Consider the following 136,809-nt stretch of genomic DNA (forward strand, 5'->3'; position numbering starts at 1 on the left):
CAGCCCCAGGGGCAGAAGTGTCATTGCCCTGCTGTGGAGGAGATGTCCTTGCCTGCTCTGAGGTTGAGCTAGGCTGAGCCCACGCTTGCAGGGATAGGAAAGGCACAGGATGGTGCCACTGTCCTGTGTGCGGGTTATGAGATGGCTGATCCCCAAGGTCCCCCAGCTCCTGTGTCTGGGAGGAGCAGGGCTGCTGCAGGGGGTGCAGGAGATGCACAGCTTCACCTGGAGCCGCTTTTGGCCGTGGCTGCGCCCTGGGTCCGGCTGCGGGGGAGTTGAGCAAGAGCAGAGCATCCCAGCGGAGCAGCCATGAGCTCAGCCCTCCGCTCCCGGCCAAGCGCTGCCTGTCCCGGCCAAGCGCTGCCTGTCCCAGCCCTGTCCTGGCCCCGGCTCTGGCTGTGTTCTGCGTGGCTCTTTGCGCCCTGTTCGTGGGGTGGCTGCGTGGCTGAGCCCCCCACAGAGCCCCCTGGCCTCCAAGCCCCGTTGCAGACCCCCATTCCAGGGCCCTTTGCCCAGCAAGGGGGGTTTGAGTCCTTGGGCTCCTTTCACAGCTGTGTCTCCCCCGCTGGGCTTTGGCAGGGTTTCCTCACAGGTGCTCGGCTGTGACCCCCGTGTCCTCCCCTAACCCCCCAGCAGAGCAGGGTCTCTCTGAGCCAGGGGGTCGGCGCTGGGGAGGGGTCCCGGGCAGCGTTTCTGACAATCTCGTGGGCTGCAGGATCCGCTTCCCAATCCCTGTATCTCCATCCCGATTTCCTCCAACTCCCACCCACCTCCCTGCCGCGTCGCTGGCTCCAAAAGTCCGCTTTTTCCTCCCGCCCTCCCTGCTCCCTCCCAGAAGTTGAGCGCTGGAGGAGCAGGTCCGCAGCTGCGGAGGGCTGGCTGGGCGTTCCCTGCCCGGGGTCCCTTCTGTGTCCCCGCCGCGTGTGGCCCCTCGCACCCCGTGTCCCTCCCTGCTGCGGGGACGTTCCCAGCGCCTCTGCGGGAAGGACAAGGACGCGAGGGGTGCTGCTGACACCTGAGCGTGTCCCCCACGATGCCGCCCCACGGAGGGGTGTTTGTGGGTCTCTGGGTGCTGCTGGCCCTCAGTGTGGCCGAGACCCCACCAGGGTGGGCCACTCTGGCCTTTGTCTTCGATGTCACCGGCTCCATGTACGACGACCTGGTGCAGGTGATGGACGGGGCCTCGCGCATCCTGGAGAGGACGCGCAGCAGGAGCACGAAGCCCATCAGCAACTACGCCCTGGTGCCCTTCCATGACCCAGGTAGGTCCGGGACAGGGGGAGGGTGTGTCCTGCCAGGGATGGGGCCGTGGGGAGCTGGGCTGTGGCTCTGGCTGGATCTGTGTTTGAAGCGTGCACTTCACAAGGGCTGGCGCTGCCCCTTCTCCCTGCTTTTAATGCCCTGGTGACTGCTGTGGTGGGGATGGCACCTCTACAGCTACAGCTGGGATGGGGCTCCTGTCCCCAAGCCGCCCTGTGGGCACAGGGTGGGCTGTTTCCACTGTATTAATCCCAGGGGTGCTGACACTTCGTGGTGGGTGGCTTTTCCCTTTCCATCCTGCTCTAATCTCCCTGGAGTAATCATGGGGGTATTTCTGTCCAAGTCCACAACGTGCTTCCAGGTCACCTCAATAAAATACCGCTTGCTAAGAGGCTTTGGTAACTTGCTGTGATACCAGAATAATTTCTTTCTGCCCCTACCTTTTGTCTTCTTTTTGTGCACACCCACAAAAGGGCAGCTGCTCCCCAAAAGAGCCCTGGCCTCCCACAAGGAGAGAGGGACCCAAGTTTTATTTTCAGCAGAAACACTGAGCTTAGTGAAAACCATTGGAGCCAGACAGGGAAGGAGGCAGAGGCAGTGAATTGATTCCTGCATTGCTTTGCTGGGAGCCTCCCCCAGTAGAAAAGGGCACTGGGTTTGCAGCTCACCCTGGCTGGGACCACCCAGCGTGTCGGGAGGAATTCCTGGGCATAGGAATTGTTTGCCAAAGTGGTCACAGTATGGGCACAGAGCCTGGTCTGCCCAAACCCACTTCTCTGCTGGTGCCAAGCCAGGGCAGATGCTGTACCCAGAGTCTCACAGGTGCCAGGAGCACTGGCAGGGTGGGTGGTGTTGGAAGGAGCTGGCGCTGGGCTCAGGGGACTGAGGGGGTGGCGTCCATGTGCTCGCAGAGGTGGGACCTGTCACCCTCACCACGGATCCCCAGCTCTTCCAGCAGCGCCTGCGGGAGCTCCATGTCCAGGTAGGCACACTGAGCCCCACGCTGTCTGCCAGGCCTTGGCACTGCATGCTGGTGGGGTCTGGGGGCAATCCCTGCATCCCCCACAAGTGTGATGGGGGCTCGGGCTGAGCCAGACTGGCTGGAGGCTGCACACAGGGCTGGGAGTGGAGAGGATGGGTGATGCTGCTGCTGTGCCCCAGAGTCCTGCAACAGGGCAGAGAATTCCCAGTCCACAGCTCTTGTCCCCAGTGGAGATGCTGATCCCATGAGAGTTTGCACAGACTCTCCATGGAACCAAAAATCTCCTCTTCTACAACCACCGCCTGATAATTGAGTTTTTAATATCTGGCTTTTTAACTATATTTTTTAATTACTTTGTCTGTTTTCTGCCAGCTGAAATGTTCCCTGGGAGCTTAATCCTGCTTTATCCATCCCCACTCTTGCCCTGCCTCCCATGAATTGCTAAATCCCTATGGTGTTTCCCTTCGGATGCAGCTGTTTTGGCAGGAGGTGTAAGGCTGAGGCTGCAAATGCTTTCCCAGCCCTTGGGGGTGCCAAGCCCTGGGAAAGTGGGAGCTGGTCCTCTCTGTGCCAGGAGGCTTCCCTGGGGTGGCTGGCAAAAATGTGCCCACTAAAGGTACCTGTGGGAAGCCAGGGGTTTCTGTGAGCACGGATTCCGCAAATGGGTGCTTTAATTATCCTGTTAGCGAGACAGGGCCGGGTCCGTGTGATCCTGAGTGTCCCTGTGGTTCCATCCTGAAACACGGGGTCGTTCCTCCCCGTGAGCATCCCCCGGGTGGGATCCTGCCGGGAGCTGAGCCCTGCGTGGCTCGGTGCCCGCTCCACGTCCCCTCCTGTGTCCCCCAGGGCGGGGGGGACTGCCCGGAGATGAGCGTGGGGGCCATCAGGGTGGCCGTGGAGATCTCGCATCCCGGCTCCTTCATTTACGTCTTCTCGGATGCTCGGGCCAAGGACTACGAGCAGCAGGAGGAGCTGCTGCGGCTGCTGCAGCACAAGCAGAGCCAGGTGAGCGGCCCTGGCCCTGCGGCAGCAGCATCGCATCAGTGACACACAGCCATAAAACCCCTGACTGGGGGAATTTTGCACCCCCCGGCCGATTCCGTGTCCTGGGATGCTGGTGGATGCCAGCTGTGTCCCCTGCCGTGGGTGGCTGGGATGTCACGGGGCCGTTGCTGTGGCAGGTGGTGTTTGTGCTGACGGGGGACTGCGGGGACAGGAGCCACCCCGGGTACCGCGTGTACGAGCGCATCGCTGCCACCAGCTCCGGGCAGATCTTCCACCTGGACAAGCAGCAGGTGACAGAGGTGAGTGGGGACACCTGGCCCCTTGTGCTGAAGTGAGGCTGTGCCTACTGGGGAGGGGAGATCCAGGTTTAATCCTCCCCTGACTGTCTCCAGGTGCTGAAGTGGGTGGAAGAGGCCATCCAGGCTTCCAAGGTCCACCTGCTGTCCACGGACCACGAGGATGGTGGGGAGAACACGTGGCAGGTCCCATTTGACCCCAGCCTGAAGGAGGTCACCATCTCCCTGAGCGGCCCTGCCCCAGGGATCAGGGTCCAGGATCCTGCAGGTAGGAGCCCAGGGGACAGGGACAGCAAGGGGAGGGTGGGGCTTTGGCCCCCAGAAAGACCTCAGGTGAGGACAAGCTGGAAGGGGTTCACCAAACCCTGCCCTAAAACTCAAATGAAAAGGTGATGAGCTACAAAGCCCTCAGCAAACACCAGCACATCTCCCTGCACCCCTCCCAGGCTGGCTTTGCCTCTGCCTTTGAGGGTTTGCCCTGGCTGTGAGCTCTGATGGGCTCTGCACTACCCTGAGCCCTGAGGGAGGCAATTCCTGCCTGCTGTAGGAGCCAGGGGATGGACCTGGGTTGCCCACCTGAGACATTCACTCCCCATTACAGGAAAGGTCCTGGAGAAGGGCCGAGGTCTGAAGGAGCTGCTCAGCATCCCCAACTCAGCCCTGGTGGTGGCTGTGGAGCCCTACGAGCCAGGGATGTGGCTGGTGACGGTAGGTGCTGGCAGACCTGCACATCCTCTGCCTTTCCCTGATGGATATTTTGCTTGCCAGGCTTTTCCAGGTGTGGGCTTTCCCCATCCATCTCCCGCCAGGCAGAGGATGTGTGAGCAGGCTGAAAGGGGCCGGCTGCAGCCTTTCCTTCCCATCTCCTCTCCCTTCCCATCTCCTCTCCCTTCGCTGCCCTCAGCACTTAACTCTCAATCTGCTTCCAGACCCGGAGCAGTGGCCGCCACTCGCTGAGGATCACGGGCATCAGCAATGTTAATTTTCAAGCCAGCTTCTCCACCCAGCCGGAATTTGACACCAGCCAGCCCGGAGAGCGGCCGGTGCAGGGTGAGGGTGATGCTGCCCTGGGGGCTGGATGCCGCAGCTGGGCGTTTGCAGCCGGGAATGTGGTTGGTGGTTTTTTTTCCCTCCCCACTTTCCAGGTCTGCCCATCTCCGTGCTGGTGAACTGCACCGGTCTGAGGCCGCCTGGGCGCCTGCAGGAGATCGAGCTCTTCAACACCTCGGGCCACGTCCTCGTCTCGCTGCCAGCGCGGCCCCTCCTCAACTCCTCCGGCCCCTCCGCTCAGCTCTGGGTGGGCTCGCCGCTCCGGGTCCCCCCGGGTGACTTTCTGCTGAAGGTGAAGGGTGAGGATGGCCAGGGCCACCCCCTGCACCGCCTCTCAGGGGTCACCTACACCAGCGTGGTCCCCGGTGAGTGGAACCCGCGGGTGCTGAGCAGGGACCAGAGGTTCCAGCGCTGCCTCTGCTTTGGTTTCTCTCTCCCTGGTCATCCTGCTTCCCAGTGCAGCTCCCAGCCAGCTTCCAAGGGTGTTGTACATCTGCACATCCCCAACCCCTTCCAGGTCTGCCTAAAGTGAACATCTCCAGCAATATCCAGGCCTACAACCGTGAGCCACAGCTCATCTCCTGCTCTGCACGGAGTGAGATCCCTTTCCACCTGCAGCTCAGCCGTGGCAGGATGAAGCTTGGGGAAGAGCAGCTCTTCAGGTGAGCCTCTGGTATGGCCCAGTGAGCCCCAGGAGGGTCCCATGTGGGTCCCTGAGCTGTGCCAGCTGAGGGGGTGCTTTGTGCTGGGTGAGGTTCTGAGCATGCCAAGAGGAAAATTCCAAGGGACAGGTCCGCAGCAACTGGGGATGCACCTCTGCCTGACTCAGATGAAAAAACGTCCCAGGGAGCAGGACTAGGATGGTGGCATGGCAGTCCCAAGGTGGGAGTGATCCATATTTTCATCTCTCCCTTTTTGCAGGATTTCAGGGAACATCAGCTGGCTGATCCCTGCAGTGTCTGAGAGTGACGAAGGCTTTTACGAGTGCACGGCCACGAGCAAGGTCGGAGTGACCCGGGCCCGTGCCTACGTCTCTGTCTCAGGTAGGGGCTGCTTGTGCCAAGCCTTAGAGCCCTTCCCATGTCTGTGGCTGGCCAGGGGCTCCTTTCACCCAGGCATCCCGTGTTTGTAGAGCCACCACTGCGTCTCATCGCCCCGGGCAACATCACGGCTTCACCGGGCCAGGACGTGGTCATGTCCTGCGTGGTCCTGGGGGATGTGCCCTACAACCTGACCTGGAGCTGGGATGGCAAGGTGGCACAGCCAGGGCGTGGCAGGACCCGGCTGCTGCAGAACAGCTCTCTGGAGATCAGCCAGGTGCAGCCGGGGGACGGGGGCCTGTACGAGTGTGTGGCACAGAGCGCCCGTGGCACCGCCACTGCCTCCCTGTGGCTCTTCATCCAGGGTAGGCTTTGCCCCTGCGTGGCACCCTGGCCTGGGGGGGTATTTTGCTGCCCTGTGGGAGGGCGGTGAAAGGCACCTGGAGGCTGAGCCTTGCTCCAACCCCGTGCAGAGGCGCCGTGGGTGAGGGTGGACCGCAGTCCCCGGCGTTTCAGCAGGGGCCAGGAGCTGCGGCTGAACTGCACGGCCGGGGGCCACCCCCAGCCCCACAGCAGCTGGAGGCGCTGGGGCTGGCCCCTGCAGCAGGATGAGAGGTAACCCCCGGGGAGCCAGGAGCCTCCATCCTGCCTGTGCCACAGGGGTGGTGCTCCCCTTGCAGGGATGTACGAGGGGAGGGAGGGAGGCTTGGGGCTGCCGTGGCTCTGGAAAGAGGGAGGCATTGCAGTGTCCCAGCCCATGCTCCTGAGAGGCTTGGCATGCTGCTGGCCTTAATTTCCTATATTTATTTTTAATCTGTCCTGCCTTATCCAGGTCACCATCCCCACTTTGCACACCTGGTGTGAGCTCAAGTCTCAAAATACTCCTTGTACTTCCCCTTAATTTCTTCTGCTTTTTGCCTTTCAACTCTTGCCTGTGTCAGGCTGTGAGTGCAGGAGTTGACTTTGGATAAGGCTTTTGGACTTTTGAGATGAAAAAGCCCAATTCTCAGTGCTTTTCCCTGGTTCAAAGCAAAGTCCTTCCCTGCAGCAGCTGGCTCTAAGTGCTGACCCACATCCACCACATGCCCAGCATGGCCTGAAACCTGCTCATTTGTATGATCACATTTTCCGTCATCCCTGTTCCACAGGGCTCGTTTCTCCCTTTCTCTCCCATTTGCTGCAGGGTTTTCAGGGATGGTGAAGGTACCCTGCACATCAGGTCTGCTGTCCCAGAGGATGCAGGGAATTACAGCTGCTATGCCAGCAGCACACTGGGCTGGGATGAGCAAGTGATCACCCTGGAGTTCACTGGTACCTGCTCGCTGGCAGCACACTGGGACTGGGACTGTGTGTGATGGAGGGTGCTGGGATCAGCACACTGGGGATGGGGCTGTGTGAGATGGAGGACACTGGGATCAGCACACACTGGGATTGGGGCTGTGTGTGATGGAGAGTGTTTGGATCAGCACAGTGGGAATGGGGCTGTGTGTGATGGAGGGTGTTGGGATCAGCACACTGGGAATGGGGTTGTGTGTGATGGAGGACACTGGGATCAGCACACTGGGATTGGGGCTGTGATGTGTGATGGAGGGCAGTGGGATCAGCACACTGGGATTGGGGCTGTGTGTGATGGAGGGTGTTGAGATCAGTACACTCGGAATGGGGGTGTGTGTGATGGAGGACACTGGGATCAGCACAGACTGGGAATGGGGCTGTGTGAGATGGAGGGCACTGGGATCAGCACACTGGGAATGGGGCTGTGTGTGATGGAGGACACTGGGATCAGCACAGACTGGGAATGGGGCTGTGTGAGATGGAGGGCACTGGGATCAGCACACACTGGGACTGGGGCTGTGTGAGATGGAGGGTGTGGGGGAACAGCTCCCAGGGCTCTGGGGTCCCCTCGGGCTGGATGGCATCACACCCAGCGCAGCAGAGTGACCAAAGACACCTCTCCCCACGGCACAGAACCTCCTGCCATCCTGGCAGTGACGCCCAGCCTGAAGGTGCTGGTGGGAGAGGACGTGACCCTGGAGTGCTGGGTGTCGGGGGCACCCCCACCCCACATCGTGTGGTACAAAGGTGAGACCGGCAGCCGCCCTGCGGGTGTGACATCCCCGCAGAGCCCCGTGGGCGCTGACCCGGGGCTCTGGCAGGGGAGCAGGCCGTGGCGGCATTCCCGGCGGGCAGCCAGCGCGCGGTGCTGCGGCTGCAGGCGGTGCGCCAGGAGGACGCGGGGCTCTACGGCTGCCAGGCCCTGGGCGAGGCGGGCATCGCCTTGGACAGCACCGTGCTGCACGTGGGGTGTAAGTCCTGCTGCGTCCTACCCAGGGGTCAAGCCTCTTCCACAGCTCTCCCTCCTGGCTCAGCGCCCCTTTGCTGCTTTCTGAGGTTTCCCAGCAGGGAGGTGTTGGTGCTTGGTGCAAACAGGGGGAAGCCTGGCAGGAGTTCCGAGCTTTGGGAAGATGCGGGAGGCTCAGCAAGTTGGGGAAAGACAAGGCAGTTGTTTTTGCACGGAGACATGGGGGCTTGGGAATCAACCAGGATTCAAAGTGCATTCAGTGGGATTAGGCGGAGGTGGGGGCTGATTTTGTGTGTCTGAAAATCCAGGTGCAAATCTTTTGCTGGAGGCAGAAGGGATGAAAGAGCATGAGGAGGAGGAGGGAAGGCTGTGTGTTGAGGGCAGCAAGGTTTAAAGCAGTTAAAGATGGAAAAGTGCAAGTTATTTTGCTGAGCCAGGGGTTGATGAGTGTAACTGGAAGAGGTGGAAACGGCAATGGCTCTGACAGCTTTGGAAAAGCACCAAATGCTTTAAGTCAGTCTCATAACCTATCAGGGCACCTGGCTCATTGGTTTTGCAGCCCCATCCCTTCTCCAGGCTCAGCTGTGGGGAAGCTGGGATGCTGGACCTGCCTGAGCCCTTTCTCTGCTGCTCTCTCCTCCAGCTGCCCCTCACTTTCCTGAGCCCCTGGGTGACATGGAGGTCAAGGCTGGGGAGAGAGTGAGCCTGCTGTGTCCTGTCGAGGGATCTCCCCTGCCACAGGTCACCTGGTCCCGGCAGGACGGGAAGCCCGTGGTGAGCTGGCAGGGACCACGGGATGTTTCCAGCCAGCTGGAGGCTGCCCAGCTCCTCATTGACAGTAAGAGCTGAGTGTGCATGCATTTATTTGTATTTTTAACTTGTGCAAGCTGAGGTGTGCAGTAACAGCCCGCAAGCCTCCAGCTCTGAGGGGTGTGTCCCCGCTGGAGATGGTGGCGGGGCAGGGGAGGGTGGTCCCCATCCTGGAGCTTGCTCGGGGCTCACCAGCCCCACCAGGCTGAGGCTTCTCCCCACTGTGCTCCAGGTGCCTCACTGGATGACCAAGCCATCTACATCTGTGAAGCCCAGAATGAGTTTGGGAAAATCCACGCAGAGGTCAAGCTCACAGTCACTGGACAGGGTTTGTTTTTCCGTGCTTTGGTCGGTGAACCCATCCCAGTGTGCTGGCAGGGGGTGAGTGCCAGAGACCAGAGCAGCTGTCTCTGGTGCTGAGCTGGTCACAGTGAATGCTCAGCCACCCCAGGGCAGGGTTTGGGCAATGCCCTTCCAAACCATGTGCTGACATGGACCCACACTGCAGCGAATATCCCCAAATTCCTGGGGAGTGGAATCAGAGCTGGCTTATGCTGAGCCAGGATCCAGACCTTGGAAGAAAGGTGATCTACATCCATTGCCCTGAGCGTTCCTGGCCAGTTTATCACTGATTAATCCTGGTTCCCTTTCCCCTCTTTCAAGCAGCCCCCGAGATAGCCCTTGCCTCCCCTGTGGTGCGTGTGCTCCCAGGCCAGCCCGTGTCCCTGCCCTGTGTGATCCTGGCTGGGAGCCCATTCCCGGCCCGCCGCTGGCTGAAGGATGGGCAGATGGTGAGACTCCCACGCCTGCTGGGATGGTGGGTGGGTGGATGGACACCTACCCCCTGGGGGGCTTCGCTGCAGGATGAGTCCCCGAACATTTGGGGCGAAAGCTGCTGGTGAAAGAATTTGTGTTGGGAAGGAAATGTGGGTTTATCTCCACATCAGGGTGTTGCTCAAGGATTCATTTCTGGATGTGCCCCAAAGATGCAGGGATGTGTTGGTGTTTGACCCTGCCATGTGTCCTGCTTTCTGCTCTCTGCCCATGTCCAGGTAGCCGCAGGTGACCGCTATTCCATCCGGGCTGATGGGAGCCTGCACGTGGAGCAGGCATCCCGGGGGGATGCAGGAACGTTCACCTGTGAGGTGACCAACGCCCTGGGCTCACACAGGCAGGACGTGTCCCTGGTCATCCACGGTGAGTGGCAGCGAGCCGGGTGTCCCCGCTCGGCAGTGACACGGGGCAGGTGCTCTCTGTGCTCTGCTCCCTGTGCTGCACGTGGCCCTGCCATGCAGGATGAGGGGCTTCTCTTCCTTCCCAGTTCCTCCCAGCATCGAGCCTGGCCCTGTTCTCGTCACTGCCACCGAGGGAGCGGCTGTCACCCTGCGGTGCAACGCCACCGGCGTGCCACCCCCTGCTGTCACCTGGGCAAAGGTAGGGGACAGGGACAGGCGGGCTCTGTGCCTCTGCCAGCCCAGCTGAGGCCATCCTCGGGTTCAGGGAAATGTGTTTGGAGGGGTGTAGCTGTCCAGCATGGCTGTGGCTGCCTAGAGAGGTGGCACCAATCACCCTGGGGAGCTGGGACCAGGACATGGCCTGCTCTGGTGTGTCCAGAGCTCTCTTCTTGCCCTTGGGATGCTGAGCTCCTTGGAGAATCTCTGCCTTCCTCCCTTCCCTTTCCTCTGCAGGGCACAGAGTCCATTTCACTGAGCCCACACTACCAGCTTGACCCCGATGGGACCCTCCTGATCCCTTCATCGTCCCCTGGGGATGCTGGCACCTACTTCTGCACAGCCACCAATGCAGCAGGATTCTCCAGCCGGGAGATGCAGCTCTCCATCAGCAGTGAGTGCCCAGGACAGCTCCAGAGGGAACAGGCAGGGAGGGAATGACCTGGGAACGCTCCTGGCTTCCTTGGAGGACCAATCCAGCTGCCAGATGGGTTTGGAGGATGGGAAGAAAAGTGATGAGGGCTGTGGGGCACTGAAGTGTCCCTGCACCAGCTGTGCTCCCTCTCCATGCAGCAAAGCCCAGGATCAGCGTGAATGGATCGCAGACATCAGACCCTGTCCCCATCCTGGCTGTGCTGGGGCAGGAGACCACCCTGCCCTGCGAGGCCCAAGGACATCCCCCTCCCCTGGTGGTGTGGAGCCGGGAGCCCCAGCCCCTGCCCCTCGCCACCTCGAGGTAAGGAGGGTTGTGCCTGCTGGGAGACACCGTCTGGGATTTTGTGTCTCTTCAGAGGGATGTCAGGTCCGTGAAGGGTCCCAGCTGCTTGGCAGGGGGATGTGAAGGGCACCCCTGGCACCCTGTGGGCAATGCAGGAGCTGAGGCAGCTGAGCAGCACTGCATTAGCTCTGCTCTCCTTGGAGAGCACCAGGTTTTCTTCCATCTTCCAAACATCTGGGACTGAGCAGCTGCTTCCAATCACTCATGTGCCTACCCTGGACACGGGACTGGGGTTGGGAAGGAAAGGAAACTCCAGTGCAGCTCCTCACCCTGCTGTCTGTCTGCCTTCGAGCACATTCCTGCCTTGTGCTGTCACAGGGTCAGGGATGTGCCTGGGGATGGTGGATCCCTGTGGGAAGTGTTGGACCAGAGCCTGATACTTCTTGGGACAAGGTTTGGCACAAACACAGTTTTTAGCCCAGCAGTGGCTTTGTCTGCCCTGGGATGTGGAGTTTTAGGCCAGTTTTGTTCCAGTGAGTGACTTCTGGAGGGACAGATCAATTTGTTGATGGTATTGAAGATGATGACAGCCATGAGACAGTCAGTTAATGTGATTTGATGGGCGAGGATAAACTCATATCCCACCATTCTCCAGGTTATCTGGTGTCTTGGTCTTCCAATGTTTTCCCCATATGTTAGCACCATGTTGGAAGGGACCCCCTAAAGCCACGGGCCCTGGTCTTGGTGTTAAACACTTCTTACCTGTACCTGAGGATTGCTGTGGCCTGGGGAAGCTGGAAGGCATCTTGGTTTTGCTCTTCTTGGGTGTTGCCTTGTTGTTCATGTCTGATTTGCCATGGCTGTTCCTGGCTGACCTGTGCTGCTCCCCACATCTCAGCTGGCTTGTCCATGCTGGGTGATTTATGGGAGCACATGAGGAGGCATCTGCAGCCGTGGGCCGAGATGATGTTATGTCTGTGGAGCACAGATGGGGCTGGAATGAGAGCTTGGCCAGCTCCAGCTGCAGGGACTGTGCTCTGGGGGGACCCTTGTCCTTCATCTCCCTCAGCTCATGTGCTGCCTCGTGCTGAGCTCGTGCAGGGGCTGAGCAAAGGGGATTTGCCCCCATGGGCAGCTGTGCCACCCTCTTTGAATGGGAGGTGGCCATGGTGACCTTCTCTTGGCTGTGCCGAGGTGACGGTGAGCTCTGAGCCCTCAGCTCCTGCTCAGGGTTGGCTGATGGATGACACGGCTGTTTCTCCCACCCAGCTTTTCTGTTCCTTCTCCCCCCAGGTTCCGTGTCCTCCCTTCAGGATCTCTCCACCTGGCTGAGCCCCAGGTGACAGACAATGGCCTCTACACCTGCACGGCCACCAACGCCGCGGGGAACGCCTCGCTCAGCTACAGCCTGCACGTGCAAGGTTCAGAGCCCTGCCCACGTGCCACTGGCCTCCAAACCCTCCAACCCTTGGCTGTCTCACGTCCCTGTGCCAGGGTCTGAGGGTGGTCACAGCCTGAGGTCTCCTCTCCCCCAGCTCCCCCCCAGCTGTGGATTGGTGATGGGGAAAGCCACTTGGCAGCCGTGGCCAACACCTCCCTGAGGATTCACTGTCACAGCGTGGGGAGCCCCCCAGCCCAGATCCAGTGAGTGCTGCAGTGGTGGGTGCTCCCTGTGCTCCCAGGATGGCTGGGAGGGGCCTCTGGCTTGGGGTGTCCCTAAGGGTGGAGGCATCCATTCCTTCTTGTCCCTGGTGTCCTCTGCTCAGCAATCCTCTGCTGGCATGCCTGCCCCATTCCAGGGGACAAGGGGACAGTCCTTGCTGCCAGCACCCCACTGCTCACTCTGTTGGAGTGCAGAGACAGGGCATGGGTGGTGGCAGGGCAGAGCCAGGACGTGCTGCCTGTCCCCTTGCTCACAGGTGGCTGAAGGATGGGCACCCTCTGGACGGGCAGGATGGTGTGGTGGTGTCCGAGGACGGTGGCACTCTGCTGGTCACCCGAGTGGGGCTTGGTCACCAAGGGCTCTACATCTGCCAGGGCAGCAACCAGGCAGGACTGGCCCAGGCAGAGGTGCAGGTTTCAGTGCATGGTGAGCACAGTGTCTGGGGTGAGGTGTTCTATCCATCCCGTGTGTTGGGAGGAAGGCAGCTGCCCAAAGGGGTGGGAGTTCTTGGCCCACTTTTTGGTAGGTGCAGGGTCACTGGCTTGAGTCCTTGGGACCTTGTCCTTTGTCAATGAAGCAGAGAGGTGATGGCACTGGCACCACAGTAAATCCTTGACTGGTTTTTCCTGCTGGAGGGTCCTCCCCCAGCCCCATTTCCCCTCCACCTGCAGGATGTGACTCTGAAGGTGCCAGGTGAGAAACAAGGCCGGGAACAGAGATCCCTCCCTGGGAAGAACAAATGTCTCACTGGGGCAGGGACCAAACCTCTGGCTGGTCTGGGGAGCAGTGGTGTCACCATGGGGTGGTGTGGGCCCCTCCCAGAGCAGGGACGGAGCTGTGGCCTCGGCTGCTGCTCTGCCAGGACTTGGTGTGTGCCAAGAGCCATCGGTGAGCCTGGCTGTGCCCAGGGCCCTGCCCTGTGGTGGCTGCAGACAGCCCGGCTCACACAGAGCCGCTGACAGCAGTGCTGGGTTGCAGTGCCTCCAACCATCGAGCCCAGCGCGGTGGATCTGGCCATCCCGGAGAACAGCTCAGCATCCCTGGAATGCCTGGCCTCGGGGCTGCCCGCTCCCGGTGAGGCAATCCCGTCCCTCAGCTGCCCCCAGGCTTTTCCCTGGCTGAGGGGGGCAGCAGCTTCGTTCCTCACTGCTCAGCTCTCTGCATCCCTGCAGACATCACCTGGTACAAGGGGCTCGAGCAGCTCCCGGCCGGAGGAGGACTGACCCCGTCCGGGGATGGGAAGCGCCTGGAGATCCCCCGTGCCCGACCCTCCGATGCCGGCAGCTATCGCTGCGTGGCCTCCAACGCGGCCGGTGTGGCTGAGCTCTGGTACAGCCTGCAGGTCACCGGTGAGTGCAGCTGTGGCTTCCTGAGAGGTGGGGCTTCCCCCCTGGAATACCTTGGGTGAGTGTGGGATCGGTGGGGTTGTCCCAGCTCTCAGGATAGATCCCTAGGAGATGGCTCATTTCCATTTCCAGTCATGCAATCCCCTGTGTCCATCCCAGATAATATCCTGGAAAGCCATGGCCCCATGGGTGGGTGTTGCCAGGTCCCCATTACGGGGTCACCTACCCACCCTGTCCCTTTCGCACCCTGTGTGCCTGGTGACATTTCTGTCCCCCCAGACTCAGTGGTGGCTCCTGGGCTGCTGCCAAGACAGGCACTGCTCACTTTTTCTCACTTGATCCAAGCATCCCTGCAGCTTCCCAGACCACTCAGCATGTCCACAGCTCCGGGGGCTGAGCCAGGCCCTGGCTTTTCTCAGGGATGCTCCAGTTGGTGGAAGTCCTGCAGGCAGGTGGCCAGGGCGTGGAGAAGATCCAGTTCTGCTCTGGGCTCGTCCTGCAATCTCTTCCCAGGGAAATGTTTGCACGTCTGCCGTCCTGGCTCGGGTGCCTTGTTTGGGTTCTGCTGTTTTTGTTTTTCAAGGGTTTCTGGGTGTTGAGGCTTTTCTTCTCCAAACTGATATCCCCCATGGGAAGGAGTTACCATTTCCCAGCCAGCTGTATTTATGAGCAGCTGAGAACATCATCCGATAATGGAAAGAGTTGGGTAACCTTCTCAGTGAGCAGGGCTGCCTAATAAGGCTGTGTCTGGCCAACCTGACCTTGGCCTGCTTGTGGGATGCTTGGTCATCCTCTGCTGTTGGCCACGTGCAATTAAAAGCATCCCTTGCTTGGCTGGAGAGACAAGATTATTGTTTCCACATGAAGCCAGGGCAAGGGAATGTCACTGGGGTTTTTGTGGCACCCAGCAGGGCTGCAGGGGGTGTGTGTCCAGCAGGATGGAGCTCCAGTGAGGTGCTGCCCTGCTCCTCTTGTCCAGTGCCATCAATGAGCTGCTCCTCTCATCCCTGCAGTGCCTCCATCCTTCTCCTCGCCAGAGCCCGAGGCCGTGTCCGTGCTAGAGGGACAATCTGTCCAGCTGCCCTGCGAGTGCCACGGGATCCCCCTGCCCACCCTGAGCTGGTGGAAGGAAGGTAGGGATCTGTTCCTCAGCCTCATCTCTCCTCACATGGGCTGTCCCAGCTGCTTGTCTCTTTGGAGCTCTTTGTTGAGCAGAATCCAGCTTTTGGGTGGGAATTTCTCCTGCTGGGAGCCTGAGGGGAAGCTGCTGTCCCCTTCCCTGGGCAGGTGAGCCCCTCTCCACCCAGCCAGGGAGCCCAAAGCTGGTGTCCCCAGGAGGGAACGTGGTGTACATGGAGAAGGTACAGCTGCTGGACCAGGGGACGTACACCTGCGAGTGCAGGAATGCTGCCGGCAGCAGCAGCAAGGAGCATCACCTGGAGGTGCACGGTGAGCATGGGGCACCAGAGACCTGTGTGGGCAGGTGGAGGTGCTGGGGCTTCCCTCAATGCAAGGTCCAGCTGGAGCCTAAAGCCATTGCCCGGTGCCTTGGATATTTTGGAAGGGATGCTGCTACCTGGGTCAGCTTTGCCCCTCCACTTGTGCACGGCTGAGGGACCTGCACATCCCCTCCACCCCGTGTTCCTCTGCCCACAGCACTGCCAAGGAGCAGCAGCAACACCCTCAGGAAGGTTTCTGTCATCGAGGGTGGCGAGACAGTTCTGGAGTGCGAGGCCACCGGGACAGCACCACCGTGGGTGACGTGGGTGAAGGACGGGCAGCCCGTGGCTGCTGGGGACGGGCTCCTGCTTACGGAGCAAGGGAGGCGGCTGCACATCCCCAGGGCAGAGGTGGCCCATGCAGGACGCTACACTTGCCTGGCTGCCAGCACAGAGGGGCAGCAGCAGAGGGAGTTTGATGTTGTGGTGCATGGTAAGGACGTGGGATGGGGTGGGGTGGATGCAGGCAGGACGAGGAGTGTGGTGATGTGGAGTAACTTGATGTGCAGCAGGTGTTGGGCAATCCAGCATGTAGCAGGTCCCAGGGTCAGCAGGGTTATGCTTCAGGAATAGCTGTAGAACTGTGTCCATCAGGCAGGAGTTCCATTCCAGAGCCATCACAGCAATCATCTCATATAAAGTCCTCTGCTACCTCATGGGTCAAGGTCACTAGAGTTATAAAAGGTCTGAGGTGGCTCAGGCTGTGTGGCCATCCCAGTGTGAACCTATAAGCCTGGGCTCAGCTGTGCAGGTAAGTGGCACATCTGTGCTGTGGGTCACCTATCTCAAAACACCTTTAAAGTCACCATCTCCAGGTGATGCTAATGGTCCTTCTGGGTTCATGTCCTAAAGCTGTACAAAGCAAGAAGGTGGGAAAAACCAAGTTCACCCAGTTCTCCCCTTCTTGCTTTGCTCCTTCGATGTGCTGGCTGCTTTGCAAATGGATGTCCATCTTCTTCTGCATCCCCAGTTCCTCCTGAGTTCATTGCAGGATCAGGACTGACAACCAACGTCAGCGTTCCCCTGCAAGGATCCCTGACACTGACCTGTGAGGCCACTGGCATTCCCCAGCCCAGCGTCACCTGGTTCTGGGATGGCTCTCCTGTCACCCCCAGCCAGCACACCCAAGTGCTTTCAGGTCAGAGGTCTGGGAGCTGTGAGAGATGAGTGCTTTGGGAATGTGTTTTGCCCCAACACTGATGAGTTCAAACTCATGGTGGAGCTGCAGCCCCACAGGAGCACAGTTCAAACACCCCTCCCATCCAGTTGGGATGTGCTTTACCTGGATCAGACCCCTGAGACCCCTCTGCTCTGTGCTTCCAGGGGGCTGGCTGCTCAGGCTCACCCATGCACGAGCCCAGGATGGTGGTCACTATTCCTGCCTGGCCAGCAACGTAGCTGGGGAGGCCAGGAGGCATTTCTATGTGGAGGTCCTAGGTAAGGAGGGGTCTTCTGTCTGCTACAGGATTCCTGCTGGGGTTTCAGAGCTCCACCCTTGCAGGAAGAGACATGAGTTAAGACTAGACACGCTGGGTGTGCTGTGAGGTCAGAGGCCGAGCTGGCCAGCTGCTGAAGTCCCTGGGGGCTTGTGTTCCTAGTTCCTCCCCACATTGAGAACGTGGATGAAGAGGACACCTTCAAGGTGCCCGAGGGCCACCCTGTCACCTGGTCCTGCCTGGCTTCAGGTGAGCATCAAGTGCGGAAGGGAGGTGGCATGAGCAAGGGGGAGATGGGGCTCAGGGGCAGAGCTGAGTCTCACTTTGGGGTGTGGAACAGACGGATGGCTCCAGTCAGAGACATGAAAACAGCTGAAATCGGCTGCAGAGCTCTTTTGGGATGGCTCCTGGCTCTGAAGCTGTGCTGTCCGGGAAGCGCTGGGGAGGGGACGCCCACATGGGGAGCCTGTTCCACAGTGTGAGATCCAATCTTTCCCAAATGGAGCTAAAACTCCTCTAATCTCATTTCTCCTTTAGTGATGGGAATAATTAATCACCTCCCACTCAGGACAGTTCTCTTTCTTCTTGCTGGCTCATCCACCAGCTTCTAAAATCCTGATCCAGATCATGATAATTCTGATTTGGGATGATGTCTCTGCTTTCCAGAAAAGCTCTGACAGTGACCCCAGCCAGGCTGTGCTCACACATGGAAAAACTTCACGCAAAGGCCAAAATCTCACTTTCCATCCCTCACAGGCAGCCCACAACCCAAGATCACCTGGATGAAAGACAACCACCCTCTCCCTGGCACCTTCTCCATCTCCCCTGATGGCTCCTTGTTCCACATCCCCCAAGCCTCCCTGGCCCATGCTGGTCGCTATTCCTGTGTGGCCTCCAACTCTGTGGCAAATCAGACCAAGCACTACCTGCTGGATGTTTTGGGTATGAGATGCCTTTGGATGGAGGCAGGGTCTCAGGTGTGAGCAGACTTAGTGGGTTTTAATGGCCTGCCCCAGGTAGGTGGGGAAGATCTCTTAGTCCTGCAGCCAAAGCGTGGCATGGACCTGTCCCAAAGCCCTTGTGAGACCTCTTGGAGGAGCAGAAAGCACCTGCTTAGTGCAGGATCCAGCTGTGATGGAAGGGGGGATGTGTCTTCTGTATCTCTGTGGTTTTGGAGGGCAGCAGGACAGGGCAGAGTCTGAAGTTGGCACAGGCTGTGTCAATTCCAACTCCCTGAACTTGGATCATGCTCTCTGGTGTGGGGATGAAGCACTGGGAAGCCAAAGCTAGTGCTGATCTAACACACAGCCACGTCTCTGCAGCCAGTCCCACCTTTGCTGGAGATGATGCTGCTGCAGAAGAAGTGACAGTGATCATCAACAACCCCATCTCCCTGCTCTGCGAGGCCCCGCCGTACCCATCTCCCAACATCACCTGGCTCAAGGACCAGGTTCCTCTCAAAGCATCTAGAAATGTCCTCCTGCTCCCTGGTACCGTGCTGCTGTCCCCTGGCTCTGCATGACTGTGGTGGCCCCTTGCTGTGCATGCCTTGGGGAGTGGGAGCAGGGCCTTTTCTTGGTCTGGCAGGGGTCCAGCACAGTGGGATGGTGAGAGGTCATCATCCTGCAGGACCTGAGGGCTCAGGGATCAGCTGGATGCTGCTCTTCCAAGTGCTGCATCCTCTGATCATAACTAGAGCCTCCTCAGTGCTGGTTTTTATAAGCCTGGGACTGGGCTCTAGAAGAGCATTAGGCCCCCTCCAGCCAGGCCTGCAGGTGCTCAGCAGGTCCCTTGAGATGCCTTCATGGGGAGAGAGAGCTGTGGCTGTGAGCAGCAACCCTCTCAGGAGACCCCCTTTGCCCAGGTGGCCACGGGCTGCAGATCCTGAACGCCCAGGAGGAGGACACGGGCACCTACAGCTGCATCGTGGCCAGCGAAGACGGGGAGGCTGTGAAGAACTACGCTGTGAAAGTCCTGGGTAAGGGAGCTCCCCATGTCCTTCCTAATTCCTGCAGTGGCCCCACCACTGTAATGGGGCCAGTGCTGCTTCCCTTTGCTTCCCTTTGCTTCCCTTTGCTTCCCTTTGCTTCCCTTTGCTTCCCTCTGCTTCCCTCTGCTTCCCTCTGTCTTTCCCCACTAGTTCCTCCTTGGATTGCCAGAGAGGATCCTTTGGGGGAATTTGCCGTGAAAGAGGTGAAAACCAGGGTGAACAGCACAGTGGTGCTGGAGTGTGAGACCTGGGCTGTGCCTGAGCCCACCATCCGCTGGTACAAGGACAAGCAGGTGAGGTCCCAGCTGTGACCAGGGAGGAGCTGCTGGGCTTGGGGACTGTCCCAGCTGGATGGAGTGGGAAGATACCCTTTACCCACCTGGCTGGGCTCTGCTCCACTCCTGGGTGTGTAATCCTGCTCCTGCCCTTCTCTTTCTTCCCTTCAGCTTCTGGAAAGCTCTGAACACATCCAGATCCTCAGTGAAGGGCAGGTCCTGCAGATCCAAGCAGCTGGTGTCTCAGATTCGGGGCACTACACCTGCGTGGCCACCAATGCTGTGGGAGAGGATGACAGGGACTTCATCGTGCACGTCCAAGGTGAGCCCTGGGCAGAGAGCCAGCACCCAGAGCAGGGGGTGTCTCAGCAAGAGCAGGGGGCCTCAGGGTCACTTGTGGGAGCAGAGAAGGGTGGGCAGGAAAAAAAGTTTAATCCTGCTGGAAAACAGCAAACATCTCCTCAGCTCCAGTGAGGGCAGATGCTGTGGGTGCACCTGGGGACCAATGTCCCTGTTCCCCACAGCTGACCACAGCCTGTCCCCGCAGTGCCCCCCATCTTCCAGCAGCAAACAGGCCCCAAAGAAGCCCTTGAGATCTTCTATCGGGAGGAAGACCAGGATGGGGAGGTGACAGAGCACCGACAGGCTGTCCTTGGCCAGCCCACCGCCCTCTACTGTGACACCAGTGCCATCCCACCCCCCCAGCTCACCTGGTACAAGGATGGGGAGCCCCTCTCCCCTGGCCTGGGGGTGCTGATGCTGCAAGGTAATGGGTAGTGGGTGTGAACCCCCCCTGTGGGGCCTGGGGGTGGTCCTGCAGCAGCCTTGTGGGTTGAGAGCATCCCTAGCACGGAGGAGGATGGATCCTGTCCCCTTCCTCCTGCCACCACACGCAGCCCCCGCGGGACCTCTGAGTCACTGGGGCTGTGCAGGGCTCTGTGCAGGGCAGGGCTGGGGGATTTCCCACTGACCCTTCCCTGTGGCCTGCCCCAAGCCTGTCCCATGTCACAGGGGGCCGGGTGCTGCAGCTGCAGGCGGTGCAGGAGGAGGACAGGGGCAGGTACACCTGTGAGGCGGCCAACGCTGCGGGGCGCGACCGCCTGCACTACGAGCTGGAGGTGCTGAGTGAGTACAGGGACAGGGGACATTGGGCTGGGGCACATGGCAGCCCCATAACCACCTGCTTCCAGCTGCTCCTGCCATCCGTGGTGGCACAGAGGACCTGGTGGAGGAGGTGACGGCCACCATCAATGGCACTGTCCGCTTTGAGTGTGAAGCTACTGGGCACCCAGAGCCCACGGTGTCCTGGCTCTGGAATGATCTCCCCATAGAGGCTGGCCCACGCCACCAGCTCCTGGAGGGTGGCACAGTCCTGCAGGTTGGTGTGCCCCTAAGCAGGCGGCCGTGTTGGGGACAGACACAGGAGACAGCAGATGGAGGGGATGGGGCATTCTTTCCTCCCAAAGGTGGCTGCCCTGGTCCTACCAAGGTCCCCATGGGAGTCCCAGCATTTCCCCAGCTCGGGGCAGCCCTCAGTGGTGCTCTGCTCCCCCTCTGCAGGTGGCAATGGTGGAGGCAGGTGACACCGGGAGTTACACGTGCATGGCTGAGAACCTGGCCGGGTCAGCTGAGAAGCACTTTGCCCTCACTGTGCAGGGTAAGGCATCTCCCCTTCCCTGGGTCACTGATTTACTGCCCTCCTCCTCTTTCTCCACCAACTGGAGTTCCCTTTGGCTCTGGAGCTGCATGGCTGCCTCTGTCCCTTGTGCTGGTCATGCCCGCCCTGCGTGAGGAGGTTGAGCAGGCGAGGGGCTCGGTGTGTGTTTCCTCCTGGGAGGCATCGACCCCCACAGTGATGGCTCCCCTTTGGCACTGTCTTTTGGGTGCACTGGAGCAGAAGCTCCCTGGAGTGTGGGAACAGACCCCGAGAAGGTCGATGGCGTTGTCAATGGCAGCGTCTCCCTCGTGTGTGACGTCCAGACCCACCCGGCTGCAGAGATCTCCTGGTACAAGGATGGCCACGTCCTGCGGCTTGCAGAGGAGGTGACTGTCACCCGAGGTATGTTGGGATGAGCCAGAATCATTGCCTGTGCCCCAGCTCTTGACAGCGAGCTCTAGGTCCCCTAATCCCCTTTTTTTGGATGCCACGTGTGGGTCCCCAGCTCAGCCTTTGGGTTTATGACACACTAATGACACACTGCTGAGTGATCCCCTCTGCAGAGGACCAAGGGCTGCATCCTGCAGAACTCCATCCTGCTGCTTCCTGGGAGCTCAGTGCCCTTTCCTGTGGGACACAGCAAGGCTTTGGACCTCAAAGATGGGAATTCCATGGCCAGACTCCTTTGACATGGGACCACTCAGCTTGCTGGCATAATGGCCCAGACCTGGTTCTGCTCCAGGCTGTCCTGATTCTCTGCTCTCCACTTCTTCCAGGCTCTCGGGTGCTGCATCTCTCTCACCTGCAGCTCTCCAGCTCAGGCACATACACGTGCATGGCCCTGAACATGGCCAGCCAGGATCAGAAGAGCTTCATCCTCACCATCCATGGTAAGTGGTGCGGGCTCAGCCAGGAGCTGTCCCCTGAGCACGCACTGAGGAGCCGACAGTGAGCCCTGGTCTGTCTCACACCCCCTGTCCCTGCTCATCCTCCTCAGAACCCCCAGGCATCCAGGACCCACAGCAGGAGACGCTGGAAGCTGACATGGGGACACCCCTCGTCCTGAGCTGCCACGTCCCCGGTGTGGCCAGTGCTGTCACCTGGCTGAAGGACGGGCACCTGCTGGGTGCGTGTGCAGGGAGCGCTGTGCCAGGCTGCCACCCCCAGCCTCGCTGCTGCTCCCTTCCACGCAGTCCTGCCTCAGTTTCCCAACTGCTAACCCCACTGCAAGAGACCCTCAGGGCTGCACAGGGAAGGGACAGAGCATGAAGGGCCTGGCCTTTTCCCTGCACGCTCTCGAGAGAGCTCAGGTTCATTCCTGAGGCTCGAAGCCATGGCATGTGGGCACAAGATGTGATGGAGGGATATGCAGGGGGTGAGCTCTCTGGGTACCAGCCCTTGGGGTGCTTGGGGGGACAGGGGTTTGTCCCCAAGCCAGTGGCTCTTTTCTCCTGTAAAGCTCCAGCAGTGAACTCTGCAAAAACCCTGCTTTGCTTTAACAGTGTCCCTAAACCTGGGTCTGGGGGGGAAGCACAACAGTGACCCTGGGGAGGGCTGAGTGGAGGAGCACTGCTCAGCCCCCTCACCCTGCCTCCTTGCAGAGATGAGCCCAGAGCAGGGTTTGGTGTCTGGGGGGGCCCAGCTCCTGCTCAGCCCCCTCCAGCCCTTCCACCAGGGCCGATACACCTGCCTGGCACAGGGCCCGGGGGCCGAGACACGCAAGGACTTCACGGTGCTGGTGCGAGGTACGGCTTCCCCAGGCAGCCCGCTCCCTGCGGGCTCTGCTTCAGAGGTGAGCCTTCCTCCCCCTCCTCTTTCTCAGCCTCCCTCTCCCTTGGTGCAGTGCCCCCCCGGATCAGCAGTGCAGGAGACCCCAGTGAGTACAACGTGCTGGAGGGCAGCAGGGTGAGGCTGGAGTGCTGGGCAGAGGGGCAGCCCACCCCCCACATCTCCTGGCTGAAGGACGGGCAGCCGCTGGGGCTGCAGCCCCCCTCACACGCCCGGTGAGTCTGGGGGGACACCCCAGGGGCTCAGTGTCCCCACGTGCAAAATTGCTTGGCAAGGCAGGTTGAGCTGTGCTGTTTCTTCCTGTTGCTTGGTCTGGGATGCACTCATCCCAGCTCTTTGCTGAGAGAATGTCATCCTGGGGTAAATCTGGGAGTCTGGGATGGTCACTGTCACCCTGCAGGGTCCCAGGTGATGCCCTGACCTTGCAGTGTGCCCAGAATCCTCATCCTGGGCTGCAAACTGAGCACAGAGCACTTCCGCGCCATGGGCACGTTGGGGATGAGCACACAGGTCACCGTCCCACCCTCCCCACGCAGGGTGTCCCCGGATGGCAGCGCCCTGCTCCTCGAGGGACTGCGAGCTGCCGACTCCGGAGCTTACACGTGCCTGGCCCGGAACAGCCTGGGCGAGGACACGCGGCTGCACACGCTGAACGTGCTGGGTGAGCAGGGCTGGGAGCTGCGGGGCAGCACCGGGGCCACCCCCACCCGACAGCCCCAGCAGCCCCCGTGTCCCCTCGCCCAGTCCCTCCCACCATCGAGAGGGGTGCCGGTGACTCGGAGGTGGTCCGCGGAGTCCTGTCCGCCGCGGTGACACTGCAGTGCTGGCCACGGGGGTCCCCTCCGCTGCACGTCAGCTGGATGAAGGACGGGCTGCCCCTGCGCCTGTCCCCCCGTGTCACCCTGCTCTCGGCTGGGCACATCCTCCGGTGAGAAGTGACCCTGCAGCAATGGCCAGCCACGGGCTTTGGGGCTGGTAGCCGGGTTTGCATGAGGGCACTGCTGCACCCTGAAGTGTCACCTTGGGGAGCAGGGGGTCACACGGAGCTGATGTCTCCTCCCCATCCCCGTATCCCATCCCACGGGTTAGGATCTCCCAGGCTCAGCTCTCCGATGCTGGACTCTACACCTGCATTGTCTCCAGCCGGGCAGGAGTGGCCGATCGCAGCTTCATCCTGCAGATCCAGGGTACAGGGCAGGGGGCTGGGGAGGGCACGGCAGGGGCACCTGGACACTGCTTTTGTCGGCAGAGCACACACCGTGCACTGCACCCATTCCCAAGCAGTCCTGAGCCATTCCTCAACTGCTGGGGTGGGCTCAGACAATCCTTTGTTCCATCCTGGAACAAAGCAAGACCAGCTTTAGAGCAGTCCCAGAGCCTCCCGCAGGAGGGCTGAGCCACCTCTGGCTGCTCGCAGGACACCAGGGAGTGGCCAAAGCCAGTCCCGCTGTCTGGGGACCTGACTTTTCTCCCCAGTGCCCCCGGTCCTGGAGAGCCCCGAGAGCAGTGAGGAGCAGGTGGTGGCCGAGGGCTCCGATGTCACTTTCACCTGCAAAGCCACCGGGTCCCCAGCACCATCAGTGACCTGGCTGAAGGACGGAGAGCCCCTGGGGCAGCAGGGTGCCCGGGTGCCTGGCAGCCCACAGCTGAGCCTGGTGGCTGTGGCACCAGCTGATGCAGGCATCTATTCGTGCCTGGTGGTGAATGAAGTGGGAGAGGTCAGCAAAGCCTTCCACCTCGTGGTGATGGGTGCGTGTCATCCCTCTGGAATTTGGGACGGGCAGCTGAGCCAATTTTTTGGGAGCAATGAGGGATGAGCCCTCCTCCCTTGCTGTGTGCTTTGCAGAGCCACCCCGTGTCGAGGCTGGGCCCCATCCCACTGAGATATCCATCGCTGTGGGCACCCCTCTAGGGCTGAGGTGTGTGGTGACAGGTGTCCCCATGCCCAGTGTCACCTGGGAGAAGGATGGACAGCTGCTGGCAGGGCCCTCACTCGTGTCAGGGAATGAGAGCACCCTCCACATTGACAGCGCTGAGGTAGGAGTTCCACTTTTTTATCCCTGCCTGGGTTTTGGTTTTGTGCCTCAATTTTTCCCTCTCCTGGCTGTGCAGGTGGCTGATGCTGGCTTGTACACCTGCCTGGCCACTAGCCCTGCAGGGGAGGACAGCAGGAGCTTCCATGTCAGCATCCAAGGTAGTGTGATCCCAGCAGTGCAGCGAGGAGAGGGCTAGCAGGGGGGGCTACAGGATGGTCCAAGCCTTGGGGGACCAAAGAGACAGAACCTTCTTTTTTGGGATTGGTGTGGGCTCCAAAAGAGGGATCTGGAGCACAGTGCTGGTTCTGCAGAGTGGGGGCCTATGCATGACTTATGGGGACAGGGATGGGGGTGTCCAGCACACCCTGACCCCCCTGGCCCATGTCTCACAGCACCCCCCAGCACTGCCAGCGCCCGGGAGATCCCCATCATCACGGCTGTGCCAGGGGGGCAGCTCCTCCTGGAGTGCCCAGAGGGTGCTGAGCCGCACCCCAGCATCGAGTGGCACCGGGAGGGCTCCCAGCTGCAGGTACCTGTGACGGGACCAGGGACGCTCACGGTCAGGGCCTGGGGGTGATGCTGGGTGGCTGCTGACGGGGCTCCCGGGGTTTTAGGAGGATGCCCGCAGGCAGGTGCTGGCCCAGGGCCGTTTCCTGCAGGTCCTGGCGGTGGCTGCGGAGGACGGTGGCGAGTACAGCTGCAGGGCCACCAGCGCCCCCGGGGACACCGGGGACACCGGCCCGCGCGTCCGGGTGCGGGTTCACGGTGAGTGCTGCCCTGCCCTGCCCTGCTCGAGTGCCGGCTCCTTCCCGCTCAAATCCAGAATGTGGGGTGTTTTGGGTGTCTTATGGTCGGGTGATGGGATGGCAGGGCTGGAGTACCCCCAGCCCTCAGTGCTGCTCTGGGCTGGCGCCCTCCCTCCCCGAGCCTCATCCCACACCCTCGGTGCTGTCTCTGGGTGCTGCTGCAGTGGCCCCGGAGATCCAGGCGGGCCCCCAGGAGGTGAAGGTGCTGCTGAACACCTCGGCCGTGCTGCCGTGCCGGGCACAGGGGTGGCCCGTGCCCCGGGTGACGTGGCGCAAGGACGGCCAGCTCCTGCCCCTGCCCGGGAGTGACAGGTAGGAGGCTCTGCGGGTTGGTGGCACCAAGAGCTGCACTCGGATCGTGCCACCCTGCACAGCAATATGTGATTAGTGTGCCAGTCACCCTGTGAATTGCTGTGCTCTGTCCCCACAGCAGCTTAGGGAAGGAGCTGCATGTGGCTGCCATGGCGCTGTCACCTTCCCAACCCCTGCTTCCTGTGTGATGCAGCCTGGCCACGCAGAGCCCCCACAGGGTTTACCTGCTCTCCCTCCTCAGGCTGCAGCTCCTGCCAGGTGGCTCCCTGCAAATTGACCCTGTCCAGGCCCAGGATTTGGGCCATTACCTCTGCATGGCATCCAGCCCTGCTGGCTCTGACTGGCGAGGCCTGGACCTCCACGTCCTGGGTAAGCAGGAGAGTCAGATGAATCCCTCCTGGGCTCACCCTCCTGCAACCCAGCGCTGCTGGGCTGCCCTCACCAGTGCAATGCTGTGCTGCTGTCCTCTGCTCATGGCTGCCATGCCCTTCCACAGTCCCTCCTGCCATCACACCTGGGCCCTCCAACCTCACCCTGCTGGCTCAGCAGCCAGCCACGCTGGGCTGTGACGCCTGGGGGTCCCCCGAGCCCCACATCAGGTGGGAGAAGGATGGCCGTCCCCTGAACCTGCACCTCCCACCTGGCACCTACAGGTACCTGTACACCAAGGGGTTCCCCTGAAGGGTGGGGTTTGCCCCTCCTGCTGCTCCCTGGGGCACAGGGGTGATCCTGATGTGTGCTCTGCCCACACAGTTTGCAGTCCTTGGGGTCACTGCTCATCTCCAGCCCTGCTCCCCGGGACGAGGGGAGGTTTGAGTGCATTGCCACCAACGCTGCTGGAGAGGCACGAAAGACCTTCCTGGTGTCTGTCCATGGTGAGCTTCTGGGGCTGGGGGTCTTGCTGAGAGTGACTTTCCCAGGGTCTGTCACCACCTCGGCTGTGACGTGGGTGTGCTCCAGCCCCACACAGGGTTGGGTGCCCACTCAAGAGCTGGACTTGGGGGTGGACAAGAGGGGAAGAGAAATACTCATGCCCATATGAGCAGGGACAGAATCCTCTTCAACATTTACCATACAGCCCTGCTCACCTCCCTCCCTCCTTTCTCCAGTGCCCCCCACCATCGCTGATGGTCTCACGGATGTAGTTGTCACCCGGCTGTCCCCTGCAGTCCTCACCTGCTACGCCTCGGGCGTGCCCCCCCCCACGGTGTCCTGGAGCAAGGGGGGGGCTCAGCTGGGCAGCAGAGGAGGGGGCTACCGCGTCCTGCCCAGAGGTACAGCACAGCCCCGCGGGGACAGGGGTCCCTGCCAGCCCTGCCGCCGCCTCCCCTCTGCCTGCTGTTTTGCAGGAGCCCTGGAGATCCGGCAGGCGCTGCCTGCACACTCCGGCCGCTACACCTGCACGGCTCGGAGCGCCGCGGGCACAGCCCGCAAACACCTCTGGCTCACAGTGCAGGGTAAAAACAGCTCCGGGGTCCTGCTGCTGCGGCTCCTGCGCCCTCTTCCCAGGGAAACACTTCCCTGCCTTCACAGAGCCTCCTGCCTTGAAGCCCCTGCCTGGCATGGTGATGGTGATGGTGAACAGCAGCGTGGTGCTGTCCTGTGAGGCCACAGGCGTCCCCCGGCCGGAGGTCACCTGGCAAAAGGATGGTGTTGGCATTGCTGGAGGTGAGCAGGAGTGAGCTGGGGGCTGGCAGAGCCCACATCACCTGCCAGCCTTTGCCTAGGGGGAGATTTAGGTGCCAGGGGTTTGTAGGCACCCCAGCAAGGTGTGGGGTGTCACTGTGCATGGATCCTGCTGGCTGCTGGCTGCTGTCCTGGGTGGGTGTGGTGGCCGCTGGAGCCGTTCCATGGGAAGAGGCACCTCTGTGGGGGAAGCAGTCCCTGCACATCATCCATCTGTGCCTTGGCTCAGCTGTGCTGCCCCATCCTGTCCTTCGTTTCTGCCAGGCTCTGGGCTAAAGGTGCTCCCCAGTGGGCAGCTCCGCCTCCTCCGAGCAGCCCCGGAGGACGCAGGCACCTACCTGTGCATGGCCCGCAACCCCTCGGGCACCGCTGCGGGGAGGACCAGGCTCGTTGTGCAAGGTACAGCAGCGATCAGAGCCCCGGTGCTCCCCCCTCTGCTCAGCCCCTCCCCAGCGCCTCTCAGCAAAACGTGGCTGCCGAGCTGTGAGCAAGTCCCTGCTTTTCTGCCCCACCCAGTGCCCCCCATCATTGCTGCTGGCCCGCTGGAGCTGGTGGTCCCGGAGGGGCTGGAGGTGCTGCTGCCCTGTGCCGCCCGCGGTGTGCCCGAGCCCCGCGTGTCCTGGAGCCGGGAGGGAGCGCTGCTGCCGGGCGGGAAGGCCACGGTCCTGCCCTCCGGGGAGCTGCTGCTCCGGGATGTCCAGGTGAGCACCGTCCCCTAGGGCCGCTGAGAGGTTGGAGTGATGAGGAACAAGCGTCTGCTGCTGCTGAAGGGCTTTTGGCTGATTGTGGGTCCATCTGGCAGAGGGAGAGCCCGGTGCAGTCCGGTGCCTCAGGCTAGAGGGTTGGGGCAGTGTGAGGATGCTAATGTGGGCTGGGAAAAGCGGCTCTGTCCAAACCGTGACTTTTTAGGTGCACAGGAACCAGCAGAGCTGTAGCTCAGCGAGCCAGGGCTGCAGCTGGAGCCCGGACTCAAGATGACTCCCTCTCATCCTCATACAGGAAGGGGATGCTGGGAGCTACTCCTGCACCGCGGTGAACTCCGCAGGGAGGGCCGTTCGCCGGCTCTCCCTCTCCATCCACACCCTGCCCACCTTCACCCAGCTGCCCACAGACATCACCCTGAGCCGGGGCGAGAGGCTGGAGCTGCTGTGTGCCGCAGCGGGCAGCCCCCAGCCCCGCGTCTCCTGGATGGCCAACGGGCAGCTCATCACCGGTACCTGGGCAGGGCCAGAGGATGCTGAACTGGGGGACAATGCCATCCTGCTGCCACCCTTGTCCCACCTTTCAGGGTCCCCGGGGTGTCAGCAGGTCTGGCCGTGCCGGGTTGTAGCCAGCTGATGCCAACCACCCTTTTTTGGGGGTTTGCACCCCGCAGATGGCGCGGTGGGGCACGGCGGGCGGAGCATCCTGCGGCGGGAGGCAGCCACCGCCACGGACAGCGGCACCTACGTGTGCCACGCCGAGAACAGCGCCGGGGCCATCAGGGCCACTGTCTTCGTCTCTGTCAGAGGTAGGTGCTGCCAGGGAAACCGGGGTGCCCGGCCGGCCCCCCTTCTCTGCCACCCTTTTCCCTTTCGCAGAGGCACCCGTCATACAGGGGGACGCCAGCACCTACCAGGTGGAGCACTCCGGAGGGGATGCCCTCCTCGACTGCCATGCCCAGGGTCACCCTGAGCCCCTCATCCGCTGGAGCAAGGACGGGGAGCCGGTGGTGGCCCAGGGGCGCCTGCAGCAGCTGCAGAATGGCTCCCTGGCCATCCGTGCTGTGGGGGTGAGCAGGGCCTGGGGGGGTGCTGGCTCATTTCAGGGTGCTTTCCTGGCAAAGCAAAACGCTGTGCTGATGCTGTTGTCCTGCTAGAGCACCGATGCGGGGCAGTACCGGTGCGTGGCGGAGAATGACGCGGGCACAGCAGCAAAAGTTGTCACCCTCGTTCTGCAGAGTGAGTGCTGGCCCCTCTGCACCCTTCTTTTAAGGGACTGCAAACCATGTCACCTCCCAGCCCCTCCAACTCCCCCTGATCCATGCTGCATCACTACCTGCATCCCTTTCCCTGCCCAGGTGCCCCTGTGGTGACAGTGACACCAGCAGAGCTGAGGGTCCATGCTGGACAGCAGGTGCTGCTGCACTGTGTGGTGTCAGGGGAGCCCACCCCCTCCGTGGAGTGGCAGCGGGACAGGGAGCCACTGCCCGAGGGTCCCCACGCTCGTGTCCTGCCCAATGCCACCCTGTTCCTGCCATCTGTCACCCACCATGACGCCGGCAGCTACTCCTGCCTCGCCCGCAATGCCCTGGGCTCTGCTGCTGCCCACAGCTCCCTGCGTGTCCAAGGTGGGTGTCTGCCCTGGCACACAGCTCCCTGCGTGTCCAAGGTGGGTGTCTGCCCTGGCACACAGCTCCCTGCGTGTCCAAGGTGGGTGTCTGCCCTGGCCCCGGGGGCTGGGGCTGCCTGCAGGGCTGTTCCACCCATGGTGAGACCTCCAGCGTGGTGGTGTGGAGTGACATTGCCTTGCTTGTTCTACCCCCTGTGGTTCATACTCTGCTTTGTCCTCTCCTCTCCTGCCCTGCTCAGCTGGAGGCCTGAGCCCAAGCAGGCCTTGTCCCAGCCCTCACTTGCCTCTCCTCAGCCTTCCTGCCTTAGTTGCCTGTGATTAAATTCCCCTCTCCCAGGGGCTCTGCTGAATGCACAGACACATCCTTTCCTGCTGCCCCTCGGGAGCAGAGAGCCAGGCAGGAGGAAGTGCCAGGTGCCCTTTGTGCCCTTGTGTGGCTGGTGGCATTTTGCTGCCAGGCACGCTGGAGAAGCAAATAAAAGCTTGGGGCTATGCCAGGACCTTGAGGTTGATACAGAGCAGGGTTTGAGGGTGTCAGTGCCTGTTGGTGTGATGAGGCACAGGGCCACACTCACAACATCCCTCATCAACATGGCCTGGAGCCATGGGGTCCCTGGGGACTGCTGCAGCCAGGCAGGGACACTGCCCGCCTTGCTCTGGCTGCTTTCACCTCCAGAAAACAAGATTTTTTTTGACATGCAAATCAGCGAGAGGGGAGTCAGGCAAGGGAGTGCAGTCCCAGTGTTGCTGCCTGACCCCATCCCGTTTGCCCCAGGGGAGCTGCACCAGGTGCGGGGCAGCCTGGTCGGTGTCATCAATGGCCACGAGCTCGGTGTCTCCAGCCTCGATGCCAGCGTGCTGGGTGACTCCCAGTCCAGCACTGCCGCCCTCCGGAGCAGCATTGGGAGCATTCCACCTGCCATAGGTGTGTGGACATTTCTACCCTCACCCCTGTGAGAGTTTTGACCTTTGTCAGATGTAAATCTTGAGGGAAAGGTTTTTATTTTTTTTTCCCAGAAAGCAAACCTTTTTTCCCCCAAACCTTCCACTGTGGGCGAGGAGGGATGGGACAGCCTGGGTGCCCCACAGGAGGGTGCTGGCTTCATGGTGACACCCTTTCTCCCCCATTCCAGGGCCGCTGATGCGGGTGCTGGTGACCATCATCGCCCCCATTTACTGGTCCTTGGCGCACGCCAGCGGGGCAGCCCAGAACGGCTTCCTGCTCACGCAGGGCACCTTCCAGCACGAGTCACTGCTGCGCTTTGCCACGGGTGAGGGGTCCTCCCCCCTGCACCACCCCTCACCCAGGAGTGCAGCTGTGTGTGGGGGTGCCGTGGGGTGCTGATCACCGTTCCCTCTGGCAGGGGAGCTCCTGCGGGTCACGCACCTCGCCCGGGGCGCGGGTGGCGCTGGCGCTCTGCGGCTGGACAGCGTCATCAGCGGCTCCGTGCCGGAGGGCTTTGGCGATGCCGTGCTGCAGGTGCTGGCACTGCCCGCTATCCCCGTGGGAACCACGGCTCCCATGCTGGTCCATGGCCTGACCCCGCTCCCTGCCTCTCCCCAGGACTTCAGCGAGCGCTACGTGCGCACGGGCGCGGGGCGGCTTTCCGGGGGATCGGTGCAGAGCTTCCTGCGGGACGGGCACCTCATCCGTGCCCACTGCAATCACACCATCGTGTTCGACCCTCCCGTGGGGCCACAGCCCCCCCGGGTGCAGCAGCTCAGGGCCAGAGCCATCACAGCCTCCTATGACCCAGCCAAACAGGAGCTCCGCTTCCAGCTCCGTGCCTCGCTTGATGCAGGTAACCAGGGGAGTCCCCAGCATGGAGATGGAGGTCTGTTGTCGGTTCTGGGTGTCTGTGAGGGTGCAAAGGCCATGTCCCTGCAGTGACATGTCACATTCTCTCTGCTCAATTCACAGGGGCTGACAGAGACCAGTGCCCACTGGGATTCATCCCAGACCCTGGGCAGCTGTACTGCATGGGTACGGACCCTTCCTGAGGGGACATGAGGATGGCAAGGGGCAGCTGGTGCCACTTCCTTGTCCCCCCAACGCTGTGCTCTCTCCCCAGATGTTGATGAATGCACCGAGGGCTCCCATGCCTGCCGCTACAACCAGATCTGCCAGAACTCCGCCGGCTCCTACAGCTGCTCCTGCCCCCCCGGCTACCGCACGCTGGGCACGGGCTGGCCATGCCTGGGTACGAGCTGGGCTCTCAGGGCCCATGGTGACACCCATGGTCACCCCCCTGCCCTGTGCCAGCCTCAGTTCCCCCATCCAGCTGCAGCTCTCCACTCTTTCCTCCCCCAGATGTCAACGAGTGCCTTAATTTTCCCCCACCGTGTGTCTTCGAGTGCCGCAACCTGCGGGGCTCCTACGAGTGCCTGTGCCCTGCTGGCAAGACCGTTCTGCCGGGCGGACGGTGTGGCACAGCGGGGATGGAGGGAGGGGACACAGCGAGCAGCGTGCCCCGGGACACTCCCCTGCGCCGGCAGGGGCCGAGCAGCCGCCCACGGGGACGATCCTTCTACACGCAGCTCGCCCTGCGCCGAGTGGCCAAGGATGCAGGGAGGGGTGCCCGGGCCCCCCCCTGCCCCACGGGCTACATCAGGAGGAATGGCACCTGCACTGGTGAGCGTGCTTGGGGAAGGGTGTTGAAGGGAATTCAGAAACTACTTTGTCCCCAAAAGGTACCTCGTGTCCTTCTTGCTGTCCTGTCCACCACTTTGTCTGAGCCCTGTGGTCTTTGCTGTGCTGAGAAGGGGAGGTGAGAGCCAGGCTGGCCCAAGGCAGTGGCACCAGAGGGGACTGATCCTCCCCTCTTGCCTTCACCCCTCTCATCCCACAGATCTTGATGAGTGTCAGACCCTGAACCAGTGCCAGCACGAGTGCAGGAACAGCCCAGGCAGCTATCACTGCCTCTGCCCCACTGGCTACCGGCTGCTGTCCAACGGGAAAACCTGCCACGGTCAGTGCAGGGTGCCAGGGGGGTACCCCGTCCCCATGGTGCCCTGGGTGTCATCTTTTTGGGGCTGCAAGTCTTTCTCCTTTCTCAGGATGGTTGTTCCCAGCCTCAGCTCTCCACAGTCTGAGTGCTCATGTCTCACTGCCTCAGTGTCCAGGCAGATGTGGGAGGGTGGGGGAGCCAGGGATTGATCCCCCATCTCAGCCACTCCAGCACCTCAGACCTGTCCCCTCCGTCCCTGCAGATGTGGACGAGTGCACGGAGGGCACAATCCAGTGTGGCTCCAGCCAGATGTGCTTCAACACACGTGGAGGTGCCCAGTGCCTGGACGTGCCATGCCCAGCTGGGTACCGCAGGGGCTCCAGCCCGGGGTGAGTCGTGCTGTGGCAGTGCCCATCCCGCTGTCCCCATCTCACCACGACCCCGCATGTCCTGTCCACTCTCCAGCACCTGCCACACCCCACACTGCCCATCTCTCACGCAGGCTGTGCGTGGGTCGCTGCCCCCCGTTCTGCAGCCCGGCCGGCCCCCCCACGCTGCAGTACCAGCTGCTCCCCCTGCCCCTCGGCATCGCTGCCCGCCGGGACGTGGTGCACCTCACCCCGGCCACCTCCCTGCGCCACCGGCCCGTCTTCAGGCTGCTGGAGCAGGACCCCGACGGCCCCTTCGCCCTCCACAGCGAGCAGGGCCAGGGCATCATCTCCACCCTGCGGCCGCTGCGGGAGCCCGGCACCCACCGGCTCAAGGTGCAGGCGCTGGTCCCAGACGGGCAGCGAGCACCCAGCATCTTCCTCCTCCTCATCTCTGTCTCGCCCTACCCTTACTGACACAGCCCAGGGACAGGAGGGGACGCAGGGTCATTTCTCCTCCTGTCCCTCCCCACCCCATCGGTGGGGCACGTGGCTCAGGGAACGCTGAGCTTGTACCTCTTGTGTCCCTCTCAGACACCCCTTCTCCTCTCAGCTGTGTTCCTTTCACCCAGGGCCGGGCCCTGACTCAGCAGGAGAGTCAGGATCCTGGGGGGGATAAGATGTCCCAGCAATCTCCTGCAATCAGGTCCCAAATCCCAGAACAAACACAGCTTTGGATGGCCTTGGCCGCTATCAGTCCCCAGATGTGGGGGTGGGAAGATGAACTGGGTGACAGTGGCCAGCAAGGGTCCCACCAGGATGCAGGGAGGGATTTCCTGGGCTGGGGAAGGTGTGGGGCACCCCAGCATTAACCATTATTAAATTGAAATAGTCTTTTTGTTTGTTTGTTTGTTTTTTAATCCACTTGGTCTCTGTGCACTCTTACTGATTTATGAAGGTGTTTTGTGGCTAAATATTAGCTGTGCCTGAAGAAGGCAGCTTCCTTCAGTGTGTGGGAGAATGCCCAGGGCTTGGACACCTCCCTGCCTGGCCTTGGACCATTGAAGGGAGGATGTCTGGATGTAGCAATGCCAGAAGGGCAATGTCCAGCCTCTGAAGGTCCAATCCTGCCCCAGGGCTGAGCCCTCAAGCAGCAAGAGCAGGACGTGGCCTCCCTGCACATGGTGAAGATGGAGGCCGTTCCCAAAACACTGTGTCAGTCCTAGCTGATGGTGTGGGATGTGGGCTGCTGGCCCCAGGAGACACGAGCCCACAGCCACCAGGGCTGGCCCACAGAGGCTGATAGTGGCCGTGCACCTTCCATGGTCAGATCCTGTCGCTGGAGCTGGCCCTTGCTGCACCTGTCTGAGATTCCCCTAAAAATCTCTGTCCTTTGGGCTGGAGCTTTCCTGTGCTCCAGAGCCAGGGGTGCTCTGGGTTTGTGCAAGGGGGAAAGGTGAGTTTGGCCCCTGCCCTGTCCCCCCCTGCCCACCCTGGCTCCTGCATTGCCTCCTGATGGAAGTTCAAATAAATCCAACCTTCCCCCTCCTTGCTGGTCCGGGGAGGAAAGCCAGGTGCTGCAGAGCACCATCTCTCCTCTGCCCCCATTTTCCCACTCCTCGGGGGCAGGTGGCTCCGTGGAGTCCCCCAGGGGGGATGACACCTCTGTGGGGGTTGCTGAGGAGGTCAGGAGCAGGGGGAGAGCTGTGGCAGCACCCAGAGCAGCCATGCAGGGCTTGGGGCTGGGCACTGGCTCCCTCCCGGCCCGGGGGCAGCTTCTCCCGGTGTTCTGCGGGGCAGGAGGAGCGCAGGGCTCTCCCGGGGACGGTGCCCGAGGGGGGACTGTCCTGCGGCGGCTCCGCCTGCCTGCGCCCGGTATAAAGGAGCAGCAGGAGTGGGAGGATGCTCCAGGCACCGGACCAGAGCACCGAGGGCAGCCGGACACCGGGAGTGCGTGAGTGTGGGCACAGCGTAGAGGGAGAGGGGAAAGGGGGGTCTTTGCTTTGGGGGATGTCCCCTCATCCTGTCTGTCCCATTTCCACCCACCCAAGGATGTCTCCCACCCCTGGGTGCTGGGGCAGGGCAGGAGGTGCCAGCTCCTTCCCAGCACGGTGCAGACTGCAGTCAAGCCCTTCCCAGCTCAGTTTGGGATGGGCGGGGAGTTTCCAAGTGAGTCCCATTTCCCTGAGGGTCCCCTTGGCCACCTCGGGAGGGGAACTGAGATCTCAGCCGGTACCTCCTTGTGCCCTCTCTGCTCTGGGGGTTTTGGGGGGCAAGATGGGGCCTCCACGGGGTGGAGGAGTGATGCTGAAGAAAACCCCAGCAGCACTGAGCACATGCCTCTGCTGCTGGAAAGGCTGTTCCTGTCCCTCCTGCCTGTCTTTGCCCCTGTCCTTGCCCCTCTTGCCTGTCCCTGCCTCTCCTGCCTGCTCCATCCCAGCCCTCAAGCAGCAGTCCGGCTGGTGAAAACAGTTCCTCTCTTCACCAAAGTTTCAGGCTTTTTATTCTCCTCCCTCTCTCTATTTATTTCTTGGTTTTCAAACCAAAAGCGCTGTGTTCCTTTGGCGCAGGGCAGCCCCAGCCTCTCCAGCAAAATCCCTGCCCCAACTCACACGGAAATTGCTACGGAATAATAATAATAAGGGTTGAGAAAGCCCCGCCGCGTTCCCCTTCACCGAGCTTTGTTTGCTCTGATTTATTGCCACGGAGTGCTAAAACTTCGGGGCTCTCCCTTCCTGGGCAGGCAGATTTGGCAGGAGCCGTGTTCCCAGAGCTGCTCCCACCCCCTTTCTGGGATGCAGGATGCGTCTCCAAGAAAAAGTGCCCCCGGGCCCCTCGGGCATTGCGACATTGGGACGCGTCTGAACAGGCAGAAGTTGGAGAGGTTTCCTTATCGCCCTGCTGGGCCACTTGTAGAGCCAGTGTGCCTGCTCTCGGAGGTGCTTACTCAGGCTGGCAACCACAACAGCGATGCTGGTGGCCACAGGGGGGATGAGCTGGGTTGGGCTGGGCCGTTTTGGAAACTGCGAGCGCCTTCCTGTAAATGCCCCGGTGAGGAAGAGACGGCTGGACCTCCCTGGGCCGGGACCCAGCTTGGCACAGCCACGGGCAACGAGCAGGGAAATGCTGCTTGCACAAGCCTGGGCACCGGCTGCTGCCTGCGTGGCAGCCCGACGGGCACGGGCAGGCTCGGGGAGCCGGAGGGAAGGGAATGGGGCTGCCAGACCCCTTTGTTCCTCAGCACGAACCCGGCAGAGGCAGGGCAGAGCTGCCTGTGGCTGGCTCCAAGCCTCACCCCGTGGGATGCTGGCTCTGCAGCACCGGGGAGCGCACCCCGGCGTTACCGCGTCCCGCCGGGAGAGCGGCTGGGTGGGCCAGCCCGGAGCGGCGGGCACGGCGCCCTCCCGGCCTGCAGGAGCAGGATTGTGCTGACTTGGCAGCAGCAGTGTGGAAGCTGCTCAGGACAGGGCTTGGCCGGATCCCCGTCCGCCTCCCCCGGCCAAGGGTCAGCTGGCATCGCCTCTTCGTGGGGCCCTGGGATTCACAGCCTGGCCTGGGGACTGCAGGGACAGACTGGAGGAGCCCCTTCCTGCCCGGGACTCCCAACCCTCCCCTGAGATCCGGGCTGCTGCGCCCTTCACTCTTTCCTGTTGTTGGCTGAAGTCCTCGATCTCCTTTGGCTGGAGGGTGAGGGGTGCTGAATCCCCATGTAGGTGTTTGGTGCTGGCAGAAAACACTGCAGCACAATTAGAACAAATGCCCTGTGAGCATTAATTAGACTTGGGGCTGGGCTGGATTCTGGGGGATGCTGCCAAGCCCCCCCAGCCCTGCAGCCATTGCTGTCCTGATGGGCACAGGGGGCTGAGCCTGTGGCAGCTCTGCAGAGGGCAGGACGTGCTGGGCTGTGCCAGAGCAAGGCATTGAGCTGTGCCTCTGCCACAGCACCTGAGCCCTGGCTCCTCAGCACTGCAGGATACGTGCAGAGCGTGGGGTAAGCTGTTCTGGGGCTGCCAGCATGGAGAAAAGGTAAGAGCAAAACCATCCTTGTGGCTGCCCTGGCCTCCTCTGTTGTCCAGCCACCTCAGGGTGCACAGGCAGGGTGTCCTCACTGGCTGACGGCCGCAACCTGGCCATGCCCACAGTGCTGTGGCTTTTCTTCTTGCCCCCAGCCCTGCCCTGGCTCCCTGCAGCCTGGGGGGGCTCTTGCTTCAGCTGATCCTTCCTGATGCCGTGGCTGATGGCTGCAGTAAGGGCAGGGGCTTCATGACTCCCTTTTCCTTTGCTTTGGCAGCACCATGGCTCAGTCCAAGGGCACAGTGGTCCTGGCCTACAGCGGGGGGCTCGACACCTCCTGCATCCTGGTGTGGCTGAAGGAGCAGGGCTACGACGTTGTTGCCTACCTGGTGAGCTCAGGGCTGTCCCCAGGGGCTGGGGGTGCAGGGGGTGCTGGGCCATTGGTCTGGGGGGGCTGGGGTGAGCAATGGGGGTCCTGCTGGGTGTGTGTGTGCTGTGGTGGTGACCCTGCTCGCACTGGTTAACCATGGCCCAGCTCTCTGCTGAGCTGCCAGCCCTGAGTGGCACAGCCTGTCCCTGCCAGCTAATGACCCTCTGCTAATGAAGGCAGGGAATCAGGGCAGAGCCAAGGGGCTTGGCAGAGGGGGGCATGGCACTGAGATATCCACCTCAGGGGGTGGAACTCCCCTCCTGCCCATCCTGGCTGTCCTCAAGCCCAGCCACCACGGACTCTGTCACGCCATGCATGATGCCCTGTGTCAAACTGGGCTTGCTCTGAGTGTTGTGGTCTTGTTTCACACTGAGTCTCTTTTATGACTGCTTTCCAGGCTAACATTGGGCAGAAGGAAGATTTTGAGGCAGCACGAAAGAAAGCACTGGCACTGGGGGCCAAGAAGGTAACGCTGTCCCTCCCCTTGCTCCCCACCTTGGGGGTGAACCCTGGGCTCTCACTCACCCCAGAGAGGGGATTGTGCCAATGAGAAATCCCTTCTCCAGAGGATTTGCCCCAAAGCCTTTTAGCAGGTTTAGAAAAAGTGTTGGGTTTGCCCAACTCCCTTCTCCAGAGGATTTGCCCCAAAGCCTTTTAGCAGGTTTAGAAAAAGTGAGGCAAAGATATTTTCGCTGCGCTGTTCCTAAAACTGCGGGGTGGGTTTCCACTGCAGCAGCCCTTCCATCAGGGTCCCTCTGCTGGCAGGTTTACATCGAGGACGTCAGCAGGGAGTTCGTGGAGAGGTTCATCTGGCCGGCAGTGCAGGCCAACGCGCTCTACGAGGATCGGTACCTGCTGGGCACGGCCCTGGCACGGCCCTGCATCGCCCGCGGGCTCGTGGGCATCGCCCAGCAAGAGCGAGCCCAGTACATCGCCCACGGGGCCACGGGCAAGGTGAGGGGGGACACTGGCACCGGGCAGGGATGGCTCGATGGGGGGGCAGGTCAGCCTGCAGGGCGAGCTGTGGGTGCCAGGAGGGGTGCACAGGGTGTTTTGTGGGGTCTGTGCAAAACTCAGCCGTGTTTCAACACTTCCTCCTCGCTTCTGGGATTTCTGTGCCCAATTTCGGTTCCGTCTCGCTGTTGGGAAGGTTGGAGTCACACTGAAATCTCTGTGTCTGGCAAGAATTTCAAAATGCTGAGGCTTCCCGGGCCAGGAGCTGGCTGGGACTGAGCCAGCACAACCCGGCATGGTCAGGGGCGTCCTGCAAGAGCTGCGGCTGTCCCAGACTCTGTCCCTATTCCTGTCCCCGGTTCTGGCTCTCCCGGTCCCTGTCCCCATTCCTGTCCCTGTCCCGGCTCTCCCGGTCCCTCTCCCGGCTGTGCCGGTCCCTGTCCCCGTCCCCCCTGTCCCCACTGGCCGCAGGGAGGACACTTTGCCGCTAGAGGCAGCCAGAGACCGTGGAAAAGGGATGCTCGGGGCCAGCCCGTTCCTGGAGAGGGGAAATCCCCCTCGGGGAGCATGGTGGGGGCGTGGGACCTGCGAGAGGTGACCGTGGGTCATCCCCGGCACCTCCAGCCCCTGCCCCGTCCGGGCGGGCACACCTGGGCCAGGTGAGGGTTCAGCGGGCGACCCAGGACTTGCCAGGTGCCTCCTCCTCCTCCTCCTCCTCTCCCCACAGCCCGTGCCTTGGGCTAAGGCCAGGTGTCTTCCCGGGGAGATCGCAATGGGTTTGGGGGTCCCCACGGTGGGGACTCTGCTAGAAAGGGGATGTTAAATGCAGCCGGGAGCTGCCGAGGGACTTGCCAGCAGCCAGGAGATGGGGCAGAGGGGCAGCTGGGGGGACACAGGACCACAATTACTCTCTCTCCTGCTGCAGTCGGGTCCCTGCACACCTTTCTGTCCATCCTATCCATCCCCAGCAAGCTTTTCTTGAGAAAAGTGCCCTGGAGCAGCACACCCCCAACGCCACGGTGTCCCCTCTGCTCCCGGGTGCCACCAGCCATCCCTGCTGGCAGGGGCACCCTCGGTGGCTGCACTCCCCAAGCCATTAAGCCGCGGGCACGGGCAGGGACTGGCTGCCGGTAACTCGACCCGGCTGCGGAGCTTTAAATGGGACCATCTGGGGTGTCCCCGCTGCCGAGCAGATGGACGAGCCCCGGGCCCGTGGGGGAAATGAGTGCTCGGCTGGATGTACTTGCTGTGTGTAATAGTCCTCTGGGAATGCCCAGCCCGGTGTAAATGTATCCTCCAGGCCCACGGCAGGGAAGTGGGGGTCCCTATGCCCCTTGGTGAGGGTGGAAAATAGGTTTTAGCAAGTGCTATTCCCTTGGAAGTGCTCGTAATTCCCAGCCTTCCTACTGCTCCTTGCCTCTTCCCAGATACCTGGGCTCATTAGTGGGATCTAATCAGCAAGGGACAATTAAGGTAAAGGGAAGTTTGGAGCTGTTTAATTACGAGTTTCTGCATCCCTCTGCTCACTGTGGTCTTACCCCCACCTTGCCCTCTTCCTTCTTTGTCCTTTGATGTCCTTGGGGGAAAAAATACCCAGATCTGGTTTGAGCACACAGCAATCAGAAGCTGCAGGAAAGGTGGCTTGGGGTTCCAACCAGCCATGGAGATGGAGCAGGAATGATCCCATGGGACAGAGAATCCTTGCCCTCTGTGCCCAGGGTTTCCAACACCACCAGGGGAGCTGTGGCTAGAGCCAAGCAGCTCCTCAGAGGCTGAGAGTGTGTGTGTGTGTTATCACACCCTGGGCTGGGGTGACCCCTCAGCACCTCCCTTTCCTGTTTCAGGGCAATGACCAGGTTCGGTTTGAGCTCAGCTGCTATGCCCTGTGTCCCGAGATCAAGGTAAGGCACCCAAAAGCATCCCCTGCCTCCCCGCTGCCGAGCTCCTGGCCCCTCTGCAGCTGCTGGGAATTCTGTTTTAACACCGATGCAAACGGCCCTGCCTCACTTTAACAAGCCACCAGCTGCACGCAGCGACGTTTTGGCATTTCAGGGGGCTGTAATGATCCTTAATTGACCTATTTTTACCCCAAACACCACGAGGCCACAGAGGAGACAGTACCAAGGCAGCTGCTGGATAATCGATGCTGCCTGTTTCCCTTTGCATCCAGTGCCTGGTTAGGTCCGGGGTTTGGTTTACTCCCACCTTGTGCTGGGAGATTAAATTTCAGCTGGGGGAGCAACACCCTGTGGGTCTTGGCTCCCAGGGGCAGAGGGGGCTTCTCATCTCATGCTCCTGCCAGGTTGTTGCACCGTGGAGGCTGCCCGAGTTTTACCAGCGCTTTCCTGGACGCCGTGAGCTGATGGATTATGCCAAGGTAGGAGCTGGTGTGGGGCAACCACAAGATGCCCAGGGCAGCAAAAGGTGCTCAGAGTGGCTATGGAAGCTCAGGGTACCCGTGGGGTTCTTGGAGTGACCATGGGATGCTCAGGGTCACCACAGGATGGTTGCCATGGCCTGGCAGGTGACAGCAGTACACCCTGCACAACATCCCTGCAGAACCACTTAGGAGCCTCCTGGTCAGAGTTTCCCCCACCCCCCTTTCATCTATTTCTTTTTCTCCTTCCTTTCTAAAAGCCCCATAATTACCTGGCTATTAATTGTAACCCTCTTTCCAAGGAAACGGGTCTCAGCTCCCTGACTTGTGTAACAGACAAAGCAAATACATTCACCTTTGTTGTCCCTTCCTTTTTGAAGTACAAGTTACAATAAAACATATTAGAAGTTTTGCATCAGGTTTTTATGTGCCCACCAGGGTACCTTTCTTTTTTAGCGACTTCATGGAAATGCTTGACAACTCAGCTCAATCAATCAAGAGGGAAAAGTCAGCTCTGTGCATAAACCAGAAAATTGCTTCAGTTTTTAAATAGCTGCCACCAAAGCTGCCTGGGTAATCTGAGGGAAGGCGAGGTGTGGAGCTGGAGGGATGTGGCGTGGGGTGAGGAGCCCTCGGAGCCCATTAGGGCTGCCGGGAGAGCGCGGCGTGTTGAGGATTGTGTTTGCCATCTGCCGCTGTATTATGAAGGGGAGAGTTTACGAGAGCTTTCCATATGTTGCCAAACAAATTGTCAAATAGGGGAGTTATTAAGAGCGCCACGGTTTTATTATATGGAAAATGGAACATGTGTTTTTGGGTTGGGGGTTTTGTTTGGTTGTGGGGATTGTTTTGTTTGTTTGGGAAGCGGGGGAAAGGGAAATGAAATGGATTGGGGCCCCATTCCAACAGCAAAAGGTTGTGGGGTGAAGGTTTAAGTACTTTCCAGTCTTTGGTTATCTGTTACAAAAAAAAAGGTGGTTTCCCTTCTTTTTCTTTCTGAGGAGAGGGAGATGCATGGCCAGGTCCTTGGAGCACATGAATGTGCTCACCTTAGTGCTGGGGGAATTGGAAAAGGATGCTGTTTGGGGCTCCATTGATGCCAGGAAAAGTGAGGCTCTGTTTCACTGTGGCACAGCTCTTTCCATGGATTTGTTGCCCAGGGGCTGAAGCCAGCCTTGCTCTGGCAGCAAATCTGTGCCAGTGGCTGCTTCATTCTCACACACCTTAATGAGAACAGCCAAACTCTCCTGGGTGCTGCTCCAGGATTAGCCTGGCCACAGGCAGAGCCAGGTGAAGCTGAGAACAAAATCCCTCTTTGGTCCTGGCACCTCTGGCTCCAGCAAAGGCTGCCTAGGCTCCATAGATATTGGGTCTGGACTTGAAATGGGATGAGGATGGGTTGGGGAGCACTGACTTCCCCAGCTGCCACGAGGAGGCAGAGGCAGGAGAGGGCTGGCTGAGGGCACAAGCCAGCTCAGGTCTGGAAGATGGATTTGTACACCCCAAGTGAGATGGGTGTGCCAGTGGTGGGTCTCTTCTCACAAACACAAGATAGGGCAAGAGGAAATGGCCTTAAGTTGTGCCAGAGAAGATCTAGATTGGATAATGGGGGGTCTCAGCTGGCACTATGCTGGAATTATGGTGGGGAGCCAGCAAATCCGAACCCATGAGCCTGAGGCCATGTCCCTCCAGAAGAAGGGCTGAGTCAGTCCCTCTACAGCATTAGGAGATCTCAGAACCTTGTTCCCACCTCAGCTAATGGTTTGAGGGCTGTGGTGCAAGGACCATGAGCATTTCCTTCCCTTGTTCCTGGCAAACAAGAAATGTCCGCTCAGCCCTTGCTCCTCTGTCCCCAGCTGAGCCCTTCACTGAGTCCCTGCTGTGGTGACACTGAAATGCCAGAGCTGCCCAGCAGTGCTCGGGCTGTACAGACACACCAAGGCTCAGTGGGAGCCGCTGTCCCCATCCCTGTCTTGCCATGGCCATCCCACAGCCAGCACACTGTGACTCAGTGTCCTGGCAGGGTGGGTGACGTCCCCACTGCTCCAGTTTCAGCCTGCTGCCGTCACCTCTCCGGCTAATTCCCCCACGTATTCACCTCGTTTTCACAGGCAATTTCCCCCATTGAAATGTCAGTAGATAAATGGCACGCTGGTGACCTCGTTAGGGAGCCAGGCTCGGTGCTGCAGTCGTGCTGGCCAGGCAGCTGCTGTGGGGCCACACGTCCCTGAGCACGGCGTGCTCGAGGTGCCCGGGCTCAGAGGGACACTGAGCCTGCCTGGGGTGTGTCTGCTCCCCCATGTGTTTGCACGAGGCTGTGGGGATGTGCTGCTGTCCCCTCACGACAGGGCATTTGTCCTCTTTAGGCTCTAGAGCATCCTGTGGGTTTGGGGACTCGGATCCCGGTGTCACCTCCCCTTGCTGAGAAGCCTGGCTGAGGGAATCATGGAACACCTTGAGTTGCAAGGGACCCACAGGGTGATCGAGTTCAGCTCCTGGCCCTGCAAAGAGCACCCCAACAATCCCACCACATACCTGAGAGCATTGCACTGTCCTCCCCTGGAGCTAGGAAAAGCAGACATCATCTGTGCTGGTGTCCCATCTCTGGGGTTCACGGGGTGCTCTGGGGCCCCTTCTGAGCCTGTGGCAGGGCTGGGATGGCTGTTCTCCCCCCACCCAGCACACTGTGTCCCTGATGTCCCTGTTGAGGTGGCCCTTGTGGTGGCAGCTGATGTTGCTCAGGGTCAGGGACATGGGAGTGCACCTTGCTCTGTGCTGCCCTGCTTGTGCCATGGGTTGTGCTTTTGGGGCTGATCCTGCTGGGAACCAGCATCAATGAGGGCTGGCTTTCCCTGCAGGCTGGCTTACCCCCACTCTCTCTTTCCCCACAGAAACATGGGATCCCAGTTCCTGTGACACCTCAGACACCCTGGAGCATGGATGAGAACCTAATGCACATCAGGTGAGCAGCTGGGCAGGTGGGGAGCTCCTGTGAGGTGAAGACCTGGGATCTTGAGTCCCAGTCCCCTCCAGCCTACGTGTCCAGCACAGCCCCTTGCACATCCCAGGCTGCCCCACCAAATCCTTCATCCTCCCTTTCTATCCAGTTGTCCACATTCCAAGTGGCAGCATTCACCTCCTGGACTCTCCTAAGCCTGGCTCTCCTTTCAGGGTTGCTGCTAAAACGCTCTGGCAATCCATAACGTGCACTTATGTCCATCCTCATGGGGTGGGTGGGAGCGGGGGTCTCATCCTGGTGAGTTTTGGGGTTGCAAGTTGCAGGTGCTGCAGTGACTTCTCTCTCCTTCCCTGCCTGCTGCAGCTACGAAGCCGGGATCCTGGAGAACCCCAAGGTAATCGATCACGGCAGCAACGGCGCCGGGGGCGTCTCGTGTATTTGCAGCCTAATTGGAAATTTCACGGCGGGGCCGTCCGTGTGTGCGGGGAGGCTCCGCCGCCGCCCCCGGCACGTTAATTGTCGTGTTAATTGAATAGCGGAAGGGACCGTCTCGGGGTGACACCGGAGGGGACAGTGTCGCGGGCAGCGTTAAAGGAGCAATGAGGCAGACGCGGTGCTGGTGACAGAGCTGGTGGCGGGTGGCAGAGGTTCAGGGGTCCCCTGCAGCTCGCCCAGCCCTCCTTGCTTTGCCAACCCGCTCTCCATGGGGGTGTGGGGTAAAACCTCCCGTTGGATGGGTGGAGACCCTGTGGGCACCCATGGGGCCACCAGCTCTGGCTGCCAACAGGGACGTGGGGCAGGGCGCTGCCGGTGACAGTGCCACATCTCCGGCCACTGCGAGCCGTGCCCGTGGTCCTCTGGCGCTGCCTGCGCCGTTCACGCTCCAGCGGGTCACCGGCCCGGCCGCTATTTAAACTATCTATTTAAACTATCTATTTAAACTATCCATCAGGCCTAATTAGACAGCCCGGCGAGAGGGGGGGAAGGCAGGCAGAGCGAGCGGAGCCGCTGGCGCTCCGTGCCCGCAGCCGGCTCCCGCAGCGGGGCTGACGCGTGCCTGCGGCGGGGAAGGGAGGAAGAGGAAGGTGAAGGCGGAGAGGGGGTCCCGCTCCTCCCGCTCCTCCTCTGCTGCCCTCCAGAGGGGTGTCTGTGGGTCAGGCTGTGCAGAGCCGGGTTCCTGTGGGGTCTCCCCCTCGCGGGGAGTGGTTGGCACAGGGATGGGGCTCACGGCTGTGGCTGAAGGTGGCACGGGCCTGACCCGCGCCCATCCCGAGCCAGCCGCCGCAGCCAGCGCCTCTCCGCTCCTCCCGCACTCCCCAGGCTCTGCCAAGCCCGTTCCCTTCCCAAACCCCGCTTGGAAAACGGGGCTGAGCAGTGCCCTGACCCCATTCCCGAGCATCCCCTGCTCGGGCACCTCACCCCATGACAGTGCTGGACGTGGCTTCCTGGAGCGCGGTGTCACTGCTGTCACTGTCACTGCTGTCACTGTCACCGCTGTCCCCTTCCCGGCCCGGGAAACGCTGCTGGGCACAAGGTGGCCCTGGCAAGATCCGGGGTGCCGGGCACGGCGGGCTCCCCTCCCCAAACCCCCGGGACCTGCCAAACGCAGGGATTTGAAAGCAGATGGTTGAGCTATTTTCTGCCTCTGTGAGGCCCGATTGAAGGGCAATGAGGCAGCTAATGTGGAGAAAGATAGAAATTTACTTGCTTTAACTTCATATGGCACTCTGAAAGAGTTCATTCAGTCCCGGGCACAACAATATCAGCCGGATGAATAAACCATTTGCGGCATCGATAGCTCTGCATCATGGTTTACTTCATGGACCATTTGCTTCCAATTTCTTCTCTTCTTGCCCCGTTTTTCTTGCTTCTTTCTTCCCCCCTCCCTCTCTCACTTTCCACACACTCTTCCTTTTTTTTTCCCCCTTTTTTCCCCCCCCCTTTTTTTTCCTCTCTTCCCTTTAAAGATGACATTGCAGGACTAGCCCCCCTGCGGGGAGGGATAAATAGAAGGCATTGATACACTGCAACAAACTATTTGTCATTTGAACTGTGCTTTTAGGAGAGAGAATAAAAAGAGGACAGACTCACACCGTAATGATGGAATGCAAGCCAAATGTCACTTTTATTTCTATTTAGTTATTTTATTTAATAGGGGTTTTCATAGTTGGCTCGGAAAATTGGAAACTACCTGACTTTGACTTCCAATGTTTAGTAAAGAGTTTTTAATACTTTCCGGTATTTTTTCTCCCACCCCCCTCCACCTTTTCCTTTTGAACTCAAAGTTTTTCATCATCTCTCACAGGTTCATCTAGTTAATAAGTGTGATCAGGGCTAGGAAAGGGCAGACGATGTAAAATTGAAATCCACAGCCCGTGTAATCTGTGCGTGGGGGCACGGGGGAGATGCGCCTGCCTGCCAGCGCCTGCCCCTTAGAACGAGGGAAAGGGACAAAAATGACATTAAATGGGAACTGAGGAGGGGTTTGCTGCAGTGAGTGCTTGGGTAGCTCTGTCTGTATTCCCAGGATTTGGCTGGGGCTGCTGTTGGGATGTGCACCCCGAGGTTTGGGGTGAGGCGAGGGGTCCCCCCCACTCTGGAGGGTGGGATGGGGTTCCCTTGCAGCTGTGTGGGGTTCCCTCAGGTGCTGGCAGTGGTTCAGCAAATATAATTACATTTGGACCAAAATAAATGGAAGTTTTCACTAAAATTCTTGTTGCTTGTCTGGAAAAAAATTAGATGAAAACTTCTGCTGTAGAGAAATTACTTTTCAGTTTTAAAAGCTTAATTTTTTTTTTTCAAAGCAATCACTTGGTTGTATTACTATGGGGCTTTTTCCCCTAACTTGCTTTATACCTTATCATTTTTTTCCTTACTGGAATGCAAGAGAAGGGAGGAAAAGGAACGTTTAAAGGTCCTTTCCATCCCAAACTATTCTATAATTTGATTAAGTGAGCAGAAGATCTGTGCTTGAAAAAGGAAAAGAGGAACAGGGTGAGCATGGGCCAGGCATTGGGTGGGTGGGTGCAGGCAGGGCCCCCTTGGCCAGAGACACACAGAGCTCCAGCTCTGTCCAGCTGGGTTTAGTGGGGACACCAGTTTGCCACCTTAAAAAAAAAAAAAAATAAAGTGCTTGACTCTCCATGGTGCTGCAGTGCCCTGGGTGCTCTGTGCCTCCATTCCCCCTCCACCTCCTGGAGCTGTGGCTTGGTGGGGAGTCCCTCTGGAGGCAGGAGCTTACAAACACAGATCTGAAAGTATTTTGGGGTCAGCCTGTGCAGTCGCATCATGGGTGAGTGCTGAGGGGCCATGTGAAATTGCAAAGCATTTGTTCTCCGGGACGGAAAGCTTTTTTATATTACATTTCCCGCCCCCCCCCCCCACCCCCCGCGCCCCCCCGCGCTTCTTCTGGCACGCACTTCAATTGCAGCAATTCACCATCGGCACCCGGGCCTCTGCTGGCCTGGCTCTGATGGAGATAAGATGCCTCTTCCCTATAAATCTCAGGAAAAAAAAATATACATAAAGGTTGATGTGCTCTGAAATGGGTTTTTGCTTTGCTGCTCTATTTTCCCCCGTGTGTATTAACCCCGGGGACACCATGAAAGAGCCGGTGTGCCGGGAGCACCTGCTGGGGTCAGGCCTCCTCATCAGTTTTTTCGGTCAGTGCCGAATAAGCCCGGCCGCGGTGCGGGGACGTGCGGGCGCCGCTCGCCGCCAGCATCCTGCTTTTCCCTGCCTGACTTGCTTCTCCTCAGCCATCCCGCCTCCAGCTGTGGGGGCGTTGGAGGAAAAGATGAGATCAAGTTGAGGGGAAAAATTGGCTGATTCTGCCAACCCCTTTGTTCCCGGGGCCCCCGGTAAGCGCCGGTGCTGTGCCGTGCTGGTCCTGAGCTTTGGGATGGGGGATGCACCCCTGGAATGGGGGATGTGCTTTGGGATGGGGAATGTGTTTTGGGATGGGGGATGCACCCCTGGGAGGGGAATGTGCTTTGGGATGGGGGATGCCCTCCTGAGAGTGGAATGTGCTTTGGGATGGGGGATGCCCCCCTGAGAGTGGAATGTGCTTTGGGATGGGGTATGCACTCTGGGTTGGGGCTGCCAGCAGCGTTGGCCATGGCAATGCCACTGACTGTCCCTCTTCTCTCCCTCTCCCTGCAGAACCAGGCTCCTCCAGGGCTCTACACCAAGACCTGTGATCCGGTCAATGCTCCCGACACCCCAGATGTGCTGGAGATCAAGTTTGAGAGGGGTAAGAGCCTCTGTGCTCCCAGGCCCTCGTCCCTGGGTCCCCAAGCCCCACTTCCCACCTGGGACTGGGCTTCTCTGGCAGCTGGGAGCACCCCCAGGGTGGGGGCAGATGGGTGGCCCTGACTCATGACACTGGGGCTGAGGATGGTGCCTGCAGCACACCAGGGCTCCTTCAGGTGTGCAGAGGGTCTGCTCAGATCTCAGGGGCTTTCTGGGACCCCCCCTGAGAGTGGGAAGGGGTCTGAGCCCCCTCACCTGCCACCAGGGCACAGTGGGCACAAAGTCCCCTCCCTTGCAGGTGGCTCTGAGGGCATGCAGGTGATGCTGGCCAGGTAACAACTGGGGAGCTGCTCAGCAGGGTTTGGCTGGTGATGCTGTCATGAAGGACGCAGGGATGCTCCATTGCATCCCTGGGGACACAGGGCAGGGCCCAGCCCCGAGCCAGCATGAACAGGGGACACTGAGCAGCATCTCCACCTCTGCCAGCCACGGCCATCCTCGTGCCACCATCCATTCTGGCAGCAGTGGTGAGCCCAGCACAGGCTGTGGGGAGACCCTGCTGGGAGGGGACACCCCCTCCCCACCGCCAGCCTCCCTGCTCCTTTATAACGATCCCCCTGCAAGGAGCAGCCCCCCTCCCGGCAGCCCATTCAGCCCCTAGTTAATTTATTTGAAGTTTTAATCTAATTATTAACTATTTCAAAGGCTAAGCAGCTTTCAGCAACAACAGCCCCGACAACGTCGGCTCTTCGCCGAGCGAACCCCGGCCAATATCCCGGTGGACGATGAGGAGAGAAAGAGCCGGGGCGAGGGGAGGGCGCGGGGTGGGGGGGCCCACGCCGAGAAGCAGCTTAAGGTTCATTATTGCCGCGAGTTTACATTTAATAGCAATTTACAACTGAGTTTATAAACCCCTGGAAAATAGGGGGTTTAAGGGGGGGGCAGTGGGGGGGAGCTGACAGCCCCCATCACTAGGCAGGGCTCTTGCGGGCGCCTATATAATAAAGACTAGAAAGGGAGGCATTGAGGCTGATTGGCAACTGATAGTGCGTTAAATGGTAATGAGGAGGGCAGATGGAGGGGGGATTAGCCTCCAACTCCGCACCGCTTTTCTTTGTGGGCTCCGCAGCCCCCTTGTCAGCTTCCTAATACATTTATTGCTCATTTCACACCGCTAAAGAAAAATGCCTCTTTCTATTCAGCATCCCCCCCCCAACCACCACCACCACCCCGCTCTGCTTTGCTCCTGCCCGGTGCCCTTAAAAAAAGGGAAAAAAACCCAAAAAAATTAAGGGGGGGAAAGAAAGAAAAGGTGCAATAATTAATTCATGGCGGGGAGCACCCCGCCGAGGGGTGCGTGTGCATGCGTGTGCGAGCAGCCGTGCCCCAGTGTGGGGGTCCCCCCCAGACACCCCCCGTGCTGGTGAGAGGAGGAGGGGGGGCACACATTTGTCACTCTGTCCCCCCTCCCCAGCAAGGGCTGGTGGGACAGAAGGTGCTGTGCTGTAAGACAATTGCGGAGCGTGAAATTCAATTAGTTAAGGGCCTGGTTGCAATTTCACAGACCCTAAAAAAAAAGAGAGGGAGGAGAGAGAGGAAAAGAGGGGGGTGACGTTTTTATGGCCTTTTTTATTTATTTATTTCGCTCCTCTCCAGAGGTGGGTCCCCCTCCCCTCGCCTCCCCCTCGCACCAGCTTGGATATGCCTTTTTAAGAAGTTATTTAGAGTTCATATCTGTCACATCTATTTAACGCCCACGGGATGATGTTCCGGGGGGATCCTGACACTGCCTGATCCTGCCCATCCTCTCTCCCCGCCTCTGCAGGTGTCCCAGTGAAGGTCACCAACACTGGGGACGGAGCCACTCGTTCCTCGGCCCTGGAGCTCTTTGTGTACCTGAACGACATCGCGTGAGTGCCACCCTGTCCGGCCAGCAGAGGGGACAAGGGCCGCGTCCCCAGGGCACCCAGCTAGGGGTGGGGGCAGGATGCTCAGAGCAGACACGTCCTGATGAGCCCAGGGATGGTGGCCAGTGGGTCCCAGTTGTGCCATAAATGCCAGCAAGCAGAGCTGGGCACCAAGGCCAGCAGCACGAGGGTATAAATACCTCAGAGCTTTGCTCACTGGGCACGATGAGGATTAAAAAGTCCTCTGAGCATTCTCTGGGCTGCCCGTGTGCCCCAGCTGCCCTGCCCACTGCAGAGCACCCTGTACTTCTTGTCCCAGCTCAGTCCTGGACCCCCTCTTCTCACATCTTGCATTGCCCCTTCTCCCGGAGAGGGCTCAGTGTTCTTTTTGTGTGGAGACTTGACTTTTCTGGGGAATGGAGTCCTGCTGGCCAGGTTCATTGCCCTTTTCTATTCCTGTCTCCACAGCAGCAGCTCCTTTGTGGTTTTCTTTCCATGTGCCATCCCATGCCCAATTTCTGCTGCTGCTGGCACAGAACCATCCTCAGGAGTTTGCCCAAAAATACAGCAGCACCCATGAGGGCACCCATCCCTCCTAAGTGCCACCTAGTCCCTGGCCATCTTCCTCTGTGCCTTTATCCTCCTGGTGGTGAATGGCAATGAACTTCTCCACTTTGTTCACTTTTTAAATGGTTAATAAGTGGTTTTACAACTGCTTTGGGAATGCAGCTGTGCCACGTCCTGTCTCCTTGTCCAGTTTATTTCCCAGTGGCCAAAGTGCCACGGCTGCCTGCAGCACTGGTGGCCCCACTGACAAGTGAGAGACGGGTGGAGAGAAAAATCCATTTCCCTGTCACCTGCTTTGTCCTTGTCCCTGCTGCTGGTCAGCAGTGCTGCCCAGAGGCTGGCCTGCTGTCTTTTGGGGTTTTCCCCCATTGTCCACCCCTCTGATCCACCTGTGTCCCACGGTGGGGCTGGGACTGCTGCAACCTCCCTTCTGCTCACAGGGGCAAGCACGGGGTTGGGCGCATCGACATCGTGGAGAACCGCTTCGTTGGGATGAAGTCCAGAGGTGAGCCTGCCCTGCCCTGGAAAGACAAAAAAATGGGAAAACCATGGTGGGTGCTCAGTAATCCTGGGTGCTCTGGTTCAGATCACACCAGCAGCGCTCAGCCTTTCCCTCCCCATCAGATTTTGGCAGAGATTTCCCCGTGACAGGGGCTCCTTGTTGCTCTCTAATGGCAGCAGCTGCCACTGCTGGCACTGTCCCAGTGCCCCCAGGTGAGACCTGTCCCCACAGCAAACACACCAGGCTCTGGGCTTGTGTGGGGATATGCCCATGGAAGGTCCTGGATGGTGCCAGACTCTCCAATGCCTGTACAAACCACAGGAAGCTGATGCAAATTACTTTTGATTTTTTTTTAAAAAAGCAAATATTTGATTTATCCACACATTTTTGAGTCCACGTCTCCTAATATTGATCTTCCATTGGGATCAATTTCATTGGAAACCTCTGGAGGCAGCAAGCTGCCCAGTGCAAAACTAAATAAGGAGGTGGCTCAGCATCATTTCCCAACTCCTTACTCCAACTCCTTTGTGTTACATCTCATTAATACTTTATTAGATGTGTCCTTTCTTTAAACTTGCCCTCTGTGCAGGACAACAGCAAATATTTTGGTAAGACTAAGCCTGCAGTGTTCCTCCCCACCACAGAGCAAGAAACAAAACCCCAAATCATTTGATCTGAATTTGAATAATCAAATTAAAACCAAAAGAAGGAAGAAAAAACCACAACCCGCACACACCAGCCTGTGCATTTGCATTCAGGATGCTGAGTAATTTGTCAAAATCTACTTTATTTTTATAAGAGCCACTGACACGCTCTAGTGACCCTTCCAGCATTTAATAATTTCTCTAAACCCCATTTAACTGTCATGTCTGTCTCCCGTGTGACATTGCTGAGCGATCGCTGCCGCGTTCCTGCGCTGGGGGACCGGGGGGTCTGCGGCAGCTCTGCAGGGATGAGACCCTGGGGTGGCTCCCCGTGGGGGTGAGGACTTGGGGTAGCCTCCCCCCTTGCTTTGAGCAGGATCCTGCCCCTGGCTGGCTTTTTGGGATTAAGAGAAACCTCCCAAAATCTGCTCTGCGGAGAGGGAGAGTGGGATGGGAGCAGGCCAGAACAGGAGGGGCTGAGGACACCTGTTCTCTTCCAGGGTTTTGGAACTCAGGGTGACCCCAAATGGATTTAATATCAATGGTGCAGGAGATGGGAGCTGGGCTTGGAGGAGACAATCCTTAAAACCCCAGCAGTGTGGAGCTGCCCCGCAGATTTGGGGTTCTGCAGGGGAAACTGAGGCACAGGCAGCAGCACGGCCAGAGCCTTCTCTGTGGTGGAGGTGGCAGCGAAGGTGCCTCCTTTTCCTCATCTCCCAGTCCCAGCAAGCCAGAGAAGAGGAAAAATTAATTTGCATTGATTTTTACTAAGCTCCTAATTGGACTTCGTTAAGGCCTAGTGGGCGAGGGGCGCAGGGAACTCGGCCCGGCCTTTCCAGCCCTGTGAACTCGGAACTCACCCCGGCCTTTCCAGCCCTGTTAACTCGGAACTCACCCCAGCCTTTCCAGCCCTGTGAACTCGGGTGTGCCCTGTTTGTTTTAGTGGCACGAGGGTGGCTAATTACGGGGTGCCAGGGTCGGGGGGCACGGCTCGGCCGGGGGCTGCGGCTGCACGGCCCTGCCTCTGCCTCCCGCTCGCGTCCTCATTATCAAATTATCTTTTTAACTCCGAAGGGGGGCTAATTAAGTGAAGTAAATGAAATCAGTGGGGAGGAAGAGAGAAGGAGGGGGACGGCCGCTGCCAAAAGCCGAGCGCTGCTGGCCCCTGGGGCTTTTCCTCCCCTTGGCTCCCTCCTTTTTCCTCCTCTGGATGTGCTGAGCTGATGGAGGAGGAGAATGGAAAACCCCTTCCCTGCAACAAGCACATACCAGGCCAAACTCGGCCTCATGGCTCAGCCTCGGCTCTGGACCGGGGGTAGAAATTTGGGCAGCATTTTCCCATGGGCACAGCATCACCCTGCCCTTCCCCTCGGGAAGGCACCACATCCCTTCCTGTCCCAGGGATGACGTCGGGAGTGACAGCCTGCACTCAGCACAGCAGAATTGCTCGGATGGAGGTGAAGTGACAGCCGAGGTTACAAATTAGAAAATTTTAAGTAGCGGCAGCTGTCTCCTTCGCTGCCTCCCTCCCTGTCCCCCCTGCTCCATGTCCCCCCTTCCTTAGCAGTAATTATGGGGTGATTGAAGCATCGTTGGGCTGCAGTGCTGACACCTCTGTCTTTTTCCTGTAAACATGGGGAGAGGAAAATAGACACTTGGAGATGGTGCGAGTGTCACTTTGAAGGTGTCTCTTGTCTCCTCGGCAGTGGCAAGGCTGGAGAGTGGCTGTCAGCTGCCCTCCCCTCTGCCCCAGCTGATGCTCTGGTCCTGTCTCCCAGCACCCCCAGATGGGTAGGATGTGGGGGTCAAGGCATGTACCCAAACCCCAGCCCAAACCGGCTTTAACAGCCTCTAAGGGAAAGAAGAGGGAATATTAATTGTAATTGTATTAAGTGTGTTTTAGTGGTGGGCTCAGCTCCACAGTCAGGGCTGGAGGGGACAACGAGCAGCTCCCTGTGCCCCTGTTACTGCTGTGCCCGTGGAGACAGCTGGGGTTTGGTGTAAATTTGGCTGTCTGCTCCCACATCCTGAGGGAATGGATGTTTGGTGAACACCTGAGCTGCCCCAGGGGCTGCACTGCACCATCACTGAGGTGACTGCTCTCCTTTGAGACATCAGACTGTGGTCTGTGCCTGTAGGATGCTGAAATCATGGGCACTGCTTGGGACAAGGTCTGATGGAAGAGCCTTGGGCTGCTGCCCTTGTGGCTCCTGTTGTGTCTGTGGGACTGTGGCCACGCTGGCACAGGACGTGCTGAGCCTGTGCCACTCTCCAGGGCACTGAGAGAGCAGAGCCTGGCGAAGTTCTGAGCCCTGTGGGCTCCCCTCAGCCTCTCTTGGGGCTGGTTTGGGATCACATCCCCTTCAGTGGGGACTTTGTGCCCTTTACCATTCCCATGACTGCACCACAGCAGATGCCCAGCGTTGGGACCATCCCTGTAGGCAGGGGACAGCCCTTTCAGTGGGGACTTTGTGCCCTTTGCCATTCCCATGACTGCACCACAGCAGATGCCCAGTGTTGGGAAGGGACCATCCCTGTAGGCAGGGGACAAGGACATGCTGGTGGAGCAGCCCTGGCTGTGGACAGCTCACAGCCTTTCCCATCACATATCCACTGCCAAACCAGCTCAGCATTTCCCCACGATATTTCCTCACAATATTTCCCCCTGCATCCACCACGGACAGGAGAACCGCATGACCATACTCTTATTTAAACACCAAATAACCACACCATGCACAAAACAAACCTTGAACGGCTAGAACAAAGGAGCAGCTCACCAAAATAATTCAACATCCTCCATCCCCAGGCCTTGTGCAATGGGGGGGCAGCAGGAAGGGACTGGGGGGGCCCTGCCAGCCCCAGAGGAGGTTGCCCTGGCAGCCCCCAGGTAGCCTCGCTGCCTGGCAGGGAGAGGAGGGCTCTGCGGGCCCTGCGCTCCCCATGCCTGTGCCCCGCTCGTTCTGCTAATTACAGGTTTTCAGCTGCAGACCGTTGGGCACGGATGGGTGGGGGGATCAGTTCCCAAACCCTGTCATTTAGCCTCGTCAGAGTGCCTCTTCAAAGAGGGGAATCTAGAAATTTTCTCCGCAAGGTGCGGAGTGGACTGTCTCGGCCCCAGCATGAATATAATGACAGATGCATTTTACAGCGAGCTGAGACTGAATGCGCTCGACCACGGCTCCTTCTGTCAGCCAAGTCATTATTTTTTGTCATTTGCTGACAGTTTTGGTCTCATTCGTTTCTCTCTCTTTTTCTGCTTTTCCCCCTGCCTGGAAAAATGGCTAGGTATCTATGAGACCCCAGCAGGAACTATCCTATACCGTGCGCATTTAGATATCGAGGCCTTCACCATGGACCGGGAAGTGAGGAAAATCAAGCAGGGGCTCTCCTTGAAATTCTCAGAGCTGGTGTACAACGGTAGGTGCAGTCCAGTCCTGCCACAGCAGCATCTTCCCAGCCTTCCTCCCCATCCTCCCTCCTTGCTGCTGAAGCTTACAGGTCCCATTGGTTGTGAAATTGAGGTGTGGGTTTTGAGGCTGCTCCTGGGGAGAAATGTGGGTTTGGGCTGAGCAAAACCCCACACTGTGCCTGCTTTCCTGCCCAGGGAGCTCCGTGCCTGCCTTTGGGAGGCCATGCCATATTCCTCGAGGGCTTGCTCATGGCATCTCTCCCAGCCCAGTGCCACCACTTCATCCCAACCAGCATATTTGGATGTAATTCACCATCCTTTTGTCCCCCCTCGTGTCACCTTTCCCCAGCTCTCACCTCCAACCCCTTCCACCTCTGCCTTAGTCTCATGCACACTGTGATAGCGGGCACCCAAACTTTTAAACTTCAAACCCTGCCACGGCATTTGGAGCTGGAGAGCTGTCCCTGTGCCCTGGCAGTGTGGCACAGGGGACTCTGGGGGGATGGAGGGTCCTGGCTGTGCTATGTGGTGCACAGCCCACACAGGGGCACTGCGGGTTGGGGCTCTGCTCTGGGACAGGACAGCTCTGCCTGGAGAGGGCTGGGAGCCATGAGGAATGAGGGATAGTGACTCACCCTGGCAGTGAAGGACAGCAGTGAAGCCCTGTGTCCTTCCTCCTGTGCAGCAGCCACAGCCCCAGACCGTGGGTTGAGTTTGAGGGGTCTCAGCTCAGCGTTTCCCCTGTGCCACAGGAGCAGCTCCCTGGCCTGGCACCCTGGGGGGAGAACCAGCACTGCCCTGGGGGCTGCTCCACGGATCCACCCCGACCCAGGCTCTGAAGGAAGTAGGATTAGCTCAAAATGCCCTAAGCAGGCTCAAAGCCTCACTGGCCACACCTGGGTGCTTGGCTCAGAGGCCCCACACCAGGAGATTCCTGCCCCATGGCCAAACATTTGTCATTCACAGGCCTTGATTTCTCAGCCTCCCAGCTCCTCCTCTATCACTTTTCAGGTGCCTCTAACCACAAAGGCTGGGATGATTCCTTTGGGGTCTTCCATGGGGAGATACCATGAAATAACCTGGTTCTGGGAGCTCAGGCTTTGGGCAGCAGCAGATCAGTAGGACTGGGTCAGGCTTTTCTCCCCTGCAGTTTCTGGTGCCAGTGCTTGTCACCTTCCCCTCCAAGGACATTCCCTCTTGAATCTTCCTCAGCAACTGGCATTTAATGCCTGAGCCCCTTTGCTGCTTAAATCACATTTTAGGGCCCTGTCAGGGGCTAGGGGAGCCTTTGTCACCTTCCTCTTGGATCACAGCCCGTGCCCTCATTCATTCTGTAGTGCCACTCTTGCCTCTGGCCATTTTTATTAGATTTTGACCTGGCCTGCCTTTCCTTTGGCTATTTTTTTTTTTTTTTTTTTGGTAGTTCAGGCATAAACCCGTTTGTCGGTTTATTCCTAACCACTGGCTTGTTGTGCAGCCGCCAGGTTAAAAAGCCACTCAGGGAATCATGGTTTCAATTCTCCCTCCCCACATCTGCCAGGCAGAGGCTGCTGTTTCCTTGACTCCACGTGTTGAATCCCCAGGGATTCCCAGCTTGGTCCTAGACTTCCCAGCCAGCCAATCCTGAATCCCAGGAACAACCCCAGCAGGGTGCAATGAGCACCCGTGGGTCCCCGTGCCGGAGGCCAGGCTTTCAAGCTCACCTTCCTTTAACACCTCGTTATCGCAGCTAGTCCCGTTTTTTAGGAGAATTAGTGTTTATCTTCCCCCTGTTCCTATTGATCCCATTGTGGAGGGGTGGCTTTGAAGCCAGTTCCCGTCCTTTCCAGGTGCGGAAATGCCATTGTCCCCCTGCCTGCGCCGTGATTAGGGCAGAATGGTGGGAAGGTCATTAAGGGAGATCGCTTCCAGTGTCTGCAGTGGGGGGTCGGGAGGGGGGGAGGCTTCTTCCCACCTGGAGCTGTCAGAGTCAGGATTTAAGCAGCTGGTTATTATTTTAGTGTGTCTGGGGTTTATTTTTACAGGGATTTTTACATCAGTGCTGCTATTTGAAGAGTTGTACTTGGAGGGTGGGTACCAAAAAAAGGAGTGTATTTGCCTGGAGCCGGGGTTCCTACTGGCATGGCAGTGCTGATTTTAGGGAAGGGGTCCCCAAGCCCCCCGGCCATGCCTGGGTGGAGCAGCTGAGGGGGGTCAGTTCAGGGTTTGGTGGTGAGGGGCTGCAAGACCATGGTGCTGTGCCTTGAGCAGGGCCACACAGACCCCGGGGACAAGGCTGCAGGATAGGGCCCTGCTCAGGGGCTGCTGAGGCCAAACAACAAAAGAAATTATTTGTTTCTTTAATGGCTTCGGCCCCGGAGCCCAGCTGGGAAGAGAAAGGTGAGAGGGCACCGGTGAGAGATGGGAGAGATAAAGCCGGGGCATGACTGGAGGGCGGTGAATGGGCTCTTTCTTTCTCCACCTCTATCTCCTTCTACATCTCCCTGGCTTTATTCCAGGTCTCCCAGGACTCCCTGGCTAATAACCCTGCTTAGGGACAGGAGGGGCGTGGGGGTGGCAGGCAGGGCCATGGCCCCTCCATACACCTGCAGTGCCACCAGCCACTCCCCCAGGATGTTTTGGGGGCTGGGGTGTGACTGCACATCACACCAACACCCAGCCCGGGCTTCAGCTCAGGGCATTTGGGTTGCCAGGGGCTGCTGTCCCCACTGGAGCCAGGGCAGGAGGAGGCTGGTTGGGGTTGGATGGCGTTTTCTGGGGTGCCAGCACTGTGTCCCTCCTGTGTCCCTCCTGGAGCTGTGACAAGAGTGGGGACAAGTCAGACCTCCCCACAAGAGGCAGCAGGGACAAGCCTCGCTGACCTTGGGGGGCTGGGAAAGTGGAGAGCCCACCCGGGGCTGCTGAGAGTCCTGTGCCCCAAAGCACACCCCAGTGCAGCCCCAGGGCCAGCCCAGGCTGTGTGAGCTGGGGGGAGCACTCTGCTCTGCATCCCTCTGGGATGGGGAATGGGAACTGCTGGGATGACTGACCCACTGGAACCCAGATTGCTGAGGGGCTTTCCCTTCCCAGAGCTGCTGGGGGTGAAGTATTCCTGAGGGGCTGCATCCCCCTGAGCACAGTCCACAGGCTGGGGTTGGCTCTTTGGCCAGACCCCTGCTCTGTTCCTCCCAGGGGAGAATGGCTCATCCCCTTCTTGGGGTCTGGGAGCTGATCCCCCCATCGTTTCTGTGTGCATCTGTCTGTCTCCACCTGGCCTTCCCAAGTAGGTGGTGTTTGAGTGGCAATTTCATACCTACTTAACAAATCTTTTCATTTGCATGATCACCCCTGCCCAGCAGAGCTGGAACAAGGATGGCTCCATGGCCTATTTCTAGTTTGTTCCATCCTCTTCTCCCATCCTGAGGGCCGCCAAGGAGAAGGGTAACACCTGAGCTTTCCAACCCTCATGGCTCAGCCTGTGTGTCCCAGCATCTCATTTCCTCACCCAGTCCTGCAGTTGCATCCCTTCCCTTGGAAATTACCCAGGCTCTGCCTTGTAAGGCTTAGCCTGGGGACCACCCTAGGCTGCTCTGGGGTACCACCAGGGGTCCCAGGTCCCTCTAGCCATCCCCAAGCCCCTTGCTGATCCCATCTCCTGTCCTCAGGCTTCTGGCACAGCCCTGAGTGTGAGTTCCTGCGGGAGTGCATCGGGCGCTCTCAGGAGCCCGTGCTGGGCACCGTGCGCCTCTCCGTCTTCAAGGGCCAGGTCTACATCCTGGGCAGGGAGTCCCCACGGTCCCTCTACAACGAGGAGCTGGTCAGGTGAGTGGGGCTGGGGAGGGCAGGGTGGTGACAGTGAGCATCCCATCCTCATCTGCATCTCTATCCCTATCCCATCCTCATCTGCGTCTCTATCCCCATCCCACCCCACCTCATCCTCATCTGCATCTCTATCCCCATCCCATCCCACCCTCATCTGCATCTCTATCCCCATCCCATCCCATCCCACTCCCAGTGGCACAGGTGACACCATGGGCCCAGCCCAGCATCCGGCTGAAGCATGAGCCATGTTTCAAGTCAATATTGGTTTTTTCCCCCCTCTGGCTTTTCCCTTTTTCTTCGTGTTGTTTTCTCGCTTGCTCTCTCCCCCCTTCAGCCCTCCCTCAACTCCTTTCAATCTCTCTAAACATTTTATAAGCCATAAATACACCCGAATGAGTTTAGATCAGTCGGAGTCAAATTATCTTCTCTCTTTCTCTTCTCTGGCTTTTTTTCCCCCCTTTCCTCCCCCTCAAAATCAACAGCTCCTAATAATCCGTCCCAACCCTTCATTATGCTTTGCACTCTCACTTGGAGAGATTAAATGAATAAAGTATTAAAAAAAAAAAAAAAAAGAAAAAAAAAAAAAAAAAAAGAGGGAAGAAAAAAAAGGAGGATGGAGGGGGGTGGGACGGAGGAAAAAGAGAGAGGGAGAGAAAAGCAGGGGCACTTATTCTCCCTGCGTCTCCAACCATTTTCCTTTTCTTTTTGATTTCTACATCGCTGGTTTGAAAGCCTTTGAGTGACGGCGTCACAGGAACCCGAGAGAAAGCTGTGAGAGGCAGAGCTGTGTGGAAATGCCTCTGCACAGTAGGTAGAAAGTAACGTAATTATAGAGCAGGTCAGAACCACTCGAATGAGCAAAAATAAAAGCACAGAGGTTTTTCTGTAGCCCGTCAGGGGAGGTAAAATCGTTGTAAACTCTTTTTTTTTATTATTTTTTCTTCTTTATTTCCCTCCACTTCCTCCTTTAAGGTTTGTGGTTTCTGGGAAATGAGCCGTGTGTTTTGGGGATGTAGGAAACTGTTGGAGCTGGGATTCAGTGGGTGGCTGCTGCCTTGGGAAAGGGGATGTGCTCAGTGTTGCACAGAGGAATTGGCTGCCAGGTCCAAAAACCCCCACACCAGACTGGGGCTGTCCCTGCCTGGAGTCTGTCCGTGCCTGGGGCAGTGTCTCCTGCCAGGATCCTGTCCCTTTTCTAGAGCCACACCTGTAGGATTACTCTGGGAGAAGGTGAACATCCCTGGGCACTGCCAGGTGATGATGCAGGTGAGGGACCAAGGAGAGAATTTTGGGGCTGTGTCTCTGGCAGGGCCTGTGGAGCCTGGGCATGTCCCCCTTCCCCAGGGGCTGGCAGGGACCCTGACCTGAGCCCCCTGCAGCCCCCAGAGGATGAAGAGGCAGCAGTAGTGGAGAGCAGCCAGGTCTGGGGTCCCCCACATCTTCTCCCTTCCCAAAGGGCAGCCCTGATTCCCCTGGGAATCCCGTGGCAGTGACAGTGCCTTTCTCCCTGCAGCATGAACGTGCAAGGGGACTACGAGCCCGCCGACGCCACCGGCTTCATCAACATCAACTCCCTCAGGTCTGTGGGGTCCAGTGGGACCCTCCCCCATCACCCCGGGGCTCCCCCCTGTCCTCACTCAGGCTCTGGGGGTGAACCAAGCAAGCTCTCCCTGAACAGTGGGGTGCCACCAGCCCCGCCAGTACCAGCCCCGCCAGTACCAGCCCTGCTTAATTGCAGCCTTCCCCAGCACAGCCAGCCTCGTTATTTTACTTATTTCTCTGACCCCTCCCAACTCTAGGGCTGTAAAACACGCCACATTTACATAATGGGTTCTTAATTTTTCCTTTGCCTGTTAACTGCTTTGTTCTCCCCGATCCTCCGTGTCCCCCCGACTCCTCGAAGATTAATTACATTATCTCGTGGGGGAAAAAAAAAAAAATAATTAAACTGTACAGGCCTTAACAAACGCCTGCTCTTCACGCCCCCTCATTCTGCTTAAATTAATTGAAAGGAAATGTGTGTTCTTACTGTTAATTTACAATTAATTTTTTTTTTTTTTTTTCAAATCCCGGGTTCCAGGCTGAAGGAATATCATCGTCTCCAGAGCAAGGTCACTGTAAAGCAGGATGAATAGCAATCAATCGCACGCGAGCCTCCCGCTCCCCGTTCTAATTTCTCCAAGAAGTAGCGCTAATTGTGGTGGCAATTTGTAATTGTAACTCGTCTCCCTGGAGCGGAGCGGCTGTGGAGGTGACGGCTTTGTTACGGGGCTGCAAGTGAAATGCAATCGGGGGGGTTAAAAAAGAGGTTTGTCCATCGGAGGAGAAGTGGGGAAAGAAATAAACCCCAGCCAGGCGCGGGGTCCGGCATTAAGAGCCGGGTTTTATTCCTGCCTCGTTTGTGTGCTCCTGTGGCCCAGCGCTTCCCCCAGCCCAGCTTTGTGGAGTTGGGCATGGATTAAGTGGCTGAGAAGGATGAAGGATGTGGGGGGATTGGTGGTACCTTGTGGGGAAGGTGGGGAGCAGGAAATACCTCTCAGGGAGGTATTTTAGGGGCTGCAGGGGTGAGCTGGGTGCTTGAGGATCAACAGGGCTTGATCCTTTCTGCTGCGTTTTGGTGAGTTTTAAAGAGCAGACTCGGGAAAGACAAAAATGCAGGGAATATCCTCTGGTGGTGCTGCAGGAGGTGAGGAGGAAAGGAGTGCTTGCTCCATGCTGGGCAGTGTGTCCCTCTCCCAGAGTGTCTGGAGGGCTGCATGTCCCTGTGATCCCGATGCTCACACCTGGCTGGGAGGCAGGGATGGCTCAGCGAGGGAAACCTGGAGCTGTGATGGAAGCAGAGGGAAAGGAAAGAGGAAAGGACTGGATTTCCTAGCCATGCAAACACTCAGTGCTGGCACTCAGCACTGCTGGGACTGGGGAAGGACATGGGTTGGGATGTCCCCACATTGGGTGTCCCCAGGACAGGAGCAGAAGTGCTCCCTGGAACTGGGGTGCTCCAAGCACAGCCAGCAGGGAGCTGGGCAGCCCCAGCCCAGCAGCAGGAATGTGCTGCTTCCCAACGTGTTCGGGGAGCAAAAGCACAGCTGCCACCAAAAAGGGGCACATTTTAGTAGCCCCTACAGAACAGTCAGGCCAAGTGGCCATTTGGGGATGTCCAGGCGTGCTCTGCCCACTCTGCTGCCAAGCCAGCAAGTGTGACAAGCTCTGACATCACAGCTGGGAAAATAACATGTTATTTTCCCAGCTTGGATGTGAATTTCCCTGCTATTACTGGCAGCGACCTTCTTGGGAGGAGAAAGCAGCAGAGGGCTGTCAGGAGAGGGGAGAGAAATGGTTTTCTGGGCTGGTGGAGCCTGTCCAACCCTGTGGGCTATGGGGAGGCGGGGATGCTCTGCAGGGCCACCCCATTCCCTTAATCCCACTGCTTTCAGCAGCAAGGCCGTGCTGCAAGAGCAGCTGCACATGGGGTCCTGCATGAGCCCCAGTGGGGCTGGTGGCCAGCAGGTTGTGCTGACCAGCCACCCTGGCTGGGTGCCCAGTGTGCAGCCCTTTTCACCCCACAGCAGCCCATTCTCAGGTGTGGGAAGGGTTTGGAACCTCAGCAGGAGCCTTCTCCTGAGGAATCATCCACAAAACCACGGGAACAGAGCTGCTTCCCTTCCACACACCAGGGATGGATGTGGTGGCCCATGGGACAGCGAGTAGCCCTGGAAGCTGTGAGAGTTCTCTCCCATGCCTGTCCTTGACTGTGGTAGAGCACCCCATTGGAAAAGTGGAGTTTGAAACAACTTGGTGCAATGAGGAGCTGATATCTATTTTTTGGAGGGAAAACCCAGCAAAACAAAGTGTCTCAGCAGAAGCTTCTTGTGCCCCAAAGCTTGAGAAATGCTGGAAAAGCTCTGTGAGAGCTCATTGGGCCTGCTGGGTGCTTAAATCATCACCTGGAAAAAGCCATTTAACTCCCAGTCCTGGAATATCCTCCAGCACTCACACCAGAGCCCAGATCTGAGGGGATCCTGTCTCTCTGCACCACTGGAGTGTCCAGTGAGGTTTTTGGCTCAGGGCAGAGGATGCTCTACCATGGCAGCTCCAGCTCCTCAGGAAGCACAGGGATGCTCTTAGAGGCAGTGATGGACATGACACCTCAGCCTTGGAGGAGTATCACGTGTCAGCTTCCAGCTGCTGCTTCCAACTGGGCTGCAAGAGGATTGTGCTGGTAAGGCAGAGCTCAGTGCATTCAAAAAGCCAAGTCAAACCCAGTGTGAGTCTTGGAGAAGGGAAAAAACTCTCAGAAATCATAATTTCAATGCATAGAGGACACCCACCAAAGTGCCTGTGCTTCCTGTTGGGGCTGCAGTGATAGGATGCTGCGAGACAGACACCACATTTAATTACCTTGCTGCCTTAATTGCCATCAGCCCTTCCACTTCCCAAGATTTGGTGGTTTCTCAGTGTCCTTCCACCCCTTTGTGTCTCAGGGATGTGTTTCAGGGACTGGGACTGCCTGGAGGGAAAAGCTGTGGGCGAGGAGCACTCTGTGAGCACCTCCTGAACCACCTGGAACTCCCCAGCAGAGAGGTTTTTGGGGGAATATTTTGGCCTTTAAGGTGACAAAACTGTTTCTGCAGCACCCACCTGGCTCTGAGGGCAGTGTAGCTGGGCTGGGGGCTCCCCATTCCCAGGACAGAGCTGCACTGGAATGAGCCCTGAGAAAGAACCTGGGTCCCTGCTGGTCTTTGAAGCTCTTCTGTGCATCCCCCACAGCATCACCCATCACTCCAGCTCCGAGGCAGCCCCTTGCCACCCCTGGGGATGCCTTTGGGAAAGTGCAGCCCCTCTTTCACCCCGGGTTCTGCCATGGGGCTGCTCTGCTGCCCTCCCAGGCTCTGGTGAGGGGCTTGGCCGGGGTCACTGCAATCGATATCTCATCTGCAGGCTCTCCTAGCGGAAGTGATGGTATATTGGAGCATGGTAATGGGTCTTGTCTAGTGGAAAAGGCTAATCTTCCCCAGCTGTACAGGATCTCTGCAGGTGTCCTCTGGCTCTCCCCGCTGCCACCAGCCCTGCCAAGGAGCAGACACACTTCTTTAAAGCTGTAGCACTCCAATTTACTGCTGTCCTGGGGAGGGAGAGCTGCCTCCAGCCTGGCTCCATGGGGCACAGGGCTGTGGCTGGGGCTTCCCAGTGAAGAGCTGGCACCCCCGGTGTCACCACACAGCTGCTCACATATGCTGTGCCAAAGAAGAGAAGGTGATGTGTTCTCCAGAGGTGGCAGCTCCCCAGGGAGAAGAGGAGAAGGATGTGGGGATGATGCCAGGAGAGATGTGGACCCCCAAAGTGCCACCTGCACACGTGGGAGGGAGGCAGGGAAGAACAAGTGTAGCAGCTTCTTGTTGTTAATTTGGCTTCTTTGGCATCACACTTGCTGCTTGGTGGGACTCCCCACCTGGAACTTGTCCTGTTTTGCCCATCCTTCAGGATTGCTGTAGAGCCAGGTCTTCCCTTCCCCTTCCCCTTGTGCATCACACCCAGATAGGCTCTGGGCCCGGGGGTTCTGTTTTTTGAAGCTGACCAGCCATCCCTGGCTATCACATCCTGCTGGATACCAGTGGCATAATCCATTTTCCCATTTCTCTGAAGGCAGAGGTAATTACCAGGTGTGAGGTTTAATATGCATGTGGATTTGAGCATGAACTGCCAAGAACAGCTCAGAACAATGCACAGGTGTGTGCAGCACATCCAGGGGCTCAGACATGGCCAAGGTGTGTGGAGCCCCCAGATGTGGGCTGTAAAATGGGGAGCCCAAGGGCTTGGTGGGGGCCCATCAGAGGCTGAGTGACCATCAGAGCCCACAAAAGTCATGCCAAAGGTTGTGGTAGCCTTGTTGGGGCAGGGATTTTTTCTGCACAAGACAGTAAGGATAGATGGATTTTAAGAGAAAATGCCTGGAGAGATAGAGCCGCTGTGGGACTGCCGGGTTTTTGCTTAAAATTTATTTTGTTGGGCAAAGAAATGCATCACTGGGTCCACGCAAGGAAAAAAAAACCATGATATTTTGCAGGAGGGAAGCAGTGTGTGGTTGTGCCCTGTGGGACTGTGTCCATATCACATCCCTTCCTAGGGCTCCATCTCCCATCTGTGGGGTGTGTAGGAGGGGACCCTGGACCACCTCTCCCAAAGGAGAGACAGAAAACCCTCTTGTGCTGCCCAGTATCACAGCATTTTGTGCAGATGGATGACGTCCCCTCAAGCAGGGACGCTGGTAGCGACGGAGCACTCTTGGGAAAACCACAGGATTCCCCACAATGAGTGGTTGGTTCCCATTTTCCTGTGGAGATGTGGCTTCCAGTGGTTCATGGGAGCGCAGAAGGCGCCCTGGGCTCCGTGCACGGGTCACAGGGCTGCAGCACAGCACGGCTGTTAAGTGTTCCCATCCTTCCAGGGCAAAGCCATCCCCCCGGTGAGGTTGGGAGTCACCAGTCCTGAGCTTCCCAGGCAAGGGGGAGATGGTTGCCTTTGTAAAGCCCATAACAAGGTGGCTTTGTCTCCCCGTTTAACAAGAAGCTCCCTCGCTCCTTCCCCGGGAGTTTCCCAACGCCGGGTCCCTGAAAGCCAGCTTTATGCTCTGGCTGGGACACGCTGCTGTGGGGCCGGATCAGAGGGACACAGGGGCCCTTCTGCACGCCCCTGACAAAGGCTGCCCCGGGGGGACAGAGCGTCAAAGCTCAGCCGGCTCAGGGAGGGACAAGGGACCCACAGAGGAGGCTGCGCTCCGAGCCCTCCGTCCATCTGGTCACTCGATCGTGGCAGGCAATGACCCAGCGATGCTCAGGGAGGGCCAGGGGCTCCTTCTGCTCTGTCCCCCTGGAGAGGGGGCAGGGGGAGTGGCTGGGAAGGGACAGGTAGGTTTTGTTGGCCGCAGGTAACAGGATCCGCAGCCGTTGGTGCCTTCCTGCCCTCTGCTCTGGCTTCGGCGGGGGGTGGGAGGTGGGAGCGAGGAGATGAGGGCTGGAAACCGAGACCTCCACTCAGCGGGGATGCTTCTCCTCATCTGGAAATGGGGTTGGAGCAAGCCTCGAGGTTCTCAGCTCCCTGCAGCCCTCTGGTCTGGGCCGGGCAGGAGCAGCAGCAGGAAGGGACCACCAGGAGTGATCCTCGGCTGTGAGCAGAGGATCATGGCAGAGGCATCACCCATCCTCATGTCAGCGTCCAAGCTCCCCTCTCCCATTTCCTCTTCCTTCCCTGGGGGTTTTGCTGGCCTCTGCTCAGTTTGGGAGCTCCTGCCCTTCCCTTGTCCCACCAGTAAGAGCCTTCTCTCACTCCCCCCTGCAGCCATCTGCCTCTGAGCCCCCCGCCCAGATTTACTGTCACGCCTTAAAACCACGGCTCAGCGCCAGGGTCAGCGTGTCACGGCGGCCCCTCATCGATTTGTTTTACCTCCCCTTGGCTAAAGCACTTTGGCCCTGGCCCCTTCCATGGCATAAGGAGCTTCCCAAGGCCCTCAGTCCTCCCCTTGCCCATCCTGGTCCTGCATGGCCGGACCCTGTGGGCAGCAGGGACCCAGCTGAGCCGCTGATCTCCTTACCCTCCCCGGGGCACCTAATGTGTCTCCCTGGTTTATCTGGATCAATATTTCTGCAAGAGTAAGGATGATCCCTCCGGGGAAAGGAGGGGACGAGGGGATCCCGCTTGTTTGCACAGCCCCACGGCTGGTTTAATGCTTAGCTGGGCTGGGTCATTTCTGGGGATTGAGAAGGGAGGACGACCCTAAATCATGGGTGGAGCTCAGACCAGGGATGTTTGGGGTTTCCTCCTTCCAGTTTGTGGGTCTCACGCTCTGCACTGGGGCACAGTGGTTGGGACATCTTTGCCTTCAAAACCTGAGGAGCTGGATGGCTTCAGCCTTCAAGCCCCCCTGCTCAGCAGGATTGGGGCTCCTCTGGAGGATCTGCTTCTAGCTCATGGTGTTTGGGCCTGAATGATGGGTTTTGAAACTGTTCTACTTGATGCTGGGGCTGTTTTTATAGAAGCCTGGAAGTGACAGTAAAGGATGATCATCAACTTAATAAGTCCAGGCAGTGAGAGACCTGGCTGGGACAGCAGCCTCCAGCCCTTCTTGCTGCACACTGGGGGATGCCCGAGGTGTGAGGACTCTTGCTTTTATGGCTTGGCTCGGGGAATCAAGGCAAAGAACACATAGGCAACACTCCAACACCACCCCACAGGCTCCATCACCCCTGCTGAAGGCACCATGTCTCCAGAACCCCTCCTGTCCCACAGAACAACCCCCAGCACCTCCACGGCCATGCCCACGGTCCCGGTGCCAGCAGCCAGGGCAGATGCCCAGCAGCTCGGGCAGCCCGAGGAGAAAAGCAGGGAGCTCTTGGCAACTCTGCCTTTTGCTTTCAGCCTCGCCCTCTCGCTATTTATTGGTGACTTTTGTCCTTGGCCAGCTTAGCGGCTGAAAGGGGCTGTATTATATCACATGTAGGCAGCTCCTGGGGGGAGAGGGCCGCGCTTTCTGCGGGAACAAAGCGCGGGTTGGCTAATTCCCCTCTCCTCCCGCGGCACCCGGGTCCCATCTGGTTGACACAGTTTGCTCCAGTGTCTCCTGCTATTAAGCCCCCACTTGCCTGCTTGAATCACTGGCGCTCCCCCGCCCCTGTACCCTCGGCCGCTTTTTCTTGCTCTATTTTTCATTTTCCCTAAAGCCAGGCAGAACTTGCTCCGTGGAGTGATGTCAGATGTGTGCGAAGCAGACCAATAAAACCTAATGCATCCCCCTCTTTGTCTGCTGGCCTCTCCAGCACCTCACATTTTCCACTCAGAAAGCCACTTAAAACACATCAGCAACAATCCCTCACAAAACAGCCACTTGTTGGCTAATTGTGCCGAGGACCCGCGCGCGCCGCATTGCGCTTTCCTGCCAAGGAGGCTCTAATGCTGCCAGGGACCACGGCTCCCCAACAACCCGAGGGTGATGGGAACCCTGAGCACCCACCAGGATTGGCCCTGGGGGTCTCAGCTGCTCTGCAGGGTGTGGTGGGGCAGGGGTATGGGATTGGGATGTTTCTCTTCCCCACAGCCTGGAGAGGATGGTCACAGAGCCAGGAGTGGGGCTCTGCTCAGCCCTCGCTCTGCAGTGGCATGGACGAGCAGATGGATGCAGCAGAGCTCCCTGGACCCTGTCCTACCTGCTAATTCCTTCCTGGGAAGGAAAGCAGGAGGAAGGCAGCAGGCAGCTGCGGTGGAATGGGAGTTCTGGGGGATGAGATGTGTGCCACCCTGCCAGACTGGTGACTTTTAGCTCCATGGTGTGACTCTGGGCTGTGGCTCTGCAGCTGAAGGCTGGAAGAGCTGGCTGCCCCATGCTCATGGGAGAGAGCTTTGTTGCAGCTTAGAGGGATGCCAGTGGGTTTCACTGGAGGGGATGGAGATCCAGGTGCCTGATGGAGGGCAGAGAGGGTGCAAGTGAGAGATGCTTCAATGCTGGAAGGGAGGCAGAGAGGTTTGGACCTTTGCCTAATGAAGAGGCATCCAAAAAACCCTCCTGAGGAATCCTTTGGGTCCTTTGAGGTATGGGAAAGAGATCAGAGGATGGTTAATCTCCCCCCCTGCAAGCAGGGGACCCAACCTTCCCCCCTCCCAGAGAGAGACAAGCATGTGCAGTAGCGGCATTTATTTTTCTGCAGAAAAACCTGGACAGCTTCTCCTGCTGCCACCCCCGGCATCCTGGGGAGCAGGACAGGAGCAGCGTGCATTCACTGCCGCCTGCTCTGGGGGCGGGCAACTGTCACACCTTTTATCTTACAGCCACCCAATCGCTCCCGGGTTTGGGGCTAATTTGAGGCAGGCAAGGAGGTTCAGAAACAGTGCCAGATAGTGGGAAGGCTGCCTGTGGGCGCTGTGCTGGGCAGGCAGCCCGGAGCCCTCCCTGCGGGCACTGAGCACACCTGCCCGTGCTCACCTGCGCAGCCAATTGTCACAGGGCACAGGGGACGGCACAGGGCAGAGTCCGAGCCTCACACGGGGACTCGTGCTGCCGCCTGCTCCGGCTCGGTGGCCAGGCTGAGCCTCTGCCACGCTGCCCCAGCGGCAGCCAAGGGATGAAGCGGGAGGTGCAGGCAGCTGCCTCCCATTCCCGTTCCCATTCCCTTTCCCATTCCCATTCCCCCTCCCATTCCCATTCCTGTTCCCATTCCTGTTTCCACTCCCATTCCATCTCCCATTCCCCCTCCCAAACCCATTCCCACTCCCATTCCCATACACATTCCCATTCCCATTTCCATTCCCTTTCCCATTCCCATTCCCCCTCCCACTCCCATTCCTGTTCCCATTCCTGTTTCCACTCCCATTCCATCTCCCATTCCCACTCCCAAACCCATTCCCACTCCCATTCCCATTCCCTTTCCCGTTCCCATTCCCATTCCTGTTCCCATTCCCATTCCCATTCCCACTCCCACTCCCAAACCCATTCCCATTCCCATTTCTGTTCCCATACCCATTCCCATTCACATTCCCAAACCCATTCCCATTCCCAATCCCACTCCCAAACCCATTCCCGTTCCCATTCCCATTCCCATTCCCTTGCTTTGCCATGGGGGACTCCGTGGGCCACACCTGGCAGAGCGCGAGTGCTGGGCAGGAAGGGGTTAAGCGGAGCCAGCGGCGGCAGAATCAGAGGACAGGAATCAGAGGATTACAGGTTTGTTGCAGGACTGTCCCATCTGTCACCAGCACAAAGACGAGCCCTGTCTCGGGCTGGGCTGTCAGCGAAGAGCCCACCACTACATTAGGACTCCATTAGGGGAGGCTGGTGGTGGGAAATGGCAGCTGTCAGGACACTATCATTTCTCCTGTAATTCCTCCTGCTCCTTTCTCAACTGCACTTAAATAGCAGGTCTACCCACTGGGCCAATTTTGCATTTTCGTCCTCCTGCTGCTCCTCTTCTTTCTTTAAAGCTGCAGCTCCCTGGGCCCCTTCCCTGCAGCCTGCTGGTGCCAGTGCCAGTGCTGCCTGTGCCTGCCCATGGCATCTCCACACGGAGAAGGGCTCAGGAGCACTGGCAGCATCCTCACCACGGAGCCACAGCCATGCCAGCCTGGTCTGCAACGGGAACCCACCGGCACAGGGAGGAGAGGAGGTGGATCACACTCTCCAAGGATGGCAGGCTCATTCCCATCTCCCATCCTCTGGTGCTATCCATGAGCTGGAGGATGTTTCCCAGTCTGTGCTGCCCTTGTACAACAGGCTGGCTGCTGATGCAGGGCTGGCCCTGCTCTGCAAACTGGGACAGGGCGGGCAGAACAGTGAATGGTGAACGGGGCTGGGGATCACGACCAGTGGCGTGGGCTCTGTCAGAACAGAGTTTCTTCTTCCAGCCACAAAATCTGTCCAATCTTTCAGCGTTTGGCAGAGGCTCCTGGGTCACACATGCTGCAGTCATGGCCACCTCGGGGTGGGATGATCCCCTTGTGCCAGGGGACCCAGAGGTAAAACCATGGACAGACACATTTCCTGATGGGACAAGATCACCTGGAAACTCTCAGCACCTGCAGAAAGCAGCTCAGCATGGTGGGAGACCATGCTGGGGGGCTCTGTGCTCACAGCTTTCCTGGGAATCCCTGGATCTTCCCACACCCTGCCCTGCCCTCACCGCATCTCCAGCCGGACCCGGCGCCGTCGCTCCCCGTGGAGCCTCCTTTTCCAGCAGGGGATCAAAACAAACACTTGTGTGGGGAAGTGCATTGCAGTGGTGCTCGAAATAAATAACTAATTTCTCCCTACATGATCTGAAGGAGCAGGAGAGGTGTGAATAGCAGGGCCCGGTGTCGGGCTGACTGGACTCCCCGGTGCGGTAATTCAGAGGATGACAAACATAAGCCAAAGAAAAATGTTGAAAAATGGGCACTTCCCGCAGCCCTGAGCAAAGGAGCTATTGCAGGGTTTGGAAATAACGAAGGCAAAGAGAGGGAGAGAGGGGAATTTTCTCATTGAGACCAAGTGAAGTGCCAAACAAGCTGCTATTATGGTGGCTTTGAGAGGCACAGGGAGGGGGTGGTGGGGAGGAGAGTAGGGGGAAGGAGAGGAGGGAGGTGGGGGAGAAGAGAGGGAGAGGAAGGGAGAACAGTGGGGGTGTGGAGAAGCAGGGGATGTGAGGAGCCAAAGGTGCAAGGTGACGCAGGGGAGATGGAGAGAGGACCAAGGTGTGTGATGGTGGCTGGGCCACCACATGCCAGCACCCCACCCCTCACCCCGGGCCCCCCCACCTCTCCCCGTCCTCATTCCCAGCCACCTTCTACCCCCCACAACCACCACCACCACCACCACAAGGGAGGGAAAAAAAAAAAAAAAAAAAAAAAAAAAAAAAAAAAGAGAGAAAAAAAGAGATGGAAAGAAGGAAAACAAAATATCTACAGTTGTCGAGACAAGGGGAGAAAAATAGAGGCAAACATCCATAATTTTCTCTGTGGGGCTTTGCAGTAATTGAGCCATTTGGATAAAAATAAAGGCAGCAGGCCCTTTAGGTAAGAGGAGCTTTTGCAATCCAAGAAGCCTGAATTATGCGTCTTGTATCACTTGAAACCCCCCACCACATCACCCCCCTTCTGCCTCCCCCGTGCGACACCAAACCACTTTCCCTTTTCTTCTTCTTCTCCTTTTTTTTTTTTTTTTCCCCTTCCCTCCTCCTTTTTTAAGTACCCTGTCAAACAGCATCCGATGAGTGGAGAATTTCAGCTGTCACAACTAATTTCAGCGTGTGTGTGCAAAGGTGTGTGTGTGTGTGCCTCGGGCGGGGGGAGCCGGGCATGGAGGCGTAGAATCACTCCCTTGCTTTTTATTTTATTATTTTTTTTTTAATTCCTCAAAAGGAAGATTTACATCAGAAATTTGTTTCTGGAAGTGTTTAAGGCCTGTAATTTCCCTCTTTTCAATCACTGCCTGATGTCTTCTTCTTGCCAGCTCCAGTGCTGAGGCTGGCTGTCACCCTCCCAGCAGCCTGGTCCCTCAGCTGGTCCTGCCAAAGAGGATTTTCTGCCTCTTACCAGGGCTTGAGGCTCTCAAAATTCAGCTCTCACAGCCCTGAGCACCACACTGGGTCTGGTAGGGAAGGTCCCAGCTTCTCCCTGCCTGTGTCCTAGTGCTGGTGGCTTTAGGCTGCAGGTTGGGTCACCTTTCAGCCACTTTGAGATTGGCATTAGCTGGAGGGTGGATCCTGCTCAGAACAGGGCACCCCTGAGAGCCAAGTGGGGCTGTTGGGGTGATTCCTCATCCAGGATATGCCTGGGGAAAGGGGCAGCTGGGGAAAGGCTGGGTCTTCCCAGCCAGCCAGGAGGGGGAAATTCCCTGAATCCCATTCTCTGGGTGTTTCCAAGAGAGGAAGAAGCAAAGCCCTGGGCATGGCTGGAGGTGTTGCCTCCATCACGTTCAGAAGATGATGGGATGGCTGTGGTGATCATCTCAGGTGATGAGATGCTCCAGGCTGGATGGAGCTCTGAACAACCTGGTCTAATGGGAGGTGTCTCTGCCCAAGGCAGGGAGGTGGAACCAGCAGAGCTTTAAACCCAAACTATTCCGTGGTTAAAATCCATTCCCCTGTGTCCCTTTTCCCTAAAACAAATGGACTTTTTGCTCAAGAAAATGACCCCAGTTTCTGAGAGGAGGAAAGGGTGGGGACCAGCCAGCCCAGGTGTGGGGAGGTGACCAGAACAGACTGCACCCCAGTGAAGAAGGTGTTCCCTTCCCACCAGATCATTCCATCAGTTCAGCAATTCCTGCCTGCTGCTGTAGGCACAAATGGGATGCACAGAACTGGAAAGAGCAAGACCCAGCCAAGGAGGAGCACAGAGCTCTGTGGGACATCCCTCAGGTGCTGAATTTCCTACTCAGAGCTTTGGGAAATGGGCTGTGGGGTCAGTGAACCTTGAACTGCTCCAGGCTCAGTGTGCAAGCCCAGCCAGGCCTGGATGCAGGCTGCATTTTGGGAGGTATCACCCAAAAATGACACTCACGAGAAGCAGCAGGAAGGGCTGTGTAGGGCCCTGCTCAAGGAACAAGCTCTGCTTGTTCTTTGCATTAATCCTTGACTAACTGGTCCTTGCATCATCCCGGAGTCTCCTGCTGCTCCACTGTGGCAGGAGCGATGTGATGGGGGCTGGACCAGACCCGGGGGCACCTCCAGAGCTGCAGCTCTTGGCAGAGCTCCCCAGAGCACTGCACGCCCAAAATCTTTGTGCAAAGTGTCACCAACACCACGGCAGCGTCCAGCCGTGGCCGTGAGAGTCAGGAACGTGGTGCTCAAACACACGGGCCAAGCCAGGCAGGGAACGGGCACCGTGGGAGGCGCGTTCCAGGGAGGGGTTGAGCGAGGGTTCTGGTGGCACAGCCTGGCATGGGGTGGCACAGGCAGGGATGGGATGGAACGGCACGGAGAGGATTGCAGGAGCAGGCAGAGGATGGCCACAGGTAGGGATGGAATGGCACGGGCAGGGATGGGATGGCACAGGTGTGGGTGGGATGGCACGGGCAGGAAGGGGATGTCACAGGTGTGGGTGGGATGGCACGGGCAGGAAGGGGATGTCACAGGTGTGGGTGGCATGGCACGGGCAGGAAGGGGATGTCACAGGCGGGGACGGGCTGGGCCGGGCTGGCACAGGCGGGAGGGGCTGTCAGGGGCAGAGCAGGTTCCGGGCCAGGGGCGCTGCCGGTGCCCCCCGCCGTGTCCCTCCCGTGTCCCCCCGTGTCCCCAGGGCCGTGTCCCCCGCCGTGTCCCCCCATGTCCCGGGTCCGTCCCGGGGGCGGGGTCCATGGGGGCGTGGCCTGTAATGCCCCCGCCCCTCGCCCCCATCCCCACCCTACGGCGCGGGAGCGGCCCCGCCCCTCACCGCGAGCCCCCGGCCCCGCCCCTGCGGGGCACTTCCGGCGGAAGCGGGGGGCTCCTTCCCTTTCCGGGCGCGGGCCCCGGGCGGAGCGGCGGGACGGGCGCGGGCCATGGCGGAGCTGGCGCAGGGGCAGAGCCAGAGCGCGGCGCCCGTGGGGATCAAGCCCGAGGGTTTCGTAGACGCTCTGCACCGGGCCCGGCAGGTGAGGCGCCGGCCGGCGGGCCGGGGGCGGGCGGGAGGAGACCGCGGGGCGCCGCTAGGCCGCGGAGCGGAGGCGGGGCACGGCCGCGGTCCCGCTGCCCCTCTGCCCGGCGAGCGGAGCCCCGGGGCTGTGCCCTGAGGGGGCGGCGGGGCTCTGACAGTGGCGGCCGTGGCTTGTGGCAGGGCAGCAGCGCTGCCGTGCGGGAGGGGGCGGCCCTGGGCTCCGGCCCCGGGCTCTGGCTGGGGGGAGCCGGTGCTGGTTCGGGTTTCACACCGGCCGTGTGCGTGGGCTGAGCCACAGAGCGGCCAGAGAGCGGCACGGAGCTGGGCAAGGGTCTGGGCTGTGGGCGCCTTGAAGAGGAGGCGGGTGGGGGCTCTGTCAGTGTCCAGCTCCCTGGAAGGAGGCTGTCCCCAGGTGGGAGTCGCGCTCGTCTCCCAGGCAACCAGGGGCAGGACGAGAGCGCTCAGGCTCAGGCCAGGGGAGGTTTAGGTTGGACATTGCGAGGAATTCCTTCACAGAAGGGTAATTGGACACCGGAATGGGCTGCCCAGGGAGTGGAGTCCCCGTCCCTGGGGGTGTTTAAGGGAGCCCTGGATGTGGCCCTCAGTGCCATCCTCTGATTGACAAGGTGGTGCTCAGCCACAGCTTGGGCTCCATGGCCTCAGAGATCTTTTCCAATTGATTCTGTGACTGCACACCTTGGCAGAGCAGGAGCTTGGCATTCCCTGCCAGGAGAGAGGGAGGGGGGCAGTGAGGTGCTCCCTGAGGAATCCACGAGCTTGCACAGTGCTAAAATGGGAAGTTTCAGTGAAAGTGCCCAGACCTGCATCAATCAACACCCTTGCCTTCAGTCCAGGTGCTCCAGGTGTTTGAGTGCTCCTTGGTTTGTGGAGAGTGGCTGCAGAACAAGGAGCTGCTGCTCACAGCATGGATACTGTGGCTGTTCTTCACATCCCCCGTTGCAGCTCTGTCTCATGGTTTGTTTCATCTCTGAACAGGTTGCACTTGTGCTCAGTGGCTGCACATTAAGGAGCTGTAGCACAGCTGGGTGCCAGGACCAGAGCCCAAAGTGCTCCAAGACCTGCCTTTGTTCTCTCCAGCTTTACAGGCCGGGTGGGACAAATCCCCTCCTGTTGCCCAGACTTTGTCCTTTCACTGACAAGGACCCTAAGACCTCTCAGGTGCTCTCTGCAGTGGAACTGAGGCACTGTCCCCTCACTCTCAGCTCACCTGGGATCAGTGACAGCCAGTCCCTGTTCTGTGCAGCCTGCAGTGACCTGCACAGGGGCACCTGGTGGTATAGATTCACACCCTGCCCCTCCCAGCACACAGGAGCTGCTCTGGGGCCAGTGATTTCCCTCTCAGCACAGGCTGGTGGGGTGTGAGCTGCTGCAGGTTGAGCCAGACCTTGCTTCTTTCAGCCACTGGGAAAGTGCCCTGTCCTTGGAGTGTGATGTCTGAGCACCCAGACAGGGTTTTGTGCTTGATGCAGTTAAATTGAGAGGTGCTGCAGTTGCCTTTGTCTTGACCTGATTCTATCTCACTGAAGGCCTGTCATTGCAAAAAAACATCTTATTTAAATATCTGATAATGCTACCACCCGTAAGCAGTTGAATAACCCATTTATGTAAAAGAAAATAATGATTTGTTGGTGAAGTGCAGGTGGTTGAAATTATTTTGTGAGTGTTTCAAGTCCAGAGGAGGCCATGAAGTGGATCAGGGCTCTGGAGCACCTGCCTTGTGGAGCCACACTGAGAGAGCTGGGGCTGTTCAGCTGGAGAAGAGAAGGTGGAATGGGGACACCACAGCATCTTCTGGAGAGGGACTGGACTCTTCCATCAGAAGCTGTAATGACAGGACAAGGGAGAATGGGCTTAAACTGAAAGAGGGGATGTTTAGGTCAGATATTAGGAAAAAATTCTTCCCTGTAGGAGTGGTGAGGCCCTGGCACAGGATGCCCAGAGAAGCTGTGGCTGCCCCTGGATCCCTGGAAGTGTCCAAGGCCAGGAGTGGCTCGCTTGGAGCAGCCTGGGCTAGTGGAAGGTGACCCTGAGGTGGAACTGGATGAGCTTTGAGGTCCCTTCCACCCCAAACCCTTCTGTGTGTACCACTGGTGATCAGTCACAGGATAAAGGGTGATGCTTCAGAGCATCCTGGGCTCAAACAGCACAAACTGCAGATGGATCTGAACTGGAGCTGCCTTACTGCTGTCACCATGTTTGTAGGGGGGGTCTGTGAAACCCCAACCTCTGCATGAGGGAGCTGGAATAACAAATAGTAAATAATTCTGTGCCCTGGCTCTGGTCACTTACTTGATTTTGTTGTTCTTAAGTTCATTATGCTTGCTGCAATTACTCTGTACGTGCTGGGTTTCCATGAGCCTAAAACTGGAAGATTCCAGCAGCAACCTTCTGGCTGTCTCTCAGCCTGGAAGTAAGTGTGTTGGGAAATGTGGGCTCTGCACGTGTTTGTGGGAGAGCAGTGTCCTACATTTTTGTGCAGTGAGTTGTTTGCTGCCTCTTGAATTACAATTTTTTTCTGTTAGTGTTTGTGGGATGAAAAGAACTGTTGGAGGGTTAAAACATTTCCTTCCCCTGTGAAAATACTTGATTTAATTGAGTTTTGTAGAGGCTGGGTAAGAGAGCACGTGGTTTTCTCTTGCACAGAACTAGATTGTCACTGGTGACTTGTTGCCAAATGTCACTGAAAATGCTCTTCATTGCTCAGGTGATGGATGTTTGCCTCAGCACCCAAGCAATCTGTGATGGAACTTCCTGACTGAGAATCAGGGGAAAATGAAAAGGCAGCTACACCTGATATTTCTCTGGAGGTGATGGCAGAGCTTTCACCAAGGGTGTTTGGTGTTGTATTTGTCTGAGCTGTACTGATCTGCTGCAGCTTTTGTTCTGGTTTTGGCCTTTCTGTAGTATTCCTTTTGCTCTAAGGGAATGAGGGAGCAGAGGAAAGAAATTCAGCCACAGTTCTTACTTTATCCCTGCCTTGATGTTTGAATCTTTCAAGGTTTTGTGTCACATGTAAGACCAGTAATCAAATTTACTAAATTCAGCTCTCATGTGAGCCACAACATTACAGTCAGGCTGTGGAATAAAGTGCTCGGTTCTGAATATCTAAGCAAGGACATAACTTCAGGACAAGGAAGACTTCCCTGAGTAAAGGAAAGTAGTTGCATTCCTCAGAGCCACTGGGATGTGAGATGATTATGGGAATATAAAATAGAAACCTGGAATATATTTGAAAGAAATTACCTTGCATTGCTTTCAGCATTTGTGCTGGACTTGCCTGGATTTTTTGTGGACTCTGAAATATTTGGGATTTATGAATAATTATTTTTTCAAGGTAGTGCTGGGACTTTGAATTGCTCTGTCCTGCATCTTCTGCACCATGTCTCAAGTGGGTTGGTGGCTCTTAGGTGGGGACAGATCTGTCCAGTTGCTCCCAGGCAGGCTGGCTTTTCTGTGGCATTTTGGGGTGGGGAGAGAGAGAGAGAGAGGATGTTTGCTCCCCTTTTGAATAGCGGGATCAAATAATAAGCAGAGCTGCTTGTACTTTAGGCTAAAATGAATTTCTCTCAGACTGTCCTTAAGTTTTGTTCTTAATGACCAAACAGTGTCTTGCCGGGAGTTCTGTGAATTTTCTGGAGAGGAGAGGCTGAGGCTTGGTGAGCCTGTGATGTGCCATCCTGGCTAAAAAAATGGGGAATATCCTGAGACTGACTGAGAATCAGCAGGTTGTGTTTGAAATCCCTCTTTGTATCAGGCTCTAACTTTAATTTCCGTGGTGATGAAGGGGTCTTGGACAAACTTTGCTTTTCCCCCTTTGCAGGGTCCTTTTTCAGGTCATCCTCAAATAGATTTAGGCTTTGCCACTTACTCTGTTATTTAGGAACACCACCTGTGGCATGAAGCTTACATGGTTGTAGATGGTTTTATTGCTTTCTGCAGAGCTCTGGGGAAATGTCTGTCACCCCAACTCAAGTGTTCTGCTGAGTGAATGGGAGGAGCAGCACAGGGACCAGAATAGTCTGAAGGGTCAGATGACAGTGCCTTATTGGGTTTTTTTTATCCTGCTAATACCTAGAATTGGTGATTTTATCTCTTGCTGTTCTTTGCTGGGCACCATGGAGAGGTTTTTCTTAGAAGCTGGGCCTGTTCTCTTGAAAGCTGAATTCTGCAGATATTGGTGTTTGAGTGTGCTAGCAAAGAAGCTTCATGTTTAGAAGTGGTTTTGTATTACTCTGTATTTTGTATTCTCATTTTTCTGGCTGTTAAATGTATGGGAGAACAGAAGTGCAAAGTATAAGAAAACTTGTATCTCACACAAATTTGTGGATTAATTTGTTTTTCTTGGCTTTATCAGCACAATTTGCAGCAAGGGCTTGTGTTGTCCTTTAAAGTCTTTGTTGGAGAGCTTTATTTTGGGGAATTTAGGTGCAGAAACAGTGATGCTTTTTCCCCCAGTGTATTTCAGAGCTTGCTAAAATGGATGCATTGGGTTTAAGGAGAAGAAAAAAAGGAGGAAAAAAACCTGAGGCTGACCTAGAGCAGGACAAAAGCAGTGGCTAACAGCAGTACATTACTCAAGGTCATTGAGGCAGATAAGGGCTAGGTCTGCTTGCTTTTGCCATGTCCTAATTTTTGTGCTTACTTCCCTGCTGAACCTGTCATAAAAACTGAGCTTCCCATTTTAAGTTGAGCATGACATGTTAAAATGTACTTTAGCTGCTATGTGTACTTTGAAAGCTCAGCTCTTCATTTTGCAGGGTGCTTTTTCCTGCTGTGGTGAGGTGGCACCGTTGTCTGCCTGTAATCCAGTGGCAGCTGGGAGGCTTTAGAGATAAGGGTACAAGTTTAAATAAAGGAGGGGGGGGGGAAGGAAAATATCCTAAAAGCTGATAATGTAAAAATTGCTTTAACACTCTTGCTTTGCCCTTTACTTGGAGGGTTCTGTGCCAGGGTGATCATTGCATGCTCAGTGTGAGCAGGGGGTCACAAAGCTCCCTGAGGTGGGAGTACACAGCCTTGGTGCCAGCAGGCTGGTCCTGAACACCTTTGTACTTCAGGCTGCCTTCCTTCCCTGAGCCAGCTTCTGCTATCCACAGACTGGTTTTTTCTTTTCCTGGAGTGTGTGCTGAGTGATCTCACCTCTAAAGGATCATCCGTAACTTGTAAGTCGTGGTAAATAATCAGAAAGAGTTCTTGAACAGGGTGTTGAAATTAAATGTCCCCAAAATATGTCAGGGTGTGTTGTACCTGACACTGTTCCTTTTGGTCTCTGTTGTAAGTTACCATATGAAAGCTGTCAATAGATTGCTGTGAAATATATTTTCAAGTTTATATTTCAACACTGAAGTAGTCAGAAAACATTTCTGCTCTTTGTATTTCATTGAGATTCTCTTCATCCCAAACACGAGGGGAAAGGGCAAAGGGCTGAATACATGGATGCAGGACAAGATTTAACAAAAGAGTAAAGCATCACCTGGCTCTCCCTCCTGGAGAGGACCAGGTGTGTTAATGCTTTCAGAACCAGCTTTCTGGGGACTGATTTGAGATGTTGATGTACAAAATGCTTGTCATGAAAGCTTCAGGATTTCAGCTGGTCCCAGAGGAGGATTTTATTCTCTAGCTCTGACATTTCTGACACAGCAAAGTTTCTGACTTTCCAAAAGGAGACAAGACAGAATGGACTATAAGGAGAAAATGGTCCAAACTTGGGGCCTTTTCATGGAAGGCATTGAACAGAATGTTTCCTGTTCTCTTTCTAAAAGCAGTATCCTCAATCTTTCAAGATCATTTCAAATAGCTTTTTTCCAGTACCCTGTGGTTCTGCATCTTGGGCAATTGCTTGTTCCACTGCAGCAGAAGATAGTGTCAACAACCAGAGCTGCTGTAGATGTCTTTCTGTTGTAGTGAAATGCAAATTTTAGAAATCTTTAGATATATTGGTCATTTAAAACATCTCTGTGTAAAATGCTCTTTCATCTGCTCCTGTTCCTTATTCTCTGGTGGAATCCAGTTATAATGGAGTGGGATTAGTCTCTTGGTAAAGATTTGATTGAATGATTTTATTTTTGCTGGAAAAGGCAGCAAGTGTTGTAGCATACAGTGTACTTGGTATTTGTTCTGTAACTGCTTTGTTCTGCATTTGCTTATTACAGCAAAATACTTTATGTAGGCAAAGGGAGCTGTGAGACTGCAGTTTGCCTGTCCTGGGAGGGTGTAACTGGGGTGCTGCACCCAGGGAATGCACCTGAGTGTTTCTAGGGTGGGTTTCTACCAGTTAGCTCAGAGAGCAGCTGGAAGAGCTTGTGTTGTCAGCATCCACCTGTACAGCTGTCCCTCAAACGTCACTGGAGATGAGCTTAACTTTTCACTTGCATTAAGTGATGTTTAGGTGTGTGTCTCAGTTTATTTGCTTGCCTTAGTCCCCTTACTGTGATACCTGCCTGTCTCCTCTTTCCTGTGAATAAACTCCTTGTATCCTGGCTCAGCAGGGAATGGCAGTTTCCCCTCTGCAAGGCTTGGAAGCAGAGGCACAGGCAGCATGAGTTGTGTTTGTGCTGTACTGACCACTGCAGGAAATGGAAACTAGTTTTGGACTGATAGTTTGCCCACTGGCTTATTCCTCACACAGTAAACAAGAGTGATCCAGTCTCTTTGACAGGTTGTTCCCAAACCTGTCCTTGTGCTGTGTTTTCACTCTCTCCCTCTGCTCCCCCACGGATGTGAGTGTGCATTTCTGTGTGTCTGGATCTGCATGCATGCAGGAGGAAGCGCGTGTCCTCCCACACAGCTGCCTCTGGAGGTGGCAGCTTCTCCAGGACAAAGTTGGTGGGTTAGTTTGAACTCTCCTCTTAGCAAGATTTAGCTTGTCAGCTGTCCATTGAGCAAATAATCCTGAGTATAATGTTCCAGGGCTATTTGTGATCAGGAAGAGGAACTGAGTGAATATGATCTTAATTAAGCAAATATAAAAAGCAAGCAGAAAATTGTTTGCTTTACAAATGAAGCACCTTGTTACAAATCCACCTATATAGTAACTACCTGAGAGAATATTGGCCTGGGGTCAAAGCTTTATTGGGAAAAACGGTGTTTAGTTGTGGTGGTGGCTGATAATGCTTTTATCACCTTATTATAGATTGCTGCTAAAATTGGAGATATTCCTCACTTGAATAATTCTACAACACTTGTGGACCCGTCAGTCTACGGTTATGGAGTGCAGAAACGACCCCTGGATGATGGAGGTAAGCTGGCTGTGATTAATCAGTCTTGTGGATGCAGCTCCTGAAATTCATCTGTGGAGGCAGTTGTCTGTTCTAAGGATGGAAAATGCAGATTTCTGTGTATAGACATTTTACACAAGATGCCCTGTGCTGTTTACTCTTACCTAGATTGCACAGTGTTCTTAGGCATTAGTATTAATGTGAAGCAATTCTTTGTTAGTTCATGACCTTTGGGAATCAGCAAACAAACTGTGTCATTTAAAGCATGGTCTGTGGTAGTTGAGGGAGGGAGGAGGATTTGTTCATTGGGCCTGTTCTGGAGCACACATGTAGAGCACCAGGTGTATACAGTACATGTTCTTCCCTGATGGGCCTTCTTTCCTGAGAGCAGGTAATGTGTGGGGACAGTATTACACATGTTCCTTTCCATCTGTGGCAATAATCACAGCCTGGGAGCTGAGTTGCTGTCAAGTTCTGGTTGCTTTGTGCATGAATTCTAAGGAGAAAAGGGTATTTATGTGTGGTGATGCAAGTTGGAAGGAAACCTCCTGTATTAGCTTAGCTTTCTCCATTATTGTTTGAGAATTCTGAACTGTCTGAAGAATTTAAAATTGGCCATAGCCAAAGGATAGTTTATTGCATGGATCATAACTGGTAACTGTCATAAGTCAATATTGTATGAATTGTTACAATTTTAAAATAAGCTGCTAGTTTCTTGTCTTTTTTAGAACAAGAGTTCTAACATAAAATGTTAGAACAAGAGTTTTTTAGGTTTTATAAATCTAATGATATGCATTGTTACAAGTGTTTAAACTGTATTATCTGCTGCTGTATAGGTGCAAAGAGCTCACCTTTTCTTGTGAAGAAATAAAATGCATGGCTATGTCTTAGTTTTTGCTATTTCCTCTGGTATTTTTCCTGACACTCATAGCCCTGCAGGGTGATTGTCTCCCCCATGAACATGTTCAGGAGTACTGAGGAGATAAGCCAAGCTGCTGCCTAGCACTTCATTTTGAAAAGAATTTTTTTCTGTCTGATACAAAGGCTGAAAATAGCTGCACGTCTGCTCCTCAGTCTGAAAAAACATGCTGGTGCTTGGGGAGAAGTTTCTTTCATGTGGAGCCTCTGGCTTGCTAACATTACTGTTTTCTGAACACATGCCACCACCCACTTCTGTTCTCTGCTCTTGGCTCAATTTAAGCAACAGGTTGCTGCTTTGGAGTTTCAGGAGAGAATGGATTTATCTGGGTGAGCCCTCCACACTTTGTATCTTGGACTGGAGCATCCTTTTGTTGAGAAGCCAGAGGTCTGACATTGCTGCTGTGTGCTGGCTCTGCAGGGGAAGGTGCTGGGCAGTGCTGGGGAATGCTGAACAGCTCTGAGCTTCAGGACGTGGCTGTGTGTGAAAAGGAGTAAAAATAGCCTCTGGGAACCAGTCATTCACAACATTTGCCCTGCATGTGTTTTTCATTGATTCATCAGGCTGAACTGGAGATCTGACCTCCTGACAAAATGGGTTTTAGGAACTTGTACCACGTGAATTGGTCGTAGTGCTGCAGTGACAGGTTGGACTTTGTACTTAAACTTGTACTGACAAGCCCTAGAACTTGGTGAGCCTCGTTTGTGTTGACACAGACCCTGTCAATACAGTAGCAGTCTGGGCTAGAAAAGTGCATTGCTGCTGGTTTCTTGTGCTGCGTAGATAACTCCGTGGAGTGGGTGTTGTTCCTGGGAGAGCCTCCCAGGGTGGATATTCCTGACTCCTGCATCAGCAGTCGTTCTGCTCACCCTGTCCTCAGCACTGGACCTTGTCTGTAATTGTTTTTAAAGTAATTTAAAGTAAAAATTTTAAAGTTAATTTTTTTAAAGTAGCTCCAATGCTGTGTTTGCCCTTGGGTTGTTCATACACGTCTGTATATAACTTTGTCCAACTCCCCTCCCAAAAATCTGGTCTGTGAAGTTTTTAAGGAGAAGAGAAATGACAGAAGTAACATTTTAAAGGGCTGGAATTTGGCAAATAAGCAGGAATTGTCAGGGTAGGGATAAGGGTTGTAGCACTTCTTTGAGCTTGGGTCATGTTGGGTTTTGTTTCTAATTGTATTAATAAGTCCTGTACTCAGATGCACATGTGGGATCCTCCTGTGCTGTTCTTTACCTGCAGCCTGGCAAAGCAACTCCTGAAGCTCTGTGTGCTTCTTGCTCTGTATCTCTTTGTACTGTGATCCATATCTTGGTCTTGGGCTACCTACACTTGCTGCCATTTAATTAAATGTCTATAATGCAGCTTTAGATTTAAACTTCTGGAAGACGAAAGTTGCTTTTAATAGGACACTTAAATTAGGAAAGCACTTCCTATTTGGATGATTTTTTAGTTCTCTGTTAGCTGTAAACAAGGGATGTTGGAATTTCTCCATTTCTGCTTGTCTGTGAAGCACAGTTTGGAGATGTTGTTGTCAAGAAATGATTATGTTGTTACACATGCTCTAGAAATGTTATAGTGAATTTTATAGTGGATTTGGATACATTCTACTGCTCTGGATGGGTTGGAAACAAATCTGGAGGGAAATTTCCCTGTATACTGCATGCTCACAGCTGGGTGCAGGTCTCACTGTTTCCTTATCCCCATGCAGCTCTTGGGAAATTATCACTGTTCCTAATACTGCTGAAAAAAATGTCTCCAGAGGAAGTGTTTAAGGTGACAGGAGAACTGTCTGACTTTCAGGACAATCTAATTCTTCCCATCTGTTTTTGTAAACAGCTGCTGCTGTGGCTGCCTGATGCCAGCTGAGGAAGTGGTCTTGAGACAGGTGTCAGTGCATTGATCAAAACAAATTCATCTGCTTTTCAGCATTTCCAGGAAAAACAGATTTTTCATAGTGTCAGAAACCAGGATGTGTGAGTGCTTTTTGCACTTCCCTTAACGTAACCCTCATCTGAACTGAGGAGCAGCAGGATCAGCCCAGGCAACCTGGCTCATTGGTGTTAGATGGAGCTTGAGACTGATTATTTATTTCTCTTTTCCCTGGCTTCTTTTTTTCCCCTTTCTGGAAACAACTTGAAAGTAATCGTGCAGACAGCTGTAGTGCAGGGAAGAGATCAGGTTTATTTGTACTGCTCCTGGGAAGTCACAGCTGGCATTTCTGTGGCCACTTGCAGGGGTTAATGTTTCTCAGTGGAGGGGAGCACCAGGGACAGGTGAGTCTGAGCTTTAGTGAGACCTGGTGGCATCTTGCCTGTGGCTGCTGCTGAGGACAGACCCCAGCCCACCTGTTAAGGGCCAACTGCTGCCCCTGGCCTCTATTCTAATTAAAAGGTCCCTCTAATTATCAGCACAGATTATTAAGTTTGTTTAATGCTAAATAACCTTTAAAGAAACAACCCCCTTTTGTTCAAAGGAAGCAGGGATCTAGTCTGCTGCAAAGAGACTGATGGACAGAACATTACCCTTTGTTTGCCCTGCTTTGGGCTGCTTTAGAGGAGTGTCCTGTGAGATCCATGGGATTAAGCAGCAGCATTACAGCTGAAGGCTGGGGCACCCTTTGAGTCTGGGAAAACAAAGGTGAGAGACCTTGGAGAAGCCTCACACCCCACTCTCTCCACTCCTCTCTCCTCCCAAAGCTCCTGTGGTACATCCAGATCTGAAGATGAGCTGTTCTGGTGTCATAAAATTTGATTGTGGTAGAACCAAGGGCTCAAACATGACATGATCCTGCTGTACAGAGTACTTTATTCTTTCCCTCCAATGTGTTTTCAATGAAAACAGTGATGGGCAGAAGGGAATTCTGTCCCTTTCAGTACTGATGCTCTTTGACACATCTGCAGCAGCAGTAGGACCAGGGCAAAAGTCCAGATCTCTTGGCAAAAGATTTCAATCCATGGGATTAAGCAGCAGCATTACAGCTGAAGGCTGGGGCACCCTTTGAGTCTGGGAAAACAAAGGTGAGAGACCTTGGAGAAGCCTCACACCCCACTCTCTCCACTCCTCTCTCCTCCCAAAGCTCCTGTGGTACATCCAGATCTGAAGATGAGCTGTTCTGGTGTCATAAAATTTGATTGTGGTAGAACCAAGGGCTCAAACATGACATGATCCTGCTGTACAGAGTACTTTATTCTTTCCCTCCAATGTGTTTTCAATGAAAACAGTGATGGGCAGAAGGGAATTCTGTCCCTTTCAGTACTGATGCTCTTTGACACATCTGCAGCAGCAGTAGGAGCAGGGCAAAAATGAAATCTTTTGCCAGATCTCTTGGCAAAAGATTTCGTTTAATACACAAAATGTCACTGTTCTTCAAAATTGTAACTTTACAGATGGCCACTTTTTAAAATAAGGTGGTTCAAGGGAGGGGAAAAATCTCCAAAGATTTGCAGTGAAGTCACACACAAAAATTATTACGGTTTGACTATTTAATTCAAGAAAAACCTATCAATATTTAATGATGGAGAATTAGGATAACAGTCTTTGTAGCTTTCTAAAATTTATGATGATCCCATTTTGGCTGTAAAATATGAAAAGCAGTCCTCTTCCACTGCTCTCAAGGAGATGTGTTCCTCTGATTTTATTCTAACCATGAAGATATTCCTGAAGAGATTGTATATTCCCATCATGCACATTAATTTAGTGGGAGGCACTGCTCTGTTTTATGGGCTGGAAGAAAAATCCGCATTTGTTTTGAGTGTCTGTTAGGTAGAATTCAGTTAAGGTGAAGCGTAAAGCAGAATGAAGAGTTATCAAGCAGCAGGTGCCATTAATAGCAAATTGTGCTGATTTTATTCAGTATTTTTCCTTATTTGCAGTAAAATGACTGCAGTTACAGTTAAATTGTACTGAATAGATGTAAAAGGGGGAAATATGTGTGTGGCTTGTCAGAGTTCAGCCCCCTCCTTGGTGTGAAGGGAGACAGTGGAATGGTGCATCAGCTTTCAGTGTTGTGGCTGCCCCAGCCCTGCCTCTCTATTAGTCCCTGTTTTTCAGAGAAAAATGGACATGTTGGAGAAGGAATGGACCTTTAGGTTGTTGGAACTGCAAGCCACATCATTTTTTCCCCCTCAAAACACAGAGAAATCATAAATGACTTGAAGTAAATAATTTCCGCTTCTCTCCGTTTGCCTTCAGTCTCAGTTTTTTGAGAAGTTATCTGTGAACTGTGGAAGGAATGGTCTCTCTCATAGGTTACTGTGGCATAATTTTTCCATACTGATTTGTACAGTAAACATGCTTTGAGGCTGATACCTCCCTGTGGGGGTGAATGGCTTGCTCTGTTTGGATTCTGCAACTCAGAATGGGTTGGAGAGATGTTGCTACCTGCATCTAAAGCATTAATTCCCTGACTGATTTAACTTCCTGTGCTGGTACAAGTTTCCCCTCAGAAACTGACTTTTTCAAGTGTAGGATTGTGTTACAAAATGAAGGCTCTTCCCTTCCTTGCATGAACTTGGGGAGTTGATTATAGGATGTGTATCTGTCTCATAATTTGTGGGCAGTGGCTGCAGCGGAACAGATTGCTAAGAGAGCAGTTCTGGTGAACTGAAATGCGAAGTGAAGATTTAAATACAGCCTTTGCAGAGTTAAAACCACTCTTTCTGGCATCTTGATAATGAATGGCCTTGGCTGTGGCAACCCCACACTACACCAATACCACCAGAACTACTGCATGGAGTTGAAATATTCTGAGTTTGGTTGTATTTACTCAGCATTGTGGTAGAAGCTTATCAGCCAGAGCAAATATTCCTCATTACATCACCCACCTTTTTCAACTGCAATATTCACAATTATCAAATTAGAGTTTTTCATATTCAGGGTGAGAATATGCAAAGACAAATCTAAGAGAGTCAATTAACACAGCAGTTGTCTTATCGCTGAGCTGGAGAGAGTAATAAAATAGAAACATTGCCAATACTTTGGCCCTGAACTATCATGGAGGTATTGACACACAGCAGAAATACACTATTGACTCTCTTTGTCTATTTTCTTTGAGTAAAGTGTTTGGCCACAAACTTGATGCATTTTTCTACCAGATTTAGAGAGTGTGGGATGCATCCACTTTCTATCCCTGCCAGCTGATTGCCAATTTATTTCAGGTCAAAGAATGTGCAGCTTGCTGCAAGGTAGTTTGAAACAGCATCTTTATTATCACGGCTCACATGTTGGCCAGTTTCATTTGTTTTGTTCCGTGCCCTCCAGGCATGCAATATAATCTTTCAACTGGTTGTTAGCACCAAATGGTCTGGGGTTTAGCTGGTTTGCTGCAGGCAAAGTCCAGTAGGAAGCCCAGCAGGGCTCGTGTTCCTACTTTGCATGACTTGGTCTAATGATATTTTCCCCATTAACATTTGGAAGAAAGATCTAATCTGTTGGGGCTGGGGGGAGAAGTCTGTCTCAGGGTTGTCAGTAGGGAGATAATTGCTAATCATAGATGGACCACCAGCTAGCATGGCAGAAATGCCTGGAATGTGTTCAAGAACATGTGTTTTGTTGGGTTGGAACAGCGTTTGGGTGCCACGAGGTTACTTAACAGCCCTATTCCTTTAACAGGTCTCCGTGTAAGTGGGCTCCATGGAGCACAGATCAGAGACACAGAGAGAAGTATGTGCCAGCCGTGTCAGTGCTTGGACTGAGGGAATCTCTGAGGCTGCTTGGCTTCTATTCTTGTTTATTAATACACACTGGTCTCCTTCAGATTTCTCTCCCTCCTCCTCCCTCCCCCGCCTTTTCCCTTTTTTTACTACTTTGGGCTTAATTTGGGAAGGGGGGAGGTTAGTTGCAGGGATTTGGATTTGGGCAGGCAGGATTTTCTCCCATGACTCTCAGCATGGGGAGACACGGATCAATTCCCTATCCTGTGTTCAGCTGGACACTGGGCTGTGGTGTGTGTTGATCAAGAAATCCCCTCCTGTTTTGTACCACATAACGCATTCATTTCAGCCACTGAACCTAAATTACTGTTTTGCTTTTCTTTCTTTTTTGATGAAACGGTAAGAACTCTTTTTCTATAGGGATGAAGTTAGTTTATCCGTGCTAATGCTTTGATTTTTTTCCCTTTTTTCTCTCTCTGCCACAGTAGGTAACCAGTTAGGGGCCCTGGTACATCAAAGGTAAGCAGTGGGTTATGTTTTATTATTTATTGATCAATTCTAATTGTTTATTGATCCACCATCTGTAGTAGTGTTAGAAAGTCAGAGGTTGAGAATGTGGAAAAACTGTCAGCTTGGGTTTTCTACAGCCTGGGTTGTTTGTTCTGATGAAAAAAGAGGAGTTGATGTGAAACTTGGATTTGGTCTCTGCAAATCTTCAGGACTGAAAAAAATAAATTCTCTCTCCTTTCCCTTCCCCTGCCCTGGCAGCGGCAAGACAGAAAAAGTGAAAAAAGGTCTGGCATTTTGGTGAAAGGTGGAAGTAGCAAACAGACACGTTACTGTTGTTGTTATTTAGTTTTGTTAGTGTAATATGACCCGGGATGACTCCTTTGTTAAAGATGGTTTGGGAAGACTGAAGCAAGTAGGAGTTGTCATCCAGCATGTCTCAGCATCCAATAAAAATGTAAAGTTCTCAGTTTTTCTCAAATCCTGCTCTTGAGGAGTTTTCTGTGTTGTTTTGAAGGGAAGAACGTTTCTAAAGCTGGATTAGCCTGAAGGTGAATGGTAGTGCATTTCCATCCTAACCAGCTGTTTGGGGCCTCAGCAGAAGGGACAAACAATGTGCATGAGGGCTGTAGAACCTTAAATTTTTAATGAATAAGGCTCATGTCCTACTAGAGCATCCTAGAAAGGGGTAGGCATTGCTAGTACTTTATCTGCAACTTAGTTAATCAAGTCTAGTGTGTATTTTACACCTTTCCTAACTGATCTAAAGTAAAAAACGGGAATATTTTAATATACCTCCTTACAAAACCTGCATTGAACTTACTGTGCAGGTGTTTTATTGCTTTTGAGATTGCTGAGCAAATTGTATATAATGCATATTTGCAAATTCCACGTTCATGGTGTTGTGTTTTCTACAAGACAGAAAAAGCTAAACAAAAAAACAATCCAAGTTAATTCCTTTCTACTTGACTATAGTCAGGTCTTAGGAAACTGCTTTGAGTGATTTGTTTTGAAGCAGACACATTGAAAATGTCCAAAGAGCAATAGGTATGGAAGTCTTGAGATAATAAGAATTCTGAGGATAATTGAAGATGATCTTTATGAATTCCAAGGAAAAGAATTATAAGGACAAGCAGGTGAAAAAGAGTCCCAAAACACCAAACCTGTGAATATCAGAAGGGGGATTTCATGTCAGGACTGGCTTTGGTTGGTGTCTCCTGGGAAGAGAATATCCAGAAGCACTGGGCAGACACTGCTGCTTGGAAGGTCCAGGCTCAGTGATAAGGAAACTTTGTGCTGTTTTTGTTAAATCTGTCTGGAGCAAGAATGACAAAGAGCTTCTTCCATCAGCTCCATTCAATATACCAGAGATAGACTGGAAATGGATCCAGCATAGGAGGAATTGTGTGACCATGAGAGGTCCCTTCCAAAACAAATTATTTTGACAGTGATGTGCTTTTACTTGTGTGTGCAGAACCCCTGTGCTGAGCCCAGGCTCCATGACAGGGCTGTAGCTTCTTCCAGATTGTTCTTTGTAATGACTTTGGGGTTTTCTTCCTTTTTTTTTTGGGGTTTTTTTTTTTTTTTTTTTTTTTTTTTTTTTTTTTTTTTTTTTTTTTCCTTTTAGGGCTGTAATAACAGAAGAGTTCAAAGTGCCTGATAAAATGGTTGGATTTAGTAAGTACCTTGGATGCTTTTGATGCTTCTTGATGTGATTCCTGTGCAGGAATGCTGTTAATTCTGACACAAGTTTTTTGCTTATTAGCCTTGGATAAGCCTTGTTTAATGCTGTCTTCATGGGGAACAAAGGATCTGTGTTTAAAATCCAAATGCAAACTTCATGGAAAAGTTTGGTGTCCCAGTAATAGGAACAAGAATGTTTGGTACAAGTTACTGGGCATTTTAGTGATTTTCTCTTTTAAATTGCCATTAGCACAGTACATAAACAAGTCAAAAGTGAATTTATTTCCCTTCATTGCAACATTTTACTTTAAGTATGCAAAACTGTGAGAGTTGAGGAAGGAAAACAACATTTAAATGTTAAAATATGAGTTGACTAAAGGCAAGTTAAATAGAATTTTAAATTCCTCACACATTTGCTGCAGGGAAACAACCAGACCAGAGTTTTTCCTAGATTTGCATTCCTGATGCTGTTCTCTTTCAAGCTTGATCCTAATTTCTCTCTTCCTCTTAATGATCATTACTCTGGCTTTCAATGGCACCTCCTGCTGATGTGTTACTGCAGTGATTGCACAGACCCTTCCACTGCTGGGTCTCTGTGTATCCCTTCCAATTTGATATATGGAGAGTAAAGAGGAAAATAACAGGCTGTGCTAATTACCCCATAGTGTGCCAAGTTTTGTCCCCACTCTAAAGACACTGTAAGACTGTAACTCAAATTCCTGCAGAGGAAAGGCTCCCTCCTCTCCTGCCAGGCCTCTTTGTTTGCCACTCCTGGTGCTACACGTGGAGGATGTTGGCCCTGGGAGAAGGGAGCTTACAGGCATCATCTCTGTGTCTCACCCTGGTTCAGGGGTGGATGGATTTGGGGGGATGCAGCCCCACAGCTGAGATGCTTCTTTGGGAGCATCCTGAGCCAGGAATACCTGGTTGACTTGACAGCTTTGCTGTTTTTGCAGTCTGGGAAGGGTAGGAAGGGTGATTGGCACGGTCTGTGCTCTGGGTGTCATGTTGTGAAACAACAATTTAACTCTGAGAGTTAAGGGAGAGGGATATTTGTGTTCCCTGGAGGTTGATAGAGCATTTCAGGATGTGGTTCTGTCTGAGTGCAGACAGCCAAATAGCATGTCCATTCAAAAATGGCAGTAAAATAGGAATTATAAAGAAACAAGTCTTTGCCTTTTTTAGTACCCCAAATAACTGACTTACTGGTTCAGGCTGAACAAGATGTACTTAAATTACTCTCCTAGCATCACCCAGACTAGTGCCTTATTTCTTTCATGCTTATTTGTTTCCATTCCTGTGCAAGACAGGCTTCTTTGTTTTGTTTTTCCAAGCAAATAGAATAACCTTCAGCAGTATTTTAATGTTTTTATGCTATGATAAATTTGGTCATGCTGTGGATGCCTCTTCTGCAATCCTGGAGTGAAACTGTTCCTTTATAGAAAACTGCAGTGGAGTAACAGGGGGAAGGTGCTCTGCAGTTTCCAGGAAAAACAGTTTGTTCTGATGCTTGTTGAACTCATTTCAGTAATTGGCAGGGGAGGAGAGCAGATCTCACGGATCCAGATAGAGTCTGGCTGCAAAATTCAAATTGCTCCAGGTAAGCCCCTCTTTGTGTGGTGGGTGAACAGGTTTTACTGTCAAAGGGTGTTGTGTCCATTAGATCAGGCACTTTCCATGCTCAGGGTGTGTTGTCACCATTGACATGGATACAGACAGCCATGGGAGAGCTGTTGTGGGACCCACCTCCCAACCAGGGTAGAAAACAGGTTGGTCAGGTGGTTTGGAGAATGGAACAGTGAGGGAACTGGCTTTAACCAGCAGATGGTTGCAGAGCAGATGAACAATCCATGCTGTGCTTAGAACCTGAAGCTGTTGAGTTTTCTCACTTTGCTCAGCTCTGTGTTTTGCCTCTGACTGGTCTGGTCAGCTCCAGCTCCTGGCAGAAGACATTTCAGCAGGGTTGGCAGCAGCTGCCCATACAGCTTGCTTTGCATCACAAAAATGAGACCATTCTTCCAAATGGGATCATTTGGTGCCAGTTTGCTTTGGGGAAGACTGTGCTGCAGTGCTGTACAGGGAACTGTTGAGTTTTTACCCCTCCCTTTAACTGGTGGGGAAGGCTTTAAAAGAATGCAGACATCCAGTAAATCATTTAAAATATGTTGATCCTGGATGTCTTTGAATTCTTTAGCATGCTATGTGTGCAGGTGGGTGGTGCTTCCATTGGTGCTTCATGGTCACTGAAATAGCTGCCACCTTTTTAATTCCATGTATCAAAGTTTTCTCCTTGTTTCCTTTGCAGACAGTGGTGGGATGCCTGAGAGGCCCTGTGTACTCACTGGGACACCAGAGAGCATTGAGTGAGTTCTGATTTCATTTCTCTCCTTTTTCCTTCTTTCTCTTCTCCCTAATGCTGTGCTCTGTCAGTGGTGCTATTTGGTTATTAGCCACACCAGCAAATGTTGGCCTAGAGAAACTTGAGGGTCTCTGGAGCATAGAACCTCTTGGTCTGATGCTTTAAAGTGTGCACCTCAAAGGCTTTTTTTCCACTTGCAGTTTGACTCCTCTGCAGAAATTTCCTTGGAATTCCCCTCCTCAGGGTGAGGTTGCTCTTAGGGCACCTAGGATGCAGTTTAGTAACTGCAGCTTTCCAGGATACTGAGCTAAGCTCTTGAAGGGCACTTCTCTTCTCCCCTTCGCTTCCCTACTCCTATTGAGATGAGCATCCTTCCAGCTGAAGAAGGGCTGCATGAGGCCTCCAAAGCCTGTGGGTGCCACTCCAGGATACCCTGGAGGTGTTGGTGTTGTTGCAGAGCAGCATGAGGCCCACTGGGTGCTTGTCTCTGCATTGCTGCCAACAAGAAGCAAAGGACTGAACCCAAGTCTTGATTCTGCTCCTTGCATGGTAGAGACACGTGGCCAGCCAGCAGGGATTTCTATCTTTAGACCTATAGAAACTTTAGGGACAGTGTTTCCTCCCTCCCCCTTCCCAGGAGCTGAGTTTGAGACTCTCACAAACCAGTTGAGGACCTCCTGCTGGAACTGGATCCAGGATCCTCAGGCTTACAGGAACACACTTAACATATGGAGCTGCTCTTTCTCTCCCCAGCCTTTGGGTAGGTGGGTTTTTTAAAATCCATCTGGAAATCTTTGAGTTGCGTTTGAAAATACATTGATGCAAAGATTGTCTCTCTAAAGAGAAGACACTCATCATTCTTCCATTCCTAAAGAGATCTAAGGGTACTTAAATCTCCTTATTCTACCATAATACTGCAAGCAGTGAGCCCGAGCAAATATAATTGGCAAACTCATATTATAGGGCAGGCAGTGTATTCTTGGTGATATTGAGGTGGTTTTCCCCCTTTAGCAAAGGATATTTAAGAACAAGAGCAAAATAGTAAAAAGCTGGGGTGCTTCATGAGATGCAGTTGTGGGAAAATGGGGGAGAAGTGTAGTTAAGACTTCGTGGTTCTGAAATAAGCAGTTAAATGTACTCATGTCCAAGGCTGTCTCTAAGTAAAATATGAGTAAATCTTAAAAGTGAGACTATTAAATTTGGGAAACAGAACATGGACATGGAATTAAGTGAAATTCAATTTACTTTTGTAGTAAAATTCTTGACAAATTGGTTGTTTGAACTGGTTTTTTTCAGGCTACTTGTAGAAAAAGAAAATTAAGTAAAGAAGCCATTCTGAGTGTCAGACTTCTTTGAGAAGGGTTTTGTGAGGAATGTTTTCATTAGTTATAGCCAGTGACAAACTAATAGGGTTAATTTCCAGGTGACCCCTTTTCATCTGAAATATGTTGTGTATTAACTGTTGTGGTCTCTATATTGTCACTAAAAGAACTTTGCACAAAATATGAAGGCAGATGAATAAAATGTCCCAGGACTTTTCCAGAACATTTGAAGCAGGCTTCCAGAAATTCCACCTTTTCCCTTTTGTTGTGAGAAAGTCAAGGGCAGTGCTCTGCTCTGAGTGCAGCCTCAGTGCTCCGCCCCCTGAACTGCCTTGGGAGAATGTCTGCTTGAGGGGATGAGTTTGTACTGGTTCTCCAAATCTCCAGAGAAGTCAGTCATCCTTAGGGTGCCTGATACGGCTTGGTGTGAAGTGGAGAGAGGGGAAGATGCTGCATTAGTCTGTACAGGGAACCAGTGAGTTTCTTGTGCCTTCAGAAGGGTTGTGGGACAAGGGCAGGAATGGGATGTGCTGGTATAGGAGTCTTCAAGATGAAGGGAAACCCTGTCAGTTACCTCTGACATGCTAAAGATTTTAGAGAAGGGATCTTTAATCTCCCAAATGCTTCTTTGTGTGTCTCTTCTCACCAGGAGTAGAAGAACCCAGTCTTTCACTGGTGGCTGCTGCAGTATCCCTGCCTTGCTTCGTGGTGTAGCTTCAGCACCTACTGCTTGGAGCAGAGGCTGTGTTAGGACAGTGTTCTGGTGCTGCTGGTAAGAGCAGGTAGAGAAGAGCAAAGCAGTTGCCTGTGACTGATCAGAGAATGGTTAATCCATGGGCTGTGTTAGTATCAGAGCAGTGTCTTTTTGTCTTGACTGAGGAGACCAGAGCTTGAGTTTTATTATTGTATATGTGTTAGAAAAGTTAAAACCCAGAGCATCTTCATTTGAAGTAAGCATCCCAAATGCTGCAGTTCAACTATTGTCCTTAACTTCCTAAGAGGTCAGAGCATGCTGCTGCTCTTCCTTTTCTCTTCCCCTTCAAAAATCAAACTGCTTATAAGTAATCATGATAGGGGAAAATAGACATCAAAGAGTTAAAAAAAAAAAGGGCAAACATTGTGCTGACTATGGTTTCCTCCATCTTTCCACTTCTCCTCTCCCCGATCGCTCTCCATTCCGATGGTTCCTGGTCTCTTGGTCACGTGGAGCAATGTTGTCTAATGGTTGTTTCCCTCGATTCTTTTCCAAAGACAAGCAAAACGGCTTCTGGGGCAGATTGTAGATCGCTGTCGGAACGGACCTGGTTTTCACAACGATGTTGATGGCAACAGTACCATTCAGGAGATTTTGATCCCGGCATCCAAAGTGGGTCTAGTCATCGGCAAAGGAGGTGAAACAATAAAACAGTTGCAGGTGCGCAAGATGCATTTCCTTTAGGGCTCTCTTCCCTACTGCAGCTTCTCTAGATCGACTGGAACAGGCTGAAATGGAGAGCCTTGAATGCTCTAACCTTCTCCAGCAGGGACTACTCTTCTGCCTTCGGAGATTGGACTCAAATCCAGTCTTGTGTTACAAAATCAGTGTGGCCCCAGCTACACGAGTAGTGGAGTTTTGCCAGAGCTGCGACAGAAACCCTTGTGCTGTAGATAACACTTGGTGTGTGCTGTTTAGGAGGGGATCCCTGTAGCCAAGGAAGGGCCATGTCTGCTCTGCTCTGCAGTATTTTTAGTGCCAGCCATGCTCTTGTAGAGTGCTCTGCTTCTCTTTTGTTGCTGATCTGTGGTAAAGCTGCCATATGTCATCTTTTTTTCTCATCCCACCCCTTTCTAATTAAGTGTTGTGTTATGTATAAACTGTGTTCCTGGACGTTCTTTATTCCTCCATCTGGTACAAGTTTTTAAAGAATAGAGGGTTATAGCAAAACACCTAGGGTCAAAATTGGAGGGGTTTTGAGTGCCCTTATTAGACCTCTGTGTTATACTTTGGAGGCTGGTCACTTAATAACTGTTACGTGCAGACAGCTACAGATTTTGGAAAGGGCTGGAAAGTCAGGAGTTGAGGTGGAGTGGGTTGTTCTTGCAAGGATTTCAGCTATTTGAGAACCTCAGGAGCAATGCAGTTTCTGGCAGTCCTTTACACTCTACTCTAGGACTGTTCCTGAATTTGTGTATTCTGTAACGGTGCTGGTTTGACCTTCATAATGTCTAGTAACCAAAATCTAGTCCCTTGTTCTAGGGACTCTGCTTAGAAAATTGCTCTGTGCTTTTTCTTCAGGAGCGAACAGGTGTGAAAATGATTATGATCCAAGATGGTCCTTTGCCTACTGGAGCAGATAAACCTCTCCGTATTACTGGAGATGCATTTAAAGTACAGGTATGTAACAAAAGCAAACTGGTTGCCCAAGAAAACTGAGGAGAAATTCAAACCTGAGTGTATTTGTGAGTCAGATCCAGCTGTAAATGTAATAATCTCTCCTGGTTTTGTTTGTTCTGTAAGGTTGAGAAGAGCAAGTTAAAACACCAGAGTAGTTTGTTTTACAGCATAACTTAGGAGCTGTCACTCCACATAAATACTGCACATGGGCAGGAGTAGGGATGAGGGGGAGGGTTTGGAGAAAGTAGTTTTGAAATGCTTTCCAGTCTGTGTGACACAAAATGAGAGCTCTGTGTCACTTGAGCGAATGGGTTCTTAGTGACTGACTGAATCACACGTTTGAGACAGCAAACCTTTCACCAAACTACCTCAGACAGCCAATCGACGCAGGTAATTAAAAACCAATCCCACAACAACTCCTGAAACCAAGGGGTTTGCTTAACATTGGTGCCTCAGTCTCCTTGTGTCAGAGTTCTGCAGATGTGAATGTACCTGTGGTTTGGAGGAAACTCCCCCATCAGCTGCAGACTGGGGGATTGCAGCGTGAGGGGAGCACCTGAATTAGAGCATTAAAGTTTAGCTACAGCATGTTCCACTTCTCAGCAAGTGCCTTTCATACCTTGCTAAGTACTTAAATCTAGCTTAGCATTCCTGTCTCCAATGAAAGTAGTTCTGTTTCACAGGATCTCCCTAATCATAAATTGCTGCAGCAGTTGATGTTGCTCAGGCATAGTGTTTGGGTAGTATTTTTCAAATCTCTTACTGGAAGGTTTAGAGTTTATTTTTTTCCCCCTGAAATTCTTACTGTGGAGGTATAGCTGTGCAAAAGGAGTTTAAAGACAGTCTGGCTACTTGTTACTAAATCACACTCTCAGTGCTGCCACTTCCCAGGTGGCTTCTGCTTTGCAAGATTTGCTGTTGTCACATCTTCCATTCAAGGAAACATGGAGACTGCACAGGCTGGAAGATCTTTGAGGCACTTAAAGCTGAGCACACTCAGGAAGTGTTTAAGAAGTGTGATGAATCCTTGGGTTTGGTGGGATTCTGTGGATGCTGCAGCAGTGTTTCTTGACTCCCTCAAATCCTTCTGAAATCTCTCCATCACCCATATTTCTGTCTTGGCATCTCTGAAATGTGTTTGAGTTGTTTCTTTCTGTTAAAAATACTTTGAGGATATGGGAAATATGTAAAAATGAAAAGAGAGAAGTTCACCACTGTCCTCAAGCTTGGAAATAGAACCAAGATGTCAAAAGCTTGACTGGTAGTAGAGGGAAACAAAAGCTTGGGTTTGACATACAGGCTTTTTAAAATTTTGTTGGTGACTACTGTTGGCTAATTTCCAGGGCTAGACTTTTCACTAGCTGGGCTACATGCAGGCTTGTGAATGGCCTTGAGTGCTATCAGTAGGTAGCAAAAATATCCATTTGTCTCAGAAAATATCTTGCTGGATTGCTGCAGACTTGGGTTTAACTCCTCAGAGTCAGTAAGCTCAGTGGTGCCCAGCAGCCTCCTTGGTGTGTGCTCTGTAGCTCTTAGTGGGCACGATCTCTGCCATGCTACCAACAGCTTCTACCTTACTGTGTTGGTTTCAGTTCTATCTGTAGGAAAGGGCCTTCACTTCCTTTAATTTAAAAACAAAACAACAATAAAAAAGATATTTTTAAAGTTAAAGGGCCTTTTTGAAAGGCTGGAGGAAGCAATTGCACCTAAGAAACTGCCACCTTGTGCACCTGGCAGGTTTTGTCAGACAGAGAAGATGCCATCAAGAACAGATTGTGGTAAAAGAAATCCTAAATCAACCTGCTGTTCCCGTGCAGCAGATGGAGATCCCCCTGCCTGAAGCCTGACCATTACCCATATTGAGGCCCTAACACCAGGAGGGCAAGCAGAATAATTTGAAGCTAACTGTAACTTCTTTCCCCATGTAGCAAGCGAGGGAAATGGTACTGGAGATCATCCGAGAGAAAGATCAGGCAGACTTCCGAGGCGTACGCAGTGATTTCAGTGCTAGAATGGGAGGAGGCAGCATAGAGGTACGTTTCCTTCTCAGTGCTCTGCTAACCTCCCTGTGGGATGGGTACTGGGGGGAGTCATCCAACTGCACTTGTAACCTGTGAGCTTTTTTTTAAATGTGTTGTGTTCTTTTTTTGCCAGAAGAACTGAGTCTGGCTCTGCAAAGAGGAGGAGTTCTCGTGGACTCCCAGATGGCACTTTATAATTTAAGCTGCATTCTTGTAGTGCAGAGTTCATGTAGTGGGGAAGGAATTTGTGGCCACGTGTTTGTTTTTCTCAAGAGATGTGGTTCTGTAGCCTGGAACTGCCTAACATGGCCTGTCCTCAAAGTTAAGAGCATCTCCTTGTAAAATCAGAGTCATTCAGTCTAGTTCTCTGCACTTTCATACTCCTTTGCCTTTCCCATCAGGTCTCTGTGCCCAGGTATGCTGTTGGAATTGTGATAGGAAGAAATGGAGAAATGATCAAAAAGATTCAGAATGATGCTGGAGTTAGGATTCAATTTAAACCAGGTTTGTGTGAGGATGGAGAGCCGTTGCTTTCTGACCAGTGTTCCACTTTTGGGTTCCAGCAGCCAGGCTTTCCTCATTTACAGGTGCATTGTGTCTCTTTCTGAAACCCATTTAAATGTGATGTGCTGCCTCCTCATGCACTTCCTGGTTTTCAGAGAGTAACATTATATACAGCTTGTTTGCAAACATTAGACGTCACAACAGTCATGTCTTGAGTGGTAATTACACAGATAAATAAAATAACAAAAATCTTTTATTTCCTGTTAAAGAATTCTCCTTCAGGACATTAAAGCCTTTGGGGATCAGGAGTTGATTAATTCTAAGTAACTTTCTCTGGGTCCTTGGCTGTCTGATCACCTATCAAAGCTGCCTTTTTCCTCTTAAAATTATATCAGTCTCTTTCATAACTTTTTGACATTTGAAATTGTTTTCTTTTAAGTGTTGTTCCCTCTGCAGTGTGGGCTGGGTTTTGTCTTCTTGCAGTCCAGGGAAGAGGGGCTGAAGGTGGAGGGAAGCAGTAGCTCCTGGGATAGTTCTGTGGTGTGAAAATGCTGCCAGCAGTGTTGGTGCTGGAAGGAAGCTTTTGTTGGTGAGTGGATGTTTTCTGCTTTTAATTTAGTCTTTGCCACCTCTCTCCACAGATGATGGGATTAGCGCTGAAAGAGTCGCACAGGTCATGGGGCTCCCGGATCGGTGTCAGCACGCAGCACACATCATCAGTGAGCTCATCCTCACGGCACAGGTGGGTCCTGGAGGTGCTTTTTGGGAGAGTAGGCTGCATGCAGGCAGCTGGATGGATGGGAGGGATGGAGGCCAACTTCTGAAAAGCAGCAGTGTTCAGTTTTCCCCTGGTAGGGAAAACCACACGTGCTGCTGCCCAGAGCTGCTGAATTTGAGGTTTGCTTGTGTATGATGGAAGTTCTTTTAATGTAATGTGGACTAACTGAGCTGTGGGAAGGTCTTCTATTCTGAGGCCTATGAGGCATCATTATAGCTCTACATCTGTCTCCTGTTTAGTTATTGTTAAGTTTGGAAACAATGGCCTGATGGAATGGAGTCCATCAGCATCAGGCAGTGACTGGGGGCTCTGCTTAGACAGCAGATCACTGCCAGTGCTCAGTGGTGCCTCAGCTTCAGACTCCAGCCCTTTGGTCTGGTGGAGGCACAGGAAGGTGCTGAGTCCTCAGGTATTGTGTCACTGTGCTCTAAGACACACCAACATTGCATTCCACAAGAGCAAGAAAGGTGGAAGTACTAGGGCAGACTATAGAAAGAGGTTGTAATGTTCCCTTTGTATTGTGAGGAATTAAAACTTTAGGCCATTTCAGAAACCTGAACATAATTTGTCCAACAAGGTTTGTAATTTGTCCATCTTGATATCTCTTCAAGCCCAAATACCTCGTTTGAATACTTGATTTCATAACTTGCTGTAATGATTCACTGAAATATTGTGGTCTGTCATGATAGCCTCTGACTGCCCATGGCATTTGCTTTTGGAAAAATCACTTACCCGAAATGGGTATGTCCTAAGTGTCTTTGAACTTAAAAGCTTCCTTTGGAAGTTTTGGAAAATGTGCATTTCTGCTGAGTAATTCCAGCAGGATGATACTTGAAAGGGTTGGAAAGCAACTTCTGTGTGTGTCAGTGCCAAGATCCGTTGTTTGCTCTAAAGAGACTCCCCCCATCACAAACTGAAAGTCCTTTAGTAGTTGATGCTTATTTATAGGTTTATTTCAGCAGATGTAAAGGCATGCATTTAAAAATAAAAATATCTTCCTGAATCAGGAAGGCAACTGTAACCTACATTACTTGGCATTTTTCTAAAGTGCATCAAAACCTTGACTGTGAAACTGAGGTCCAGGAATATCTCAGTTCAATGCCATTGATTGAGGCAGTTTAACTGACCTGGCTTTATTTTGTTTTTAATGTGCATTGGTGCCAGCATAAAAACACTGATGCACATGTTTTGCCTTCTAAGGAACGAGATGGCTTTGGAAACTTGGCTGTTGCCCGAGGAAGAGGTCGTGGCCGTGGGGACTGGAGTGTTGGAACACCTGGGGGCGTGCAGGAAATCACCTACACTGTTCCAGCTGACAAGTGTGGCCTCGTTATAGGCAAAGGTGGGTTTGGGGACTCCAGATACCACAGCTTGCAGTCCTTCTCTCTCAGGATGGTCATGTTCTTGCTGCCTGACCGTGAAGCTTCGGGGTTTTCTGTGATTGCAGTGTTTAGTGCCCTGTGAATGCAGCATAGGAATAAGCTTGTAAGCGCTTGTGGTCGTTTCCTTTGTGGTGTTCTCACTCATAATTGTGTTCTCCAGGCCCTTGTTCACAAGCTGTAAGAGAAGCTCTTAATGCAGAGCTGTCAAATAAGCTTGTTTTATAACAAGCAGCTGGCTGAGAAAAGGCAGGTTCATTTGTGGATTCTTTTTACAGAGAATTTGTTTGAAGGATGGTTTATCAGGGACAAGCAGAACAGTCATTTCATCGTGCTGGATTTCTGTGAGTGCTGTGTGAGCAAATGGAAGGTCTCTGAGTGTGCTAATAACAGGAGCTGCTTCCAGCCCCTGAACTGTGTGATGAATGAAGTGAAGTAGGAGGATTTCTGTGCCTCTGCTGGCACCTGACCTGGCACAGAAGGCTGGTGCACCTTGTGCCACTTGGCTGAGCATGTTCACTGCCAAGTCACTGCCATGGACGATCCTTGGCTGCTTGGCCAGTGGATCTCTCCATGCTTAGAAGATGGATGAGGAGTCATCCTCTCTATCAGGACAACCCTGTGATGGTTATGAAACTGAACATCAGCAGCAGATTCAGTTTGTCACAGAGCAGGAGCTGCACGTGGGGCAGTGGCAGGACTTAGGGTAGAGCCAGGAGCAGACAAGCTCTCTAGCTCTGAACTGCTGTGATGTGTCTGAGCTAATGCACTGACCTATCTAAGGCAGTGTTTCATTTTTCTATCTGCCTATTTCAGAAAGAATGACATATGCCTGAACTAGTATTTAAGTAATCACAGCTGGCTTTCAGCCCCAGCAGAGAATAGAATAGGAATAGATAAGCTACAGTAGAAAAGGAGGCAGAGACTTGAGGGCATTGGGCCAAGTTTCAGTGGCTTTGAGTGTTCCCAGCAGGAGGGAGCTTGTGGTGTGACTTTTTGTGGCCTCTTTCCCTCTGCACATCCTTGCTGTTCCCTGCCATGGGCCTGTCCCCACAGCACCCTGAGCTCCTGCCCTGTTGGGTGACCAGGGACATGGGCAGGTCAGCCCTGTAGCTGCAGTTGTTTTCAGATGTTGTTTTTTGCCACAAGCCTGTTCACAGACCTGAAAACTTTTTTCAGTATGAAAAACCACCTGCTTTCCCCATTATGCAGAAATTGCAGTGATTATGCTTGTCCTCACTGAACAGTCCAGTTGGCCAAAAGATCAAGCAAAGTAAATTTTAAGCCCACGAGTGAGACTTACATGTACAGAAAAATCAAATTATAATGAAACTTTATTGCTGTATCCATTAGTCATCTTTAATAAAGGATCAGAAAAGGTCACTTGTTGTTCAGCAGTGCACTGAAGTGGAGCATTTGTGACTACAGAGAGCACTGTGTGCTGAAAAGATAAATGCAGGTAGTGGAGTGAATGTCCCAGCATTCAAGTGCAGGGCCTGGCACAGCCTCACTGGGGGGTGAAGGGTGGCTTTTTACCTTTGTTTCCACAACAGCAAAATAGGGATTCTTACTTGGCCAGATCAGAAGCTTTCTGGAGGGACTAATTACTAGTTGTATGGTGATTTGAGTGCTGGTAGCATTGTAATACCACCTTGTAATCGGTGTTCTCACAGTGCCTGTGCTCTTAGGCTGCTGCAGCCTTCACTTTTGTCAAGTGAGTGATGGCTGTGGTGTTGCCTTTTGGGGTCTGGACCAGCATGGATGTGCTGCACTCTCCACATATTGATGCAAGACAGGCAATTCTTGTTATTTCCACCCCCGCTGCCTGTGGGGCAGTGCAGGGCAGAGGGGATCTTAGTGGGGTTTTCTTAACAGTGACCAATTACAAAACCTTTGCACTCCCTGACAGTTTCTGAGCAGTTTCCAGCTGTTGGGTGTTTTTCTTTGCTGTGATACAGGATGGGGCTGTTGGCCTTCTGTGTAAAATCTGGCTGAGGACTGTGGGCCATCAGCTTGGTCTTGAGATCAGCAGCCAGGCAGAGAGTGCTGACCCAAATGCCCTGGACAGCCAGGTGTGGTGTGTGTGATCTGAGCTGGTAACTGCTCCTGTGCTCCCAGCTCCATGTGGCCACTCCAGAAGCAGGGAAAAGAGGGAGGCTGGGAAGTTTCTCAGCTCAGTTTCTGCAGCATACGTGACAGAAGACCTGGTGCCTTTTTCTTGTGGACATCTCAGCTTGGGAGCGTGAGCTTTTAGGAGTTGGCCTGCACATCCTGTGCATGGCTTTTTCCCCTGGAGGGTGGGAAGGTGCAGCTTTTCTTTCCCAAAGGCCCTGAGGAAGGGTGGAGGCGAGCACCATACACTTGTCAAAGTCTGTCTGTGTTTGGTGGTGCTTGGAAACAGCCGCTGGCTCCCTGGGCCCCCCTGGATTTCCATGATAAATACAGCAATCCTGACAGATACCGCGGCCGGCCTGGCTCTTGTCAGCTCGGCCTTTGAGCAGGTTTGATTAATTGCTTTAGGATTTCACATCCAGCCGGGAGGCCGCTCCTGGATCGCTCCTGCCCCCCATCAGGTGGAAGAATGGAGGGGATGAATGCTCTATAGACAGCCACCATGTGCCGAGCGGTCACCTCGCCGTGGGGAGGAGATTCCTTCCGGCACGGTGCCTGCGTCACCGCATTTGCATCCTCGGGAGGCTGGCTTGGGGTGGCTTGGCTGGGAGGGAGCACTTCCACATCTACCAGGCTGCAGGGGGAAGAGGACAAGGGCACAGAGTCCTTCTGGTGTGGGGGTAAAGCTTGCAGTCTCCCACCAAACCTGGAGAGGCAGCTAACTTAATTCTGCTGTGTGGTGTAGGAGGGAGCTGCTGCAGAAACAGGCCCAACAACCACAGGCTTGGTGCTGAATGCTAAATGGGGCAATGATTTGAAATCTGTATTCTCCTTGCTTCCAGTTTGAGAATGCTTCGATTTTTAATCCCCTTTTGGAAGGAGTAACTAGTCTGCAGTGCAAGTAGCAACCTCTGGTTGTGCTTCTGTCAGCCAGTAAAGAAGTTGTGCCATTCCTTCAAATTGTGTTGCCTGAAAGAGTCCTCTGTTTTCACTAAGCAAATGAAATGGCTGTTGATTCAGATCTCACCTCGATGTGTAAAAACCAGAGCTTCAAACAAATCTGCATCAGACAAAAGCATGACACAAAAAAAAAAACAAAAAAACTTCTTGGTTTTGAAACTTCATCTTACTCCTTTCCCATGCTTGACTGAAAGTAAGTGGGTTGGCTTTTGGCTGCACAGTACAATCCCTGTTGTCTGCCCAGGGATGTGACATGATTATCTTTTGTTAAATGCATCTTCAAAAATTCATTTAGAAAGAGTTAATTGCCCTTTGGCAACTTTTCCTCCTCCCTTCTCCAAGAAGGCTTTAAAATGTTAAAAAGGTCACGAGTCCATTACAATGAAATGAACAAGTGTCTGCAACATCCACAGTTTGTTTTGAAATTGTGCTGGATGTATAGAGATGGAAATGTGAGCAAAATTGAGGCGTTTATTTTTGGAGGGTCTTTTTAATGAAAACCAAACAAAAATCTCTGGTTAGTTTCCTTTGCTCTCTGTGCTGCTTGCTGTCTATCCTTTGAACTTGTGATTTTTTGGTTTGTGATTTAAAAGATGTAAAAGCCCTTCCTTCCCCACACCCTGTAATTTCTCCAGTTGAGTGGAGCTGGTCTGTAAGTTGTGTGAGCTTCCAAAAGAAGAATTGAACCATTGTAACATTGGCTGAGGCTTTTGTTAAGCAAATTTCATGAAGAGACCAGGACCTAGCAGGTCTTGAGGAAATCAGATCCACTTTGACTGGCCCTGCTGCATCCTGCTGGAAGCACTCCTGTGCTCTTGTGTATCCAGATGGCAAACGAGCCAGACATGTTCACTGCATGCACAGCTAACTCTGAAATAGCAGGAGACAGCCTGGAATAGAGTGCTGCCGTGGCTGTGGAGGGATGTGTGGCTGCAGGGTGAATAGCAAACCTTGTAAGCAGAGGCTGCTTTAAGGCAGTAACTTATCAAACAGCTCATGTTTGGGAGAGGGCTTCAGCTTTGTTATGTGGCTGGTGGCTTTTTGCCATAGTGATGGAAAAAAAGAAGAAAAACCAGCATGTTTAGATTGCAGGTGACCTTCATTTCCTAGAGGATTTGAGCAGCTGTGCAAAAGCAATGGAATTCAGTCAGTGCAGGTTTTGCAGTCAAAGTGTATCCCACTCATGCTGCATCTTGTTGGGAGCCTGGCAGTGGGCACTTGGGGCTTGTGTGTTCTTTAAGCAGCATCATCCATGACCCCAAAAACTGTTACAGTAGCTCAAGGTTTCAGGTTATGCTTGTGAAGTAGATTAAAGGAGCAGCATGAGCTCAGGTACTGCAGTTTCTTTTGCTGTTGCCATCCTCAGCCCACCTCTCCTGAGGCACAAGAAGGTGGCTGAAACTGGAATCCACTCCCAGGACCTGACTTTGATATGATTTTACAGAAAGAGATGCTGAATATCCCTTCTTATGTCTTGGCTTTCTTCTCTTCAGGTGGTGAGAACATCAAGAGCATAAATCAGCAGTCAGGAGCGCACGTGGAGCTGCAGAGAAACCCACCCCCAAACACAGACCCTGGTGTGAGAATATTCACAATCAGAGGGGTCCCCCAGCAAATCGAGCTCGCTAGACATCTCATAGATGAGAAAGTTGGTGTAAGTTCCATCTCTGCTCTCTTGCTCTGTCCCTTTCAGACATGCTGTTGTCACTCTTGGGTACATGTAGGCCTGGACTCACAGGATGGCACAGAATGCACGTGCTTGCATTGTTCAGCTTCAAAACCGTTTGCCTCTTAGCAGCTGGCTTGAACTTGATGGCCCTCCAGCATCCATTTGGTTAATTTTTGCTGTGGTCCCAGAAGGATTTGACTGTTGACATAATCCTGGGTAGTGTATACAGCTATTTGAGAGAGAAGAACAGCAATAATAAGGTATGAAAAGGCTGTCAAAGGAGATTTTTTTGAAAGGAAGACAATAGTGTCACTGTGTGAGAATGACACAGTCCTGGCAGCATCGTCCTGAAAGTAAAACACTCAACTCCTTGCTCAGTAAGTTCAGGATGACTTACCTTACACTTAATGCAGTGCAGTGGTATTGAGGCTTAGTAAAGTCAGGCTGCATTACTACTGAATGAGGAGACTTTGATAAAAAAGTATGAAAAATGCTGAACTGGGGCATGGCAAAGCTGAAAAGCTGCCTACGTGCTGAATTGGGAGGAGAAGGCTTGACACCAGCCTCAGGATCCACGTGTCCCAGGCTGTCTTCTCTCCTTTCTTACTACTCATAGTAGCTGCCTCCACCCTGTATTTGGAGCTGGCATTAAATATTTGTGGATTCTGTGGCAGGGTACCAGCATGGGTGGACCTGGAGGATTTGGTCAAAGTCCCTTCAGCCAAGCACCTGCTACACCTCATCAAAAGTAAGCTGCTGCATCTCCTCACCCATGGGCTGGGGGAATGGCTGGGAGCTAGAAAGTGCTGGGAGAAGGGTGGAGGGCCCTGAAGGGGTGGGGTGTGAGTGGAGCCTTTTAAAGATTGAGCATTCAGAAGCAAAATCAAGCGAGCTCAATCCTTTAAGCTTGACTGCAGGAAAAATTTCATCTATTAAATGGTGCACAGGTAGGTATTGGCATCTCCAAAATTCCTATCTCTAGTGCAGTGAGAGCATGGAAAGAAGCCTGAACTGCATAGAGCACAAGGAGTGCTGTTCAGTGTGATGTACCTTCACCTTGGCTTCATGAACAGATTGGTACCAAGGCAGGACACAGCAGTTCACACCTCACAGCTTTCCTTTTGCTGCCATGTTGCCTGTTTGATCAGCAGCTGCTGACTATAAGTGACAACTTCTCTTCTCTGGGCAGCTTCATGTCTGTGGCTTGGTAAGTATTTTATTGTCTATTTGAGCATGGCTTTTTGTCCTCTGCAGTGGTCCTCAGGCGTTCATGACACAGGGCTGGGGCAGCACCTACCAGACGTGGCAGCAGCCTGGACAGCAAGTCCCAAGTAAGTGCCAGGACCTGGGCTGGAGAAGGGTTGGTGTTCCCTTTGCAGTCTCTGCTCTGTGCCTGCAAAAGGCAGGTTCACCATGAGACCACGTGTGTGAAAACAGCAGAACAATTTCCTGAGCTGAGCAGAAGAGGTGTGTGGAGGCACACTGTGGTGGGTGAGCTCAGAACAAGCTGAAGGCTGTGGAAAATTTTTGCTTTTCGTGTGCTTAACTGCTTATTGCCTTTTTCTGCTCTTTGGGTAGAAACTTGGTCCTTGCTGTCTGTTCCTCTCTTAACAAAAACATTCCTGCCTCTGGCTCTCCCAGGATTCTCCAGGCAAGCACCTGCTAACCACACTTCCCCCTAACAGGCACATCGTTGGTGCTGATCCCTCCATCTCTTTGTTCTTGACCTTAAAATTTCTTGCTTATTTTCTTATTTAATTATTCCTTACAAGGTTTTCTCACTGTTCAATTTCCAGACTGATGGAACAACAGGGGAGAAAGGGATGCAGGAAATGGAAGGAAGGTTAGGCAGGGTTCCTGTACTGATCTTTTCTTCCTGAAAGTCTGAGTCAAAATTGAGCAGTTTGGAATGGGGAGTCGCCTTCTCAGAAGAATTCAAGTAGTAAATGCTGGTGATGCTGCTGTAGCTGCATCATCCTGTGTCTCCAACAGCTGAGGAATGGTTTCCCTGAGCAGAGCAGATTCATGTCTGCTTGGTAATCTCAAAGCTCATGTGATGGTGGTAGTGTCCAAAGGACCCTTGCAGTCACAATATTTTAAGAAATACAATTTTTTTAGTGGTCTGGTTTCATTATACTAAAGCACCAAAGTAATATTTTAAGAAATACAATTTTTTTTAGTGGTCTGGTTTCATTATACTAAAGCTAAGCACCAAAGGTGTATGGAGGGGTAATTTTAAAGGAGTTTAATGGCAAATGCTTTTCAGTGCTAAGGCTGATTTAGCAATCAAGCAGATTTTGAATTTTGGTATAAATTCCTGCCCTTTGCAGTGCCTGAGGTAGAGGAATCATTGCAGGGACAATGCCTGCAGTTGCACTTGTGATTCCCTGTAGCACTGATCACCTTTGAGTGTTTATGACATTGTGAATATGTGAAATTTGGGAATTGTAGTGCTGCTTTAACTTGCTGCACTTCTGAAATGTGTGCTGTGGTGGCACGTGGGAACCCTGCATGGAAAGTGTGTGTTAAACTCTGGATGAGTCCTCCCTCTTAGCAGGTCACAGTCCAGACATGATGAGTTTCCCTTTGAGCTCTAGGGTCTTGGAGAAGGTCAGCAGTTGTTCTGGTTTCAGCACATTAAAATGCAGTAATGGGCTTCAGTGGACTTTTCTTCTGTACAGGAGTGGAATAGTATGGTACTGAAGAAGAGTATTTTCTCACTAACTTGTTTTACAGGAAAAATTGTTATTCTACTCCTTTGCTTTGCACCCCCAAGGGCTCTGAACTTCCCTGAGCTTTGGGAAGCAGAGCACTCCACAAAAAAAGCTCCACAAAAAGATTTAACTTTTATCTTCCATAGAGCCTTGGAAGAAATGCTTGCAAAACTGCATTGCTCTTTGCCTTGTAAGATGCCTTTAGAAACTCACCTTGGTAACTTCATTTTTTCCTCTCCTTCCTGAAATATCCCCTCATGCTGCACACCAGTCCCTGGGGAGAGAATAATCTCCCTTCCTGCAGCAGATAATCATGTCTCAGGCTCACCCCTGCTGGCTTTGGAGCCTGGTGTGGGAAGCACAGCCCCCTTGAGCCCCCTGATGACCAATAATGCAGCTCATACTCCAGGGCAGTTTTGCACTGTCAGGTTTCAGGTGGCTCCCAAAACCCCTGGAGCTTCCTGCCATGCCATTGTCCTTCCCCATGTGGGTTTGGTCCCACACTGGTGCCTTTTGGAGGCAGATGTTTTATTTCTGCAGTTAAACCTGATGGAAAAGGTTGGCTCTGCAGTTCCATGTGTGCTTAGGATGCTCCCTGTTCCTGTTTGTAGCCAGGCACACTGAAGGCAGGCTGAGGAGAGAGAGCACACACATAATGCTTTAAGAACCTTCACCACTCTTCTCTGCCCAGATGGAACTCACCCAGATATAGGAGGATTGTTGTAAGAAATAGGTAAATACCTGCTTTTGCACTTTTTAATTTGAAAACAGCCTTGTGCAGGGTCCCTTGCCCAAGTGCTGCAGCCTGTGTGTCACAGCTCTGTCAGCGCTGTCACAGCGCCGGCGTCCTGGGGACAGCCTCGAGTGCCCTCCTTGTGGGAGGAGGGGCAGACCCCCACCCCCTACACATGTATTTAGATTTTAATTACTTCCCCCATCTTAAATAAATTAACTGGCTGGGGAAACATTTTGCTGTGAAATGCATTTAGCTGCGTGTCCTTTCAGCCTGCTGTGGACTGTAATTCTCCGAGAAGAAAAGGCATTGAAGGAGGTCCTTTGTTGGCATTAGCAGGTGGACAGTTGAGGCAGCCTTGACCTCTGCCAGAAAAGGTCCTGACTTGTAGCGTTGGTCAAGTCTTTTAACCCGCTTTTATGCCCCTGGACAGGACACTGCTGCCCTGTTCCCTCCACCCACTTCACACTTGCAGTGTATTATTTTCCCCCTTCCCCCCACTTCAAAGCCCCCCTTGGGCCGGCGTCGGGGCTGGGCTGCGCATGGAGCTGGGATGGGATGGGAAGAGCTCTGCTCCACGCGTGGCCTCTGTCCTTGCCTCTCTCCTTGTCCCCAGTGGCTCGTGCTCCCCACTCCTGCCGTGCCTCTCTGCAGCTCCCAGTTGCTGTGTTTGCTGCTTGTGTGTCCTGTGTCTCACCGAGGGCTCCGTGCTCCCGCTGGGATCCAGGGAAGCGTGGGAAGGGCAGGTACCCTTCCTCTGTCCCAGCTGGCCGGGCTGTCCCTGCTGTAGCACTTGGCTGTGCTGGGTTGAAGGTGCCTTAGTGCTTCGAGGATGGGGAGTCTGTGCTGGGTGGAGCCCAGATGTGGGATCTGAGAGGAAATGCTGGCACTGCTTCCCTTGGAGCAGTGTAGGAGCCTGGAGATGACACCATGAGCCAGCTGTGGCTGTTTGGAATGTCGTGGCTGCCTCTTCAGTGATGCCTGGGCTGTGCCCCGTGGCCAGTGGAGATGGCTGTGCCCTGGGCTGTGCCCTGGGCAGGGCTTGTGGCACCTTGAGGAGTCGGGAGCTGTGTGACTGCCCCAGAGTTGTGCAGGTCATGCTGTGGAGGCTCATGTGTGTGCAGGGTGTGTGGAGGGGCATTGCTCACAGGGGTCCCTCAGCTCTGCTCCACTGAGAAGAGCAGGAGTGAAGGATACAGCCCCTGAGAAACAAGTGAGGTGACTCAAAACATGGCTGTTCCCTTGGCTGCTCTGTGGTGCAGGTGACAGGTCTCAGCTATGTCAGGTGTCTCAGCTCTCCTGCACTGAGTGCAAGCAGACTGGCAGCCCAGGGTGGCTGATTGCAGACTGGACAGCTCCCAGCCATGTGCTTTGGCTTGAGCAGGTCTCAGCAGGGTGACATTTGGCTTCATGCCCTTCAGCAGGTGAGGTGAGATCAGGAATTCAAGCTTTTCGTCAGCTTCCACTGAACTGAAGATGCCCAACACTGTAGAAAAGTGAAAGCTGAAGTGTCAAGTCTGGGCAACTGGGGTAGACCCAGGGCCTGTCTAATGGAGAGACAGATGTCACTGGCTGGAAACTGTCACCTCTTCCATACTGACGTGCCCCTTGTTGTCATCTTTGCACAGGCCAACAGAGCCAGCAGCAGAACAGCCATCCCGATTACAGCAAAGCATGGGAGGAGTATTTCAAAAAACAGAGTGAGTGAAACAGGCTAACTGGAGATGAATCAGCTCTGGTTACAAGGAGTTAACTCTAATCCAATGACTTGCCTCTCCATCCCTGCCGTTTTTAGCTTCCAGTCCTTTCCAGATGCCTCTGGCCCTGCCCTGTTGGTGATGGTGCATGTAGTGCTCCCACGGAAAGCTCTCGGTTGTGCTGTCGCGTCTCGGGAGCTGAGCCCCGCTCCCCTCGTGCCCATGCTTGCAGCCAGCCTGCCTGGGGAAACACAGAGCACGCAGGAACTGCTGCTGGCAAAATCCAGAGAGCTGGAGCTGGGTTGTGAGGGTAGGAGAGCTCATGGAAGGTCACAGGCCTGGCTCTCCCCACCGTGTTATGGAGTGCATGATCCCGACCTCTGGACTTGCTTTGACATGGAGCTGCTGGAGGCTTTGCGCCTTTGAGGATGAGGGGTGTGCAGGCTGTCAGCCTGTCCCTGCAGCTGCAGGAACACTCTGGGTGCTTTCTGCCTGCTCTTGGCTTGTTCCTCACAGTCCAGCTTGGAGCCCATCCTGCCATCCCACGCAGCGGAGCCGGTGTCGCTCTGTCAGGTGTCTGCAGCAGCTGGAAGGGGGCTGGCTCTTCATTAAGCTTGGCAAAAGGAGATCCTAAACCTGGGCTTGGACTTCTGGAATTGCTTATCTCTTCCTTTTTTCTTCTTTCCCTCCAGGTCATGCTGCCAGTGCTGCTTCTCAGGCAAGTTCCCAGCCGGACTACACGATGGCTTGGGCAGAGTATTACCGACAGCAGGCTGCCTACTATGGGCAGACACTAGGGCAGGCTCAGGCCCACAGCCAGGTCTGTATTCACCTTCCCCAAACCCCTCTGCTCCTTCTCTTGTGTAACTGGGTATATTGGCCTTGCCCTAGTGTAGGGACTCTTCTTCAGGCTCACATGGTGAAGCAGAGATGTTTTGTGGCTGAGGAAGTGATCACAGAAGTGTTATCTCAACATCAAAGTCTTACTTTCCTGTACAGGGCGGGTCAGGGTTTTTTTGGGAGAGGACTGGGAGATTATTTGTTCTGGGAGCCTTTCCTTATAGTCCCCAGGCAATTGTTTGACTTTGGGGAATTAAAGTGAAAGGAATGATGAAGCCAGGCTGGTGAAGGAGCACAGCACTGACCCATCCCATAACTGAGAGTGCAGGCGCTGCCTTTTCTCATGCTGGGACAGGAGCTGCGTGCTCACCATCTCCCTGTCCCAAAAGAGACCAAAACCGCTGAAAAATAATTTGTATTAACCTGCTTTCGAGTAGAATCTCCTCTCAGCTGTCACTCAGTGTGACTCTCAGCACCGAAGAGTTGTGTGAGATTTATCCTGATCGCACTCGGTGCTTCACGGAGCAAACAAAGCGACAAAAAGTTGTGCAAAGCACAGGGGCACCTTGCTGTGGTCTGACACTTGTCCCCACAGCTCCACATTTAGCTCTGGCTCCCGGGAGCAGAGGCTGCTGTGGATGCCAGCCCCCAGCAGCTGCTCTCCCCTGCTCTCCCCGCTCACACCGGCGAGGTGGAGCCGGGCGCCGGCGCTCGCCGCGGGCGCTGGCCAAGCGTGAGCTGCACACGGTGATGAAAGGGCTTCTCTTCATTCCTCCCCGAGCCTGCCCTGCTGGAGAGAGGGATCTTTGGTGAGGGCAGGAGAGCTCTGGGACAGCGCTGGGGCAGAGGGCTCTGGTGGCTCAGAGCATCCTTTGAGCTCCGTTTCCCGCTCAGCTGCAGCGGGGACAGACCTGTGCTGGGGGGAGGGCTCGGCCGCTTGGATAATTTCCTGCTGCTCAGTAACTTTTCCTTTTCTCTCCTCTCTTTCTTTCCAGGAGCAGTAGAACAAGGTCCTCGTGGCAATTTTTTTTCCTTGGAATCGTTGTGGAAGAAAACCTTTTTGTAACAGAGGTTTCTAGATTTACAACATTTTGATGAAGACTTTTCTGTTTGTGAACACTAGCTGTAGGATAATCTATACTGAACTTTTCTAAGAATCAGGAACAATTAGTAATGTACTAAACATATGGACATGCTGGTAATTTTGTTTCCAAATTTATATTAAAAAAAAACCTCCAGGATTCTTTTTGGAGAGAAGCCAGAGAATTTGGAGGCACCAAAACACACCCCAGAGCTGTGACATTTCAACATGTGGGTTTTTTGTCTGTTGTTTTTTTTTCCTTTTAATTTTCGATCATTTCTGTTGGAACAGAAAGAGTGGCTTGGAAGTCTTAGGTGGTATGTAACAAATCTTAAAAAGAAAAAAAAAATTTAAACAGTATTTAAATATTCTTAAATATGTAAATTCATTAAATGTTTTACTTCTAATTTCTTGTATCTTGGCTGTCTTTGATTTTATTGCATTTTTAAAAAACTGAACTATGATATGTATTGTAATTAATGATATGATTTCTGTATTTGAAACAGTTACTGTTTGCAAGTTGGGGGGGGCATTTTGTAGGGTTTGTATAATTTCTAGAGTCTAAAGGGGTAATATAAAAATGTGTTAATTTTTTTAGCAATACATGTTTTCATGTCTCCATTGCTAGTTGCATTTATGTATCTAAGACCTCCAAGCTTGTTAAAAAAAAGAAAAACAAAAAAAAAAGAAAAGAAAAAAAACTTCTTCTATGCTCTCAGAAATATAAATACTGTTATTTTTAATATTAAAATGAATCTGCTATTAGTACCTTTAACAAACACTGTGGAACATAAAACCGTATAAAAGGTAGTAACTATTTTTTAATTCCAAGGTGTTTTCTGCTTTTTTGTTTCTTTTAAATATTTTCTTATCTAATATTTGTCAAATTACCTAGAGAAATAAATGAATCTAGTATTAACCACAGTATGCGCTAAATAATTTTGATTTAATAAAAGGGATAATATGATTTCTGATGTTTACTGTAGTGTTTCTTGTACAGATAACAGTGTATTTTTAAAGGAAAAACGGAATTGAAGCTATTTTTTCTTGCATTTTTAATTGCCCTGCGGGACATTCCGTTTTTAAATGTACTGAATTTACTGTTCTTGGGTTCTTTCCTTATTTTTCCTTATGCTTGAAATGTCTAACTATAAAGAACCGCAATTGGATAATGTTGAGCATGGTGTTTAAAAAAAAAAAGTGTTCTTTTTATTTGACTGACAGTTGCATTTTACACTCTATATAATAAAATTTCCACAAGGTGTCTTGTGGGCCAAGTATTTCCCGTCTGTTGGACTCCGTTGTTCCCTCTCCGCCGACCCCGGCTCCTCGCGCCGTGTCCCGGGGAGTTTGGGGTGTCACCGAGGGCAGCATCAGCATTAATTCTGGAGAAACTCTGTCACTGTCACATCCCCTGGTGTTGTTCTGGAGAAACTCTGTCACTGTCACATCCCCTGGTGTTGTTCTGGAGAAACTCTGTCACTGTCACATCCCCTGGTGCTGCGACACCGAGGATTCCCGTGGAAGTTTGTGTCATTGCCGCTCTTTGGGCCAGAAGGGTCTGTGTTAACACCAGGAGGTTTCCTCTGCAGCTCTGTAAGGGTTTTACTGTTGAGGAGTTGGCAGCTCCTGGTTTTAAGGCTCTGCACTTGTTGCTCTTCCCCAGCTTTGTGGCTGAATCCATCAGGATCCGTCCCTGCACGGGCATTGCTGGAGCAGCAGCGAGGACAGGGATGGGAGGAACGTGGCTCCGGCCATTATTGGCTGTGTTGAGGGCATTAGTTGTGCCCAGGCCAAGTTTGGCGATAACTGTAGCTCCTTCAGGGATCCTTTTCTTGTAAAATGTGAGTTTTGAGCTCCTCCTGCCTAAGGCAGCTCCGTGCCCTGCTCCCAGGCAGCCGTGGGGGTTTGTGACGGGGGAAGGGAGGAAAGAAGATCCCATCTGCAAAGCCAGGAGCAGGAGGCGCATTGAGAGCCGGAAGAAAAGGAGATGTAGCATCTCTAAATATACCTCCAGAGAATCAAGAGAGACATTGAAAGATGGGATAGTAAAAGCCACTTGGAAAGAGGGGAGAGGGGGGAAAAAATGGCTAGAGGAGGGCATAAAGGCTGCTGATGGGAATTGGGAGCGGGCATTACCGAGAAGACTTCCTTCTAATTCATCTTCCAAGCTCTGTGCCAAAACAGCATTTGGCATGGTTCACAGGGAGCAATTGTGTGATAATGAACCCTAAGGTGTCCCTTAATTGAAGACTGAGGATTACAGATTGTGCCAATAGTCGTAAATGGCGCAGGATTGTGGGAGGATGCATTTTCTTAAATGTATCTGTAAGTACAGATGAGTGAGTCTCCCCAGTGAAATGCCCCTACTATAAATTATGGAAATATCTCTTTCTGATGCAACCTTTTATTGAGGGGGTGGGGCAGCAGCACAAGAAATAGTTTGCAAGCCTTTGAAATTTGGCCTGTCATTAAGATGGTGCCTGCAAAGCTGGGGTTTCATCAGCAGTCTGGTGTCCTGGAAGGATGAAGTGCTTGAAACGTTCCCAAGTTCACCAATTTGTTTTCCATTATTGCTGCCTGCTCTGGGCAGAGAGTCCCTGGATGTTGAACTGTTGTGAGTCCACGATGGGCTGGAGATGCCTCAGCCCTTCATGAGGTTCCTCCAAGCCTCTGGGTTCCTCCAAGCCCTCCTCCAGCCCTGCTGCTTTCCTGTCTGTGTCCATCCAGGGTGTTCTGGGACTGGTCTGATTGTCACTCCCAGCCCTCACCCTTCACTCTGGGGCCTGCAGGCAGCTCCTCATGTCCTGGCTCAGGTGTGTGGTGCAGCCCAGAAGCTGCTGTGGTGCCTTCAAAGCCAAGTCTGCGTGTCCAGGGGAGGAACCAAATCTGCTCAGCTCTGGGCAAATTAACCCCAGGTAATGTGGATTAAGGCCAGGCTGCGCTGGGTTTTGGGGCAGGGAGGGTCTGTCTGTCCCTTTGGCAGGAACTGGAGCAGGAGCAGTCCCTGAGGGCTGGGCAGGAGCTGGCAAGTGGGACACACTGGGACTTTGGGGTCCTTGGATGGTGATGGGGATGGTGCAGCCTTTTCCTCCTCGCAGGGAGCCAGAGCCCAGCACTGGGCCATGCCAGGACAGAATCCTGGGGGGCAGTGAGGTGATCCCATGAGAAACCTTCAGGTTGGGGAAGGCTCAGCCTCCAGAGTGTGGCATTTGGGAGGAGCAGGACTGGAGTCAATGGCCCTGGCAGGAGGTGCCCAGCCCCTGTTCTTTGACAAAAATCCTCAATCCCTCTCCAGAGTCCTTGGCTCAGGCACACGATGGCTCTGCTCCCCCAGAATTAATCCATCTCACTTCTGCCCAGCAGCACAGCTTTGCTGGCTGTGTGGGGGTGTCTGGACCCCCCAGGCTGGCAGCACCCACCCCACGCTGCAGGCAGAGCCTGAATCCTGAGCAGACATTAACTGTGGTCCTTCTGCAAACCCCTCCTGAGCAGCAGCCCTAAAAACCCTGACACTAAAGCATCTCACTGAGTCCAGGATGACCCTGATGCTCTCCCGTGCTCTGTATTTGGTGAGCCTGAACAGGAATGGCTCTTTTAGGAGTGGGAAACTTTGAGATAGACTAAAATACTTTCATTTTGCATGATTTGAGAACAAACTACATTATGGCCATTGCGAGTTAGACCGAAATGACTGTTGAAAGAGACAAGATGTGGGACCTTTTTTTCCCCCTTCTCCAAGTGTTAAATATTTAATTGCATTAAAAGAACGCTGTATTTACAGTAATGGGCAGCGTGGTCAGAGTGAGAGCTCCTGGTGTTTAACATGGAGCTTTCCAACAGGATGTGGATGTTCACAAGGTCCCACCTGCACTGCTGCTTCTCCCCTAAACCCACCTGCTTCCTCCCACTCTCAGGGGGATTTTCAGGGCTGTTGGTGTTTGCAGGGTGAGGAATTGGGATCTTGCAGTGTCAGTGTATCCTATCATGCAGCACCTGGGTGTTTACTCCACGCAGGAAGCTGTTCATCCTTCATCTGGCTGGTTTGGAGGTTTTTTCACTGGATTTGCTGTGGGTAGCAGCAGTGCAGGGTGCCCATGGCGGGCAGCGTTTCTCTGCTCTCATAAGGCTGGAAATGACACAAAAGAAACTTTCCAGAATTTTAATGGTGGAAATGAGCAGAAATTGGTGTTGTGTGATGTGAAGATGAGCTGAAAGAGCCACAGCTCCCGGGTCTGTTGGCAGGAGGAGAGAGCGGCTCCCGGAGCCAAGGGCAGCGGGGGGGCAGCGAGCCCCACCCGAGTCTGGGCGGCTCCTCAGCGGGTGCTGGGGATGGAGGAAGATGGCAGAGGGGAACCAGCCATCCCTGGGATGAAGGATTTGGGGCAGAGGGTGCCAGATCTGCCCTGCCACTTCCCTCCAGGTCTGAGGCACCATGTACGAGGCAGGTGACCCAAAAGAGCATCTCCGGGGGTGATGCGGGGGCAGGTACCAACAGCCCCCAGATTATCTTCCTACCCTGCCCCTTATCACTTGAGGAAATCCTATTTCAAGGCCGCTCTAATGAAGCCTCTGATCTCTGCAGAGCCCGGCTTGCTCCCCTTTAATCCCGGCCGGGCCGGGGTGCAGGTGCCGCGGTCCCGGGGATTAGACGCTCCCTGCCCTTTGTGGGAGCCGTCACTCAGCGCAGCCTCCCTGTCCGGACCATTCGCCAGGGAATATTGAACTTTGCTGCCGTGGAGTCGTTACACGGGCAGGCCGGAGCCGCTGTTCTGTTTGTTTTGGGGGAAACAGAGCTGGGGAAGGGCAGGAGCTGCCGGAGGACTCCTCAGCCCCACGCCGGGGTCACCCGTCTGCCGGGCAGCCCCGTCCCCCACCCCTGTCCTCCGCCTCGCCCGTGCCAGGGCTCGTCCAGCCCCGCGGCCCCGGGGCTGTGGGAAGCCGTGGCTGGCTGTTGGATCCTGGTCCTGCCAGCCTCACCTGCCCTCTCCCGCCGCCGGCTCCTGCAATTCCCCCGGTGCAGCCGGCCCGTGGGTTTGGCAGCTGCTGGAGAGGCTCGGCCGGCGTGGCCCTGGCTGCGGGCAGCAGAGCAGGGCAGGGGGAGCAGAGGGGCTCACGCACAGCCCCACACACTGTCCCCTCGGGCACCTCTCCCGGCTGATGTCTCAACGCAGTCCGGGTCACAGCCCGCAGCTGGAGTGGAGCTGATGCTGCAGGAGGGATGGGATGTGGGACAGACGCCGGTGGGATGCGGGATGTGACTGTCCCGTCCCCAGATCACTGCCAGGAGGGAGGAAAAGGCGCAGAGATTTTCTTGTCTTTGCAGTTCTCATCCCCGCTCTGTCCCTCCGGCCACCCCGTGCCACCGGCCCTGCTGCCGAGCCGCGGAGGTGGCCGAGGAATCGCCGCCGCGATTCGCCACGACCGTGCTCCCTTTCGAGGCCGCTGGAGCTCGGACGCAGCTGGGAAGGTGATTTTCTTCCTCTTGCTCTTGCGTGCCGTGACACCCTCGCCGAAACAATCCTGGAAATAATACTTAAAGGAAAGGAAGGGGGGAAAAAAAGGCAAGGAAGCGAGCGAGAGCGCAGGGGAGAGCACTCAGCATCTCTGCTCGGCTCCGCGGCCTCCCGCAGGGTGAAATGGAGGCAAATAATGCCCAGAGCTCCTTCCCGAGCAGCGCAATCAGCCCGCGGCTCCAGGGCTGCCGTGCCCGGTGCCGCAGCGTTTACCGGGAGGGTCGCGGCTTCACCGCCCCAAACCCTCGGTGCCCGGAGCCGCTGGGTCCCTCCCCACTGCTCCCAGCCCCGCGGAGGGCAGCAGGGACACGTTGGCAGCGCGCGGTTTGGAGGGAAACAAGGAGCCATTCAGCTCCATCCATGGATGTGGCACCTTGGGCACGGTCACTCTCTTTTTGCCCCTGGGCAGGTGGCAGCGCATCCTCCTCACCCTGTGCTCTGTGTTGGCGCTGGCATGGGGAACGCCGGGGGCTGCTCTGAAACAAGGGGTGCACCCATGGGGACCCCTCCTCGGTGTCCCAGCCCAGCCACGGCCCCTCTGGCCCGGGATGAAGCTCCCCAAGTGATGATGCAGGGGTGCTGCGTGGGGCGGGTGAAGGCACAGGTGGGAAGTCCCACCCTAGAGAGGGAACACGCCAAGGATCCGCCGGCCCCCTCAGCCCAGGCTCACCCTGGGCATCGCCTTGTCCTCGCCTTGTCCTCCCGCACTCCCTGCTCCGCTGGTGGGAGCGTTCCCGGGCGCAGGTAACATTTGGGCACATTCCCATAACCGAGTGTCACCAACTGCTGCGGCGGCAGGGCCGGAGCCCCTCTCCAGTGCTGCTGTTTGCTTTGCAGCCTCCTTAGCCCCCATTGAGGCTTTTCAGCTCCAGCCCCTTCAGGGGGTTTAAGTAGGTAAAACCTGAGGAAGAGGCTATTTTCCTCCCTCCCTTTTGAGCCCTGCCTTGTGCCCAAAAGGCCCCCTTGTTTCACGCGTGCCAGTCACCTGGCTGGGCCCCCAGCCCCTTTCTCTCCCAGCCTCCCTTTTCTTTCTCCTTTCTCTCTTTTGACTTTTCCAGGAGCCCTCGCTCTCCAAACGAGCTTCAGATTGGATCCAGATTGAGGTCCCTTTGTCTTTCAAGGGTTGTACTAAGCTAATTAAATGTGATCCCAACAAATAAACGCAGATCTCCCCATTACATTCAGGCCTGCCTTTCAGGCAGCACCGGGCGGCCCCTCGCCCCCGCCCGCTCCGCGCAGGGTCCCCCTCATTGAGTCCTGGCCATTGAAAGCACTGCCAGGATTTCTTTTGTGCCGGGGGTCTCCGAGCCCTTTTTCCATCAGAAAAGACCCCCAAACAGCAGCTCGGCCTTTGTGAGTTTGCAAGCAAACGCCAAAGAAAAGCCCCCTGAATGCTTTAATAAATGACACATTTAGCAACTTCGGAGGCGCCTGGCTCCTGCGGCAGCCGCAGGGGTGCGATGATCCCTCCTGCCCCGGCTCCCCCGGCTCCCGCAGGGGTGCGATGATCCCTCCTGCCCCCCTTTCCCTCCGGCTCCCGGGGCATTTGCAGCCCGTGGAGGCGCAGAGGTTGCGGCCGGAGCAGCTGACCACCTCGGCTCCCAGCCCGGCTCTCCGCCGTCGCCCTTTCCCGGCGCTCGGGGGGCGCACGGAGCAGGTGATGGGGTCGGCCGGGCCGCCCTGCGCCGGCACCGGGCACCGGGACAGCGGGCAGCGGGCAGGGCGCGGCGGGGCGGCCGGGGCCGGGGGCTTTTGAACTCAGACCCCACGGTCCCTTCGCCTCGTATTAGCGCTGGCAAATCCAAAATCGTTTTTAATGACACATACCACCCCCCCACCCCACCCGGGATCCGGGCTGCGCTGGACTTTTCTCAGCTCAACTAATATCTTTTTAATGACTTTGGGAGGGGGCAGAGCCCGGCTCTGCCCTAGAGCCTGGATTGCTCCAAACAGATGTTGGGGCAGAGGGAGGGGGATGCTCTTCCCTGCCAGGGACTTTCTTCTAAAGTTCAAACGAGAGGGGAGCTTTCAATCACCGCTAAAAATGTATTTCTCCCCATTGAACAATGGGCTCCTTTCTGCGCCCGAGGGGACTCGGCTGCGATCGCGTTTCTGCTGCCGGAGAGGAGAAACCTCCGGTTTTAGGGCGAGAAAAACTCAGCTTCGAAAAGGGTTCTTCCCTGCGCCGGTTATTTTCGTAGCTCTGCATCCCTCATGCGTTCTACCCTGTACGTAAAAAAAAAAAAAAAAAAAAAAAAAAATTAAAATAATACAAAATTGTACTAACGAAGCACTAATCCCCCTCCTGCGCTGCAGCCTTCCCCGCCGCACAGGAGCCACCGCAGACCTTGCAGCGAAGCCGGGCAGTGAATGCGGGGTTTGAGGAAAGGATCGCGGCTGCACCGGCCCGGGGCAGCGGCGGCTCCATCCCCGCATCCCGGCTCCATCGCCGGCGGCCCCACAAGAGTTAAATTTTAAAGCAAATCAAATTCCCATTGGCCACTGTATATTATCTCAGCAGTCTTCATTTGATACCTCTTTAATACAGAAAGGAGCTTTTCAAACCCCTTTTCTCTCTTTTCTCCCCGCCACTCTTTAAGAGCAATAAATGTTCAACTGCAATAACTATAAATCAATCTCCGCTCTGTTCAAATCCTATTCATGCGAAGGGCTGGAAGAGGGGAGAGAGCTCCCCCCTCCCCCCCGCCCCCCAAAAAGCAGCTGCTGGGCTCTAATCTCCTTTCTTGCACTGTCATTCACCCTCATTTTTCCTCCATCACCCCATCCCTGCAATCTTTTCTTGTTTTGCTTTTCTTTTCTCTCTTTGCTGCATTATGATCCCATGTCTCCCCTCATCAGACCCCAACCTTGTCCAGATCCTGACCATCCCCTTGTAGGCTGTGAAAGAAAAGAAGAGTCCATGGATGTCAAATTGGTCTCAAAAAGACCATGAAAGATTGATTTGCTCCACTTTTCTTCTGCCTGACATTATTTCTGAGGGTCCTGAATGGGAAACCAGAAAGTCTGGGACTGGAATAAAGATGTTCTCTCTGTAAGGGGGAGACGGGGGGGAAAAATGCCCATTTACTCCTGGCCCATCAACCCTGCAAAACAGAGCAAAAGAAAAGAGGACTGTGGCTATTCAGAGTCAGACCAATATGTACACCTCCCAACAATATGCCAATATACTGAGGGCTTCTCTATTAACACCCATGAATATTAAAGTGCTCACTAAACGCTCAGAAGGAACTTTGGGAATATACACATGAAAATACAAGCAGCATTGTGCGGGGCTCAGAACAATGGGGCGGCGATAATGGCCCTTCTCTATTAACAGCCATGAATATTAAACTTGTTTCCTCTTAAATGTTAAAAAGGAGGGATAGCTGCGATATTAAAAAAGAGAAATGAGTAGGGGGTAAGGGGGGGGGGAACACACAGCAAAGCACCTTCCTAGGACCGGGAAGAAGCTTTGGGAAACAGCTGGGGATATTTAAAACCACGCAGAAAATGGAAGATTTTTTTTTTCCACCTTTTCCAACCACTACCCCCCCGCACCGCAGAGCTCCCCGCAGCCGGGAGCGGGGTTCAGCGCAGCCCGCACCGGAGCCGCAGGGGGTTCAAGAGCATCTATTATTTTTTTTTTGTCCCGGGATAACTTGAAGGTTGAAGGGTTTTCCTGGGGAAACGGGAATAAAAATAAATAAATAAATAAATAAAAAAAGCAATCCGATGACTGGCTTGCCTCGGCGGCTGGAGGGAGCCGGTGTTGGGAACCTTTCCACCTGATGCGTTATATTTAGCAAGGCTGAGATATTCTGACGGCTCCTCTAGCCAAAGTCCAGAAAAACAAAATAAACTTATTTTTTACGCTTATTAAACCCCAAACCAATCCCTGGCAGGTTGTTAACATCCCCTTTCCAGGACAGCGCTGCCTCTCGCCGGGTGAAGACCCGAAAGTAAGAGCAGGTTTGGGTGGGTTCCTGACATCTGCTTTGCTTCTTGATCGGATTAATAGAAATAATTGCACATGGGTTGTAGCATCATTTCACCCAGGCCAGAAGACACTCCACAATTTCACCCTATAAGACACCCACCCAGGGGAGAGGCTGGGGGTTTGGGCTGTGCGTGGCTGCTGCTCCGGGCACGGCGGGACCCGGCGGGGCTTCCCGGGGCTCCGGGGTGCGGGAACCGGCCTTTGAGCGCCTGAGGACCTTGGGGGCCCAGCCTTCTTCCCGCAGCCCTTTACAGCCCCTCGTCCCCATGAAAATCAAAAGAACAAGGCTAAGGAGAGGGCTCTAAGCTCCGACACAGCAGGACTAGGTTTAAATCCGGGAAAGATTAACCCTTTGCTGAGCCGGCAAAGCTCGGGCCCCGAGGGGAGCGCTGGGTTTGGGGACACCGCTCTGATGCCGCCTTGACGGGGAGCAGAGGTGCCTGCGGAGCTCCTGGGCTCCTGGACGGGCGCCGTGGCTGGCCGGGGAATGCCTTCGGGTGCGGGGACAGGGTGAGGCGGCGGCAGAGCCCCGGAGATAGTGCAGCCTCGCCGGGGTGCGGGTCCGGCCCTGGGGGAACCCGGCAGGGCATGGTTGCTGTTGCAGGGAGACGGGGGATCCACGAGCGCTCCCCAGTCCACACCTGGGTACAATTCCCACGGGGATGTGGGGTCGGGGACCGGCCGGGCTGGTGGCGGCAGCCGGGTGAGCCCTGCCTTGGGGTCAAGCGGGGATCAGCCCCGGGAGCGCGTCCCACCCTCGCCGTGCTTGGGGACCCTCTCCTGGCATTTGGGGGAGCAGCGCCGCAGCCTCCCTGTGTTGCCGGTCCCGGCTGGGAAAGCCGGGGATGCGGGGGGCAGCGGGGAGCCGAGCACGGTCGGGACCAGCTGCGGGAGCCTCAGCCCGTTCCCCCGGGGCTGCGAGGGCCAAACGCCGCAGAGCACTGGGAGCTGTCGGGCTCGGGGCCGCCGATTTCGTTGTGGTGCTCAATGGCCCCAAAGCGCAGCGTTTCAGTCCCAAAACGAGCGCGGGGGACAGGTGGGGAGGGGGACCGTGCCCGAGGGTGCGCCCCGTCCGTGGGACACCGGCGGGGACATTTCTGCTCGTTTCGCTGCTGTTCTGCCGTGCCCGGGGGCAGGTGCCCGGGTTTGGGTTTGCCCGGGCCGGGAGGTGCGGGGGGAAGAGCCGGTGCGTGTGTGTGTATCGGTGTGTGTATATGTGTGTGTGTGTATCCTGTGTGTGTGTTTGTGTATGTGTGTGTGTGCGTGTGTGTGTGTGTGTGTGTGCGTGTGTGTGCTCGCCGTGTCCCTCCCTCCCTCCAGCCACCCCACCCCCGGGAGGGGAGGGAAGGAGGAGATGGGAGGGGGGGGCTCCGACGGCTCGCCTCGCTCCGGCAGCCCCAGTCTCTCCGCCAACGTCAGGGAGGTCATTAATAACCAATTAGGAGGGTCAATGAAGCTCATATATAGCCGGACGGGAGCCGCCGAGCCGAACGGAGCCCAGCCCGCCGCCCACCGCCCGCCGCGCCCGGCCCCGTCGCGCTCGGCCCCGCCGCCTCGCCCCCATGATGGGCTCGGTGCTGCCCGCCGAGGCCCTGGTCCTCAAGCCTGGGCTGAAGCCGCAGGGGCTCTCGCTAGCCGAGGTGATCACCTCCGACATCCTGCACAGCTTCCTCTACGGCCGCTGGAGAAACGTCCTGGGCGAGCAGCTCTTCGAGGAGAAGAGCAGCCCCAAGACAGCCTTCACAGCCGAAGTCCTGGCTCAGTCCTTCTCCGGAGGTGAGTGACCCCCCCGGACCCTCCCCGATCCCCCCGGTTTCCCCCATCGGCCCCGGGCCGGCTCCCGAGTCCGGCGGCGGGATGCGGTCCCGGCGCCCCGCTCTCCCCAGGCGTGGGACTGGGGAAAAAGGGCTTTAAATTCATTTGGTTAACTTGGGCTTGACCTGAGAAAGTTCCCACTTAAACCGCGGGCTGGGGGGGCCGGGGCCGTCCCGCATTCAGCCGCCCGGGACAATATCTTTTCTCTCGCCCCGGCATCGCCGGGGCGTCCCAGCTCCCTTTTCCCCCTCTCGGATTTCTGTTCCTCTCTTAATTTACCATGAAGGCTAATTCCATTTCCATTCACGATATGTCAACCATCTCATCTCCCCATTTTGTAAGAGGAATTCCTGGGCCCTTTTAAACAAGCCCTCGCGCCATTCAGGCACAATGTACCGCTACAGCATTCCTAAAGGACTAATGAATTTAGAATTAGCAATTTCTTTCTAGTTGAGTTTAATGAATGCAGATCACTTTAACAGCATGACAAATTGCTGGATGGGCCGAAATAGACACCATTTAACCTCCTTTCCCAGCCCCGCTCCCTCGCCCAGCCCGGGATGCTTTTCCCAGGTACCTCCTCAATGCCCCGGGGGAAACCTTGTACCGCTTTGTGGGAGCCCGGCTGGGCGTTTAAAAGGCTCAGCCCCGGGGTCTGGGCTGGGGCCGGGGTTGGGCGGGGTCCCCGCCGCCCCCAGTCTCCCCCCTCTCCCCCACCCCTGTCCCTTTCTGAGCTGGTTTCCCCCCTCGCAGAGGTGCAGAAGCTCTCCAGCCTGGTGCTGCCGTCGGAAGTGATAATCGCTCAGAGCTCCATCCCCGGAGAAGGGCTCGGCATCTTCTCCAAGACTTGGATCAAGGCTGGCACCGAGATGGGGCCGTTCACGGGCAGGGTCATCTCCCCCGAACATGTGGACCTGTGCAAGAACAACAACCTCATGTGGGAGGTAACAAACGCCACGAACCCCGAGCCCCGAGCCACGGCTGGTCTGGGGAGAAGCAGGGGTGGGGTGCTGGGGCTGTCTCCCGTGCTTGGGCACCAGCGGGCACCATCCTTGTGCCTCAGTTTCTCCATTCATGCAAATATCTGGGCAGGTGGGTTTAGGAACCCCTTGCAGGAGAAGGATGAGGTTTCCCCAGCCCTCGTGGTGCAGCCAGCCCACAGAGGAGCCCCGAAATGCTGTTGCTCGTGTCCTGTACGGGCGAATCACACCCTGCCCTGCCCTGCCCATCCTGTCCTGGTGGAACACCCGACTGGTTGCTGCCTGCACTGGTCACAGTGGACAAAAACAGCTCTGCCCTGTCCCTTGCTCCTTGCTTTGCCCCAGCCCTGGTGAGGTTAATCCCCAATGAAACCGTGGAGTTTGGGGGGATCTGAGATGCCAGGATATTGTACACTAATGCACAGCTAGTAGGGAGGGGTTTTCCATTTTTTTTTATTTGTTTGACTCAGACTTGCACTTCTTAATTATTGTTAATTATTATTGTAATTTTATGCCTAACAGAAACTTGCCTCATCTTTTTTGGCACCCTGCTAAGCATCTTTCTGGGCCTGGCATGCACCTTTTCCCTCCACGCAGGGATTCTCCCACTCCCATGGCAGCTGCAGGATGCTGAACAGCCCCTTCCTCTAGGGCTGAGCTGCTGGGGGGGCTCTGATGAGAAGGGAGATTGAGGAAGGGAGCTGGGTTATCCAGGGAGAGAGGGGCTGGCAGGACCAGCCATACCAGTGAGAGCAGGGCGCGTTCCTCAGCCCTGCTGCAGTCCAGCACCACAAGCAGGAAGGGTTCAGCATCTCCCAGTTGCTGTCAGGATCTCAGTCCCGAGGCTTTGCTGGCTTGAGCTTGTCCCTGTCCAGGGCTTTATCCCAGAGGCAGGAGGTGGAGGGGCTCAGCCCACTGCGAGGGCAGCATTGCTACCAAGTGCTCTCTGCCCTCAGGTCTTCAACGAGGACGGCACAGTGCGGTACTTCATCGATGCCAGCCAGGAGGATCACCGCAGCTGGATGACCTACATCAAATGTGCACGGAACGAGCAGGAGCAGAACCTCGAGGTGGTCCAGATCGGGAACAGCATCTTCTACAAGGCCATTGAGGTAAGTGGGGCTGAAGACTCTCCCTCCCTTGTTCTTTGGGTTGTTGGTGGGGTGTCTGTGGAAGGACATGGCAGCTTTTCCATCCATGGCACTCAGATCTACCAGCAGAGGTAGAAACCACAGGGAAGGGCCATTGCATGGGCTTCAGGGCGTAGTAAAGGTGCCTTCTCCTCTCTGCCCTCTTTCTGTGGGCTCATGGAGTGATGTGTGTTGAACAGGGCAAGAGTAGATCCTTGTTTGGGGTGTAAAGCATGAAAAGAGCTGCAATTCTGGCCCATATGGGGCTTTGGGCAAGGACAGGGCTTGGATGCTCTATTGAAAAAGTGGGATTTTGTGCAGAACCTGCTTCTTTTCAGCAGGGTAAAGTTTGGGGGGTTCTGTGAAACCCAGTTTCTGAGCACAGGCTGTGCCTGACTCCGCACTGCTTTGCCTGGGCATCACTCCGCCTGTGCAGGGAGCAGGGAGCCACGGAGAGGGCAGGGAGTGGTGCTGGTGCAGCTCTGCCCTGGGCTTTACACTGTGGGGAAGGGGCTCTTGCTGCCCCCTCATCCCTGTGCTCCTGCATGAGGTGCTGGTCTGTGCTGGTGTGCACAGGAGCAGGGGCAGGGTCCCGGGCTGGCACAGACTGCCGTGCAGTGGGGTGATGGCTGAAGGGTGCCCAGAGCTCCCTACAGGAGCCTCTGGGATGGAGGTGGGTGTCTGGCTCCCCAGCATTATTGGTGACAAATCGCACTGTGCCAGAGCAGGGTGGTGGTGGGGACCAGCCCTGCTTATGGGCAGTGTCCCCATAACCCAACGCTATTGCAGGTGGAGAAAGGTGGTGGCTTGGGGACATGGCCCTGTGCAGCAGCTTTGGCTTAAAGAGTCACAAGAGGGGACACGTCCCAGTCCATCCCAGAGCAGCACTGTGGGATTGTGCTGCCTCAGCATCGGGTTCAGAGTCTCACCTGAGGAGTGTTTGCAGCTGGGAGAGGGTCTCAGCTGGGAATGACCATGAGTGCCTGCTGGCTCCGCAGGCACGGGCAGTGCTCTGGATCTGTCCAGGCTCCTGCACTGGCTCACGGAGGAGCACAAACCCAAATGCCCCATGGCACAGGACCACAGCCGGGCTGGGTTACGGATTGCTGCCACGGGGTGGCAAAGGAGAATGGGTGGGTAGGAAGAGAATCAGATATTCTCTCCTCCTGCGGGAGAGTCCCCTGTACTCTTTGGGCTCTGCCACCTTTCCCAAGAGCTCCAAGCACTACCCTGCTGTTCTCATGCTGGACAGCAGACTTCAGGTGTTTCTAGTTTTAAGACCTGATAATCCTGTGGGAAGCTGTGCCCATTGTGACAGCACCTCAAGTACTTTTTACTACTGTTCTTAAATTATGCAAATAAGTAAAATAATTCCAGGTAGCTGTGGTGTAACTAGGAACACAGCTGTGGTTTTTACACCTTGGGCAGGCACTGAAGAGAGGGTGGGTGAGTGAATATTTGGGTATAGCCATGATCCAGCTGTGGGCTTGCTCCTAGGACTGAAGCAGCGAGCAGTGGAGCAGGATGAGTTTAATTCCCTTGGCACAAGCAGTGAATTTGAGACAATAAGAGTGCAGAACCCCAAGTGATATGTGGGAGGAGGTGGGCATGAAGGGTCCCTGCTGTCACACTGCTCCCCAAGCTCAGCAGGACACGCACATGCTGGCCTGAACTTAAGCGCTGCCCTGCTCAGCACCAGAGGTGTCCATGCATAGCCATTGTCACCTTCCATCCCCTACCAGCCCTGGTGGCTTCCCAGTCAGGGAATCCATCTCTTTGGATGCCTTTCTCACCGACATGCCAAAGAACCAGATTGATTTGGTGCTTTTTTTTTTCCTATTTACCTTACATATTTTTATGCATTTTGCCAGTTCCTGCCTATATTTGTTGATTTGTCTTTCCCATCCTCTTTCTCAGCAACACAAAGTTGCTGTTGCTGGAAAATAAAATGACGGCAGAAAAGTTTTGGCCTTTGATCTGAAGGCCACAAGATTCCTGGGGGGCAATTTGAATTTGCTTTGGCGTGTACGCACATGGGTGCTCATCTTCTGCTGGTATGGCTGCAGCAGCTTCAGCAAAAAAACCATACACCCATGTATGCACCCATGCAGATTGCTTTTTCCTTTCAGCAATATTATATTTGCTTGTATTAAAAATGTCTAATTTTCTGTTAAGAGTAAATAACGCCAAGAAACAGAGTCATCTATTTGGGATGCAAAAGGATATCGGCTTCCTCTGCCTCCCAAATTCCTCCTCTACAGCCCAGTGTGGTCTTCATGCAGAGGGACAAAGATATGAAGTCAAATTCCTATTGATTTCAGATGCTTTAAATTCAACATATTTTCAGTGTTGAGGTGATTGAACTTAGCATCTGTGTTTCATGTGGAGGATGTTTTACTTGAATCTACCATGCGCAGTGTACAGAAAACGATCCTCCAAAATGCAGGATGTTCCTATTTCTAAATTAGGTTTGTAACAGCAGGGACTGCTAGGGAAAATATGTATTTTTCAATGAAGTGATGTTGTTGTTAGTGTTGTTTGAACTGGTCTGAGGGGATCCATCTTCCCAGCCAGGGCTGCTGCACGAGGGGAGCCGTGAGCGGCGTTTCCTGGCTGCTCGCCCCGGCCATGCAGGAACAAGACAGGAACAGCAGGGACAGGAGAAGTGCCATCACTGCAGGGAAACAGGAGCGTGGATGATGCAAAACTACTGCCCTGCTCCTGTAGCTGTCCTTGGGCTGTTGCAGGCATGGCAGCTTTGGTGGGGGATATAAGCAGCGTTTCACACCTGAGCCATGGTCTCTGACAGCAGTCCCGAGCTCCCCTCTGCTCTGCGGGCTCATGAGCCCTTTGCTGGTGGATCTGCATTTCCACCTTCTAAAATCAGCCTTGGCAGGGCTGGGTGGGGGATGCTGCCTGTGCCCTGCAGCTGGAGGGTGCTGATGGCTCTGTCCAAAGACAAAATGCTCTGCTGGAGCCCTGAGCTGGGGCTCTGTGTCCCATCTCCTTGCTTTAGTCTCTGTCACTGGTGCTGGTTGTGGCTCCACAAATGGTTTATTTCTCCATGTCTCTGCGTTCCATCCCGTTCCTGGTCTCCCTGAGCGGCTGGGACCTCTGTGTCCTGCACTCCAGAGACTCCAGATCTGTCCCTGTGCTCTGTAGCTCCATATTTGCCCATAAACATGTTTGTATCCCAGCTTGGGGGAGAGCCTGGAGCAGGTTTGTGCTGGTGCTGAGCTGTGCCATCACCTCCAGTGCTGCATCCTGTGTTGTTCCATGCCTGCCTGTGGGTGTTGAGGACTGCTGGCAGGTCCCAGATGGCAGCAGGGTCTCACAGAAATGGGGCACAGCCAGGATAGGTCCAAATGGATCAGCGCAGGGATGGATGTTCATCGCGCCTCCCAACAATCCTTTCTTTATCTCTCTAGATGATTCCTCCAGACCAAGAGCTGCTGGTCTGGTACGGGAACTCCCACAACACCTTCCTGGGCATCCCAGGTGTGCCAGGGCTGGAAGAGGAGCAGAAGAAGAACAAACACGGTAGGTAACATCAGAAAGAGCCAAAAAACCCCTCATCCCTGCCTGTTCACCCTGTTCCCAGCTCTGAGGCCGTTGGGCGGGCAGAAGGCAGGGGCATCCCAGGGGTATGTCAGATATCCCAGTTCCCTGTGGACAAGCACAGGGACTATGAAATGATCCACACAGCTTGAGCAGGTCCTCAGTAATTCAGGGCGATGCCTCCAGGCCCGTTTGCCCACAGCTGTTGCTGGTGGGGTGTTGGCAGTCACTGCCTGTCCCTGCCAGGCAGGGAGGAGCAGCAGAAGGTGTGAGTGCGAGGCAGCCCCGACGCTCCGTGAAACACCAAGCGGATGCAGCATTTACATCCCCACTCTGCATTTAAGGGATCTTAACCACCAACACAGAAGGGTTTTCTCTCCTTGGGCTTTCGCTCTCCGCTTGTCTCAGTAGCTCCCAGAGGTGCTTCTCTGCGGCACAGCAGAGCTCAGGCTATGTTTGGAGCCGCTTCTGTGCTCCCTGACTCTGCTCCCCACTCTCAGAGATCCCAGCAGAGCAAGGGGAGAAGCTGGGACTGGGGCAGGAGCTGGACAGCGTGGCTGGGGGTTCCTGAGAGTTCCTGCACCCACCTCCTTCAGCTCTGCTACAGCCCAGGGAGGGGAAAATTGGTTTTGTGTCCATTTATAAGGGATTCATTCAGCTCAGCATGAATGTTCCCCTTACCTAAATCTGGCTGAGCCCATTCCCGGCACTGGCTGCATCCCAAAATCCTAAGAGCCAGCCAGGATGCCAGTCTGCCCAGGATAGGTGACCTCAGCAGTAAGAGGGCACTGGAGGGCTTTCCAAGGCACCCAGCACTCCAGGGACTTGGGGTGGGGTGAGCTGCTGTGCTGGAGGACAGCGCCTGACTGTCTCCTGTCGTCCCCAGAGGATTTCCACGCGGTGGAGACGGGGGCCAGCACGACGGGGCGCATGCGCTGCGTCATCTGCCACCGCGGCTTCAACTCCCGCAGCAACCTGCGCTCCCACATGCGCATCCACACCCTGGACAAGCCCTTCGTGTGCCGCTTCTGCAACCGCCGCTTCAGCCAGTCCTCCACCCTCCGCAACCACGTCCGCCTGCACACGGGCGAGCGGCCCTACAAGTGCCAGGTTTGCCAAAGTGCCTATTCCCAGCTCGCAGGGCTGCGGGCGCACCAGAAAAGCGCCCGCCACCGGCCCCCCAACGCCTCCCTGCAGGCTCACTCGCCCGCCCTGCCCGTGCCCCACCCTGCCTCCCTGGCCCATCACATCCCCACCATGGTGCTGTGAAGCCCCGGTACGGCAGCAGGATTTGGGACAGCAAAGACTGATGCTGAGACACGCGATGAACTGGGGGGAAGGCCCTTGGCTGAGCTGCTTTGTGTCTTGGAGTGTGCTGGGTTGTTTTTGGGCACGGCTGACTGTGGGGGGTTGGCAGGAGGGGAGCCCCCAGCTCTGCAGCTGAGTTGTGGGGTATCATCCCCAGGGAGATGTGGCACAGGGTGGGCTGGTGGCCCCTGGGGTTGGCAGGGGAGTACGGATGCGGTGGGATGTTCTGTGTGGGTTTGCCAGCTCATTGGGGGAGGACTGGGAGAGCTGAAAAGCCGGGCCTGGAGGAGTCATGTCTGGATTTTACAGATAATTTGGTAGAAAGAAAAATTCCTCTTATCTGTCCTCCTCTGCTCTAGCAGACGTGTGCTCCATTGAAAGGTTAGCACTGCTCTGATGCGGCCACCCCAGTCATACCTGTTTGCCCTGGGAGGGGCTTTGGCCGCGGTGGCTCCTTCCAAGGGACACCTTTCCATGCTTGGGAGCCCCGAGTTAGTGAACATTTGCATTTTCCTGCATCTAAGCCCTCTCTGCCCACCCTGCTCCAGCCAGAGCCTTGTACTGGGGTCTGTCACTGCTCCAAGCCGTGCTGCGGGCACAGGGGACATTGCGCCAGCTGGGAATGCCCATCCACAGGCAGGTTTTGCAGGGACCCTGAGCTCTGCCGGGCTGTGCCTCTTCCAGCCCTGGCAGCTCTTCTCGCCATCCCTTTCCCAGCTGTGAAGGAACATTTTGGTTGGAACTGCTACTGCCCTCTGGGGACAGAGAAAACCTGTCCCCTGGCCAGCTCTGTCCCCAAGGACAACTCTAAGCGCCCTCTGGAGTTCCCACACTGCGGAGGAGAGCTGTGTATCATAAATCTAAAAAAAAATTTAAAAAATAAAAAAAAGGTATTCTAATATTAATTATAAGTCTAAGATGTATAAAGTTCTCACAAACCGTGTTTCACTTCCAGAAGAAAATAAACAAAAACAAAACAAAATAAAAAAAAAGCCCCAAACAACTGTCACTTTAACTTTGTAAATATTTATGTAAACATTATTTACAAGACTTTGATATTATATATTATTTGATTGTATATGTACACAGTGTAAATACATTTGTACCTCTCTTGTATTCTAAATAAAAATTACTTGGAACATCTATCATTTCGAAGAGGGATTGCATGGAGAGCTTTTATTTTATATGCCAGGGGAAGGATGTGGGTATTGGGATGAGTGAAGGTCTCAACTATCCACAACAATCTGTGAGTGAGGAGATGTGGTGTCATCTGTTGGACCAAGAAGTGCACCTGGGAGGGGAAAAAAACCCAGTTTTTGGCTAAAGAAGCGCCTTTTCAGGTCCGGAAGCTGGGGTAAGGGCTGGCTCACTCGAGTGGGTGATATCTACTGATTCCACCCTGCCAGTCCCTACTCTTGTGAACTTGTTCAGTCCCTTTTGAAGCCGCAGCTACTGACATCCTTTGATACATTCCGTGAATTAGTGCCCATGTTTCGGCTGTGATGGGACACAGGCCCTGCTGGCAGGAAGGGACATATTTGCTGACAGTCACCGTGGGCTGCTTTTCCCGTGGCATTTCCTCCGCAGCCCTGAGAGCCGAACCGGTGCTTAGATGGATAAAACTTTTCCACAGACGTATCAGTTCGTGCTGGCACAGCTCGGCCGAGGGGAAGGGCTCAGTCCCGAGTCCCGCGGGGATGTTTGAGCCGAGCGTGAGCACCGGCCAGCTGGGGAGGGCATGAGGGACTGCCCTCAGGGAGACACCTTGTGTGAGGGGCACCCGAACTGGGGGTGCTGCTCCCCGCCCCGACCCCCAGCACTGCAGCCCGGCCCGGGCTGTGGGGCCCGGTGAGCCCCGGGACAGGGCTCCCAGGTTTCCCCCCGGTTTGCCGGGCGGTTTCTGTGGGAGCGGGTCGCTGCTGGGGCCTGCCCGCACTAAAAATGGCCGCGGTCCTCCTTGGGCTCCCCTGGAGCGAAGCCCAAGAGTCCCTTCGCTGCCAGGAGCAAACATGGCTGTCCAGTCACCGCCCCTGCCGCCCTCACTCAAGATGGCGGCGCCCACGCCCTCAGGCGCGCTTTCGCCAGCAGCCAACATGGCGGGCGGAAGGCGCGTGCGGCGGGGCCAAGATGGCGGCGGTTACCATGAGGCTGCCGGCTGCCCGTGCCCCTCTGGATTCCAGCGCGCTCCGGGGCGGCGAGAAGCACTTGGTGGCACCGGGGGACACGATCACCACGGATACGGGATACATGAGGTGCGGGCAGCGGCGGAGGGGAGGCGGCGGCGGCGGGGTGGCGCGGCTTCGGGCTGTCCTTAGGTAGTCGCTGTCTCTCCGCAGGGGCCACGGTACTTATGTGGAGGACGACAAGCTGATCGCCTCGGTGGCCGGCGTGGTGGAGAGGGTGAACAAGCTGGTGTGTGTCAGGGCGCTGAAGGGCAGGTGAGGCGGTGCGGGCCGGCGGCGGGGCCTGGCCGGGCGCGGTGCGGTGTGTGACCGCCGCTCTCTGTGCCAGGTACAACGGCGAGATCGGCGACATCGTGGTCGGCAGGATTACGGAGGTAAAGCCCCGTGTTTGCCGCGGTGCCGAGGAGGAGGATGGCCGTGGCTCAGTCCCGCTCTAAGCGCTTCCCGGAATCCTAAAACACTGACGCATATCAGTGTCCCTGCGCAGGGTACTGGGAGCGTGTGGATTTTAACCGGGATGAGGCTGGAAGAAGCCAGCAGAGCTGTCCCCTCCTGCAGCTTGGTGAGCTGCAGCTCCCATTCAGGTTTTGAGTGTGTACCCATAAGTTTGGGTGGTTTTTTTTTTCCCCTTTAGGTTCAGCAGAAGCGATGGAAAGTGGAAACAAATTCCAGGCTGGATTCAGTCCTGTTGCTGTCGTCTATAAATTTACCTGGCGGGGAGCTGGTGAGTGTAGCTGGTTGTGTTTTGCATGGCATCCTAAGGTCCCCCACAAAGAGCTGCTGATGGATGTTTTCTCGTTCTGGCCTACATGTAACTTTTCTTGTGATGTTTCAGAGAAGAAAATCAGCAGAAGATGAGCTTGCAATGAGGGACTACCTGCAGGAAGGAGATCTCATCAGCGTATCCTTCTGCTGCTCCCATCGACAGAAGGGCCAAGGGCATGGGAAGAGCAGGGAGAGTTTGGTTGGCCTGGCTGGGGGTGAGAGCTATGCTGGGGTGGCACTGGGCAGCCGTAGGGACCCTGTTTCCTTAAGTGGCACTGACAGGCAGAGGTCCAGTCTATATTTTCTGATGGGGCTGTATCTCTGCACACCCGGAGCCTGAAGTACGGGAAGGTGAGTTATTCCAAAGCCCTTGATCCTGGGATAATTCTGCACCAGCTGATTTGTATAAGGCCTTTTGGAGGCTTTTTTAAGAAAAGAGCTATGGAGTAGAGTGGGATGTTGTTATTACTCATTCCTGCAGGACAGGAAGACTCTTAGCTTTTCCATGGGACCACCAAGCAGAGTTTCCCCAAAGCAAAGGAGGCATCCTTGAGTTGCCCTTTCATCCACTGCTCTCCCTGTCTGCAGTTGCAGCCTGCTAGTTCTGTTTCCCCCACTAGCCACTTGGGAATTAAATCCTGGGGAGAGATTCCTCACTCCTCTTCTGCTGGCTGTTGCCCCTGTGACTTGTTCTTCTCCCCAGGGCTCTATTTTAGGCTTTACACAGTTGGCATTTATCTCTGGTTTTGTGCATTGAAATAAGCCAAGGGGCCGTTGGAGCGTAGGCTGCAGTTTGGGATTACCAGACCAAGGGTATTAGCACTTAAAAGATGAAAGGGAAGTGTGCTTATTGCACAAAGGGTGAAGGACAGTGATTGGATTATGAGGGAAAGTGTTCTGCTAAATTGGGCCTCTGACTCCTCATTTTTCTGCAGGGATGGTTGATGTGTAGTTACGATCAAGATATTATTAACATTTGTGCTAAGCACTTAAAGTATTCTTCATCTTCAAAGGGCTGCACAGGCATTAGCTAATCCTCCCAGTGCTCCCAGAGGCAGGCAGGTTTTATATGCACTGTTTCACAGGAAAAGGTGTTAAAACAGAGTTGTTACTAGGCCAGGAGTGGAGTGGGTGTGTATCAGTGACTTGGCGTTGTCTGTGGTGGCTCATGATGTCTCTCACGCTGAGCCTTGTGGTCTGCTTTCCAGCTTGCCCAGGGTGTGCTGGTTCAGGTCTCTCCCTCTCTTGTGAAACGTCAGAAGACTCATTTCCATGACCTGCCCTGTGGTGCATCCGTGATCCTTGGCAACAACGGCTTCATCTGGATCTACCCAACCCCAGAGCAGAAGGATGATGAGGCTGGAGGCTACACTGCCAACTTGGAGGTGAGTCCAGGGAGCGTGAGCCTTCTTCTGCCAGTGATGGTTTTTAGTCTGACATAGTCAGAGGCATGTGAGTAACCTGAGACTTTCAGGATCCTCTGTTAGGTTCACACAAGGCTTTTTTCCTTGCATTATTTCCCTGTGCACTCATCCCTTTTCCTCTGTCCTTCCCCAGCCAGTTCCCTTGTCTGACCGGGAGGTGATCTCACGGCTCCGAAACTGCATCATGGCTCTGGTTACTCACAAGATTATGCTCTTTGACACCAGCATTCTGTATTGCTATGAAGCATCCCTTCCTCATCAGGTACAGGAACCAGTAGTGTTTATTCCACACTGAGGGGAGGGAACAGAAAGGCTGCATCAGTTGCTGCTGAAGTCAGAGTTGCCTTTCAATTTACCAAAGCATCCTGTAGTAAGTGACAGTATGAACTCTCCTCTTCTGCACAACATAAGTTGCCTTGCACAATTCCAGGGATAGTTTGAAAGGTTCTGCCTCTGGCAAAGTCTAACTATTCCTAAAGAGAGATCAGTCCCTTTTTTGATAGATGTTGTGTGTTCCTCACTGGGATTATGGACCCTTTAATTCCTGTGAAAACAGTGTTAAATTTGGCATTGTATGAGAGTACAGTGCATTTTATGAAGCAATGAAAAAGTAAATGTCATGTGTTGTACAGAGAGCAGGCTCATGTCTGTATCCACATCCTTCATTCTGGAAGACTGCCTCCATTTCACCTCTTGCTGTACAGCTTTTCACTGTGATTCCTGCCAGCACTATCACAGGCAATTCTCTTCCCGTAAATAAATGAGATCTGAATTCTGCTTTCATTCCCAGTGAGGTGTTCTTTTGAAGTATAACTGTGCTTAAGTCATCTCTGCCCTTCCCAAATACAAATGTGTGTCCTTCAGGGAAGATGAGGAAGGTTAGTAGCCTCTCCTTTGATTTCCTCTGGTCTCTGTAAGAATTCCAAACTGGCAAAGTTGATTATGCCTTGGACCCTCTGCCACAGGTCTTTTTTCACCACAACCCTCTAAACTCCTTTGCTGGTTGCTGCCATGTGTCAGGGACCTTTGTCTCCCCACAAAGTGCAGAAGTAGTTGTTGATTCCTGGTGCTCATATTGCTCTTCTTTCCACTGCAGATCAAGGACATTCTCAAACCAGAGGTGACAGAGGAGATCGTTTTGGAAGCTCGACAGAGGTTGCTGGATTCAGAGGGATAGGATAGGGCACATGGCCAGAAGCAGTCATTTGAAATCCCAGCATGGCAGCTTTGATTCTCAGTATTATATGGTTTTTTTCAGTGTTCTAGTTCCCAACATTCATTCCACACTTCAGAAACTACCAAAATTCCTCACTCCTAGGATATCTCCTGTGTCCTTTTAGTACAAAGTAGTAGTTAAGTACAATAGCCTTTTAGTGCAACGGCTGAAAAATTGATAGCTGACCTTTATAAAGATCAGGTGCAACTGGGACATGTCTCCTAGCACCTGTTGCTGTGTCTGGTGCCCCACAACTTTGTGCAGAATGACAGAGAGGAAGGGATTTGTTTTGTGGCGTTTCTCTCTCCCCACAAGGTGATTTGGATTTTAATTTAGTTGTGATACAAATCTGCCAGTCTGTCCCCTGACTGAGAGCCCTCATTTTAAAGAATGTAAACCCAGGCACATGTGTT

General features: G+C 54.4%; 5 protein-coding genes across 15 annotated transcripts in view; all 5 read left to right on the top strand.

The window, feature by feature from the left end:
- The first annotated feature begins 863 nt into the window (after nt 1–863).
- Nucleotides 864–33,951, top strand: HMCN2 (hemicentin 2). The gene is made up of 79 exons (XM_041475140.1): nt 864–1,262; nt 2,172–2,242; nt 3,089–3,247; nt 3,424–3,546; nt 3,640–3,811; nt 4,145–4,251; nt 4,473–4,593; nt 4,689–4,958; nt 5,111–5,255; nt 5,515–5,636; nt 5,726–5,998; nt 6,107–6,248; nt 6,817–6,944; nt 7,602–7,715; nt 7,790–7,939; nt 8,579–8,773; nt 8,978–9,073; nt 9,412–9,536; nt 9,798–9,942; nt 10,067–10,179; nt 10,434–10,590; nt 10,770–10,932; nt 12,208–12,335; nt 12,450–12,558; nt 12,834–13,003; nt 13,556–13,651; nt 13,750–13,926; nt 14,937–15,056; nt 15,211–15,372; nt 15,580–15,855; nt 16,393–16,560; nt 16,746–16,859; nt 17,021–17,107; nt 17,615–17,800; nt 18,181–18,348; nt 18,723–18,836; nt 18,999–19,141; nt 19,295–19,445; nt 19,671–19,889; nt 20,135–20,248; nt 20,314–20,501; nt 20,684–20,780; nt 21,021–21,182; nt 21,557–21,670; nt 21,778–21,906; nt 22,382–22,525; nt 22,624–22,783; nt 23,105–23,229; nt 23,313–23,496; nt 23,658–23,755; nt 24,045–24,317; nt 24,415–24,605; nt 24,681–24,762; nt 24,997–25,133; nt 25,219–25,369; nt 25,575–25,722; nt 25,964–26,091; nt 26,219–26,375; nt 26,476–26,597; nt 26,832–26,996; nt 27,072–27,179; nt 27,256–27,390; nt 27,673–27,807; nt 27,925–28,109; nt 28,408–28,621; nt 28,784–28,918; nt 28,989–29,179; nt 29,267–29,348; nt 29,468–29,737; nt 30,515–30,664; nt 30,873–31,010; nt 31,104–31,219; nt 31,304–31,541; nt 31,661–31,723; nt 31,812–31,940; nt 32,051–32,371; nt 32,589–32,708; nt 32,950–33,076; nt 33,190–33,951. Exons 1-79 carry the CDS (start codon nt 1,034–1,036, stop codon nt 33,530–33,532), a joined length of 12,177 nt encoding a protein of 4,058 aa, XP_041331074.1. The 5' UTR covers nt 864–1,033; the 3' UTR covers nt 33,533–33,951.
- A 1,027-nt stretch (nt 33,952–34,978) lies between these two features.
- On the top strand, nt 34,979–61,215 carry ASS1 (argininosuccinate synthase 1). Its single transcript, XM_041474973.1, has 15 exons — nt 34,979–35,009; nt 37,347–37,458; nt 37,897–37,965; nt 38,265–38,453; nt 40,298–40,354; nt 40,756–40,830; nt 43,722–43,792; nt 44,153–44,183; nt 47,951–48,041; nt 49,866–49,950; nt 50,955–51,019; nt 54,946–55,077; nt 58,714–58,870; nt 60,384–60,449; nt 60,951–61,215. Exons 2-15 carry the CDS (start codon nt 37,351–37,353, stop codon nt 61,003–61,005), a joined length of 1,251 nt encoding a protein of 416 aa, XP_041330907.1. The 5' UTR covers nt 34,979–35,009; nt 37,347–37,350; the 3' UTR covers nt 61,006–61,215.
- A 12,596-nt stretch (nt 61,216–73,811) lies between these two features.
- Nucleotides 73,812–113,784, top strand: FUBP3 (far upstream element binding protein 3). Of its 11 annotated transcripts, none has more exons than XM_041474872.1 (19): nt 73,812–73,958; nt 81,114–81,219; nt 87,731–87,781; nt 88,257–88,290; nt 89,906–89,955; nt 91,490–91,561; nt 92,267–92,324; nt 94,894–95,056; nt 95,918–96,016; nt 97,945–98,049; nt 98,439–98,541; nt 99,183–99,283; nt 100,520–100,661; nt 105,264–105,424; nt 106,114–106,187; nt 106,694–106,770; nt 110,515–110,586; nt 111,276–111,403; nt 112,419–112,649. In XM_041474872.1, exons 1-19 carry the CDS (start codon nt 73,866–73,868, stop codon nt 112,425–112,427), a joined length of 1,698 nt encoding a protein of 565 aa, XP_041330806.1. In that variant the 5' UTR covers nt 73,812–73,865; the 3' UTR covers nt 112,428–112,649. The 11 variants fall into 11 exon arrangements, 9 of the variants coding, with proteins under 9 accessions (XP_041330806.1, XP_041330808.1, XP_041330810.1 ...); XM_041474874.1 differs by having other exon boundaries at nt 88,260–88,290; XR_005955743.1 differs by lacking the exons at nt 111,276–111,403; nt 112,419–112,649 and adding an exon at nt 108,765–108,886 and having other exon boundaries at nt 110,515–110,560.
- A 9,795-nt stretch (nt 113,785–123,579) lies between these two features.
- PRDM12 (PR/SET domain 12) lies at nt 123,580–131,320 on the top strand. Its single transcript, XM_041475122.1, has 5 exons — nt 123,580–123,793; nt 124,586–124,776; nt 125,769–125,924; nt 129,371–129,482; nt 130,387–131,320. The coding sequence occupies exons 1-5, from the start codon at nt 123,580–123,582 to the stop codon at nt 130,767–130,769; spliced, it is 1,056 nt and encodes a 351-aa protein (XP_041331056.1). The 3' UTR covers nt 130,770–131,320.
- A 1,559-nt stretch (nt 131,321–132,879) lies between these two features.
- EXOSC2 (exosome component 2) overlaps nt 132,880–136,809 on the top strand; it is a 4,186-nt gene continuing 256 nt past the window's right edge. Inside the window, exons 1-9 of the mRNA XM_041475153.1 lie at nt 132,880–133,060; nt 133,145–133,246; nt 133,320–133,365; nt 133,626–133,715; nt 133,827–133,892; nt 134,039–134,107; nt 134,965–135,141; nt 135,314–135,442; nt 136,277–136,809. The exon at nt 136,277–136,809 is cut by the window's right edge and continues 256 nt beyond it. Of these exons, the coding sequence (XP_041331087.1) occupies nt 132,936–133,060; nt 133,145–133,246; nt 133,320–133,365; nt 133,626–133,715; nt 133,827–133,892; nt 134,039–134,107; nt 134,965–135,141; nt 135,314–135,442; nt 136,277–136,357 (885 nt within the window). The 5' untranslated portion in view covers nt 132,880–132,935 and the 3' untranslated portion in view covers nt 136,358–136,809. The remainder of the gene's footprint in view (nt 133,061–133,144; nt 133,247–133,319; nt 133,366–133,625; nt 133,716–133,826; nt 133,893–134,038; nt 134,108–134,964; nt 135,142–135,313; nt 135,443–136,276) is intronic.

This window comes from Pyrgilauda ruficollis, unplaced genomic scaffold, assembly GCF_017590135.1.
Source record: "Pyrgilauda ruficollis isolate IOZ18807 unplaced genomic scaffold, ASM1759013v1 scaffold34, whole genome shotgun sequence".
NCBI lineage: Eukaryota > Metazoa > Chordata > Aves > Passeriformes > Passeridae > Pyrgilauda > Pyrgilauda ruficollis.

Excerpts from the sequence above, each read along its gene's own strand:
- PRDM12 (XM_041475122.1), top strand. The coding sequence starts at position 123,580 with ATGATGGGCTCGGTGCTGCCCGCCGAGGCCCTGGTCCTCAAGCCTGGG. Across the intron at positions 124,777-125,768 it reads ACAACAACCTCATGTGGGAG|GTCTTCAACGAGGACGGCAC; the intron begins GTAACAAACGCC and ends CTCTGCCCTCAG. Across the intron at positions 125,925-129,370 it reads TCTTCTACAAGGCCATTGAG|ATGATTCCTCCAGACCAAGA; the intron begins GTAAGTGGGGCT and ends TTATCTCTCTAG.
- HMCN2 (XM_041475140.1), top strand. The coding sequence starts at position 1,034 with ATGCCGCCCCACGGAGGGGTGTTTGTGGGTCTCTGGGTGCTGCTGGCC. Across the intron at positions 5,999-6,106 it reads CCTGTGGCTCTTCATCCAGG|AGGCGCCGTGGGTGAGGGTG; the intron begins GTAGGCTTTGCC and ends AACCCCGTGCAG. Across the intron at positions 7,940-8,578 it reads CACCGTGCTGCACGTGGGGT|CTGCCCCTCACTTTCCTGAG; the intron begins GTAAGTCCTGCT and ends TCTCTCCTCCAG.
- FUBP3 (XM_041474872.1), top strand. The coding sequence starts at position 73,866 with ATGGCGGAGCTGGCGCAGGGGCAGAGCCAGAGCGCGGCGCCCGTGGGG. Across the intron at positions 105,425-106,113 it reads TCATAGATGAGAAAGTTGGT|GGTACCAGCATGGGTGGACC; the intron begins GTAAGTTCCATC and ends ATTCTGTGGCAG. Across the intron at positions 106,771-110,514 it reads GCCTGGACAGCAAGTCCCAA|GCCAACAGAGCCAGCAGCAG; the intron begins GTAAGTGCCAGG and ends ATCTTTGCACAG.
- ASS1 (XM_041474973.1), top strand. The coding sequence starts at position 37,351 with ATGGCTCAGTCCAAGGGCACAGTGGTCCTGGCCTACAGCGGGGGGCTC. Across the intron at positions 44,184-47,950 it reads GGATCCTGGAGAACCCCAAG|AACCAGGCTCCTCCAGGGCT; the intron begins GTAATCGATCAC and ends CTCTCCCTGCAG. Across the intron at positions 60,450-60,950 it reads ATCAACATCAACTCCCTCAG|GCTGAAGGAATATCATCGTC; the intron begins GTCTGTGGGGTC and ends CCCGGGTTCCAG.